Below are 144,179 nucleotides of genomic sequence, written 5' to 3'. Positions count from 1 at the left end.
AGAATCGTGCCTGACATAATTCTGAGGTTACTGAGAGCGTTGTGCCTGGCATTATACCTGTGTCCTGCAACTCCATTGAGAGCAGACCTGACTCAAAGTACCTCAAGGTGCACCATAGCTGACAGCGCATGATAACCAAGTCATGCCTGCGCTTCACGGTGGAGATTCATCGCTAGAAGGCCCTGCTCAACAGCATACAACAGCTGGGGACACAGCGGACAGCACACTGAAACTAGAAGAACAAACAAGACAAACACACACAAGTTGAAGTGTAAGTGACAGGCAAGCCAACAGGAACCACATATTTCACTAAACCTCAACTGACAACGACTGATGCCCATCGAGTGTGTGGAAATATTGGATGATCTAGAAGAGAGGAGTTCATAACAAGCCAGAAAAAATACTATAAATCCATCACAAACAATGCCCTTGAGTGCACTGTTATAACCAACGACAAGATCACTGGTGATGCTGACAGGTTGCTGGACTCCTAATGGTGCCTCTCTTGTCTCGCAATCCCCAATACAATTTAAGTTAACACCCTGTGTTGATCGAGTCCCCAAGATGGCGGAAAAGGACACAAAGTCAGCCATTGAATGAACAAATTCAGAACCACCAGCACTAGAGTCACCCATTAAAAATAAGAAAGATCTGAAGGACACAATGGGTACTATCAAGAAAAAAAGTATGATGTGCTTCAGTTTGCCCAAACAACAAAAATCAGTATGGACATCATGCAAGAAGATGTGTCGGGCATGAGATCAGACATCAAGCAAGTAACAGATAAGCTCTCATATGCGGAACAACGCTTAAGTGACCTGGAAGATAAATCACTGTGTAAAAAAAGACTTCAGCTCGCTCAACAAATCATTCTCATCAATATAACGAGCTATAACCTATCTAGACAATAGAAACAGAAAGAGAAACGTCTACATGGCTCTGCTCGTCCCCCATCATCAGAACCTACGGACTAAACATTGCGCCCTACGCAGACGACACCCAACTCATCCTCTCACTATGGAACGAACCCAACACCGCCAGACACAACTTTCAAGAAGGCATGAAAGTCGTCGCCAAATGGATGAAAAGCAGCTGCCTACAACTCAACACCTACAAAACTGAAGTACTCAGCATTGGCCCGAACCCCGATACCTGGATGACACCTGGTGGCTCCCCACCCTCGGAAGCCCTCCCACCCCCACGGCCCATGCATGCAACCTTGGAATCATCCTCAACCCCGAGCTCAAGATGGACCGCCAGATCAACTTTGTTGCATCCTCCTGCCTCCACACCCTCCGCCCCCTACGCAAGACCTTCAAATGGATCCCCCTCGAGCACAGAAAGACCGTCACTCATGCCCTCGTCACTAGCAGCCTCGACTACGGCAACGCACTCTACGCCGGAATAAACAAAAACCTCACCCACAAGCTACAAAACATCCAGAACGCTGCCGCAAGACTGGTCCTCAAACTGCCAGGACACTGCCACATCTCCCAGCACCTTGCCGTACTCCACTGGCTCCCCATTGAAGCTAGAATCACCTTCAAGATTCTCACCCACGCACACAAGGCGATCCACGACATGAGGTGCAATGTCCAGCTTTTTGGATTTCCTAAAAAATTGTGAAAGATAACACAACTACTGCATAACTTTTCTAAACGACTGGATACCTACCACATTCACCAACATCTTCTTCAGCAAATGCGTTGAAGTGGAAAGAGCCTGGCTACTATTGTGTAGTTCCCACTAATGCATAGGATCTGTGCATTTGTTGGACAACATAAACTTTGGGTGCCCAGTGCCCAGACTGATTCCAAGGAACCCAATAGGATATTTTGGGCTAGAGACCAGCTAGTTCACAGTGCCACCATAAGTCCCTAACCCTACCAGGGAGTGCTTACTTGTGCTCAGAGAAATATACAGAGAATACACAGTGGGATGGTTTCAATATATTTATTGAGCCAGCGTTATTTTTGTATAGAATGTATGTGCTGCAATAATCAGTGGGCAGAAGTAGATGAAAGTGATTACAAGCACCAAAAGAGTAAATAATAGATACAGTTCTACCTTGGTGCAAAAACAGTGTATATATATATATATATGCATATGATACAAGGCAGCAATCAGACGTACTCCCACAATGCACACCCTACTCTGCATGTACCTAGAGTGTGTGCAGGTGTAAAGCCAAGGATCTCCCCAAAGGATGATCCAGCCCCACTACCTGGTTTTGAGAAAATGTAGGAGCCTGTCTTGGTCATGAACTGGACACTCCCGCACTGAGATTTCAGACCACTGCATGGTGAAGTCTCAACATGCAGGGACCCTCTGTGTCAGCTGAAGTGCCTCCTCTGCTAATCTTTCGGGATCCTAATTATTTATAATGGAGAGCATCCTTGTGATGTATGTATAAATTAGCAATGTTATGGATATGCAGACAGCTCTTTCGACCCGTGGATGAAGGTAGAATGACATTTGTACATTGTGCGGAAAAAGGCCCTGTACATGGTGTTCAAGGCATTGTAATAATGTTCAGAAAAGCTAGATATGTAAACAGAAGAAGTTTCAAAGCAACTAATCCAACATTGTCACATACGTGAATATGTGCAAAAGGTAACAGAAGAAATGCTATTGTGCAAAATTAGGACAATGTAAGAAAAATGTGAAGCTTTGTTACTTGGGCCCAGCCAGGACACATAACACCCACTCCTCATACTAATGGTTGATATACAAAAACTATCTAAAAAAAGGCAGCATGCCATAATGAAATGCAAACTTAAAAAAGGTCTAAAACCACTGTTTAAATCAATCTAAAAGTAAGCCTTAATTTAAATATAAATAAAAGCCATTACAAGTCATTATACTGTTTAAAACTCCAAGCACTCAGAAAGCCATGGTGCCCAGAAAAGCAAAGAATATATTGTTTTGAATCATTTTGTTTAAAAACGGTACAAATCATTCCCACCACACGGAAAAGCCAATTATTTATGTGTTCCGAGTGGTAGTCGCAAAATTGCTGTTGCATGCAACTGCAGATGACACTCCCAGAGGCGCACCTCGAAGCATGCTTATGGAGCACATCTGATTCCATCCAGTTCTCACAGCAGCCGCTGAGGGAGGAACTGCATCTTGTAAGCATATCATGGAGCCGGTAGCCAGTTTACTAGGAGCCAAAGCATCCCAGGGTGGCTCAAAGAATGTATTCATTAGCACTGAAATACGGTGGGGACAACAATACCCATGGGCCTTTAAGAGGTCCATCAGTACTACAATGTCCCATGGCGCAACCGATTGTGATCCGAGGCATAGATCCAATACACATTCATGACTGCAAAGTAGGCAGGGGAATACAGGAAGTACGCAGTGAAGCCAAACAGGCCTGAAAGACAAGAACCAGTGCTCATTCAGTTCTCTAAGCTGAGGTGTGCCAAAGCAGTGTATCATGCACTCATGGCATCATAACACAGCCAGTGCTGTCTCCATTCCAGGTTGAACTAGGACGTGAATTGCAGAACAGAACAAGTTAAATCAGGATTCCAGCCACAAGTAGTAGGACAAGCAGGAGACATCCAAAAACGCTTGCCAACACAGAGTGTATGAAAGATGGTATAACTCTGAGAATTGTCAGAAAGGTGCTAACCAGTCCAGAGCTAATACATTTTAAAAAGTGTGCTATTCCCTTCATCTCACACATATTAAAGATACGGTGGACCAGCTCCCCAAAAAGCAGTGGGAAGTTAGTATGAGTAGCATCTGTATCTCTGACATGGACCTTGTAACCTGGAGATCAAACGTCTCTATGGCTGATGTTAGGGCCACATCTTTTTGAAAAAACATAACTTTCAGTTTGCTCAGAGAATCAAAGTATATGCTGGAAACATTTATCGAAGGCCATAACGTTGCCTCCCTAACTGTGCGGGCAGGTGGAAGCAGGACTTGTGTGAAACGAGTGACTATGGAATTAACGATTACCAGATAGGCGATACCTGGTTCCATTCTGCAGCAAACTTGATCATTCCCAATTAAATAGCTCACATTCTAGAGCAGCTTGAAAACCGGATGAATCACATCAGCTGGTGGGCCCTTCAGATAACAAGACAAGTTCATGACTGAAGCATTGCATGCCCCATGAAGTGAAATGTCCTTGTAACTAAGGATCCGCTCAAAGCATTCTCACAGTTGGAACCGCTAAGAAAAACATCTGTGGTAATTCCCAGTTTTCGTGCACATAGCCTTCTGCTAGCACTTCATATCATACTTGGTGGTATTGTAGACAATATTGAAATTGGAAAGTCGTGATTATCCAGTCTGTGGATAGTGTCTACGCCATGGAGAAAGGTAATTAGTCTAACTTTTCAATGTGCAACATGGTATATTTTGCATCTCTTCGTACCATTAACATCTGTCTTTTAGTCTGCTCGTATGCGAAAACAAATTGGTGCTTTTGAAATAACACCACGGCACATGGCCAGAACATAAAGTTTGCAACGTCCACCTTGATAATACAATGCACCATAGTTGTGATTGTCCCTGTTGTAAAATAGACATATCTTGTTGTATTATGTCAATTGCAGAAGATACTGTGTTGCCCAATGAATAAATTATGGATGATAATGTGGTCATACCATTGTCAACCACAGCCAAAGCCTTTTCTAAATTAACCCTATCAATCTCATGCAGTCTCTCAGCAGCCTCCTGCTGAGAAACTTTCCACAGTTCTTTGTATATTGCATACAAGAAGTGCTTGTGACGTGGGTTCCGTGGAACTAATAAGAAATCCCTGAGATCCATGTCATTAAAAAGAAGGGACAAGTGTTTATTCACCTTAGAGAGTTTTGAAGTTTTTAGCCAATCAAGGCATAACATTCCAACACTATATGATGCCACCACCCGAGTGCTCTGACTGAACGTATTGCTGATCAGGCCTATTGATTCTAAACCCTTTGGTGTCACCCAGGAATCTAGATTGACACCCATTTGTGTCCACATGCCTAACAAACCATCCCTTCCAATGGGGTCTGATGAATTGTAAGAACTGTTTCATATCATGGTATCTAGTGTATCCTCACTGTATTGTGTGACATGTTGCCAGTTCTCAAAGCGTGAGAATGCGGTATTATGGGTTTTGCTTAAATCCTTCATCTTGGCTATTCCAAGACAGGAAGTTTGTTGCACTGTTTTGTTCAGGAAAATCATTTGATGTGGTATGAGGCATGCTCTGAACAAGGTACAAGGTATCCGTTCCCTGAACCTGCCAATCTTTTGTCCCCCAGACAGATTCTGTGTCTATGATGTCTTTCCAAAAGTCAAAACCCTATACAGACAGCTGTGAAATAAAGGAAGCAGAGTACAATTATAGACAGCACATGGGATACTAGCTTTGTATAAGAAGTGGTGACCATAATGTTGATAGCAAAACTTGTCACTGAAATTAGATGTACATGCATCAGAAGAAAATGTAGCTGATTGCTCTAGATCTGCAAGCAAATTGTGCACAGTTGCAATGTCCCAATCATCAAAGAAAGTACTAGATGTGACGATGTTATTTAAGGAAATTTCAAACAAATATGGTATTTGTAAAAGTTCAGTAGGACCATACACATCATATGCTACTGTAGTATCTTCATCGTTCCGTAACTGGAACAACTGTAATGTTCACCAGGGACAGGTCCCTTAGTTCACGGAGCGATGTTGCATGTAGTTTCAGAACCAAGTTCACAAGTTGTACTGCAGAGCATTCTAAGAGATTGTGTCTATTCACAAGTAGGAAAAAGACAGTCACCGAACCAATCCGGAGTACCAGGAATAGTAATCCGATTATAAAACAGAGATGTAACTAGGGAATAACAAAGTATGTCTTTTTCAGCCAAAGATAGAGATGCACTTGTAGCTTGAAAGGAAGAGGCAGTGGTATCTCAGGTTCACTCGAATCTGATGAGAAGTCGTCATAATGCAAGACGTATCCAGACGCTGCCATGTCTATTTTTGGCAACTCTGCAGGTTATGTAGAACTGGGAGATAACTCAATCTGTGGCATATTCACGTACATTTCGTCAATTGTTTTTTAATGAAATTAGTGTTTCTGTACTTGTTGACTGTACACTTGTAGCTGTTTCAACAGGTAGAAGTAATACTTCCTTGTTGTTAACTGTTTCTCTTTAGGGGAAGAAATCTTCTATAGTAATTAAAGCTTCCAACTGAAATTCCTGAACGGTAGCAAGAGGAGTGCAGCGGCTTCCTAGGAGCCCACACAGCCTAATGTTGAGAATCGACCACATAGTGTGGTTTGATCAGATCAATTGAGACAAACCTTTTGTCTCAGGGGATAGCAAGAGGTAGAAGTAGTACAGTTCTGGTACCCTCGACAGCCAGGGCAGGTACAGGCGCTCTGTAAGATGGCCCAAATATTTTTTTGTCCACAATTGTTTCCCTGACCAGATCCTCGCTCTTCAGAACCCAGTCGGGTCTTGCCAGTACAATCTTCACTTCCCTTGAGGCGGTGTGTTTTACTTGGATGTTGCTTAGTGCGCTTTGGAATTCACTGAGTTCCTGTAAAACAGCCAAATATTCATTGATGTCAAACCGTGTTACCGCAGCCACTGTGCTGACATTATTGAGGTCTGGTACCCACATTATCACACCAAACATGATTTCATATAGAGTACGATCCCCCAAGGATCTTCTTGGCATTTTATTCAGTACCCACTGGACCCCATATAGGTGATTGACCCAACTGCGACCCAAGCCTAATACACTTGCTGGTAAGGACTGCTTTAAGTCACGATTTTTCCTCTCAACTATCGAATTTCCTTAAGGATGATAAGGGGAGGAGAACCACAAGGCCATGCCCAAACTTCCCATGGCTTCATTGTAAGCCCAAGAGCTAAGCAACGGACCCTGGTTGAAATGTGCCATTTGCTTATGTCCAGATGAAGACTCACAAATTCTTTATAACAGTTCAAGTGTCAGCAAAGCGATATGGCCAAACCCACAGGAATCTAGAGCATAAATCCACTGCCACTAAGATGTACTTGTAAGCCCCATCCGAGAGTAAGGGACTGCAGAGATCCAAATAAACAGCTGCTAGAGGCATGTTTGAGATCAATAAAGGTGTCTGTGGTGGATGTGCTATAGTTGAGCCTTTCATCTGCTGGCAGATGTAATATCTGAGGACAAAGTCCTCGGTCTGTTTAGTTGGCCCTGACCAGCAATAGCTCAGTGTTAGTGGAGAGACTGTAGTAGTAACCCCTGTGTGTGCTGACTCCAGACCCTCGTGTGCAGATAGTATAATCCCAATATACGATAAGTGTTTGGTATGACTCTATACCCCACTTCTGGAATCTGAGCATACAGAATTTTTTGTGCATCTAACTTGTAGGAGTACTTGAGTGGAAAGCCTATCGGCAGGTGTGCGTCATTGCAAGCAGCATTGACAGCCACTATGATATCGCTGTCTACTCTCGTACTAGAACAAGTGATTGCAGCAACCGTAGCAGTGTAAACTATTGTTTTAGTGGCTTAATCAGCCATTGAATTCCCGTCAACGTGAACATTAACAGGTTGATGACTCAATGTGTGGATAACATGAGCCTGTGGCAAGCATTCTTTCATCTTTGTCACTTGATCCCAAAGCAGCTTTTGCTTGATAGTGCAACCCTAGGAATCCCAAAATCCATTCTAGCCCCAATATTGAAGGTATTCATTATAGGTAGGGCTCCCGGTTTTATGGTATTTATTTTTTTGCCATTTCCGTCTGTATTTATCCATATTTATTTTTGGGGTATTTTTTCTGTATTTCTCCACATTTATTATTGCCACAAGCAAAAGACGCTGCAACAGCTAGTATTTTTCCGCATTTATTTAAATTGACAATGCACACCAGCGCCCGGTTGTGATTGGTCAACACAATACATTCATTTGAAAACTTTGCCATTGTAGTAGAAGCACATGTGCATTTCAAGAGACTTTGCGGACATTCTTAAAAGAATAAAATACTACATGAAACCAAAATTACAACACAAATTACTAGTTCCAAGATGTAATTGGCTTCTAATAGAAAATACTCCATAGTAGTTCTCGAGAGGTACGCATAATGTAAATAGGTCAGTGGATTACTACTTTTGTCAGAGATACCCTATTGTTACTTGCAGTTAATTAGTAAAAATATTAGCATAGAACAGTAAGCTATTAACTGTCACGTAAGAGCTGTATGCAAATTGCAAGGTATAAGTTGGAGCGTTATGGCTTTTCTCCCAGTCTTTGATCATCCTAATGTGGCAAAAAGGGTTAATTTGGGTAGAAATCAATTCTGATTATTAAAGAGACTCCCCAACCATGGTATTACGTTTTAAATTCTGAGTTTGTTTCTACAGCCCAATCACTATTAAACTATGCTGCCTACTAGTATGGTTGTCATGTGACTCCTACACCTGGTAGTCCTTTGTTGCAAACTAGGATATTTTGCCTTTCATTTTGAACTACTCTTGTGGGAAAAGGGAGGAGAATTGCTGATGACAGAAACTCCATGGCTGCTAAGAAGCCATCACTAACTGCATTTATATAGCACTAACTACCCGTGACTAATGTATAGCGCTACCGGAAAAATAAGCAAAAAGTGGACGAAAGAAAGTTGTCTCTGTGCAATGTGTTCAAAAACAGTGCATTCAATAGATTCTTCTTCTTAGGGCACATGATAGCAGAGTCAGACCTGTGCTCCGAGGCCTGTGATATTCACAGTGAGTTACTGGCCCCGTGTGAGGAGGATCGCTGCGCTGCTTGGAAACAAAGGGGTCAGGTATTAGGGTGAGCTCACAGAATCGCCTTTTTTGGCTTGTATTTTAATGGTGTCTCTATAATGTCCAAGCAATGCAATTGTTGTGGAAAGGTAAAATGCTTATAGTTTTTTAAGGTGATATGCTTAGTAACTTTAATCAGTAATGTTAATAAGTGGTATGGTATTAACATGTCTCTCTGAACTCATACGTCTATTACTTGTGCCTCGTGTTAACATGACCTGATAAAAGGCTCCAGTAATCTGGATAAACTCAACTAAAGCCCAGAGCAGCACCTGCTGGGTGCCTGTTTTTGTCGGTGCCGTTCCTTATCTGATCCAGTCTCTCACACAGCCACTTGCCGTGGTATAATGGGAGCTGCACTCTGGGAATGCGCTGCTCAGCAGCAGTCACGTGGGCACATTTCGCTAGGTTCACAGTTTGTTGAAAGCGGCTGCCTGACTCATATAAGCGGAAAGATGCATAGACTAGGCCATGATTTTAAATGAGGCAGAAATAAACAATCACATGTTTGTTTGTTAATTTTGTTTTGTGTTTGGTTTTTACTCTTCTGGGTTTACTGGGTGTGGTATGTTCGAGAAGTAAAGACGCTGCTATGAGGGGGTGGCCGGAGCTGTGTTAAGCCAGGTGGGGGATAGAATCATGGCTCTCTAGTCAGTCTGACCCCTATCCCGCCCCCCCCCCCACCCACCCCAGTTTGTTAACCTCTGGATAAGTAGGCAATCAATCCTGAATTGCGCGACGGCCGTCCCTTTCCCTCCACCCCTGTTAAGCTTTTCTGTTCAGGAGACACTGCAGGCTCCGAGCCTTAATGATACTACTATGGGACACAAGGCACCCTGTGGTATTTAACACGCACGATAATTAAGAAAATAAAGGACAACAATTCTCACCTCCCCCTCACCCACTTGACGACTGAGAATAAGACCCTCTGCTGCTTCCGGGGCATAGGGGGGCAGGGTCCACATGAGGGCGCTAAAAGATCGTGATCGAAAGGGATTAAAATGAATTCCCAGGGGCGTGCAAAGGAAACAGCATGCAGCGGCAGCGCAGCAACATTTGCCAGTGTTTTGACGTTTCTAAATATAAATACAGACAAAGGAAATATTGATTTCCGTCTGTATTTATATGTAAATGTCTGTAAAAACGGAAAACCGGGAGCCCTAATTATAGGACTGGACACAGTAATATGAATCGCACACTATTAGTGTGGGAAATCCATGATCCGTATTTTGTAGTGCCATAATAAGGGCTTTAAGTTCTGCAAGCTGTGCTGTACAATTCCCTAGTGACTGAGTGTGTGTTTTTTCAGGACCGAACATTCCGTCATGCATGTACGATTGCACATCCCATGGAATATTGGTGTCACTACGGCAGGCTGAGCAGATCCATCAGTGTAGATGATATAACCATATCTATCTAAAGGCATTATTTCATTCAGTAGAGGATACTCTTATTCATACTGCAAACATGTTTTTGTTTGTAATGTAGTGTAAAATGTGTAATCTACATCTGTTGCAGTGAGAGAGTTAGCCCATTGTATCCATCATAGATGTAATACTTTGGCATTTGAAATGCTTGCTTTTGTAACAGCCTCTAAGGCGTCAAGACAATTACAAGTTTTCCCTGAGCTAGTGCTCTCTCTCTCTCTCTCTCTCTCTCTCTCTCTCTCTCTCTCACACTACAGAAGTCTGAACCACTATGAGAATGTTCTCAGTGGGTACAAAATGCATTTCAGAGTTTGTGCACAAATGTGATTTGTATGCAATATGTACTGTATCCCCTTCATTGAAAGTGATATAGGTGTACCCGGTTGGTATAGCAACTATGTGGATCACCAGGTTTGTTGTGTTTACACATGTCTGTAAATGTTTGGAAGCTATTATGTCAGCTTGTACGGAACCTAAAATGTTTGTATGCTCCTGTGTCCAATGGTTGATTGGAAAATCAGGTCTAATCAATGGTTCTGCGTAATCCAAAATGTATGTTCTGCCAAAATTAAAAAAAAGATTTTGGTCTTTTCAAAGTAGTTGGAAGTTGGAGCAACGCACATTATTTTTTAAAAATGTGCCGCCAGGCGTTTGCCTTCACTTGACAACTTGTATCCCAGAAACAGGACATTGAGATGGGCATTTTTTTATTTATTTTTATTAAATTTCAAGACCAGTTGAGCAAACCCTATAATTATATGGGCTACTCTATCTAAGTGTTCCAATAATTCATCGTCCGTCTGATACATAGGACAATGTCTCCTCATTAAAATTTTTAAGTAACTCGGTTACTCTGGCCGAAAACAGCCCAGGGCAATTCTTATACCCTTGAGGTAAATGCAAAATTGCCATTCTGAGCCTACTGCTGAAAATGCTATCAAATACTTGCTTTCAAGCAATGTAGTTTGTCGAAAGATCCAATTGAGATATCTAGTGTTGTTTTGCATTTTTTTGCACAATGTTATTCATTAGTGCAGCACTGTGCATTTTGTACGGCAAATGTGCAAGTAGATGTGTTTAAATATCTGTAGCCTAAGACTAGACGGTATGAGCTGTCCATTTACATTACAGGAAACAAGGGATTATTCATCGAATTGGTGCAATTTTCTATGACACCTTTGTATTCAAGTTGTTCTAGGATTTAGATAACTTGTTTTTTAGCCTCATGTTTTATTTGGTGCTGCCTCCAGGGTTGAGGAGTTGTTTTTAATGGGATTTTGTGATGAGGTGATTCTTCGTCCCATCCAACATGAGTGCGGTATAGTGCAGGAGCCAGCACTAACACCCACTCCTTACTCCTAGCAATAATAAATGCAGTTTCTAAACTGGGATCTTCTGTGGAAACTAACTTTTCCAAAATTTTGCGATTGTTGTTTTTTTCAATCACCTGGTCTCTTATAATTTAATCTTTCAACTCATGATAAATGCATGTAACAGCTAATGTACGTAAAGCTGCTACAAAGTCATCTATAGGTTCTCCTGGTGCTTGAGATCATTGAAGCAACATATGACATTCTAGTATCACATTTTTCTTAGGTTTGAATCTCTTGTGTAAATTACGGATGACGGAAGCATACTCATCCACTACTTCAAATTCCCCGTCTTCTCAAGGGCCTACTCGTACCATCACTTTAGCCAAGGGAAATGTTTTGAGAATCCTTCTGCCCTCAGCACTAAGGTTATAAGTTATGTTTTTTTTCTTCTTCAACGTGAAGGTACCACCATCAATAACTTCTAAATAAGATTAAAATGTTTCATGCCATTGCTCCCAACAAGCCGGAAGTATACCCGGGCTATTACTTTATCCATGATAATAACTCTCTTTTTTTACATGCTAATCAACACACTACAGTGTAAGAGATGTCACTCCAAAATATGGCCACTGTTGCTTCCAGTTGAATTATGCTGAGCTAATAGTTGAAATTGTAGTGTTAGTTATAGGGCCAGTAAGACAAATAGGGCAAATGTAAAGATGTTGCTCCCACCCATGATGGCTGCCAGTGATTCTTCCTGAAGATGTGCCTGTCACTGTGATTGCCAGACAAAGCAGGGCCAATTCTGAGGAGGCTGACTGGTCCTTTTCTATTACCAGACAAGACTGTTACATGCTTCATAAGGTGTGCCTGTCACTGTGGCAAGCAATGTGCACATATCTGGACAACAACTTTACACAATAACATCAGTGATCTTTGTGTTCTATAAATATGTATTTTCCTAAGATGGCCATCGAGGGAGACACAGGCTAAACTGCAGTGCGGTGCAGTCAAAATGGCTGCTGTTCATGACGTGTCATCATGACACGATTGGCCCGCAGAAAACGGTCAAGTCGGTTGGTACAGAACCGGGCAAGGACGTCTGAGTGTGATCGTGGGGGGCCAAATGTAACCAGTACTTGTAGATTTGCTCAACCCTGTTTGTGAATCCAGGCAGCAACAGTTGCCAAAGCCTCAGAATGTGCCTCACACATGAAACAACATGCCGACAAAGGAGTGCAGGAACCAGCATTTGAGGCTGGCCTCCTTCACGATTGGTATGGTCCGTGCTGGATTGTCGCCACTGAAGGGACAAAGATGAGGGCTGGTTGAAGTAGTTTTATTCTTCTCAACAGCACTGAGCATCTAGCAGCACCTAAATTCCTCCACCTTCATTCCAAACTCCTGCCATGTTCCAATTCCATATGTGAGCAAGATGGCTGCCAAATAGGAGCACCTGCAGGGAACTCCCAGGTTTGGGGATTACCAATCGGTATATATATATCCCTGTTTTAACCCCACCATCCACCATCCTGGCTCTCACTTCTAACTCTAATTCTATGGCGAATTCATTGGCTCAACTCACTTGCTGGATTGGGCTGATTCCTCCCCTGGATTGACTGGTATTGTTTTCCTCTGCTGTGGTGTTGGGTTGTGCAACCGTGGAAAAGGTGGAGCTCGAGGAAATCAGAGGAGCGATCGTCTCGACTGATCTTCCCTGCAGCGTGGGCTGGCAGTGTAACATCGTCTTCTAGCCGCAAAGGAACACGGATGCCTGAGACCTGGTGAGTGCTCGTTTGACCACCTGCTGTCGTCCGACAGACCGCGTGCAGTCAGCCGAAATGCGGCTCACAATCCTTGCTGGGTGCAGCCATGGGGCGGGCTGTGCTCCCTGCCTGAAACTACTGCCTGTTCTCCTGGTCTGGAGCCTCTATTCTCTACCGCAAGGCTCAAGGACCCCTGTGGGGATATTCCGGTCCGGAGCCTTGTTTATCTACCTGAGGCACGTAGACCCCCCTGAGTACTTCCTGGCACAGAGTGCAAATGAGTCAAGACCACGCCCACCCTGCAAGGGTCACCCTGTCTCTCCGGGGTCGACTGCCAGGTCTAACAAAGGAAGGAGCTCGGACGCTCATGACGATCTGGAGTGCCCCTGCAGCCTCTCCTCCCCGCCAGTTATACAGCAGGCAAGAACAGAGAGCGGGATCAGGGAAGGGCACGGAGGCCCCTCACCCACGCACATATCTTCCTGCCTCCTACAAATGCAGAGCCTCTGCCTTCTCGCCCTTGTCTCCATTTAGAGCGAGTCTGCTGCATTAATTTTCATATAGTTTTCCCTCAACCCAAAATGGCTGTCCTCTGAGTGATCTCCTGGTCCCCTCGCAATGTTAGCCAGAAGTAAGAATGGAAAGAGGACCAATCCACTTTAGAAATAAAAATGGACACCTCAATCAATCAATCGCAGCATTTATATAGCGCGCTACTCACCCAGAGGGTCTCAAGGTGCTTGGGGAGGGGAGGTCCGCTACTGCTCGAACAGCCAGGTCTTGAGCTGCTTCCTGAAGGCGAGGTGGTCTTGGGTCAGGCGGAGGTGGGTCGGGAGGGAGTTCCACGTCTTGGCGGCCAGGTAGGAGAAGGACCTTCCTCCTGTGGTGGCTCTTCGGATGCGGGGGACGGCGGCGAGGGCGTGGTTGGTCGATCGAAGCTGGCGTGTGGGAGTGTAGAAGTTGAGGCGGTTGTTGAGGTATCTTGGGCCTTGGTTGTGTAGGGCTTTGTGTGCGTGGGTGAGGAGTCGGAACGTGATTCTCTTGTTTACCGGGAGCCAGTGTAGGTCTCTCAGGTGTCCGGAGATGTGGCTGTGTCGGGGAATGTCCAGGATGAGTCTTGCTGAGGCGTTCTGGATCCGTTGGAGTCTCTTCTGGAGTTTGGCGGTGGTTCCGGCGTAGAGGGAGTTGCCGTAGTCCAGTCGGCTGGTGACGAGGGCCTGGGTGACCGTCTTCCTGGTCTCGGTGGGGATCCTCCGGAAGATCTTACGTAGCATGCGCAGGATGTTGAAGCACGACGAGGAGACGGCGTTGACTTGCCTGGTCATGGAGAGGGAGGAGTCCAGGATGAAGCCCAGGTTGCGTGCGTGGTCTGTTGGTTTGGATGTGCTGCCCAGGGCAGGGGGCCACCATGAGTCGTCCCAGGCGGAGGGCGAAGATCCCAGGATGAGGACTTCCGTCTTGTCTGAGTTCAGTTTCAGGTGGCTGTTCATCATCCACTCGGCTACGTCTTTCATCCCTTCGTGTAGGTTGGCTCTGGCGGTGGCGGGGTCGTTGGTGAGGGAGAGGATCAGCTGGGTGTCGTCGGGTTAAGAGATGATGTTGAGGTTGTGTTGGCGTGCGATGGCCGCAAGGGGGCTCATGTAGACATTGAAGAGGGTGGGGCTGAGCGAGGAGCCTTGAGGAACTCCGCAGATGACTTCGGTGGCTTCTAATCTGAACGGGGGAGGCGGACTCTCTGTGTCCTTCGGCGCGGAAGGAGATGATCCATTCTAGTGCCTTCTCTTGGATTCCGACGTTGCTGAGTCGCTGCACTAGGGTGCGGTGGCAGACCGTGTCGAATGCCGCGGAGAGGTCCAGGAGGATGAGGGCAGTTGTTTCTCCGTTGTCGAGCAGGGCTCGGATGTCGTCAGTGGCTGCAATGAGGGCGGTCTCGGTGCTGTGGTTGGCCCGGAAGCTAGACTGCGAGAGCTCGAGGGATCCGTTCGTCTCGAGGAAGGCAGCCAGCTGCTTGTTGACGGTCTTCTCGATGACTTTGGCCGGAAACGGGAGGAGCGAGATGGGGCGGTAGTTTTTGAGTTTGGTGGGGTCCGCGGAAAGTTTCTGCAGTAGAGCGCTGAGTTCGGCGTGCTTCCAGCTCTCCGGGAAGGTGGCGGTGTCGAAGGAGGTGTTGATGATGTCCCTCAGGTGGAGCGTGATGACAGCGTCGGCCTTGTTGAAGACGTGGTGAGGGCAGGGGTCGGTTGGAGATCCGGAGTGGATGGAGTTCATCGTGCGTAGGGTTTCTTCTGTGTTGATCTGGGTCCAGGCTCGGAGGGTGGTTGTGGGGGGTGCAGGTGCAGTCGTGGGGTGCGTCGGCTGTGTGCTGAAGCTGTTGTGTATGTCTGCGATCTTGTTGTGGAAGTAGGAGGGGAGGGAGTTGCAGAGGTCTTGCGATGGGGTGATGTTGTTGTTTTCGGCGTTGGGGTTGGAGAGCTCCTTGACGATGTTGAAGAGTTCCTTGCTGTTGTGGGCGTTGTTATCCAGTCGTTCCTTGAATGCGGTTTTCTTGGTGGCGTGGATCAGTTGGTGGTGTTTTCGAGTGGCGAGCTTGAGGGTGGTCATGTCTTACAACGAAGTGGCCATTTTGAAACGTCCTCTAGCACAGAAAAGAGGGCTCCGAGACTGGAAAGTGGTCCTCTTACCTCAGATCCTAGAAATAATTACTGGACCTGTGTGATTACCCCACATAATGAAGTGCCATCTTTGAAACTTTCTACAACACAGGATAGGGATTATATTAGAATCACAACCACGCAACCCCTATTATCACTCTCTGATTAGTGCACCCACTAGAACATCATTGCAAATGGATAGCCCTGCCATAGATCTAGGGAAGTCACTGAGAAAGCAGATGGAATCATTGCTGCATAACCTGCATTCTCTTTCTCACCAGTATGGCGGGATCGTGCCTAAAAGCAGCAAGATGAAATTCCTGCACTATCCTCAACCTACCCAAGACTGCTTCAAAAACCTTTAAAGACAATCTTCTGAGACTCTGATCTCAGACCCGTACTATAACATTGAAAAGGCCATCATTGTAAATGACCTAATATTCTACACCAGAAAAATAGCAATAGGGTGAGCAGCCATAATAAACCTATTAAACGTTCTTGAAACTAGAAACATTCCGTATGGCAGCAAAATACTGATCGCTCCCTCACAAAACCTAGACTGTTCCGATCCAAGCAGCAAACAAGGACCTAAAAAATGTTGATGACCACTTCACCACCCTAAAAGAGCAAGTGCTTGGCTTCACTCCTTCAGCACGCCCCCAGTGCCCTCTTTCTCAATCTAACACCCGTTGGAGCAGTGTTGACGACAGTTCAAAGTTAGCATCATGTGGTAAGGGCTTTCCGCTTATAGCTACCAAAGCAGAGGCCACCTCCTTAAGCTCCATAACACCTTCTCCCAAAGAAAGGACTGGCACTAATCTCCCCAATGTGATGTCCTTCCAGCACTATGCGCAGGGCAGCATCTTCCCTAAATCTAAGAGTGCTGCCCACCCCGCCTCCTCAACCTCTCAAAAAGGCAACACCTGCACCCCCATTACCCACTCATCATCCCCATCCTACGTCCAAAGCTTCAAGCACACAGGTCAACCAGAGCTCAGCGCTTACCCCGACAAAAGGCCCTTTGGCCTCCCCACTGAGTAAAAGAGGTCCTTTACTCACCTCTCTGTATAGCAAAGCAACCACAGGGAGATCGAAATCCAGCCCCTCCGCCAGGATCACTGAGTTTACTAGTAAACCAAGCCCTGATCCCCGGGTCTTATTGCCTCTATTACAGTCTATACTAACGGACCTAGAAGCTCTGAATCACCGAAGAGTCGGCATATCTCAGAGCATTCATAACACTATTCTCAAAATGAAGAGCATCCTACACCTCACCGATTAGTCTCTCTAAAATCAAGCACATTCAAAAATCAGTCCTCAACCTTCAAAGCAAGCCAAACCGTCTACCCCTGTCGCTGGCTAATAGACAATATCGCCCTCGGAAACAACTTAACTATCTATCGCAGGACGAAACACTAGCTCTTCTATTATCCTACGAGTCAACACTTGCTTCTTTCAGTCCCCCCCAAGAAGAAAGATGAAAACAATATCCATACGGCCACAATCAACACAAATAGAAAGCCAACACTCAGAAACTGAAGGGTAAATAGCAACAACTCAAAACAAGTACCCTTGTCCATCTCAACTCCCAACATAACCCCGGCAACTCTGCGACACCGCTCTCTGGTCTTCTATTTAATTGCCGATCAGCAGTGAAAAATGCCTCCGACATTGCCGAACTCATATTGAGTCAAGAAGTTGATGTGATGATCTTAACTGAATCATGGCTCAACGAAGCAGCATCACCCTGCATGGATTTATTGGTTCCTCCAAACTAAAACATTGTAAGGCTAGACAGACAAATGAAAAAAGGGGACAGTATCGCTTGCATCCACAGCTCCGACCTCACTGTTACCCAACGTCACTCTGATCCTCTCGACTCCTGCGAATATCTCACACTTTCCATAAGTAACGACTCTAAACAATTGTGCAAACTGCACACCTTTTACTACCCCTTGGGTAAGAATAACCCATTCATCTACCCTCTCATGGAAATCATTACTGCAAACGTCTTCCCCCACTTCAATGATATATTCCTAGGGGACTTTAATCTTCATTGGAACAACCTTAATGACAATCAGATCAACACCTTTAAAGATTTCCTAGCGGACCAAACACTTACTCAATTCTGCATCCTGCCAATTCACACAAAAGTCTCTACGCTGGATTGGATTACCTCAATGGAAAAGGCGGTCAGTTTAACCTCAATTGCTCCTTGCGACACACCATGATATTACCTTCCTTATACCAGGTGTACTCAAGAAAAGACCAGTGCAATCAGTGAAACTGAAATGGTGGCTTAGGGACACAAAAAGCCTAGACTATGACAAACTGGCAGCACGCTGCGAGAAGGATCTCACCCCAAGCTATCAAATGTCAGCAAACTTACAGAGCACTACAACTCATCAATGTCTGATATATTCAACTCACTAGCACTGTTAAAACGGAAAAGAATTTGGGTTAAAGACAAGGGTCCCTAAACAGTGAAAGGAGAAATCTTCGACTAACAGAACAGAAATGGAGACAACATCCCTCCTCCCCCCAGCTAAAACTTCTTAGAAAGACCAAAAATGCGTACAACGAATGCATTCTCAAATCAAAAAATAACTCTTTAGATTGGAACTGGAGAACGCTAAGAATAGACCTCGTAAGCTCTTTGAAATGGTAAAACAAGCACAAGAAGCAACAAAATCCCTAATAAACTCTGATGAGTTCTGTTCCTTCTTTTCAGCCAAAATCAACTCTTTGGGATACAAGCTGAATTCCACCACTATCGTCTGGTCCCATCCTTCGGTGACACAAATCAATGTATTGTCACACACCCATCAGGCACAACTCATAAATAAAGCTCACTAGACTATCTTCAATTTATATGACAACCACAACATCTCAAAAATTCTATCATCCATAAAACCGAATAACCGCTTCAATGACCCGCTCCCCTCCAATTGTCTGCCCGCAACCAACCAATTTATCATACCCACTCATCGACTACAATAATATACGCTTCCCTAATGTAAGGGTCCATAACCGACTCTCTAAAATCTGGTCAAGTCATCCCCATTTTGAAAAAACCTACATTAAACCCTGCTGAACCGGATCATTTCTGACCAATATCAAATATTTCGCTACTAGTGAAAGTGCTTGAGAAATGTGTGCAACATCAATTTAGACAACACATCGCAAAATTCAATCTGCTAATCGAATGCCAATCTGGTTTCAGGCCAGATCACAGTACTGAAACTACTATTCTCCATATAATAGATGACGCCCTTCAAGCTCTACCACAAGACAAAACGTGTCACTTAATTTTTTTAGACCTATCGTTGGCGTTCAACACAGTTAACCATGAAAAGTTAGTAAATTGTCTCAAAAACAGGATAGGATTGGGGGAACCGTTCTCGAATGGTTTAAATCCTTCTTATGGCACCGCTCTCAAAGATTCTTAGTTAATTGAAATCTATCCTCTCCTTCTCCGAGTCCCACAAGGCTCAACTCTCTCACCAACTCTTTTTAACCTCGATCTGGAACCTTTAACTGAAATACTGCGTGCCGCCAACATCTCTTTCCGTATGTATGGAGATGACACACAGATCTTCATCAAAATGTCATCCCTTGAGGAGATCAAAACAATGAACGAGGCTCTAAAGCTGACTGTACAATGGTTAGCTAACAACCAGCTCAAACTTAAAGAACACAATACTGAATTCTTACTAAAATCCCCTCCTAAAAGTTCATCTGACATACGTAAATGGACCAAATCGATCACTGGGCTGATGTGCACCCCAATCATAGTGGGCAAATCAATAGGAATTACATTGGACAAGAACCTGAACATGCGAGCCCAAATCAACACACTTGCCAAAAATGCCAGGTTTCACCTGAGCTACCTTGGAAAACTAAAATCATTCATAGATACATCTGACCTTAAAATGGCAGTACAGACATTAGTTATCTCTAGGATTGAATACGGATGCTCAACCTCTCTGGACGGCCCAAGATCTCAACGAATACCCTAAAAGCTTGTCTCAACGGAGCCGCAAGACTCTTAACAGGTTCAAAAAAATTCGACCACATCTCACCGCACCTGAAGGAACTTAATTGGCTTTCTCACGAAGCCAGAATCCAACTCAAATTGGCCTGTATCACACACAAAGCGTTACACACTAATTCACCTTCGTATCTTGCTCATAAAATTATGGTATCCGGAGGAGGCAGGCACTCCCGCAGTACCAGGGATTTTGTACTGAAACCACCCCTCTTCTGGAAGAAGAAAACCTACAACAGAGTTTTCTCTGGGGCTGCACCTAGAATCTGGAACTCGCTGCCGCCAAACATCAGAAGAATACCATTTTTGTCAAGATTCAAAAAGGAAGCTAAGACTTTCCTAATGGGCTACTTCCTTCCATAAACTCTCTCAGAGCATATACAGATCAGCGCCTTAGCGATACTCTATTGCACTTTACATGAACACTACCAGCTTGAGCCTCTCTAGACTTCGTAGATGTAACTTACGCGATTCTTGTATCATGGACGATGTTTAGCATATCGTATAACTCGTACTTCACTGTCACTTTAATGGGCAAAAGCTGGTGTTGTGTAGCCTTCCTCTGCTCAAGTCAAGTCAAGTCAAGTCAGAATTTATATAGCGCACTACATACCCAGAGGGTCTCAAGGCGCTTGAGGAAGGGGGGAGGTTTACTTATCGAATATCCAGGTTTTGAGCTGTTTTCTGAAGGCTAGGTGGTTTTGAGTAAGGCGGAGGTGGATGGGAAGGGAATTCCAGGTGTTGGCCGCTAAGTAGGAGAAGGATCTTCCCCCCATGGTGGCTTTGTGGATGCGCGGAACAGCGGCGAGGGCTTGGTTGGACGAACGCAGCTGGCGGGTGGGGGTGTAAAAGAAAAGGCACGTGTTGAGACAATCAGGTCCAAGTTTGTATAGGGCTTTGTGTGCATGGGTGAGGAGACGGAACGTTATCCTCTTGTTGATGGGGAGCCAGTGAAGGTCTTTCAGGTGAACGGAAATGTGGTCTGTGCGGGGGATGTCTAGTATGAGTCTGGCAGAAGCATTTTGGATGTGTTGGAGCTTTTTCTGCAGTTTTGCGGTGGTACCGGCGTAAAAGGTGTTTCCGTAGTCCAGACGGCTTGTAACCAGTGCGTGGGTGACCGTTTTTCTTGTTTCGGTGGGGATCCAGCGAAATGCTTTTTTGAGCATGCGTAGGATGTTGAAGCATGATGATGAGACGGCGTTGACTTGTCTAGTCATCGAGAGTGAGGAGTCCAGGATGATGCCCAGGTTCATTGCGTGGTCCGTCGGTATGGGGGCTTTTCCTAGGGCCGTTGGCCACCAAGAGTCATCCCAGGCGGAAGGGGATGCACCTAAGATGAGGACTTCCGTTTTGTCCGAGTTCAGTTTCAGACGGCTGTGCTTCATTCACTCGGCTACTTCTTTCATCCCTTCGTGTAGGTTGGTTTTGGCGGTGAATGGGTCTTTGGTGAGTGAGAGGATCAGCTGAGTGTCATCAGCGTAGGAGATGATGTTGAGGTTGTGTTGACGTGCGATGGTTGCGAGGGGGCTCATGTAGACGTTGAAGAGGGTGGGGCTGAGTGATGATCCTTGCGGGACGCCGCAGATGACTTCGTGGCCTCTGACTTAAAAGGGGGGAGGCGGACTATCTGAGTTCTTCCAGCGAGGAACGAGATGATCCAATCCAATGCTTTTCCTTGAATTCCGATGTTTCTGAGGCGTTGTATCAGGGTGCTATGGCAGACTGTGTCGAAGGCAACAGAGAGGTCAAGGAGGATGAGGGCGACTGTGTCTCCGTTGTCCAGTAGTGTTCGAATGTCGTCTGTTGCTGCGATGAGGGCGGTCTCGGTGCTGTGTTTGGCTCGGAAGCCAGACTGTGAGGAGTCGAGTGATTTGTTGGTTTCGAGGAAGGCGGCGAGCTGATTGTTGATGGCTTTCTCAATGACTTTGGCAGGGAATGGGAGGAGTGAGATGGGGTGGTAGTTTTTGAGTTCGGTGGGGTCAGCTGTGGGTTTCTTCAGAAGGGCGCTGAGTTCGGCGTGTTTCCAGCTTTCTGGGAATGTGGCGGAGTTGAGGGAGCAGTTGATGACGTCTCGGAGATGGGGTGCGATAATGGAGTCTGCGTTGTTGAAGATGTGATGGGGCATGGGTCTGTAGGGGATCCTGAGTGGATGGAGTTTATCAGGCGAATGGTGTCTTCTGTGGTGATTGGGTTCCAGTCGAAAAGGTTATTCGGAGGAGGTACATGTTCGGAGGTGAGTGGGGTGGACTGGTTTACGGGTTGGTTGTCAAAGCTGTTATGAATGTCAGCGATTTTGTCATGGAAGAATGAGGCGAGGGAGTCGCAGAGGACTTGAGAGGGGGGTGATGTCGTTTGAGCTGGCGGTGGGGTTGGTGAATTCTTTGATGATGTTGAAAAGTTCCTTGCTGTCGTGGGCGTTGTTGTCTAGTCGGTCTTTGAGTGCTGATTTCTTGGCTGTCCGGATTAGTTGGTGGTGTTTGCGGGTGGCGTTTTTGAAGGCGGCTTGGGTGATAGTGTTTGGGTCTTTTTTCCAAGTTTTCTCAAGGGAACGACAGAGCTTCTTGGATTTCTTAAGGTCATCGTTGAACCAGGGGGTGTTCTTGCTTCCTTGCTTGATTTGATGTTTTTTCAAGGGTGCTAGTTTGTCTGCGGTTTGGGTTAACCATTGTGTGAGGTTGATAGCGGCTTGGTTAGGGTTCGTTGAATAGGCAGGGGGTTTTGAAGAAGCGATGTGGAGATCTGGTAGATCGTGATTTTGTTCAAATTTCTTCGCAGAGTTGGTTGAGGGTGGTTGTGGATCGTGGTCTTATTGTAAATGAAGTGGATGCAACTGTGGTCCGTCCAGTGGAGGGGTGTGGTGTGCGTGAAGGAGATATGCTTGCTGGAAGTGAAGATAGAGTCGAGTGTGTGTCCTGCATAGTGTGTGGGGGTGTTAACAAGTTGTTTGAGTCCGAGATTGGCGAGATTGTCCAGAAGGGTGGTAGTGTTACTGTCGTTGCTCTTTTCCAGATGGAAATTGAGGTCTCCCAGTAGAATGTATTCTTCCGAGGGGAGGGCGTATGGGGTGATGAAGTCAGTGATGTCTTCGCTGAATTTTGTACGGGGTCCTGGTGGCCTGTAGAGGAGGGTGCCTCTGAGTGTGGTCTTGGGGTCGGTGTGGATCTGGAAGTGAAGGTGTTCGGCGATAGCGAGATTGTCTTCTGAGCTGGTTGAGACGCGGATAGTGTTCTTGTGGACGATGGCGATGCCTCCTCCTGTTTGGATGGTGCGGTCCTTACGGATGATCTTGTAGCCGTCCGGGATGGCTATGGTGATGTCTGGAGCTGAAGAGGCATTCATCCAGGTTTCTGTTAGGAAGGCGATGTCCGGAGAAATGGTGTTGAGTAGATTCCAAAGGTCGATGGCGTGTTTGTGAACCGAGCGGGTGTTGAGAAGGATGCATTTAAGGTGGTGTACCGACCGGATTTTCCGCTTAGATGGGATCAGCCCCTAGGGGCCCCTCTAACCCAGCCAGAATGTAATCACCTCCCTCCTTAGAACGTATTTACAATGGGTATGGATACATATATGTACATTTTGTACCTAAGGATGGGGAAATAGCAAGGTTTTCTACCATATCCTATTCATATCAGCTAGTCTCGCAGCCACTCAGACCCAGACTAATCTACCCTGGGGCAGATATGACACACAATCCGGCGTGTCTACACACATGGGTCTGCAGCCCCAGTGCTCTCATTTACACACGGTTCACAATCTGGCGAACCTCCACGCTGGTCTCCTCCCCAGCGCTCTCATTTACACACGGCCCGCAATCCGGCAGGCCTCCACGCTGGTCTCCTCCCCAGCGCTCTCATTAACGCCACTTACCAATGACGACCACTTTCCTATGAATACCTTCAGTTTTCTCTCTATATGTTGGGAAGTCTATCTCCCTATTCACTAAGGGTTCGCTACTACAATAATATTAGGAGTTAGCCAATTAATAATATGTGCCTTCTGCTCCTGGCATCAAAGGTCCCCTCGCTTCCTATTTGTTTGGTCACTCCTTACCAGATCGGGATTTCACATCCGTTCATGCAAACAATGCTCAACTAGAAGAAGAAGTTACCATGATTGAACAAGAATACAAGGCACATGTCAGTTCACTAAGAACAGGGCTCTCTGTGTTTATTTTAACAATGATAAAATGCACATACAAGGTTATCAATGGGGTCTCTTGATTAACAGGGACTTTAACACACCGCTGAAAAGGAAAAGATTAGACATAACTTTTAACACACAGCTGAAAGAAAAGGATTAGACATATAATAGCCTAGGGAATAAAGACAAGATTAAGATGTAAGTGTAAAGTAAACTAATATGACAGGACCGATATCACCTGATTAGTGTGAAGTCTTGTTCTAGCTGTCATATGGGCTCCTCTCTCGTTTGTGTCTTGGCTCATCTCAGACTCTCTCTCTCTTCTGCACTCTTGGATACACCTCTGCGCTGATCACTTTGCACTGGATTTCTCTCCCCCACGGACTCTCTCCACCTTCCATCATCAATCTAATAGTTTCTGCCGTTCTGATACTGTTCATTCCACTAACTTGTTCATTCTGTTTCAAGGTTTCTGTGCCAATGTCCAATTAACTCCAGCTGCTCCCACAGGTTAATCCACGATATAGATAAGTAACTGCTTCTGACTGCTTCCTTCAGTTCCAGCTCACTGACTGTCTGTTTGTCTTCTCTCTGTTCCAAGCATTTTCTGTCTCTTCTCCCCTTGCAATTCCACTCCTCCAACTCTACCAACACTCTCTGCTCCTCCAATTCAACTAACTGCAACTTCAGCTCAGCTCTCTCTCTGTCGAACTCTCTCTCTCTGCCACTCCAGCTCAACTCACTAACTCCGCCTCTGCACTTCACTGATATAGAATGCTGTTTCCTCATGGAAAGTTCCAGCCATCAGCCCGCCGCCCACCAGATCTCTGCACCACTCCGCATCAAGGACACACACCCAGCTGGCCAGCCTTTTGTGGTGTCTTTGACACAGAGAATAATACAGCCTACCGATAAGGGCTGGCCCAGACCGGTTCTCTCCAAGTGAACAACAGCTTTAACTATAAACTTTACCTTTACTCTGCAAGCCTCTCAGCTCCATCAAGATGGAGTCCCTCTAGTTCTAGGCCTGTACGCCTGAGAAGGATGAAATAACCCTTAGCTCTGTCAGAGTACCTACATAAACCATACCAATGTGTAATATAAAGTCAGGACCACAGGATCCAACCTCTACTATAAGAAATAATGACAGGCCAAAGCCAATAGGCAATAGATGGCCTCTTCTATGTCTGAAAGAAAGGGCCTAAAAGGGCCAACACAAGCCAGGAACACACATCCTAGATGTGAGCAAGATTAAAGTCTATACTACTGCTAAATAGAGCCAAAAAGCCTGTCTATACAGGTGGTTGGGGTTGGATCTCTGTTTGGTGTTTGTGGGTTTGGTGTGGGTCTTGATGCAGGTGAATTTGCAGGAGTGGTAGGTGAAGGGTCCATGGGTGTATCCTGGTGCTGCTTGGGCGCAGTTAGGGAGTCGGCCAGGGTTAAGTGCTAAGAGGGTGGAGGCGTCGTATGTAATGCGGGAGGGGTGGGTGATGCGGGGACCAGGGGGTCTGGCGCTGGGCACGGTCCAGGCGCGGACGGGCGTAGACGGGCTTACCTTTGGCGCGCCTTCGGCGCATATGGGGCGCGACCGCTGCACGTGGACGCTGCGCTTAGATGCATCTATCATAAATGGAGGGAGGGGGGGCGGAGCGTGGGAGGGGCAGCAGGGAGGCGGTAGCGTGGGGGGAGGGACGGGCTGGAGGCACAACAAAATGGCAGCAACAAAAACAACAACAAACACGACGATATTGGGGGTAAATAATGTCAAATACTACCGTGGGCACAGTCAGGCAGCCTCAGGGGGCAATGCAGGCAATGCGAGCAGTGGAGCGCCAGGAGCACACACAGGCACAGACAATTAATACAGTAATGCGAGGCGCAGGTAAGCACAAATTAAATCCAGGCACAGATTAAAGGCACAGGCAGCGCTACGATACCACGAGATGCGAGGACAGGCACAGGCACAGATTCGTTATGGCAGCAGTGAGGGGAGAGCAGCGCTACGATGCCAGAGGAAGCCAGGAGCCAGGGGGGAGCGACCGCTTCTGCCGAGGACAGTGACAGATGACATGTGTATTATCTCCCTCAAGTGTACTCATGATCGCTTGTTCCTAATCTTTGTAAATAACTTGTTATCTCTGTAAAGCGCGGATACCCTACGTTCGCACGCTATAAAAGAATAAATAAATAAAATGGGGACTGGAATGATGACAGGCCTATCCTCAACACACAGCAACAGTATAAAAGTCACATATGTAGCATTAGAAAGATTACAAGGTATTAATGAATGCCCAATTAGTTTACACTCATAAAGGTGTAATCAGAGAAGAGACGATTATTCCAGAAGCAGTACATGTGTTTATCAGACGCAGAAATCTTGCCATTAGGAAGGGTAGAGTCAGCATTTCATTGATTACTCATAAATCACTGTGTTTAGTTTTCAGGATACACTCACTATGAAGTCTACGACAGAGAGTTGGTTACCCAGGATGTTTGGAGGGTGTATTGCTTAACTGTTTGTGTTTGATGCACAATATTTATGAATAGATTAGTAATAATTTCCTATTTACCATCAGATATTCATTCCAAATCTGCAGCCATATGTGCCCAACAGTGTGAAGAAGAATAGGGCAAAATCCAATGTCTCACTTTTCTCTCCTATCGCATTCTTTTTTCCTCTGACTTATAAAACACTCTGATGTCGTTAGGGCCCAGTTTTCCCAATAGAATAAAAACAAAGTCAAAAAGAATACCATCAAGCTGTCCCATTATGCCATTTGAAAAGTCGAACTGGGAAAGTACACATAATTTCGGTAAAAGAATGGCCATTCTATGCTTTTGCCTTCCAAATCATTAACTCAATCCTAAACATTTGAATGCATATTAGTACTACCATTTCATGTTAGAAGACAAGTGTTAAAAGGTTGTGAGTTAAGATTCACCTTTTCTACCTGGAAAATATGACTGTTCGGTGTTACTTATGAAGATGTTTTTACATTTAAAGTACTTGGGAAGATTAGGCCAAAAAGAAAACGGTATTCACATATTAACTTGGCTGCAAGGTCCAGGAGAATCTGAAATGGATGTTTAGACAATACTTATCCACAAATTAATCAAAACTATTTAAAAAATGTATAAAGTGTGGCTTCATTTTCTATGAATACTCAAAAAAGGAGCCAGAGACAAACTATAATTTTTTACATTTTTTTATGAGCCGTTGTTTGGCTTGTGTCACTCCAGCCATGACCAGCTTAGCCGTCACACTTAATTGTAAAAAGACAGATGGCAATTTCTGAACCTATTTTCCACATTTATAGTGAGACATCATAGCTAAGGTGTGTGCATTGAAAGAATTTAATTGAAAGAGTATTTATATAGCGCCAGACTACCCGGAGGCCTCGTAGCGCTTCAGAACCAAGAGTGACAATTCAGTGAAGACATTAGTTGAAGAGATGTGTCTTCAGATGTTTGCGGAAGACAGTCAGGCTACGTGTCTCTCTTAAAGACTGGGGAAGGGCGTTCCACAATTTAGCCGCTAGGTGTGAAAAGGAGCGGCGGCCCCCCATCTTGCTTTCCTTATCTTTCTAGTGGAGGCAAAAAATTGGTTGCTGGATCGGAGCGGCATAGATGGTAAATAGAGTGGTATTAAGGGGTGGAGAATTTTAGGGCCTGTTTTCCAAATGGCTTTCTAGGCTATGCACAGTGTTTTAAATTGAATTCTGGCATTCATTGGCAGCCAATGTAGCTGACGAAGAGCTTGTTTGGCCGATTGCCTCCTAGGGACTTGGAGGAGTCGTCTGGCTGCACTGTTTTGTACCACTTGTAATTTGTTAATGGTGGACAGAGGAGCTTCCAGGTATAGTGAGTTCCCATAATCCAGCCGGGAAAGAATTAAGGCCTGAATCCAGATTCTTCGTGCTACAAAAGGGAGAAGAGGGAGAATTTTTCGCATCATCCTTAACAGACTGTAGCATGTTGATGATAGTATTGTGGCCTCGTGATTAAAGGTCAATTTGTCATCAAGCCACACTCCCAAGCTCTTTATGTGCGGTTTGAGTAGTGGAGCTGGACCCAGACATGTGGGCCATGAGGGCAAGGTGGAAGCAGGGGCGGCATTGCCCAACAACATGATTTCAGTTTTTTCTCCGTTAAGACGGAGGCAGGAGTCCTTGCATGTCATGCACGTGTACTTTAAGGCTGACTGTCACACAAAAGCAAACTTTACAATCGTGGAATACATTTTTGTTCATGATAGGCCCTGCTTAACTAATCTACCCCACCAGTATCTTCTATGCTAGGGTCTAATTTCTGTGCTTTCCACCATGCTACCCACCAGGTACTTACGCCAAAGCATGGCACCTTCTGCGACCCTCCTTCACCCTCACTTGAGAGCTCATGCCCAGCGTTTCTGCCGCTTCTGTTGAGCATCCTTGAAGTACACATAACTCAGACCAACACACGAGACACCCATCTGTCCATCCCCCCTCTGTCTCTCATAACCTTTGATCAAATACCCAGAAGGTAGATAAGTAGGTATGTATATAGCATGTGTATAGTGCTAACTTAGCCAAAAGATTAAGGTCAATTATTGGAGAAGTAGCTGAGTTCTGGATGCAGAAAAGTACTGTTACTGCATAGTGATGTGGTATTCTTTAAAGACGTGCATTCCAAAGCTTTCCTAAATTGGAGCAGAACTGAGAAGGTGCTGATGGATATGGAGGTATTGTTCCAAATCATGGGTGCACAGATGGAAAATGCATACTGTTTTGTTTTTTTATATAATTGTTTGATGGTATCCTGACCGTGCTAGAGCCGACAGCCACCAGAGATGGTGAGCTTGTCTGTAAAATAAACAGGGATGCAGGTTGTGATTGCTTTGTAAATGATGCAGCTAGTTTTGAAGAAAGATTGTGCAGGCCTGAAAGAAGAGTCAATGGAGTTCCTTCAGACTGATGGTGATGTGATCATATTCCACCCGGCCCTGGTGAGACATGCTGCGGTGTGTAGGATACCCTTGGGGCATTTAATGTGGCATTTTTTATGCCATTTGTTTAAGGCAATGTGTCCCTTGAGTGCGAGGTTGGTTTTCAGGGCAGAGCCACGTGGATTTGATGAAAGTTGGGGTTTTAATCAATCAAAGTTCATGTCACTGAGTCTGGTTTGTAGTATTTCTTGATTGTCCTTTTTGGAAAATAGTGGGAATTCTGTCTTAGTTGGGTGGAGCTTCAGGTAGGCGATGGGCATCCAGGTCTAGATAGGGCCTCCGGGTCTATGTGGAGCGGAAGAGACTTTCAAGTAAAGCTGTGTATCATCTGCATATAGGTGAATTTTGATATTATCTGTGAGTAGAGTCCCAATGGGCTCCATGCATAGATGTAGGTACAGTATGGAGCCCTGGGAGCTTCTCATGCGTTGGTCGACCCTTACCACTCTCACCGGCCTCTCTTTGCATTGCTCTCTCCTTTACTCCGTGCTACTAGCACCTCTTTGGACCTTATGCTGCTTGCACCATATTAGCAGACAAGGCTGCCCCTTTAAATCATGGATTTCTCCCCTTAAAAACCAGCTCTGCTAAACCTAAGACTACCACCAAGTGACACCATGTCATCAGGGACACAACATTCCTGGGCTTTTCTTTTACAAATCAAGATGTCGAAGTGGCGGGATCTGACATACCCATACATTTTCAATTTGACAAAAACATTTCCTCTACTTCATGTTAAAGGCCACCCTTCCCAGGAAGGTTAACTCCATTTGAGATGCCTCCGTTTAAGTGGTAGATGAGAGTTATCTGTGCTGTGAAACTGAGGGGGGGACAACTAAACAAGAAATAAGCCTTCTTGCCAGGGTGTCTGCTGCCTGAAAGACATGTAAATATGCCCATTTGGTTAACATACAAATGTAAAGTCTGCTTGTGAACCGGTTTGCCTTGAATTGATAAAGTCACTTGAGCGCTATTGTAAGGTGACCTGATGAGCTCTGAAGCGTGTGCTTTTAATCAACAGTTATAAAAAGAAATTTGCACTAGGTACAGATTGCACATTACCCAGATCTATATTTTGGAAGCACTTTTATCTTAAACCTAAATCTTTTTGTGCTCTTTGAAGTAGCCTATCTTATGTTGTGTTTAATGCTGTGCATCTTCACAGTGCTTTCTGTCATAGGCAGGAACCTCAGACCACTAACAACTCACAAGTCACTATTCTCCACTTCGCCAACCAGAACTCAATTCTGTGACTTTGGTTACACACACACAGATGTCTACAGTGATCCCATTAAGCACGAGAGGTTTTACAATATAAAAAAGTGCATCTCTGATTCGTTTAACTTGCATTTATTATTCGTTATATGTTTATGTTATTTGATATTACTTGAATGTGAAAAAACAAATAAATTGTTACAGAATGTTATTCTTTTTGTCCCTGCCTTTGACCCCACTCCATGCTCACTGAACTCTCCCCCACTGCACTCAAGCTCACAGTTCCCAAACTTTTTTTAATGTACTTCAAGCAATAGAATATTAAAATCAATGTTTTTACTGTGTTATCTTCTTTCAATCTACTTGTGTAAATCTAAACTACACCTACCACAACACATTAAAACGGAGCCTGAGCCTTGAGGCAGGAGCAATAGAGCAGCGATAGAGCCAACCCTCACCCCACAGGGTGTGCCTTGAGGACAGACCATGCAGCGTGAAGGTCAGCAATCAGTGGCAGTTGTGGGTGCCTGAGCCCGGCAGAAAGCCTGACTTTGTGGCACAGATCCCTCCAGGCCCAAGATCACTGCCTGTGGGAGCTGACTAACCGAGCACCGCGAGAACCCCAGCAATGGAGAGAAGACCAGTGTAGCATGGCCAGATAAAGAGAATAACTTGCAGATCCAATTCTGTAGAGTTGAAATAAAGGTTTATTTCTTAGTAGTACAATATGAAGGGAGCTCACGACGGAGGTTGCTAGAGTGACGAACACCAACAGCAAAACTCCCGTGGAGGAACAGAGTGAGGGAAATGGAATAAAGAGAACACTCTAATAAGAATGTACAAATTAAAGGTACAGTGTACAACATACTACATGCCCTCCCCATAAACACAAAAATAAATAAATAAATAAATTAATAAAGTGCATAGTCTTTACATTTGATAGGCAATTTGTGATTACGATGGTTGTGAACAACAGCATTATCATCAGAAACATTTAAATGAAGTGAGGTATCTGTCGAAGAAGAAGATTGAGAAGAGCATGAGGAGGAATTCCAATCGTTAGTTTGACAATTTTTTAAACCAAAACCAGGGCCAAAAGTAAAATCTGATTCATTTTCAACATCTCTGTTGGAATATGTTTTGTTAAAAATCTCGACCTGGTTTTTAGAAAATTTTACCACATTGTTCTTGCTCCACCAACCTTTGTTATCCAGTAAAACAGAAGCATTGGTGACTTTAATGATTCGAAACGGGTAGAGTGAATTTAGATTGACCTTTACATATTCTGAAAGGCTTCTTAATGATAAGCCAATTATTACCATTCAACTCAATGTTGTTACATTTAGATTGTTTCTAAGCAACAACATTTTTAGTGGCTTGTAGATCAGTTCCAGTACGGAGTTGTTTCACTATATTCTGACCTGCAGATAAATTGCTAAACCATTTGGGCATAAGTTTGGATTTGGATTCCCTTCCTCTAAGTGCCTTGAAAGGTGTGATGTTAGTTGTTGAGTGAGGAGTATTCAAATATGCCCAAATTTTGTTTTGCAAAAAATCGGCAACATCAACATTAGATGCAAGAGCAGACTGAACTCCTTCTTTAATAAACCTATTAGCTCTCTCGACAAGGCCATTTGAAGATGGGTTATATAAAGCAACTTTAAGATGTTGTATTTCATTAGACTGTAAAAAACGGACAACTTGATTAGAAGTAAAATGTTGCCCATTATCGGTAACAATGTAGTTGAGAGTACCTTCAATTTTGAAAATGTTTTGTAGAAACCCAATAACAGTAGAAGAATTCGCTGACTGTACAAAAGAATAATAAATCCATTTAGAATGGTAGTCAATAGCAATAATACTATATCTTTTTTATACAGGTAGCAAATTGAAAGGTCCTGAAAAGTCTAATGCAATTTTATCCCATGGTAGGTCAGGAAATGGAACAGGAAATAAAGGTTTCTTATTGACTTTCCAGTGTTTATCTGAGACAACACATGTCGGGCAATTGTCAATGAAAAACTGTACTTGCTTGTCTAAATTAGGCCACCAATAGATAGTTTTCAATGTTTTACAGGTAGCAGAAATGCCTAAATGGCCTTCAATAGCTATATCAATAATCTTATTCCTAAGTGATGTTGGAGGAACGAAAAGATCATCTGTGACACAAATCCCATTTTCAAATGATATTTCATCTCTAACTTGGGCAAAGGATCTCAACTCGTTGAGATTTTTGGTATTTGGCCATTTGGTTTTAATGAAAATTTCCACCTTCTTGAGAGTCTCATCATCTGTCATAACAGATGCCCATTCATTCTGAGATATACTATTGGGGCACAAAGCAACAGCATCAACTAAACCAACAACACAATCAGAATGTGGACTATCTTCTCCTTCACTGCAATCAGTGGTAAGCGAGAAAGACAATCCGCTTGTACGTTTTTCCCTCCCTGGATGTATTTGACGACAAGATTGTATTCCTGTAGTTTTGAGCGTAATCTCACTAATATAGCGGATGACTTACCTAAACCATTCCCAGACATTAAAGACAAAAGTGGTTTGTGATCGGTAAAAATTTCACAAGAAACACTCCAAATATAAGTTTAGAATTTTTGGACAGCCCATACAATGGCGAGTGCTTCGCGCTCAATCGTACTATAACTACATTCAGCAGTAGTTAAAGCACGAGAAGCGAAAGCAATGGTACTTTCCCTACCATCCACCCATTGGCCAAATACTGCCCCTAAGCCCTTTTGACTAGCGTCAACTGACATGAAAGGTTTAGCTTTGGGAACAAAAGGTTGTAAGGCAGGAGCATTGATAACTAAAAGTTTGACTTTCGCAAAGACTTCTTGTAAAGTGTTGGTCCACAGAAATTTGCATCCCTTTTTCAGTAAACATCTTAATGGTTGAATTAGTTGGGTGTAACCAGGCACAAGTCTAGCATAATATTCGCAGAGTCCGAGGAAAGACTGTAAAGCATCTTTATCAGAAGGAGGAGGTGCACTGCGTATAGCTTCAGTGTTACAAAATGTTGGTTTGATGCTATTGCTAGAAATTAAATAGCCTAAATATTCAACCTAACGGACAAGTAATTTACACTTGTTGGCCTTTACAGTCATGCTCTTATCTTGTAAAATTGAGAAAACTTTGTTAAGAATAATCAAATGTTCTTCTTCAATTTCAGTATGTACTAATATGTCATCCTGAAATGCTTGTACTTGACTCAACTCACCAAAAAGATTGTCCATGAGCTTTTGGAAAACGATGGCAGCCGTTGCGAGGCCAAAAGGTAACCGTAGGTATTTGAATGCACCAAAAGGTGTTACAAAAGCAGTGAGGTGTTGGGAATTTAGTGAAAGTTGGATTTGATGATAAGCCGAATGTAGGTCAATGGTGGAGAAAATTTTTGATTTACCTATGTTGGCTAGCATTTCATGTATATGCGGATAAGGGTGACAGTCGACTAATATATTCTGGTTGAGGGACCGCAAATCAACGCACAACCTTAGATCGACATTCTTTTTTTTTCTGCAAAACCATCGGAGAAACCCATTCAGAGGCATTTATAGGTGCAATAATGCCTTCAGATTGAAGATTGGACAGAAAAGTTTTAAGACCTTCTCTGACACTAAGAGGGATAGGTCTGACTTTGTGTACAATGGGAATGGCGTTACCTTTCAATAAAATGTTGTGTTCAAACCCTTTGACATTGCCAACAGAATTTTTGAAAACATCAGGGAAGTCTGTAGTGTACTTGTCAATAATGGAACTGAGGTCAGAAATAGCTAAAATGTTTGTTGGTAACTCAATTAAAACTATGGTAGGGTCTTGTCCGGGGTATAAAATAATGCCTAAAAGGCCAAGGTCCTTCCACCCCACAATAACCCTTTCCTTAATTGCCACATACATTTTTGTTTTGATTGATCTGCCAAGACAAGTAAGTGTGTCCCAAAAGAATCCTTTTGGATTAATATCAGGAGGCATAAGTAGAAATTTGTCAGGCCATAATTCGTAAAATGTGACATCAGCTAGAATGGTAACAAGTGCACCTGAATCAGCCATGGTAGGAATAACATTATTATCTATAGTTATGTCGACAAATGGACCTTTTATGGGTTTGTCTGAAAACTCAGGTATGTCAATAGTAACAACCATGTTCGCAAACTGAGATGTACATTCTTGTGTTTCACATGAATCTGATATATTTGCAATTCTAGGTCTAGAAATGCTATTGAAAGGAGAATAAGGCCTTTTGTTACACACACTTTGGAAATTATCAAAAGTTTGACACTTCACACATTTTTTCCCTAAAGCAGGGTAAGTAGGGTTATTTCCTATGTGGTTTCTAGAACCACATTGGAAACAAACGAGTTGAGGTCTTGAGGATTGATTCCTATTAAATCTTCTCTCAGACCCTTGTTTAGAATTGATAGCACAAACAGTATTACTTTCAGAGACAACATTTATGGTTTGTGAAGTGTCAGGAGGATTAGTTTGATTATTTATGTGAGAAGAAAAATTAGGATGCTGGTTACTGGCTAAGACTTTTGACGTGACAATTGACCTTTCAATACTTTTGGCTATGTCAATTGTTTCATTTAAAGTGGGATTGCAAGAAGTAAGAAGACGTTCTTGTATTTTTTTTTAAAACAATGGAACACGAATTGATCTCTAATATATGTGTCAACACTAGCACCAAAATCAAATTTCCAGCCAAAACTCTTAAATTTGCAATATAGTCTTCAATAGATTCTTCTGAGGATTGTTTGCACATTGCAAAATTGAATCTCTCTAGGACGCTTGTTGCATCAGGATATTGTTTTCCCATGCGCAATTTAGCCTCTATAAATACATTCCAAACAGTATCTTCTGAAACTGGCCGAGGAAAATGAGGAAGATTCTCAAAGACCCTGCGGCCAGCAGTTCCAAGGTGGTTAACTAAAAGAGCTAACTTCCTGGTAGGAGAATAACCATCAGCAGCGATTGCAATCAAATAGTTCTCAAAGTCTTTTAACCATTCAGACCATTTTAAGTCTGGTTTACCAGGTTTCTGAAGGAAAGGTGATGGCTGTATAACCCCTTGAGCAGAAGCCATGAAGATGAGATGAGGAACTAAAAAAATAAAAAATTATGTATATAAGACAATAACTTACAGTTGTATTAAAATTGTTGTTCAACCGGAGTGTATAACCAAAGTAGAAGGTGTGCGAATCACTGCACCGGCAAGTATTGAGGAATCGCTGGTAATTAATGGTGGTAGTTAATGGTGTGAGAGTCACCGATAAAAGCAGAGAGCGCAAAACGTTGGAGTAAAATCGGAGAACATCACAACTTACTTAAGATGGCCACCGACGTATGACATCACCATGCCGTTCCCAGAGTGCTTTGCAGGACTTCCTGTTGTAAAGCTGCTCCCACAATGCCCAGTGGTTCTGCAGCGTAGCAACAATGAGAGACTGGGATTATGACGTGAAGCGCCGCTGTAAAAGTTCAGGAATATGCCGGTAGAACGTTTACATTTGAAAAGAAAAGCTCGAGCTTCCCTTCCTCAAGAACAAACTGTAAGTTGTATAATAAATTTGTCAAAGAATTCTACATGATGTCTGACCCACCTTCCGGAACGTAGAGTAAAATTCGAGGTGGTTGAGACAAATACGTCTGTGGGCTCCAAATTAAACAAAGAACATAATTAAGTCTGACGAAATCCAGTCGAATAAAGTTGAAGGAAAAATAACTTCACCCCACTCCTGGTACCAAAATTGTAGCGTGGCCAGATGAAGAGAATAACTTGCAGATCCAATTCTGTAGAGTTGAAATAAAGGTTTATTTCTTAGTAGTACAATATGAAGGGAGCCCACGACGGAGGTTGCTAGAGTGACGAACACCAACAGCAAAACTCCCCTGGAGGAACAGTGAGGGAAATGGAATAAAGAGAACACTCTAATAAGAATGTACAAATTAAAGGTACAGTGTACAACATACTACAACCATAATCTGTAAATATGCAATATATTATTGTCCAACCCTAATCGCTTCAAGTCCTCTTAAAATGTAGTCTTGAGTGAATTTGCAACTTCTATATATGCAATTCCAATCACTAGTATCTGCAGTCGACTTATATACTTACTACCATTCTTATGTGATTTTTGAGTTTATCCGTTTGTATCTGTTATGTCATTCATGTACTCTAAAGTCCTTACGTCATGTAACTGGTTCTATTGTAAAGCGCTCTGACACCTTCGGGTAAAGTTCACACTTCATAAAAGAGCATAAATAAATAAAATAGGTTGTTAAATGAAAACTAAGGACAGGAGCACTGCGTCAGTAGTGACCAAGTCATTTGGTAACCTTATTAAATCACACACTACTACCCTCCCCTTCGCGGCCCACCAATTCCCCATGCCTGCTCGACTCCTCGTTTTAGCCTCCCACACTCAGCTGCTGTTCCATGCCACACGATCTTTCAGCGTTAATAGTTGTGTCATTTTTAAATTGAAAACCCCGCAAAGTAAGCGTCCATAACACATACACTTAGTCAAGTAAACAAGGCACATCTACATTAAGAGACCAACATTCACTGTCTTATGAAAATACCACCCGCTGCCAGCTGGTAGCCGTGCCCAAATACTTCCGTCAGCTGTACATATTTCTATTAAAACAAACAAGCAAAGAAATGCTTCCGGTTCCTGACCAACGAAAAACGATTTCGCTAGGTATTCTTCCAGCAGATTATTGGCTACCGGATTTACAGAGGGCGGGGCTTCAGGCAGATTGACAGTGTAAGTGTCAGTCTCAGTTGTGACGTTTTTGCACGTGACCTGACGTCGGCATTGTCTTTTGGAAGTTCCTGGTGCGGGATCTGAATCGCTGTCATTGGTGCCGGGCAGGTCAGTGCTGGGAGTGTTATGAGGTGTGCTCAGAAGTTGCTGAAATTCCATACATGCCAACATTTTAGAAGACGAAAGTGGGAAATAAAAATAATCAGGAGAATATATTTCCCCAGAGGCAATTTCAGCGGGAGACAGTCAAAATTAAAGTTTTTTTTTTACTTTAAACGCAGGCAGTCTCCCGCCTGAATCGGGTCTATTGGCATGTATGGAAACTCCAAACTGCAGGTTTTTCCCCGAGCGTTTTGTGTGAACCAGTCACAGATTTGGATTTAAACACGCATTCATTCCATCGTGTACATGCTTGTACCGAATCATAGTTTTATCACACATGACTTATGAATAAATTGCTGTCAGTCCCTCCTCTGCATACAGATTCTCCAGCAATGAAGGAAGAGTGATACAGCAACATAATACCTGCAGAATCAGGTATTGTACCTCTAAGATTATAAGGCCAAATGTGACCAAAGTATCTAATCACCCCTGAAGCCAAACGAAAGACACAGCAGGCGCTCATTACTCGTCACAGACTTGGGTTAGGAAGAGGATTCAAATTCAAAAATTCTTTATTGTTTTCGTTAGTTAAAACTATAACAATGTGCTATAGATGGGTACACTCGTTTTAAAAAGAATTGTAAAAAAAAAGTATATATATTTTTTTAAACATCAATTGATTCACAGTGCATAGGTTACACAGCTCATGTAAGCGTAACAAAATGCAATAAAAATCAGGCCAATATAGCCTGTTTTGTGAAGCACAGTCTCAGTTTATTGGACTTTTTAGCATGTTAATATGAAACCCTAAAAATGAATCAGGACTGTAAGCGGACCATTGTAAAGTATGTGCCCTCCAAATTGCTATTCTGTAACTCTCCTTGGGCCGAACTTAACTCATTTTTCATAGAGGGTTGAACATCTCTCCAAGTTACAATTGAGCTGTGGATCATTTGGATCAAGGTATATTAATATTGCTGCTCTACAGGTGTGAATGCCACTTATATTAAAATGTTTTTTCATTAACCAAAGGCGATATGGTTTTAGGTTTTTATAACCCCGCCTTTATATTGGCAGCTTAGTTGATCAGCATTTGATGGAATTGAGCCAAGACGTAGTGCTAAGAACTTTGTTTTTAAATGTGGGGCGTACGTCTTACGTAAATACATTGCCGGTTGTAGTTTGGTATATGATTGCAGGACCATCCATGCGTGGGATCGCTTACTCAAACTGGATTTGTCCTACACTAGTAAATGCTTTATGGCCGCTTTCAATTTTGTACCATGTTTTATTGTTATGTATCCGCTTTGCACGTGCTGATGCTGCAGCCAAACTCTTAACCTCACCTGGGCTGGGGAGGAAGTAAAGTAAAGTAAAGTATGAAGTCTTATATAGCGCACGACTTACCCTGGGGCATCTCGGCGCTTGCTTAGGGAACCCGTCCTGGTATTCCCCTGTGAGATAGCCCTGGCAGGGTATCCACAAGGTGAAAGCCAGGCATCCCACCGCGAGGGGCCGTTGTGGAGATTAAGCAAGCTATTGCCCAGAGTCGCAGAGTGTGAACCCGTGAGCTGAGAAGGCACCGGAGCGAGAATTAACGAGTCCGCGGAATTTTTGAGCCCAAGACCCGCCGAGGCGGGGAATTGAACCCTGGTCCCGGACCGAACTCAAGCTCCAGGTCTGCCGCCTCTAACCCCTGAGCCACACTTCTCCACAAGTAGTATTCTCTCTAAGTACGGGTTAGAGAGAATACTATCTTGTAAGCTTTTGTTTTTAAGGCATCTAAAGCAGCTGCATCTTTCGCATGCTGGATTTCACTTGGGCAGGAGTTTAGCTTTAATAACTGCTAACAGCGGGGTGAACGATGGCCCTTTCATGTTCCTTGCCATTGAGCAGGAGGCGAATATTAGCCTGTTTCCTTTTTAGGTCTCGCCTAGCGCAGCAAGGGCCTCTTGTAATCACTGCAGACTTCTCCAGAATTCCACAAAACTTGTGCTTGTGTTGATTTTTATTTCCCTCACTTTCTATTGGCTTTTGCATGTGGCTTTCAGCACGCAATTGGCCAAAGACGGCGCATGTCCCACATTCTCTGTATATGTTAACCCCACGGCCTACAGAGGTCAGGAGCGAGCATTGGCACCATCTGCTGTGGATCAGGTTACTGGTCTGGTAATTCTCCTATATTACTTTTGCATTTAACATGAAATTCCTTTTAGCACCTGCACACGCACACCACTCCCGGGCTTGTTTAGGACTTGTGCCCTGGGTACAATCCATGTAACCGCCAACCAGTGACGATACATTTTTGGAAAGTAGTTTCTTTACTTTCTATTTTTGGATTCCTCTCTAAATACATTGTTAACATTTTCAAATGTAGGGTAATCCCACTTGCACTTCTACCAATAATAACACAAGTATACTGAATCTTGCCCTTATGCTTTTCACTGGCGTCTTTTAATATCATAATATATCAAAATAAAAAATGCTCCCCTACCAATTTCCTAAATTATTCAGTATTATACAAGCCACTTGTTCTACATGCAAAAAACTGCAGTATTCACGTAATTACATTGCATGTGTTTGGACCCTATGGGCTATGTGCTCACCCAGGCATGTACAGAAGCCTAGCTGTTCATTTCGGGATTGTACACATTTAACAAATGCCCTGAGCCTCCTTAGGTCTCCCGGGGTGAACCAACCCCCGAAATTCCCATCTGCCTTTACAGGGAAGGATGTAGAGAGCCACAAGGGCTCTCCTAAAAAATGTTGCCATTTCTACACGCATCCATACACACCCCGGGGCGGGCTCGCGCCGGGGTATAAATAAACAAGGCGGAAGTCCGCTCGGGGTCTTTCCGGCTAACCCCTCTGCATCCATCAGTGAGGTGTCCGGGGACCACGTGCTAGGCCTCACAGCAGCCCACCACATTGGCGACGAGGCCGGTCTGTGCACACGCGTGCCTGATTGCCACCCCTGCCTGCCGGGCAGCAGCGCGTCGTTGGGGCCGCCGAGCCCACCCGCATCGCTCCTGCATCTGGCGGAGATAGTCATCCCCCCCGCGCTCAGGTTCGAGACCCGCACACGCGCCTCCCTGTCGGGAGCGCCTTCGGCTGGCGGGACTAAGCCAGGTGCATTCCATCGGTGTGGGTGAGTCGTCGTCTCTGGCCCCCCACCCCCCTGCCCGCGCTGCATTCTGCAATTTTCCTGGCCTGGAGTGCGCCTCCCTGCTGCGCGAAGACCCGCGCACGCTGACGGCGGGAGCCGGCGACATGCTCAAGGCCCCAGGGGGAGGGGTGAAGTGGAGCGAGGTGCGTCGGAGCCCTCAGCCAGCAAGAAAGTCCCAACTCACCCCAAGGCTGACGCGAGCATCAGTGAGACCCAGCGAGCGAGGGAGTCTACTCTGCTCACCCTCCCAAACAACGAACAGTGGCACAACAACAAGCATTGGCAACTCCCGGAGGTGACACGGACATTTTCAGGTGCACATACGGCCCAGTTCCATCGCCGTCCCTCGAGGCGAGGGATCACTACAGACTGCAATTAAAACCCCCCCTACCTCCAACACACCAACCAGGGGTAGGTAGTCACTCACCGTTGGGTAGTGGCTGGTATAGCTCACGGCGGAAGCGGGCAGAGCGCGCTCAGAGCCACGTGGAAGAGGGCAGGCCAAACACAGCTCGGCCATCGCTCGAGCAGCCCCGAGAGGCTCACCAGGGAAGAGAGCTGAAGACATGTCTGATCCCGCACCAAGCCCTAACCAAGCTGGAGGTAGCCAGAATCAAGCCGTGGCCGCCACGCCGCCGCCGCCAGCACAGAATCAAGCCGCGGCGGGTGCACCACTGCTACACAGCCACTCGCACATGGGTGCGGCACCGATTCCCCCATTTAGCGAAGCAGCGGATCCAGCAACGGCAGCGTCGAGGTGGAAGGCCTGGGTGGGAAGGCTTAACCTCTACTTCAAAGGCACACGAGAGACCGATGGGACGGTAAAGAGATCCCTCCTCATCCTCTATGGAGGGCATGAAATTTATGATCTCTTCGAAACACTCCCCGACACTGGGCGGGAGGATGACTACGACGCAGCGGTCGCTGCGCTCGACTCCCATTTCGACCCCAAACTCCACAACGTCTTTGAAAAGTTCAAGTTCAAAAGGGCGTGGCAGACTGACTCTGTATCGGTGGACATGTTCTACACGTGGCTGCGCCGGCTGGCCCGCACCTGCCCATTCACCAACCCGAGGGAAGAGATCAGAGACCAAATCATAGTGGGGTGTCGATCCAAACTACTGAGAAAACTTATACTCTGGCAACCTGGGATCTCGTTGGATGAAATACTGGTTTTAGCCCGCTCACACAAACTCTCAGACGCAAGAGCAGAGGAAATTTAGGCCGCCCTGCGAACGCCGGTAGCGGCGCCGGCCCTACCCAGGACAACGCCGATCAAGGAGGAAAAAATCGAGGCAATCCAGAGGAGACCCCCGGTGAACCGCCAACGCTCCGCAACCACCCAAGGGAGTCAGTGCGGATACTGCGGGGAAGACCACCCGGCGACCGCGACCTGTAGGGCAAAAGGTAAGACGTGCCTGAAGTGTGGCCGGCTGAAACATTTTGCAGCCGTATGCCGAGGAGGACAATACCGGCCAGCCGGCCAGAGGCCCAAAAATATAACGCAGCGCGTTCGGCAGTTGTCGATAGACCAAGAGCCGTTCCCCCCGATAGCCAGGCCCAAGAGAGACGACCGTGGTACGAAGACGACAATGACGAGGTATATGTCATCTCATATGTCAGCAGAGTGTCAACAAAGAGAAGACCACCACCCATGTCTCCGTCTCTATAGAGGGCACAGAAGTAAGGGTTCTCATCGATACAGGAGCGTCGTTGAATGAAATGGACTCGGATCAGTATGAGAAAATGTCACCTATGCCCCCTCTCTCACCTTCCAACGCCAGGATATATACTTACGGTGGAACAGACCCGCTGCCATTGCGAGGCGTCATCCAGACAACCATCGTGAATGGAGAGTACTCCACAGAGACACGTTTTCACATCACGGAAGGGAAGAAGGGCACCCTGTTGAGCTGCCACACCGCAGAAGACCTAGGGCTCGTATTCTTTGCGAACCAGGTGCATCAGGCCCATGCGGACACTCTATTTAGGGAGTTCCCAGCACTGTTCCAAGGCCTGGGGAAACTCAAGGGGAAGAAGTTCAAGCTCCACATCGACCCGTCGCCCTGAGGCATAGGCGGGTGTCGTTTAACCTGAGACCCCAGGTGGAGGCGGAGCTCCAGAAGCGGGAAGATCTCAGAGTGATAGAGAAGGTGTCGGGTCCGACCCCCTGAGTGTCCCCGCTGGTAGTAGCGCCCAAGCCTAAACAACCAGGAGCAATCTGGCTGTGTGTACATATGAGGTTGCCCAACGTGGCCGTCAAAAGGGAGCGACACATAACCCCCGACCATGGATGACATAGTGGCCGACCTAAATGGGGCAAAATAGTTCTCGAAGCTGGACCTCAACTCTGGATACCATCAACTGGAACTGGAACCAGCAAGCCGGTACATAACCACCTTTTCGACCCACGTAAGACTACGTCGGTACCGGTGGCTAAGCTTCGGCGTGTCCTCAGCTGCTGAGGTATTCCAAAATGCCATATGTGAAGTGCTGTCAGGGCTGAGAGGAGTAATTAACCTAAGCAATGACATCTTGGTGTACTCTGTGACCCTCGAGGAACACCATGCACACCTGAGGGCCTTACATCGGTCAAAATGCTCGTTCTACCAGGAATCCATCGATTTCTTCAGATACACCTTCACAAGAGATGGTCTGAAGGTAGACCCCAATGAGGCACAAGCGATCAAGGCCGCCAGCACCCCGCGGAACCCCACCGAAGTGCGGAGCTTCCTGGGCATGGCCTCCTACTGCGGCCGGTTCATCCCCAACTTGGCAGCCCTGGCAGAACCACTAAGAGCACTCACGTGGCTAGACCACAAATAGGAGTGGACGGTAGCAGCCAACAAAGCTTTTCAGGACATAAAAGCAAATCTCCTGGACACGACAGTAATTGCCTACTTCCAACCCGCCGCAAAACGGAGCTAATAGTCGACGCCAGCCCGGTGGGCCTAGGAGCGGTACTCCTGCAAGAGCATGGTCCGGAGGTGTGGAAGCCCGTGGTGTACGCCAGCAAAGCCCTGACCGACACAGAAACCAGATACGCCCAAATCGAACACAAAGCACTAGCAATAAAGTGGCCGTACCACCACTTCCACCTGTACCTGTGTGGTCAAGAATTCAGCGTGGTGACGGACCACAAGCCACTGCTGCCTTTATTTGCAGGATCTTACAGACTCGCCCCCCCCACGGATAGAACGCTGGGCTGTCCAGCTACAAGGGTACAACTTCAAGATTGTCTTCAGACCTGGGGCACACAACCCGGCCGATTACCTGTCCCGACATCCGGACGTCAACAATCCAGTCCACCCACAAGAAGACGGAACGGGAGCCGAAGAGTTCGTCCACATGATTTCGCAAGCAGCATGCCCAGAAACAGTGCCGCTGAAAGAGATAGGAGAAGCTACTGCGAAGGACGAAACGCTGTCCAGAGTACGCCACGCTCTTGAAGGAAACCGCTGGGCCCACTTCCTGGACGGGGCGCAGAGCCTTATATCGGGAATTAGCCACACGTGCCAGCAATTGTGGCAAGTCAGGAGTGAGCTGAGTGTGGGAGACGAGGGGTTCATCCTGAGGGGATATCTGATCGTAATACCCGAGAACCTTCAGCCTCGGATACTAGCGCTAGCGCACGTGGGTCATCAGGGGATGGCCAAGACAAAAGCACGCCTGAGAAGCAAGGTCTGGTTCCCAGCCATGGACAGCATGGTAGATGAGATGGTGCGTTCCTGCCATGCCTGCACCATCACCGGCAGCGACCCGGCGCCAGTGCCGGTGATAACAGAAGAGGCCCCCCAGACGCCTTGGACCCACCTCAGCATTGACTTCGGGAGTTTCCCGGACGGCCGGCACACGCTCGTCCTGGTCGATTCATTCTCCAAGTTCCCGGTAGTGGAAGTGATATCCTCAATAGCTTTTCACCAGGTCAAGAAGGCCCTGAATCGCATCTTCGCCACCATGGGGCTCCCGGAGGAAATCAAATCCAACAATGGGCCACCCTTCCAAGGCAGAGAATTTCAGAACTACCTCGAGAGCCTCCGGATTGCACACCAGAAGATCACCCCACTCTGGCCCCAGGCTAATGGGGAGGTCGAGAGACTGTTGAGGACCCTCAATCGAGCTCTGAGGATTGCTGTAGACAGCGGGGAGGATCCCGAAGCCGCACTTGATCAGTTCCTAGGGGCATATCGGCAGACGCCACACAGCACGACAAAGTGTGCCCCGGCACACATACTATTCAAGAGAGTGCCCGAGACGGCATCCCGACTGAGCGCACGTGGGCGCCATAAAACAGGAACGACGTGGCCATTCAACCTCGGAGGCGAGCCACAAATCGCAAGGCAAGTGAGGCAAGACACGCCCAAGAGCCGGCGCTGCAAGTAGGTGACACCGTGGTGGTCCGAGATCGACACCCGGGATGGAAGTTCCGAACTCCTTACGAACCGGAAGTGTGGATTGTCGACAAAGTTCAAGGGACCATGGTCACCGCCTGGCGAGACGGACAGGTGGTTACCCACAATGTATCGTGTTTCAAGAAGACGAGAGGACCGGCGGTGGCCCGAAGGATGGCTGAGGACCAGGAAGACGTGGAGGATTTCGGTCTGGACTTTGGGGCGTCGTTCTCAAGGTCACCATTGGCAAGGCAGGATGGAGAAAATTCACCCAGGGCGACGAGTCAAGACACCAGGGTCAATTCCAGCCGACCGGGTCCGATCCCAAGTGGGGAAAGTGTGGAGGCAACCCCGGTTGGGGTTGTGACGTCTCCATTTGCCCGAAGCCAGAGGTACAGCCTGCGGCCTAACCCAGGGCCAAGCCAGAGGTTGCGAGACTTTGCATGGACATCACCTTAAGGTGAAGATAGACTTGAAAGAGCCGACTAAATTGAAGGAGGGATGTAGAGAGCCACACGGGCTCTCCTAAACAATGTTGCCATTTCTACACGCATCCATATACACCCCGGGGCGGGCTCGCGCCGGGGTATAAATAAACAAGGCGGAAGACCGCTCAGGGTCTTTCCGGCTAACCCACATACGCCGTGTCTGTGTCCATCATTCCGGTGTCCGGGGTTCACGTGCTAGGCCTCACACCGGCCCACCACAAAGGCCTTCCACAGAAGGAGGCTAGAGCACCTTCGGGGCTTCTCTGCGCATGTTTTGTGAAGGGTGCAGCGAGTACATGGAACACAGTCGCCAGAGAGCCCTTCTCTCCCGCTCTGCTTTTCGTACTCGGGGTTTATCAAGATGAAAGTCTGACGGGGGAAGCCCGGAGGCGCTTTAGTTCTGTGTTTGGTGCATGCTGAATGTTTCCAGATTCTGTCTCCATTTAAATCACTCTGACAGGGTGAAATTGGATAACGCAGCAAGTTTAATTCTAACGTGCCGGACGTCCTGGCTCCCTAAGCATCAGGGCTCCAACCTCCGGGGACATAAGTGGCAGAGACCCCGATGACAGTCTTTTAGGCACCTGTTTCCTCTCCCCTATACATCCGGGATCTCTTGATATAGCTTCTCAGAAACACAACTCTACAAAGTGAATTCGACAAAAAACTGCATATTGTTCAATAAAATACAAATGCATTTAAAACACCAACCTTGCATCTTAAAATGTGGACAGAGTCTGAAAGGCTGAGGAAGGTGTCAGAGACGCTTCTTTTTGTGAGTTTAATTCCTGCCTGATGCTGAGGCTGCAGCCCAAAGCGTGACACATTTGTTAAATGAACCTTGATTGAATGTGAGTTACATTTAATTTCATTTGCAGTGTAGTGGTTTAATTAAAGTGACTGCCGGAAGATAAGGGGGCTGCCCATCCCCCATTCTGCCACTTATTGGTTCACACGCTCACGTGGCCGCCTCGCAGCATGCAGTTGGTGTTGGAAGAGAGGGGGCGGATGCTTTCTATGTTCTCCGTGCATTTGTACACTGAGGGGAGCTATTTTAACGCAGCTTCACTCAGCTGCGAACTGGATGACTTGGACACTAGGAACGTACAGTTCCACCTACGAGTAGGGCGATCTGGATACCTCAGCGCAACTCGTTCTTCTTTGAAGTCTCTTACGTAGTTGCCAACTGGAGGCTTGTCATTTGACACCTTCATCCTTTTAGACAACAGCGCTATGTACACACGATTTTTTGAGCACCTACGTAGATGGTAAATTAAACTACACGTCCCAGCATACATTCTGCTGCTGCGTAAAAAGCCCTGACTGGCTGAAAGCGTTGCACTTGTCCAAGGCCAGCTTTAGCATTGGTGCGCCCATCAATTAAGAAATGGCAATTTTAAAAGACTACAGTCTATGCTGCTCGGGTGTATATGACACATGGAGGAGGGATTTGAAGTGTGACACTTCATATTAAGAGTCCCCCCTCCAAGCACAAATGCAGCAGTGGGTTTCTCAGTACACATGTTTGTTTATGTTTCCTGCTCATGTTCCAATCTCTGCTCCATCATTTTTAAGTTATATATAGTATTCATATTAATTATATGTGCGTGCTACATGGCAAAATACTTATAAGGTTCTAAAGGCGAGACCTATTGGCTATGCCAATGGTTGTTTCTTTTGGGTCTCATTATAGTTTCGAAAAATGAATCGGTTATCCATGAGCACTTCCAGATACTTGTACGTGCCAACCACTTCCATGTCTATATTGCTGATTTGGAATGGTAGATGTTTCAGAGCACGAAGACTTACCATCTTGGCTTTTGTTTTCGAAGTATTGAATTCCATCAGATTTTCTATGGCAAATTGCGCCAGTTCCCTAGATGAGTGATGGGCAGAATGCCTAGGCGTGGTGGGTGTGAATTCACCTCATCTAGCTTTTGGGAGAGATTTCTCATGAAAAGACTAAACAGGTTTGGGGCCAAAACACACTTGTTTTAAACCAGCATTGTATAGATCTTCCTAGTGAGCTTGTTGCCATTGGCAAATTTGACTTGGATCCAGGTATTCGTGTATAGTAGCTGTATGGCTCTTAATGTTGTTTCCCAATTGCACTAGTTTATGCCACAGTAAACCTCTGTTTACTCAGTCAAATGCTGCTTTAACCCCTTCCATGCTGATGACAGAACGGTTCCGTCATCAGCATCGGTTGAGCTGTGCTGATGACGGAACCGTTCCGTCATGAGTCCGCCCGTGCGAGGCGGAGTCAGCACAGGCGGAAAATATGCCCCGCACGCAAGGGGTTAAAGTCTTTAAAGCATAGGTATAAGCTATTTTATTGCAGCAGACTCTTATCTGCCGTTAAGCCTAGGGCAAGAAGGTTTGTAGCGGTGCCCTCACCTTTGCGGAATCCCAACTGGTTAAGAGGGATTTTTTTGTTGCTCTCTGACCATTCTGATTCAGAAAAGGGGGTGGTGATGAACAGAGTGTCTGAATTAAGCAGACCACTCTTACCCAGTCCAAAGATCAGGGCTTGATCCATCACCGTTTTTTAGCTCACTGCACCACCCAGCTCAGAACTTGGCTATATGCAAATTAGTCTGACCCTGGCCCAGTGCATCATGGGAACAGGGCAGACCAAACTACCAATCCAATTCTTATACTGGGAAGGATACAAGCTTCCGGGGACTGGTTTTGAATCCTGATGGAGCAATGAGCAAGGGACTCACATCTGAGTATACCCTTCCACGCTTATGGTGGACAAAAATGATTCAGAAAAGGGGGTGGTGATGAACAGAGTGTCTGAATTAAGCAGACCACTCTTACCCAGTCCAAAGATCAGGGCTTGATCCATCACCGTTTTTTAGCTCACTGCACCACCCAGCTCAGAACTTGGCTATATGCAAATTAGTCTAGTCTGACCCTGGCCCAGTGCATCATGGGAACAGGGCAGACCAAACTACCAAGCCAATTCTTATACTGGGAAGGAAACAAGCTTCCGGGGACCGGTTTCTGGCATTTCAGCCGTCTTCGGCCCGGCTTGCTTGAATCCTGATGGTGCAATGAGCAAGGGACTCACATCTGAGTATACCCTTCCACGCTTATGGTGGACAAAAATGATTCAGAAAAGGGGGTGGTGATGAACAGAGTGTCTGAATTAAGCAGACCACTCTTACCCAGTCCAAAGATCAGGGCTTGATCCATCACCGTTTTTTAGCTCACTGCACCACCCAGCTCAGAACTTGGCTATATGCAAATTAGTCTGACCCTGGCCCAGTGCATCATGGGAACAGGGCAGACCAAACTATCAAGCCAATTCTTATACTGGGAAGGAAACAAGCTTCCGGGGACCGGTTTCTGGCATTTCAGCCGTCTTCGGCCCGGCTTGCTTGAATCCTGATGGTGCAATGAGCAAGGGACTCACATCTGAGCATACCCTTCCACGCTTTTGGTGGACAAAAATGATTCAGAAAAGGGGGTGGTGATGAACAGAGTGTCTGAATTAATATTGATATAGCCAGGTTCTGAGCTGGGATGGTGCAGTGAGATAAATAACGGTGATGGATCAAGCCCTGATCTTTGGACTGGGTAAGAGTGGTCTGCTTAATTCAGACACTCTGTTCATCACCACCCCCTTTTCTGAATCGTTTTTGGCCACTATAGGTGTGGCAGGGCATACTCAGACATGAGTCCCTTTCTCACTGCACCATCAGGATTCAAGCAAGCTGGGCCGAAGACGGCTGAAATGCCAGAAACCGGTCCCCGGTAGCTTGTCTCCTTTCTGGTGAAGAATTGGCTTGGTAGTTTAGTCTGCCCTGTTCCCATGATGCACTGGGCCAGGGACAGACTGATTTGCATATAGCCAGGTTCTGAGCTGGGATGGTGCAGTGAGATAAATAACGGTGATGGATCAAGCCCTGATCTTTAGACTGGGTAAGAGTGGTCTGCTTAATTCAGACACTCTGTTCATCACCACCCCCTTTTCTGAATCGTTTTTGGCCACTATAGGTGTGGCAGGGTATACTCAGACATGAGTCCCTTTCTCACTGCACCATCAGGATTCGAGCAAGCCGGGCCGAAGACGGCTGAAATGCCAGAAACCGGTCCCCGGTAGCTTGTCTCCTTTCTGGTGAAGAATTGGCTTGGTAGTTTAGTCTGCCCTGTTCCCATGATGCACTGGGCCAGGGACAGACTGATTTGCATATAGCCAGGTTCTGAGCTGGGATGGTGCAGTGAGATAAATAACGGTGATGGATCAAGCCCTGATCTTTGGACTGGGTAAGAGTGGTCTGCTTAATTCAGACACTCTGTTCATCACCACCCCCTTTTCTGAATCGTCTCTGACCATTCTAGCAGATTTGATAGAAACAAAGATGCATAGTATTTAGCTTCTGTGTCAAGTAAGGCGATTATTCGATAGTTGACTGGGTCAGTTCGATCACCTCCATTGTATACCTGATTAATTATTGATCCTCTCCAATTCTCTGGCAGGCTCTTTGAGCTACTCAACTCGTGAAAGAGACAAGACAACGGGACAACCCAAAAGGTAGTGCCTGTTTGTAGTTTGCTTATGGGATCCCATTTGGGCCTGGTTCCCCATCGCGTCTGCCTCAATCACCTTAGCTGTATGATCTATTGTGTATTGAGGTAAATGCGGGCCGATTGCCATCATGGCATTTAGAGTACTTCCTGGAACTTTAGGTTTCCTAACCGTTGTTCGTGGTGGATCAAAATGGAGTTTTTGTTTTTCTGCTTCAACTAGTGTAGCCGGTATAGTCAGGTTTATTGATAGTGGGTGAATCAATGAATTATAGACTTTAGCAAAGGGGTGGTTAGATTTTTCCACGTCTTCAACCTTTTAACTGATGTGATAACGAAGGTTGAACTTATGTATGTTATCCCGGTTAGCTCAGTTACACAGGTGTTATTTAGTGCCGGTTTTGATCTTGTGAGGCCATTCACTATTTATCAAAAAGCTCTTGTGTTTGATCTTTAAACATTGAATAAGATCTTTGACCATACGTTATCTGTTTTGCTTTTTTTGTATTCCCAGATTCTTTTTTTATATTGCCTCTTCAGCTTTTTTATTTGACCCCAAGTATCTTCAGGCACTGTGATTCCCCTTGTCCGTTTGCTTCTCCTTATTAGTTCAGTTAATAGATTTATTGCATTTTTCCTCAAATGCTTATCCTGGTCGTGTCCAGTAGGGCTGGGATGGTAGATAAGCGAAAATTCAGTAGGGTTGTTAGGAATGTGGTCCAAACTTCTATCAATACACCTTTCTGTGTGCCAAGGGTTGTGATCACTTCCTTTGCCCTTAAGGAGATTTTTTGGATGGGAATTGCTTGTCCATTTGAGACAGACGTTTTAAGTTAAGCGATGTTACTGATCCTAGTTCAGGTGACACTATTGTGTGTCTAGTGAAAGAGTTTGCCAGCACGAGGTCTTAGGCTGAATGATCACTTTCAGTAGTATATTTGATTGAAAACTCCTTTGTGCAAGTAGTGGCAAGGTGATAATTGTGTAATCTATGATAGATTGGGCCTTAGGGCCGTGGTAGGTGCACGTCGGGGGATTGTCTTGCTCAGATCTTCCATCCAGCCCTAGATGTTCTAGGTCTACTACCAGTTGCTGGCCATTTACAACTTGCTGTCTGTGCACGGGACGATCTTGGAGTTACACTCCCCATATTGTATTTGCTGTTACTATATCGTTGTCCTCGTCCGGTGTGTGTATTAGATTCGAAATAAAATCACCGATTACTATTATTTCCAAAGCTGGATGCTCAGACCTTATTTCTTCTATAGCCCTTATCAAATTATTCAATAAGATTTTTTTAGTTTCATGCATCAAATGAGCATTCACATTAAAGAGGCTAATGGTGCTTGCCATATTATTGGATCCCAAGACCATTTTTAGGTCTCGCCCTGCGATTGCAGGCCAAAGGCCTGTTGTCGCAGAGCGAGACTATTGTTGTCATTCCGGCTTTCAAGGACTGAAAGGGAGAGGACAACAGACTGTCACGCGCACGCAGCAGCAGCCTGCCGGGATCAGGTCACGCGCGTCAACGCGCGCTCCGATTCCGGCAGGCTTTTCACCACACATGCACAACACACATACAACGCCCATACAGACCCCCACACATACACAGAGAACCCCCCCCCCCGCGCTTACACACACATCCCCTACCTCGTCTCGGCGTCTTCGTGCTCCCTTACCCCCGCTCCTCTGGCCGATTGTGCTCTGTGAACGCGCACGTCTCCGGAAGACGTGCTGCGCCCGAGCTGCCTCCAGCTTGGTTTTTTGGATCCATTTCGCGGCCGACGCAACTAAACGCTGACGTCTTGTTTCTGTGTGTTGTGTTCCTTGTCCTTTGTTGTAATAACGTCAGTGTGTGCTTGCAATTCTTTTTTTATAACTGAAGGCTGTTAATTACATGCAAAGGAACAATTATCTTTAAAACACGCACCCATGGCACGCTCTTAAATGGGGTTGAGTCTCTGCATTTGCTCCCGGCCTACTCCTCTAAATGGCCAATGGCTGTCCCTATAACAGTGCTTTTGCCCCTGTGTTCCACTTCACCTTTAACTCTGCCTGCTTTAGTTTCCTCATCGGCCTTAGCCGGCAAAGACCAACTGTTGTGCTCAAATTGGAGCTGCTGCAACGGGGATGCTCTGCTGTTTGGTGAGTGCAGGTACGCTCTCTCGTAGATCCCGCTCATTTTTTCTGGTGATATAATCTGCCTGAGCAGACCAGTATTGGGAAAACGGAAGATGATTCCAGAATATGTCTTTGTTTACTCAGTCACTGCGGCCGCACACATCTGAACTCGCTTCCCTCGTGGGCTGTGGCAGACAGCTCAGGTGCTGATCCAGAAAGCTGCAACGCCTTCGGATACCACAGCCAGTGATCTGGCGCTGCAGCCAGTGCTTTTACAGCTGATACAGTGATCTAGTGGCACAGCGCTCCACTACAACTCCCAAAATCACTGATGAATGAATAAAAGTACAGGATATGAACATCCTGCCTGGTTAGATGAAATTATTTAATCCCCATTTTCCTGCCAGACAAACCACTACTATCAAACGCGTATGCCCCACCCACCCCTCATAATATAAGAACTGAAGCTGGTAGCGCGGTGACTGACGTCTTCAATCAAGCATAAATGTAGATTGTTGCAGTGAATAGTTTTTTTTCATATCTAACACTTAAGCGCTGTCACATCATCACTCACGAGGCTTATATACAGCACATAAAAAGCAAAATAATGGCATGCCCACGCAGAACACATCCAGAAGATTTCAGCAGACAACCAGGTAAATAAATACATTTTTTGAACTCGTTTTGGACTTGATTTGTCAACAACTGCAGCTTGTCTCTTTTGCCAGTCACTGAGATGGCACTGGCGGTTTTGTTAGGATTTTAGCACATGCACAGGCAGTATTATTTTTTATTTTTTATTTTATTTATTTCATTTGTAAAGCGCTCCATCACCTGACTGCATCCTGGCGCTAAGAAACTCTGGGTACACAGCAGAAGACAGAGAGGCAAGGGCAGCAGCAACCGTAAAAGTTCTGTAGCTTGGAGCTCTCATATAATTATTCAAATTATCTACTTATGCAAACATACTGCAGTCTTGGAGGTGCTCAGTGCTCCGCTCGGCAAAAGTTTTACTCTTTGTCAGAGGGTGACTGAACAGAGGAGAACTTGCGCTCTTGGGCCTGTCACTGATCTCGTGCCATAATCAGGTTTTTGCCAACACAAAAAAGTTCTCTGAGATCGTTCCGCTCGGACAGGAAGTCAGCTTCTTTTTCACCCCTTTTAATTCCTCTGCTTCACTACTTCTGTGACAGCAACAGTACAATACTCGGCCCTCGGGGTTCCTCTCTGGTTTAGATTTGGGTATTTATTAAAACAAGCTTTTTGTTTCTTCAGTTCCCTACTGAAGCAGATTCAGGTGGAGGAACTATGAACGGAAATCCCTATCTGTTTGAAGTAATGCACCATTAGTATTCTGCTAATCATAAAGCATGCCGACCCAAACATACCTATGATGAATCAAAAATAATTCAAAACGTATCTACGTATCTCTGATTGTTGCATGTTTTTGAGAATCATTAGTCTTTGACAAGGTCATGTTCAAAGTGACGATGCCCTCAAAGTATTACATTTTACTGACATTTTGCTTGGATTCTGGAGTAAAAAAAAAAAACGTTTTCAAGTGAAAATTTAAATGTAAATGTACCACAAGTATGGGTTTTATTCAGAATGCATCGATCAGTTATAGAGGGCTCCCGGGCATAAAATGCAAGTAAAGTTTCTAATTTTATAAAGGGACGCTGCCTTCCGAGGAATGCTGGGATGTCGCCCTTTTATAATAATAATATGAAGCACTGTGGGATCACCTTGTTTTAGGTCGAGCCTGGGCAGCGCCTGCGCTGCTCTATGAGGCATGCAGTATTATGGTAAGGCATAGAAGCTCCGCCCATTTCCACCCATCTTTTCAATTGGTTCTGATTACTGTCCTTGCAAAATCTTTCATTTGTGAATAGGCTTAGTAGTCCCTCCTTAGCACCACCTTGTCTGCATTTGTAGCCACCCATAACAACTGGACTTTTTACTCGTGTTGTTACACGGTCTGCTTTAAAAGTCAGTGACCACTATTTTCTTAAAAATAATGCGGGACAATGGCGACCGCTTCTTCTAAACATATTAGATCATTTACACACTTACAATCGCATATTCCATAAGTGCATGTCATCAAGATCAAATTAAAAATGGCGGCTGCCAAATTATATGGGTTTATTAGGATTAAAATGATGCTTAAAAAATCTCAGTAATACTCCAAAAACCTGCTTTCTAACCTGGAGACTCAGTTACACGCAAATCTCCTCCTGACAAGCAAGTGTGACCTTTACACTTACCTTAACATTTTAATTGCTGTCAGACAGTGAGACTGGTGACATCAGGGGGCTGTATAGCCTTGCATGTCCAGTCACTCACTAGCTATCTACATTGCGCTCCGATGGTCACCAGCGCTTAGGGTTCATCTACTGTGTGAGGACCTGAGATTCCATTTTGGAAGTGAGACTAATTTATATCACTGGGCGCTGACAAGCAAACCACTTTTATTGCACCTTATTCTGATTGAAATCAAGTTAGTGGTTATCCTTATTGGGTCTCGAATCTGATACATCAGCAATGTGGATCAAGCAAGAAAAAAAGTGCAACTTTAAACTAAATACTACCCAGCAGTAGTGCCGCACTTAATTCTCTAGCGCATGTGAGCTCTTAACTGCTAGCAGTGGGCCACTGGCATAGGAACGCCTACCAGATCTTTAAGTGCCGCCAAAGCCCAACCTGCTACCCACTAACATGAGCACACAGTTCTAAGGCCTCCCATCAACATGCTCTACTCCATGGCCCAACATAGTACTCCTCTGTGACACCAAAAATTCTAGGATGCAAGGATAATAGATCAAGACTGTGAGACCTGCATTACTATATTGCCAGAAAAAGTATCACTAAGAAAGGCACAGAACTGAAAGTTCAGGGCATCTTTATAATACCAAATCATGGCCTATGTGGTAGAGATAAAATTCTAGTTTGAAAAAAGGGCAAAGCAGAACCCCCGCTGGTCCTGACCTGCTGATTAAAAACAAAACAGACATTAATTCTACAAGGTACACAATCTTAAAACACTGGCTGTTGTACTTAAGTTAGCCGTCAGAACTAAAACAACAAGCATTTGCAATGCAGTAGGTCTCGCAGTTGTGACAGTTTGAGCTATTGGCATTGTAAATGACAATGCCTTTTATTTATGTGTTGGTTTTTAAAACATATATAAATGGCATTGTCATTTACAATGCCAAAAGCCTAAACTCTCGCAAATGCGAGACCTATTGCATCGCAAATGCTTGTTATTACTTGCATGTCTGTTGTGGTAGCGGGCATTTAGATGTAAGCAGTGTTTAATGCCGTGGAGTTGTAGATGGCCAGACCACCCTTTGGTCTGCCATATCACTAAGGTCTTATGGCTTTTACAAAGTGAAGAATGTATTCTGCAACCTGTATTGGGGATGTCAGCCATGTTTCTTGGAAAGCTATTATTTCCTACTTCTTCCAGCACCCTGGAAATGAATGATCCCACAGTACTTGTTTTGCAACTGCTATATTTCATGATAAAAGGCTTCGTGACTAGCTCTGTGCTGTTGTCTTTTTCATTTTATGTTATACATGTCTTACGCCCTTTCTGGCTCCATCGGTTTCTTGGTGTGTTTTCTTTTGTGGCTTTGGCTTTAACCCATTCATGCCCTGCTTACCTTTAGCTCTTTGTAAAACACAGTAAACTCGGCTTGCGCCGGAATCATCCCGCTTCATCTTCTGCCGGTGAAGCAATGGTGAAGGGTAAGATTTTTTTTAGGAATTGAAAGGTTGATACCCCATGCTTCGAACTGGGGTGTGGCAGTTAATATCAATGAGGCGATCTCTGCTGTCCTCCAGGTTGGGAGAGTTGTTTCATGTTGGTTATGTATTCCTTGATTGATGAACTCAATAGCTAGCAGGTCTGGTGAGGACAGGTAATTTAGTGCTGGTATGGTTCCAAATAGATTTAAAACATTTCCTCTGTTCAGGTAGTCATGCGGCCCCTGTGACATGTATTGGGGTGTTAGCAGGATCTGGTTAGACTGGATCCTTTGATACTCATTGTCTCTAATGTGAGATGAATTAGACCAGCAGGGAGTGGGGACTTCATGTTGGTGTGTCTAATCATTGCCCTTTGGGCTGGTGCTGCTTATATTGACACTTATCAGTATTGTCTCAAAGTGTTCTTTGTTTGGTGACACCTCTGTAACACAACCTCCCGTTCTCTGGATGAGTTGATGTTTTTATCTGATAGTGAGGGAGCCATTGTCATTTTTTGTATTTCACTTGGTCTTCCTTTCTTTGCTAATTTGTTTGATGCCAGGGTTTTTGCTGCGCAAGATGTGGAATATTTGTGTTTTCTTTATTTAGGTTTACCTTGCTCTCAGTTGACCGTTCCATGTCTTCCATGGGATTTATTTGTTCTTTTTGCGTTCTACCCATTTGAGGACTTCTGATAAGGCACTTCTCTTTGGTTTTGGTTGGGTCTTTTGTTATATTTGGATCTCCTACTGAAGTATCTGACAGATCTGAAGTCACAAGAAGCTCATTGGAGTTTGTAGAGTCTTCCTAATTCTTGGTGTGTTACTGATATAATTGAATTTTGTTTTTTTGTTTTTGAAGTAAAAGATAGGAAAACGTCTGGTCACCTGTTGCGCTGCCCTGTTGATGGACTGTTGGCTCTTTCTAGGCTTCCTGGCTTGCTTCTTCTGCCTTTTCCTTTGAGAAAGGAGAGGTATGTTAACTTGATCATTTTGGGCATTTACTTGCTGCAGGGCAAAATGTTGATTTATGGCCACTATGGAATTTGCTAATGAGGCTGGTAGTACTCTGGTAGCAGCTGTAATCGTCTGATCTATTTCGGCACATGTTGAATACTTGGCTTGGGCTCGATTTATATCAACTGAGGGAATAGATGGCGGAAATGGAAATTCTCCAGTACCATACTTTGCTAAAACGTACAATGGTTCCACTGTATGGGGCTCCTTTTGGCGACTGGGGATGATCTATTGATAGCCCTAGGTGATCTGATACATGCCGCAATGTTATGTTTCGCTGGGATTTTGTTAGGCCACGTACCCTCTTGCAGTATAGACTGTAGGATTGTTGTAACTTCACCGAATTTATCAACTATTGGTCCACACCTGCAATTGGATGCTGGCATCTGAATTGATATGCTATTATTCTTTATTATTAATTTCATCAGCGTATCAAGTTTTGAATTTATACCTTAAATATATGCAGCTATGATATTCATCAGGTCAATCCTGATATCAAGTTTCTCTGACAGCATAGTTAAAATGCTGATTGAAATTTGCAAAGTATTTGTTAGCTTGAGATGTAGGTTTGCCAGCTCATCCGTTCTTATGTTAGGTTTATCCTCTTGCCCCTTTAGCTGGGATATATAAGATGGTTCCCTGGGGTTGCAGCTATTTGTTAGACTTTCACTACTATGCGCTGAGATTAATTTAGTTTGATGTTCATCATGTACTTGAATTTTATTTACTGGCTAATTGTGGTCGCTGCTTAGGCACTCTGAGGTGCTAGATATTTCAGTCCCTGTTTGCTGTAGTATTTCCAGTTGGCCTGCCAGCTCTTCTGTTCTTAAATTAGGGTTATTCTCCAGGTCCTTTGGCTGGAATATAAGAGCAGATTCCCTGGGATTGCTACTATTTCTAAAATTGTCACTGCTGTGTGCTGAGATGAATTTACTTTGATATTCATCCTGGGTCTGAATTTTATTTGCTAGCTTGATGTCATCGCTGCTTAGGCATTCTGAGGAGCTCGATATTTCAATTAGTGTTACTGCTGAGTATTCCGTTGGCTTGTCAACTGAGTAATAGCTTGAGTGCAGTCAGGGAGCTTTGTGATGGTTTCCATTGCCTTGACTAAATCTGTATTGTTTGTAATTGAGAGTGAATTAAAGTCCTGTGGGTTTTCTGTGTTATTAGTTGCCTTCTGAGTGCTTTTTTAGGTCTCGGCTAAAACGCGCGAAGCGCATTCTCGCAGAGAACTATTGTTAGCGAGTTTTCCTTCCAGGAGACACTCCTGGCCGCGCGCATCGCCATGGAGGCGATTTGACACGCGCACGCGCACGCAATCGCGCTCGCTGTGGGCAGCTGCTGTCGAGCATTCACACAGACACACACACATACCAGCGCCCACGCACGCACATACAGACACCCCCCCACACATACACACGCGCACACACACACGAGTGCTCCTCCCCCACCCCCGCCCCCGTCGCACACAAACAGGCTCCAGAATGTGAAGAAAGCACCGGTTGGGTTTAAAACCGGCTCACGATACTGCAGGCTATATTGAATGCATCCGGAGAGCTCTCAAAAAGTTATGCGAAGTGTGAGGCTGTGAACAAGGGTACACGCTGTCTACGCGTCCCTGTCTGCAGATGTTCAGACTATTTGTGGGCATAATGCTTCTCTTACTTGGGAAATGTTTCCAACGGGCAGGGTAATCATTCACGGACCGTTCGTTTGGCCGGGCCGCGATACGCATTTAGTCCGCCTGCCTCCTTTTCCGGTCCGGACGCCGCCCCGCCCCGTCACATGCGATATTGCCTGACTTCCGGTGCGTGCGCCAATGGAGACACAACACTGCAGAAAGGTGTCTTTTAAAGGAAGTTCATGATAAAATATTATAATCGACGCGCTTTGCAGACTGTGAGTGCAGAGTTGAGTGCGAAGTGTAAGTGCAGAGTAGTGAGTGCAGAGTAGTGAGTGCAGAGTAGTGAGTGCAGAGTGTGAGTGCAGAATGAGTGTGTAGAGTGCAGAGTAGTGAGTGCAGAGTAGTGAGTGCAGAGTAGTGAGTGCAGAGTAGTGAGTGTGCAGACTGCAAAGTAGTGAGTGCAGAGTAGTGAGTGCAGAGTAGTGAGTGCAGAGTAGTGAGTGCAAAGTAGTGAGTGCAAAGTGCAGAATAGTGAGTGCAGAGTGCAGAATAGTGAGTGCAGAGTGCAGAATAGTGAGTGCAGAGTAGTGAGTCTGCAGACTGCAAAGTAGTGAGTGCAGAGTAGTGAGTGCAGAGTAGTGAGTGCAGAGCAGTGAGTGTGCAGACTGCAAAGTAGTGAGTGCAGAGTAGTGAGTGCAGAGTAGTGAGTGCAGAGTAGTGAGTGCAGAGTAGTGAGTGCAGAGTAGTGAGTGCAGAGTAGTGAGTGCAGAGTAGTGAGTGCAGAGTGCAGAATACTGAGTGCAGAATACTGAGTGCAGAATACTGAGTGCAGAGTAGTGAGTGCAGAGTAGTGAGTGTAGAGTGCAGAATACTGAGTGCAGAATACTGAGTGCAGAATACTGAGTGCAGAATACTGAGTGCAGAATACTGAGTGCAGAGTAGTGAGTGCAGAGTAGTGAGTGTGCAGACTGCAAAGTAGTGAGTGCAGAGTAGTGAGTGCAGAGTAGTGAGTGCAGAGTAGTGAGTGCAGAGTAGTGAGTGCAGAGTAGTGAGTGTGCAGACTGCAAAGTAGTGAGTGCAGAGTAGTGAGTGCAGAGTAGTGAGTGCAGAGTAGTGAGTGTTCAGACTGCAAAGTAGTGAGTGCAGAGTAGTGAGTGCAGAGTGCAAAGTAGTGAGTGCAAAGTAGTGAGTGCAAAGTAGTGAGTGCAGAGTAGTGAGTGCAGAGTAGTGAGTGCAGAGTAGTGAGTGCAGAGTAGTGAGTGCAGAGTAGTGAGTGCAGAGTGCAGAGTAGTGAGTGCAGAGTGCAGAGTAGTGAGTGCAGAGTAGTGAGTGCAGAGTAGTGAGTGCAGAGTAGTGAGTGCAGAGTAGTGAGTGCAGAGTAGTGAGTGCAGAGTAGTGAGTGCAGAGTAGTGAGTGTGCAGACTGCAAAGTAGTGAGTGCAGAGTAGTGAGTGCAGAGTAGTGAGTGCAGAGTAGTGAGTGCAGAGTAGTGAGTGCAGAGTAGTGAGTGCAGAATAGTGAGTGCAGAATAGTGAGTGCAGAATAGTGAGTGCAGAGTAGTGAGTGCAGAGTAGTGAGTGCAGAGTGCAGAGTAGTGAGTGCAGAGTGCAGAGTAGTGAGTGCAGAGTGCAGAGTAGTGCAGAGTGCAGAGTAGTGAGTGCAGAGTGCAGAGTAGTGAGTGCAGAGTAGTGAGTGCAGAGTGCAAAGTAGTGAGTGCAGAGTGCAGAGTAGTGAGTGCAGAGTGCAGAGTAGTGAGTGCAGAGTGCAGAGTAGTGAGGGCAGAGTAGTGAGGGCAGAGTAGTGAGGGCAGAGTAGTGAGTGTGCAGAGTAGTGAGTGTGCAGAGTAGTGAGTGTGCAGAGTAGTGAGTGTGCAGACTATTGAGTGCAGAGTTTGAGTGCAGAGTGCAAAGTAGTGAGTGCAGAGTGCAGAGTAGTGAGTGGAGAGTAGTGAGTGGAGAGTGCAAAGTAGTGAGTGCAGAGTGCAGAGTAGTGAGTGCAGAGTGCAGAGTAGTGAGTGCAGAGTGCAGAGTAGTGAGGGCAGAGTAGTGAGGGCAGAGTAGTGAGGGCAGAGTAGTGAGGGCAGAGTAGTGAGGGCAGAGTAGTGAGGGCAGAGTAGTGAGGGCAGAGTAGTGAGGGCAGAGTAGTGAGTGTGCAGAGTAGTGAGTGTGCAGAGTAGTGAGTGTGCAGAGTAGTGAGTGTGCAGACTATTGAGTGCAGAGTTTGAGTGCAGAGTGCAAAGTAGTGAGTGCAGAGTGCAGAGTAGTGAGTGCAGAGTAGTGAGTGGAGAGTAGTGAGTGGAGAGTAGTGAGTGGAGAGTAGTGAGTGCAGAGTAGTGAGTGGAGAGTAGTGAGTGGAGAGTAGTGAGTGGAGAGTAGTGAGTGGAGAGTAGTGAGTGCAGAGTAGTGAGTGCAGAATGCAGAGTAGTGAGTCCAGAGTAGTGAGTGCAGAATGCAGAGTAGTGAGTGCAGAGTGAGTGTGCAGAGCAGTGAGTGCAGGTGCAGAGTGCTGTTATTTATGATTTAAGGAAAAAAAAAGAAATGTCATGAGCAATGCCAATAGCTCTACTTTTAATGATGCCGAGACCATTGCATTGTAAATGCTTGTCCTTTCTTGGGGTGGAGTGGACTACATTGCTGATGTGCACTTTGGGCGTAAGCTGTTATCTTGTTATTTTCTGAGCGATTTGTTTTTACATCCACCTACTCAGTATCAGTTACCTTCAACTTTAGATTAGTAATGTACTTTGGATCCTTTACTAGTGCCGCTGGGCACTAAACTGCACTGGGAATTACAACTTCCTCCATAGAGGTGATCTACTTTTTCGGCATTAATGGTTTAGGGAGACCTACTATTTTGTCCGCCGTGGCATAGATGGTCTCCGTTGGATCTTCTAAAAATGTAAAGTTTCCGCTGGGGTATTTTCATTCAAAAACTGAAGGTATTGGTGATGCCAATATTGCGCCAGGTCTTTTGCGGTGGATTTGTTGTACTGCGCAATGGTTTGCTTCGCCTTTTGGCATTTGATTAGGCCTATGATTGTTTTGTGCCAGTTGCTTCCTAATACTCCCCGATCTCATGCTATAGTGTTTGCACTGTCCTGTTGGGATGGTCAGGTTGGGGACCTTAATTGTGACACTCACTCTGATTTTCTTTCTGTTATTTGTTGGTATGGTTTCAGCTTAGTGGGTACTAATTGGTATTTTAATTGGTATTTTGTTTGAGCTTAATTAGATCCCAGTTGGTAAAGGTAGTCTAAGCAGGGCACGAGTCAAAGAAACGCTAGATCAAGAAAATTCTCACACTTCTGAACGTAAAGAACTGACCACGGATTTGTCCGATGCTGAAACATAATGAAGAGCTCCTTCTTTTGTTACAGAAAGGTTCACTACTAATTTGACTATTTCCAATCTAAATCTCAGTTTCATCATAGATATCGGCTTATTCGCTTCTTTACATACCGTTATCGTTATTTGCTGCAAAATTCTTACCTGGACTCCGCGTAAGAATTTTGCAGCAAATAACGATAACGGTATGTAAAGAAGCGAATAAGCCGATATCGATGATGAAACTGAGATTTAGATTATTCCCAGAATATCATATGGTTCGGAAAAATCAATGAACACCTTCTCCCAATTGTTTTGTGGACATTCTTGTAAATTCAATGGTTCACATAACATCTTCCAATTTTTATCTGACCGCAGACAAACCTTGCATGCATCCACACACCTTTCAACGCTCGCATCTATGTCTGGCCATCAGTAATGCTGTTTGGCAATTTTTTTTGTCCCAGACACACCTGGATGTCCAAATGAGCTACATTACTGAGTTGCTACCTGGTGGAACAAAAAGATTGTGCCTATTCAGAATATTGTTTTCAATACTCAACATATTGGACACTTGACCATGCCTTCAATTCTAGATCAAGATTCCTACTGGGTGGCCACCTATTTGCAACATACTGCTTGACGTTTGCTAACAACTTGTCCTCTTTAGACAAAGTCAGCCATTATGCCTCTGATATAGGAACATTGCAATTGTCTAACACATCAACTATCAATCAATCAATCAATCAATCAAAGCATTTATATAGCGCACTACTCACCCGGAGGATCTCAAGGCGCTAGGGGAGGGGGGGGTCCGCTACTGTTCGAACAGCCAGGTCTTGAGCTGCTTCCTGAAGGCGAGGTGGTCCTGGGTCAGGCGGAGGTGGGTCGGGAGGGAGTTCCAAGTCCTGGCGGCCAGGTAGGAGAAGGACCTTCCCCCTCTGGTAGCTCTTCGGAAGCGGGGGACGGCGGCGAGGGCGTGGCCCGTCGATCGAAGCTGGCGTGTGGGAGCGTAGAAGTTGAGGCGGCTGTTGAGGTATCCTGGGCCTTGGTTGTGTAGGGCGTTGTGTGCGTGGGTGAGGAGACGGAAGGTGATTCTCTTGTTGACCGGGAGCCAACTACACACTCATGCTGGTCTAAAATAGGCTACTCTTTCTTCTCCTTCGATGTTCTTGTCACCCAAAATGTTGTATCTCAAAATTAAACTCTTTTAATCTAGCAATAAGTCTGATGAACCTAGAGGAAGCTTTACCAGATGTCACTCCATCCATCATGTACACCAATGATCAGAAACCAACACGAAGGCTACCTCCACAAAACAATCTTGAATTTCTCCACTGCCCAAACACAATTTGGTGCCTCTTGCTTAATTGTACTGTAATGTTCTGCTCCTCTGACTGCTCTAAATATAAACAAGATTACTCTTTCTTTGTTGTCCATAAACTGACTAAACACTGCCCCTAAACCAATGGAACTAGCATCAACAGTAACAAATGATTTACCTCTGGGATCAAAGGTATTAGGACCTGGGGCTTGCACAATACGTTTTACACCTTCATAAAGGCCTCCTCCTGTTCCAAAGTTCACACAAAATGTACTCCTTTCCTCAAAAGTTGTTCTAATGCTTCTGCAGCAATCGCATATCCCAGCACAAATCTATCATAATATGCTCCTAGCCCTTAAATGGACAGAAAAGAACCCTTGTTGTAGGATTAGATTGCATTGTCCAATGCACTAACTAAAGCTGCTTTGGGAAAATACTTTCACTAGAGATCCTATTTCACAAATACCAATTGCTTTCACTAAAATTCTGCGCTTTCCTTGCAGACAGTCATGCTTTCACTAAAATTCTGCACTTTCCTTGCTGACAGTCATGCCTCTGATTTCCAGCATGCTAAGCACAGAATCCAGCAACTTGTCATACTCCTCACAGGTCTCTGCAAAGATTACTAAGTATCCTGAAAAGCTTGGGCATCCCTTAAACCTTGAAATAAAACATCAATCAATTTCTGAAAAACACTGACTGTTGAGGCCTGCCCAAACAGCATCCTCAAAAACCTGTAAACTCAAAAGGGGTAACAAAAGCTGGGCCTAATCCAGTACACGTGATGATAAGTTGACTTGAGGTCAATTGCAGAAAAATATTTAGCACTGTTGACACCCGCTAACAATTCTTGTGTCCATGGCAAATACAATATTTTTATTCAAAGACCTCAAGTCCACACATAGCCGTAAATCAATATTCTTTTTAAGTGCAATATCAATTGCACAAACCCATTCTGAAATGTCCGTGGGCTCAATGATATCATTTGCACATAAAGCATCAATATGCTTTATAAACCTTTGGCGAACTCCCAATGGTACCATCAGCAACTTGTGTTGCAGAGGCATATCACCCTTTTTGAGTTTGATGCGATGAGTGAAACCCCTCACTTGCCCAACTCTATCCTGAAACACAGCTGTGTGTTTGGAAATGATGCTCTGAACATTAGAGTCTGGAACCTCAAAATGACTCACAGATAGATCTCTTAGAGCAATGGGACAGTCAGTCCCCGGACACAGAACAATACCCAACTTTCCTAGATCATACCACCCCACAATATTCTTTCCGTTAAGGGCAGCATACTTTTTTAGGTTTCGCCTGCCGAAGGCTTCGCTCTGCGCAGCTTTTCGGTGCAGGCGAAATCTATTGTTTACAATATGGGCTTCAGGAACGTCCCCCGGCTCCCATTGGCTAGCTCCATAAATGGAGGCTAGCCATTGGGAGCCGGATCTATCCGTCAAGGCCGGACCAGATTCGGGGGCGTTCCCGAGAATTTTTCGCTTTTGGCCCACGTCATGCTGCGGTGGGCGGGGCTTTTTTTATTGTTGTTGGTTGTTAACTGAAATGTACATTTTGGGAGGTTAAGAGAGATCATTGTAACCGAGGAGACTCGGGAGCAGTGGGCTGGGCTTGAGCTAGACAAAAAGCATTGGTGCCCCGAGAGAAGGAGGTGGATAGTTTCGGAGGCGCTCTGACGGTGAGACATTTCCGACGATTATGATGAAGTTGGTAGAGGAGCCTGGAAACAGATTCGGTGGTCTTGAAGAGTGGAAAAGATTTTACAGCGGTTGCAAGAACAGAGGGATATATAAGTAAGGCCGTCCTGTGGAGAATCCTTTGGTAGTCAATGGACTTATGTAAAAGTCCGCTAAAGGGACTAAAGAAAAATGAAGCCTTAAAACTTCTCCGATGAGAACAGAGAACCAAGCTGAAGGAAATAACAGTAAGTATGTCAGGGATGCTTAGGCAGTAGTTTAAGAGAAGGACCTATCTGGTGCTGTGATTACTTTGTGAAGGTAGTTGGGTTGTCAAACATTCGTGGTTAGATCAAGAGAACCGGAGCTGGCACAAGAAGCAGTTGAGTACCTTTGAGGGAGGGTACAATAATGCCAAAATATTTGTGCTGAACAAGGAGATCTTTCTCTGGTATGACCTCAATGATATTAACTCCCCCCAGAGTCTACAAAATATAATGTCCACGTTTTGCTACTGCTATTTGTCAAATGAGATGTAGGTCTATCTAGCAAGTGAAAGTAGATTCCCTTGCCCTCCATTTAACCTTTGCCTTCGATAATCAGACACGAGGATTGAGATTTCAAAGGAGTGTAAGTAAATAATAAGGTGATTAAATGTAAGGAGTAGATGCATGTTTAAGGGAGTTGTACATAAAAGGGATGCCAAGGAGATATGCAATGGTGCTCCTGAAACAATTTTATTTATAATTTGTGCCACATAGGTTCACCCATTTAGTGATTGTTTACTTGGAACCTTGCTTTCTGTTATCTAAATATTTTTCTTACACTGGTCTAGTTTTTCCTACAGGTATTTAATGAGTTACATTTTATTACGTACGATAAATTTAGGGCAGATAATGTTTGCCATGTCAAATTATTTTACACTTTGCCCTACCTATTTTCAATACCACATGCCTGCCATGGAGTCAACATTTATCAGGTTTTTGCTTTACCCATGTTTCTATCCTTAGCGTTATTGCTTCTTTAAAAAATGTTCTCTTCTTCAGACAGCTTCTCTGATTTCTTAGCCTTTCTTAGACTCTATATACAGGGCGTTAGTATAACCGTAGGTCACCGGGGAGAAGTCTTGCATACCTCCTTAGGTTTACATATGAAAGTAATTGTTTCTATCTCGTTGTTTAAAAAAAAAAAAAATCTATCTATCCGTAGTTCCACTCTTAATTGTAAATGTCCAGGATGTTTGATCATTTTACAGTACTAAAAAAGGTACTGCAGCTATCTAAGCATGCAGGCTTGGCTTCAGTGACATTGTTTTGCGGCGATGTCGGCATAATTGTTGGCAGGTATAAAGCCTCTAAATTAATGTTAGCTTTACGACTAATGCATGTGCCCAGTAGCTGCAACCAAAACGGTGCTGAATATCAACATCATACTTCTGTCGCTACCAGTTTTGCACAAAATGAATCATTTTAACTCTGCATTTTGTGAAAGGTGGTTTCTACTAGGATAAGTATTGGTACTGTCACATGACTGATAAAGCCAATGTTTTACATTTGCCAGTAATTACGCTTAGCATATTGACTTGTAGATTGCAGTACCCTACTGTATACAAATCCCAGATGAAATTCCCCAGTTTGTTTACGAACTTTTCCACACAACAGTAATCTATCTATTAGAAACAAAACACTTTGCCACTCTTATTTTCTCCACTCTGATTTTTAGGTCGAGCCTAGACAGCTTACATGCGGCGTGTAGCTCTAGGTGTATGTGTGTCTCTAGGTGTGTGTGTGTGATTCTAGGTATGTGTGTGGAGCTCTGTGTGTGTGGATCTGAGTGTGTGTGGCTCAGGATGTATGTGTGTGTGTGTGGCTCTAAGTGTATGTGTGTGTGGCTCTGTGTGTGTATGTCTTTGTGTGGCTCTGGGTGTGTGTATGTGGCTCTAGGTGTGTATGTGTGTGTGGCTCTGTATGTGTGTGTAACTCTGGGTGTATGTATAACTCTATATGTGTGTGACTCTGGGTATGTATGTGTAGCTCTGTGTGTGCATCTGGGTGTGTTTGTAATCAGTGTGTATGTGTGTGGCTCTGGCTATATATGTGTAGCTCAAAGTGTGTATGTGTGTGTGGCTCTGGGGTGTTGTGTGTGTGGCTCTGGGGTGGTGTGTGTATGGCTCTGGGGTGGTGTGTGTGTGGCTCTGGGGGGAGGTGTGTGTAGCTCTGGGAGGAGTGTATGGCTCTGGGGGTGTGTGTGTGGCTCTAAGTTTGCATGTGTGACTAGGGAGTGCAGAGTGACTAGGGAGTGCAGAGTGACTAGGGAGTGCAGAGTGACTAGGGAGTGCAGAGTGACTAGGGAGTGCAGAGTGCTAGGGAGTGACTAAGGCGTGCTAGGAAATGACTAGAGAGTGCTAGGGAGTGCACAATGCTAAGAGGTGCGGATGGACTAGGGAAGCTAGGGAGTGCACAGTGCTAGGGAGTGTAGAGTAACTAGGGAGTGCTATGGAGTTCTAGAGACTGCAGAGATTAAGCTAATAACAATGTAAGTGACAATGCCATTTATTTATCTGTTTTCAAAACCAACACATAAATAAAAAGTTTGTCATTAACAATGCCAATAGCTCAAACTTTTCCAAAGGCGAAACCATTGCATTGAAAATGCTTGTTCTGAGAATGTTGAGCCCTTTAAATTCAAGGTTATCCTCAAAATAGCCTTACATGTCTTTTTCAAAATTCCCAAATGCCTTACGATTGACTTCAGTCTTTTTCAGTTTTATACTGTTTCACTTTTCCTTAAAACTGATTTCAGAGACAAAATTGATCTGAAACCAAGAATCTGCTATTACTTCTAAAGCAACCTCCCCAATGTATACTTCTTTCAAAGGTGCTTTGAAAGCCACACCTATAGTATTAATATTAATACATGCATGTGGATCACACAATGTGAGAACTAAATTTTCCAAACTGCCACTCACATCACCAAGGGTGTTCAGTGAACTTCAGTCACACTGGGTCCTTACACCTCGGCACACACTTTGGAAATTACCAAACTTATTGCATTTATTACATCTTTTCCATGTTGCAGGAAAATCCGCACTATTAGCAAGAGGCATTGCCGACCCACTCCTATAACAAGCAGGTTTACTCTATTTAAATTCGCTAGGTTTGTCAGATCTTTTTCCGGTCTGAAGCAAACACACTGGAGAACCACCATTAAATTCCTCTGAAGTTGACACTTTAGATGACAGGATATATCTTTCTATTCTGGTAGCTAAATCTAGTACCTCAGCTAATGTGGGATGTTGACATGCTAAAAGCCTCTCTTGACTTGTCTGTGAATAACCATTGAAAACAAATTGATCCCTTATACAGTTATCCACATGTGCCCCAAATTCACAATTGGCCACCAGTACTCTAAATGCAGCTAAATATTCTTCCAATGATTGCTCAGCAGATTGCTTCCTTTTATGGAAATGTGTTTCTCGATTATTACACGCGGTTTATGCACAAATTGCTTTTCCAATCTTGCAACATCTTCTTTAAAGACATCCCCTTGACCTCCCGGTGCAGGTATAGATGGCAAATTCTCGAATATCTCAATAACTGCTGTGTCCAAAAAACTGAACAACTCTTTTCTCCTGTTGGTTGAAAACCCTTTGTCATCGATAGCTAATAAATAATTCTCAAAAGCCATGAACCGTTTTTTCCAACTCAATACTGCTTTACCTGCTACTGGCAAAAATATGGACAGTTGGTTACTCATTTGTGAATTGGCCATTTCGAATAAAAAAAATAATTATGTACCCAAACACAATAAAATATATAAAATATAAGAAGAAAGCAACATATGAAAGTATTAATATTCAGTAAACCTCACAATGAAGAGATAAAAATGTATAGACAATATAGTAGAAAATGTAAACTCACCAAAACAAATGAGAGTGTGCATATCACCCAAAAGGTAGGACACCCTGAAAAGACTTCTCAGCTGATTCTAACGTGTGCGCTAAAATATATACGTAGCACAAGTTTCCAGTGTGTGCATCGCTAAATCATAACTCTATAAGTTTCACTGACAGGGCAAATCACTTAATCTCCCCATATCTACAAAGCATAATGTGTGTTACGTAACTGGGCCTGTCGGTTTGCGCTATATATGTGTGAAAAAAACACAAGAGGGAGGAGGGTGGGAAACAAAGACTGTGTAGCAAGAGGGAGTGAGTTAAAGAGAGGCGAGGTTGCGGGTAATGTTCTAAATAGACCAGAAAGAGGGAGAGGTACAGGGGTAAAGGAGAAGGGCACAGGAGGCATGCACTCTAAAAGTGTGTGCCGAAAACGTTAAAAAAAAGTACTTAAAGGTGCCTATGGCCATTGAAAGGTACTTACTTGGTCCATGCTCCACAGCACGGACGAAGACTGAAGCGAACACTGAAGCCCACAAGGAAGTCTGAGGCAAGGAGGAGGCACTGACCAATAGAAAGGAAAGAAACGAGCGACTTGGGAGCCGACCAATGGTAAGTAAAGGTAAGTAATGGGCTTTCTCTAAGCTCCTTTTAAGATTTGAATTTTTATTTAAAAGTTATTTTGCAAACTCTGTGTAGGCGAAACCTAAAAAAATGGTGGTGCTTCTTATTTTCTGATCCACAAAAGTACTCTCACTTTCAGAGACACCATCTTTTGGTAAACCAGCTACTTTCTTGTTCTTATAATGAGCTTTGCAGTCTGATAATTTCTCTTTCGTACTCAACATCTCTTGCTTGTCCTTTTTAGATCTCGCCCAGGCAGCACATACACTGTCTCTTCGAGACATGCAGCAGCTAGTCTGAGCTTACAGTCCACCCATCGCATTCTATTTGCTACTTCTTGTGCCCTTCTAAAATATTTGCTACTATCTTGTTAATATGTGTTCTTTGTTCCTCCTTTTAGTATCTTGTTCCCTCCTTCGTAGCATGGCCCCCTTTACAAGTAGGCTTTCACTTTAGGCCATTTCTGGGGTCATTCCCGCACTGCTTTTTTCGTTGGTTTCGTCCCGTAAGACAAGCACACGTATTTTCAGCCACTCTGTGTGTGCCTCGTTACTTCAGCAGGCTCCAAACCGGCTGTCAATTTCTGAAATCGACAGTGGAACGCTTGACACTTTATGTCTGCCTTAGCAACCAGTACTTCTAAAGCAGAGAGGCTGCAAGTGAGACCGTTTATTCTATGAAAAAACAGCGGTGAGGCATCATAAATGTGGTACTTTATGTATCCCAATCTGCTCCCTGTTTTTGCAATCCTGTGCCTTCTCTCCTCTCCCACCCACTTAATCTGTTTCTTCACTACCCCCGTTAGCACCCCCACCTATTTGACAAAGCCAATAGGTCTCCTATCAGCAAATACTTTTGGCTTTGCCAATGCTTGTTTACCTTTCTGAGTTTGGCTGTTCTTTTGATCTTTTCCTGAGCATTTGGTACACCGAGTACTCTGAAGAAATGGAAAACAGCTATCAGTGTACTGATGCCAATACATCTTTTGAATTTATTCATGTTCCCTCAAATTACAAGCATTCCATTTGAACTCCTGCTGTTGTGAATTCAAGTGCCAGGCCCAGACCTTGGGCTAGATGCACAAATATCTGATCTCAAAATGCTTGTTGGAAATTGCACCCAGTGAAGATTTTTAAGAACTGGCCTATGTGTAATAGGTCGGTTCTTAAAAATCGGAATCTTGGTTCATGAATATTAATGAGGTAGGCCACAAATTGTGACTCATTACAATTGGCGGCTACAGGGATGGTGGCCGCCTGGGGCCAGCAGACCACTCTGCCTGTGATTGCCTTTCAATAGAATGAACTTTTTTTCTAAAATGCAGTTGTTTGCCTTAGAGGAAACAGGACCGGATTTAAAAAGAAAGGTTTCGTTTTTTGGGGGCTATTAAAAAAGATTCCAGTTGTTCTGTGAACCACTGCCTACTCTTCAACATTTTTTTTAACATCCAAATACGAAATTTTGTTTGTAAATGCATTACCCCCTCCATTGAGGTATCGGTAATCAATGTTTTGTGACCAGATTTCAGTCGCAAAACATTGATACATTTTGATGCCAATTTGGTATGTGGAACGGAACCCTTCTAAATGCCCCATGCAGATACCAAATCGTTATCCATTTTTAATCCCATTTTAGGAGTTGGAAAAACCTTTCAGACTCCTGAAAGCGAATTAGCACATACGAATAAAACATTTTCCGGGTAACAGATGCAGAACTGGAGCGTTTGCAACTGTTCAAATGGTTCAGACATCTTGGTCCTTGTTTTCTGTTCAGTCTTCTGCTTTTTCTTAGCATCAAGTGGCTTCTCCTAACTGTCTCCTCTACCTCCATCATAGACTTGAGCTACAGGATAAGTACGTAAGGTATCCTGACCTATCGGTATGTAAGTTTCCGAAATAATTTTAGGTGGTTTTCATTCATACTTGTTGGCCAACAAAGCTGCTTTCCTAAACTATTGAATTAACCGCATCAAAGTTACCCATTAACTTCATGCCTAAATCAGCAGCTGTAGTGGCTCCATATTAATTTCGCATTTGTTTCAGAACATCTTTTAACAGTGCTGAAGAGGATGCAACTGGACTTTGGTATATATGCTAGCAAAAACACTTCCACTTGTAGCACAATCCTCCACTGGTGGTACCATTCACAAGGAGAGACACATAGGCAGTATATTTTATCTTGGTGTTGGATAAGTACAGTCTGCTCTAACATATTTGTTGTATGAGCAATCTGTTTAAAAAGTGTTTATTAAAGTTATGTATATCACATTTAAATTTTTACTAAAAAACCTGCAATTATGGTGCTACAGAGACAAGTCGTGAAAGGAGGCAACAACCATGCACTTATAGAGAAGCATTGCAGGATTAAGTTGTGGTGAAGTCACCATTATTAGACACAACAGTATTGTTTCTCAAGTGAAAGGGAAGCAATATGAATAAAAGGGAAACAAATAAGGGTAAATAAAACAACTGTAGCTCTGCCTCAACAGCATATGTAAGTAGAGAGGGTTGCGTGTGAAGTGGGGGTGTAAGCACCTAAAGGCACCAATATTGTAAGAGTGTTGCGCACAATCACTCCCGTGCACTCTGGTGGGAAGGGGGAGAAAGCCAGTGTTCTAAGTGACGCTAGTAGGTGTTCGGTGAGCCGGTGGGAGATGTAACCCAGTACATGTCTTCCATGGGGTACAGCGGCTGGTGTGCGCTCCGGGCGTGTACCCCTGAGCATCCCTCCATTCAGCAGTGAGAGTGTTTTCCCAGTTTGTATAGCAGCTGTGTAAAGTGCTAATGTGTGATTTATGGTGGGCGCACAACGGTCTTAGCATCTACCTTAAGTAAGAAAATCTCCGTGTGGGCAGTCCAAAGAGGAATGTTGTCTTGTTTGGTGAGCACCTTGCACATATCTGCCTTCATAATAAGTGGACTAATTGTTTGCATACGTCTCTGTGAAACCACTGCAGTCCCAAAGTGATAACCCTCTGTGGCAGAGAACCCCCATGCAGTCAAACGTGTCAGCGGACCTCTAACATTTGCCCTTATTTGTATAGACCCATCCACCATTTCAATACAGATTCAGGTTATGATAAAAAAACTCAATCAAAAAAGATAATGTTTCTAATAGTTTAGCTGCATAACAAACCGTCCAGCAGAATAGAGAAGTCCTAGTTGAACCAATATTAGTATTAATTAGTAAGTACTTGTGTGTGGCCTTAGGGGTACTCGGCTAACCAGCTCATGCGTACATCACATGACACGTTTTTACAAGTTACATTGTAACCACAGCCCTTAGGTCTTCCTTTGTCAATAAACAAACACAGGCAGGATCTTATTTACCACCTTGAGAATAAACAGACAGACGGTACCACACAACTTACCTGGATATAATGCGTTTTTGGCAGCAATCAGATCCTGGCAGAGACTGTTATGGAAACATTAGTGTTTCTAGTGGGTTATGGGTCCTCTTTTCCTCAAAAGATGTACACACACAAGAAGTTCACAGTTATACTTTTAAGAGGCTTTATTAAATATTGAGTCCCTTTTTAGTGCCAAACATGTTTAAAAGTGTAATTGTAAATAGAAAAATTATGGTTATTATTATGAAATCACAACATGTAAATAACATGAAAACTGATAGCATACTACGTAATAATTGTTTTTGGAATGCCTTCTTTCATAGTCCTAGTTAATGTCACGTTAGCAACATAATGTTGCCAAAATTAAGAGATTCCTAGAAGGTGTGCACACATGCCTGATCATTGCTTGCATTTTTAGGTCGAGCCTAAGCAGCGCTTGCGCTGTCTCTTTAAGACATGTTGTATCCTTATTTGTGGGCTTTAACTGCTTTATATTTGCTTCTTCAATTCCTCTTCAAAATATATTGATTTCTACTGGTTCATTGACCCTCCTTGTCCCTACTGTGCATATTTAGTTACCGCCCACAGAGCAGCGCGCACCTACCGAGTAGCTTTCCACTGTAAGTTCAGGCGCACTCTTTTTTTGTTAGTGTCCTCTCTTCCAGCAGATTGTGTGTGCATGTGCATATGCGTGTGTGTGCATATCTTTGCCACACAGCAGCTTGAACAAGCAGAGAATGGCCTCAGAACATGATGCTACGCACCCGATCGCTGCCAGCCTCTGTCAGCTTGTTGCTGGGCGACCGAGTACACTGCCTGCACTCCCGATGAAACATCTACACCCTTGGTTGTGTGCTAGAGCCAGAGGAGCAGCACACTCTGCCATATAGAACCGTGACCAAGCAGAGCACGTTGTTGTACTGCTTCGGCAGAGTTAGGACTACTTTGGCATTTATGAGCGCTTTTCACAAGCCCGGCTGTTTATCATAAAGACTCTTTTCACAAGCACTACGTGTGCTCTGCTCTCTTGTACTCTTTGTGCATGCATCACTGCTCCTCCTGTAGCTCCTCTTGTGTTGCCCGTCCCTTCTGCCACTTAGCAGGCCGCCGCCTTCTCTTGCTGATTGAGTTGTTGAGGGTAAGAACAGGTAGCAAAGCTCACCAGTATACACTCATCCAAGTATTGCCCTAATCTTTTTGCATCTCCCCCATAATATCCATACCGTAACCCCCACATTGCCATCTGATCAATGCAGTTGTCACAGCTTTGCTCCACTATTTCAAAGTGACACGAGTATTGCACCCCGTCCTTTGTCATCAGGATTCTTAAAACATTTAACCCTGATATACTTCCTCTGATAAGCCTTGCAGCCAGTTACCGAATTCACCTGTCTCACGTATTTCACATTTATATTTATTTGGAGATTGTGTGTCTCAGGCCCACTGGAATATCCCCACAGTGTTTATTGCCACTGAATATGAAAGCTGAGCGCCTTTTAACCACACGCACAGCACCTCAAAAAACTGGAGTGCTGAATCCGCTTCTTCCTGAACCCCGGGTTCTCTCTGCGTCATTACAGTACTAAGCGCATAGGGCGCTCTGCAGATATGTGTGGGTGGGTTGACGTTGGTTTCAACCTTCGAAATGCCCATGTAACTAAGTTGCCTTTAAAAAACTGAATCTTGCTGTTCTGCTGACTCACTTAGTTTTTCTCTTTCCAGGCAACTATTTTTTCTCTTCAGCAAACCATTTGGCTAGTTTAAGAACTGGAATGTGTTGTCTTTAAACAGAGAAATATCTGCTATGCAGAAACAAATTATTATGCAATTTTTAATAAAAGCAAGTTTGCTGTTTTCGTTGGGTGACAGTTTACTCTTGGAAAATGCAGGAGTTGGTTCGCGCGAGGATTACTAACAGAATTCCTCTGCCGAGGCAACCTGATTATGTCAGTGGTGGGGGAATTAAATGTTCGCTGACCTTGTCTTTTTTAAACACCGTAGACACCGTTCTGTGTAGTGAGCGCTCTAGTGTTGCACGTCACGTAACTACGTAACGTGCGGCGGCCATGTTAGGCTGCGCACGCAGCGTAGGCAGAAGCGCGAGAGCCGGCTGAGCAACGGACGTGCTCGGCGCTCCTTGTAACTCCAACTAATTAAATAAAGACAACGAACAGCAACCCGACTCTGAGAGTTATTGAGGGGGGAGAACACATCACTACAGTGGCGACGAGGGTGGGATCCAGCGGCCCCCGACCCCCCACGACATAGAAAACACGACGGTGCTGAGGAAACGGAGCAGAGTCAGGGAGCAGAGCGTGTAGAAGGCCCGAGGGGTACACACAGTGACCACACCCCGACCTGGACACCACAAGGAGCGTGGCAGAGCAAATAAGTGCGCAGAAGAGTGCACAGCAAACTCGCAGTGAGTAACATACCTGGAACTGCGACGATTAGCGCGCCGGAAGCTAGCCACGACCACGGCCTACAGGGAACCGCACTGGCTACTCCACCTGAGCGGGAAGGGGCTGAAAGGGACAGCCCCCCACCCCTAGTTATCGGGGAAGAACAAGACAACGCGCCAGGGAGCCCGGGAGGCCTGGAAAGTGCGCCGCCCACAGCTAAGGGCGAGAGGATGAGCGTGCAGGCGGGGTTCGCGATGGCGCCAGTCCAGTTCCTTCCCAGACCGGGGGAACCCCTCATGAAATGGGAGGACTGGAAGGAATACATAGACAATTTTATAGAAGTTCGGGAAGACGAAAGTGAAGAAAAGTTCAAACCACCGAGAAAGAAACGTATCTTACTGTTGAACCTGGGCCCGGAAGGCCTGAGGATCTACAAAAGCCTGGTTCCTAAGAAGAGAGAAGAGACAGACGACGATGTGTACGCGCACGCAATGGAAGACCTGGATGAACACTTCAAACCATCGATATGTGTCTCGGTGGACAGGTTTAACTTCCAACAAAGAAAACAACAACCAGGAGAGACGGTGGAGGAGTACGTGGCGGCGCTGAGGAAGCTAGCGTCCTCATGCAGGTACGCCAACTGGGAAAGTGAATTCATTAAGGACCAAGTGGTGATGCACACCACATGCACCAGCGTGCAGGACAAGCTATGGGCTGCGGGCGACACCTCGCTCAAAGATGTACTAGTGATAGTCAAGAGGGCCGAACTAGCGCGACGATGCGCAGCAGCCACGAAGAAAGAAACAACGCCCAGCGGCGTAGTGAACAAAGTGGACAACGAAGAGCACCACAGAGACCACCAAACACGGAAGTCGTCGGAGAAGGGTCCGGGCAGATGACAAAACAATCCCGGCCCCCCTGGTAAATCGGTGGGAGGTAACAAAAAGCCATGTTACAGGTGCGGAAGCTGGTCACACGAGGCACACGACCGGAAGTGCCCCGCGTTCCGCGCCAAATGCATGTTTTGTGGCATTGTCGGCCATTATGAGAAGGTGTGTCGGAAGAAAGCCTCCAAGAACGCTGTGAAGTATGTTGGCCAGGAAGGGGAGGAACTGGAAGAAGCGGCCGAGGAAGAGGTAGTGACGGTGCTCTGCATCTACGATGAGGTCCTGAGTGTGGAAGGACAAGTCCTGGGAGTCGACGGAAAGAGGACGATGAAACCAATTCTGGAGATGACAATAGGAGGCGTCGGAATCCAAGTGGTGGCAGACACCGGATCACCCTACACCATAGTCCAGAGGACCGTATGGGAGGAGAAGTTTGTACCACAACTGGGCCCCGAATTGGAGAGACTGGACATCCGCCCGGTCACATACAACGGAGACCGCATACCCATGGCCGGGTACAGGAAGTTGAACTTCGAGTTCAGAGGAAGATCAGCCTGGTGCAAGTTATATGTGTCTGAAAAAGGTCCCTCAGTCCTCGGGTGGCTCGACCAAGGCGACTTAGGCATCATTTTGGACCCAGGAGGCAAGGTGCAAATCCTGCTAACGGAACAAGAAGGCGGACCGGACACGGACAAATGGAGGAAGGACTTTCCAAATGTCTTCGGGGGCACAGTGGGTCGACTAGATAAATTTGCGCACAAGATCATTCTCAAGGAAGGAGCAGTACCAGTGGCCGATAAAGTGAGAAACATCCCGTTGGCAGTGAGGAACGACGTGAAGATCGAGCTACAAGAATTAGAGAAAAGAGGGATCATCGAGCCCGTTACGTGCGCTGAATGGCTGTCGCCATTGGTGGCGGTGAAGAAACCCAGCGGCAAGGTCCGTCTGTGCGTCGACCTACGCGAGTTGAATAAGAACATTGTGGTGGAGAGGTTCCCCTTACCCCGAATAGAGGAGATGTTGGCTAGCACCAGGGGCGTCCAATGGTACTCCACAATAGACTTAACATCAGCCTATCACCAAATTGCCCTACACCCGGAGAGTCGCAAGTTGACCTTGTTCATTACCCCCTTCGGGTGCTACCAATTCCGCCGCATGCCGTTTGGGCTAGCCTCAGCGGCAGCAGTCTTCCAAAAACTTATGCATCAGTTATTCAAGGACAGGCCTGGGGTCCAATACTTCCAGGACGACATCTTAGTGATGGGGCGTGACAGATCCGACCATGACAGGAAACTAAGTGACATATTGGGAATCCTGGAAAAGAAGGGCCTCACAGCGGAATGGACCAAGTGCCGGATAGGAATGGAAAAGGTGACGTACTTGGGGCATGAAATAAGTGTACGAGGAGTGACTCCTAAGGCTGAAAATGTGAAAGCAATCTGCGACGCACCCCCACCGTCCAATAAGGAGGAAGTCCGATCGTTCCTAGGGATGGCAGAGTACTACGGGAAGTTTATGCAACACTTCGCCTCCAAGACCCACCACATGAGGCTTCTCACATGAGAAAACAGTGAATTCTGCTGGTCGGAGGAGGCTCAGGAAGAATTCGACAGGGTAAAAAAGGATGTGGCAGGAGCTGTTCCACTGCAAGGATTTGACCCTCAAGGAAACACGGTGCTCACAACCGACGCCAGCGACAAAGGACTGGGAGCAGTCCTCATGCAAGACCGAGGCCAAGGAAGATTAGAAACGATAAGCTTCGCATCTCGCACCCTGAGTGACACTGAGAAGAAATATAGCGTGATTGAGAAGGAGATGCTGGCAGTAGTGTGGGCCATGTCCAGGTTCAGACAATTTCTATGGGGCACCAGATTCCGTTTGAGAACGGACCACAAGCCCCTGCTTAAAGTACTCACATCAAGCGGTCATGCCGATGCAACGCCGAGGATCTCCAAGATGTCGCTTAAACTAATGGAGTTTAGATATGATGTGGAACACCTTCCCGGCAACAAGAACAAGGTGGCGGACTACCTAAGCAGGGCAGAAGCAATGGAGCCTAGTACAGAAATCAGCGGGGGAACAGAAGAGTGGGTGGCGCTCACAGAAGACCAGGAAACAACCATCAGCAGACAAGAGTGGAAACAAGCATATGAAGAGGACCTTGTTCTGGAAGAAGTAAAATCCCATATAGTAAGGGGATGTCCGGACAAGAACAAGACACGGCGAGAACTCAAACCGTACTTTGAAGTTAGAGAGGAGCTATCGACAGATGACCTGGGCATATTCATATTCAGGGGCGAGAAAGTCATACCACCCACCAACATTATTCCCAAGCTGTTGGACACGCTACATGAAGGGCATCTAGGTGTCGGGAAATTGAAACTGAGGGCCAAGCAGAATTACTGGTGGCCTGGAATGGACATAAGAGCAGAGAGACATGTCAGGGAGTGCCCGAGGTGCCAAGGCGCAGACAAAACACTCAAACCCTTGCGTCCAGCCCTGGGCAAATTCGACCCTCCGAAGAATCCGTGGGAGGAGCTGTTCATAGACATCTTAGGCCCGGTCTCAAACGCCCAAGGAATACAGAAGTACATCTGTGTCATGGCGGACCGATATTCAAAGTGGCCGGAGCTGAGAATTGAAGAAGCAATGACCATAGTAAGACCATAGTAAGTTTCATGGCCGAAACCTTTGTGAGGGAGGGCATCCCAAAGAGTGTCCTCAGCGACAACGGCCCCCAATTTCGCTCTGAAAAATGGTCCCAATTCCTGCAGAGGAACGGCATCACAGCAAAACACACGTCTATATACCATCCCGCTGGTAACGGGTTGGTAGAACGTTTTAATAGAGTAGTGATGGGTTCGATACAAGCGGCCATCTCAGACAACAAAGACTGGGAAACAGAGATTTGGCACATGGTGTGGGCATACAGGATAACACCCACGAACACTGGCTACAGTCCATTTCAGATGCTCAGAGGTCGTGAGCCTTTCACCCAGGAAAACAGAGTGTGGAAGGAAAAGATAATCAAAAGTGAGTGGTCACCGGCTGTGGTGCAAGCAAACCTGGAAAGAGCCCAATCAGTGTACACCAAACACTATGACGCACGGAAGAACGTAAAAAACACAGCATTGGAAAAAGGAGAATGGGTGAGAGTAAAACTGGCCACATTACAGAAAAAAGGAGATAGTAAGTACAGCAAGCCCATGCAGGTGAAGGAAGTAAGGGGCAGGGCGGCCCTACTGAGCGATGGCAATGTCTGGTCGCAAGACCGCATGGCCAGATGCAACAAAATATTATGCTGGAATGACAACAGAACAGATGGAGGAAGTGAGGATGGAAGTGAGACCCCCCGTGAATATGGGGGAGAGGACTTAGACATTGGAGAGGCACAACAAGAGGCTAGCGGGACCAGCTTGGAACAGCCGAACGAAGAGGATAGGAGCAGTGGTGAGCCTAGCGCGGCTGCGCTAGGAAGTGGTAACAGAAGCGAAGCAACAACCGCCATGACCCCGGTAAGACTGACAAGAAGGGGAAGGGCGGTGGTCCAGCCGGCGAGATTCAGAGACTATGACATGAGTCAGGACTTGTACATATAGTTTAGTTGGGAAAAAAAGGGAGATATGTAGTGAGCGCTCCAGTGTTGCACGTCACGTAACTACGTGACGTGTGGCGGCCATGTTAGGCTGCGCGCGCAGCGTAGGCAGAAGCGCGAGAGCCGGCTGAGCAACGGACGTGCTCGGCGCTCCTTGTAACTGCAACTAATTAAATAAAGACAACGAACAGCAACCCGACTCTGAGAGTTATTGAGGGGGGAGAACACATCACTACATTCTGGAACTTAGCTCCCACCTATTTGGTTTTTTTCGTCACCAAAAAGGCAAAGCTATACACACAGTTCCACAGCACAAATACACAGCACACCACATACATCCGATCCTCACCACATAATTCCATATCATGCCACAAGATTCAATAGCAGACCACCTAATTAAACTCCACTACATACCACTTCACAATTTAGAAACCATTCCACATAATTATACTCCATACCACACAATCACACATAATTCAGTACAATCAATACCAGATAATTACTATCCATGTATTTCCACTGCACACCCTGCCACATAATTCCACTACACAAATACACACCATTCAGTTCTATGTCATACAATTCCACTACTAACAATTCCAATCCAACCCACCTAATTTCACTACACACCACATACATACACTCTGTAGCACATGGGTAAAAGACATTGTCATTTACAACACCCAATAGTTCTAACTCAAGCAAACGCAGCCCTATGGCATTTCCAATGCTTGTTGCAGTATGTGCTAGCGTTGTATGGGTTGCAGCTCATCTCTGTTATGTCAGTGTTGCAGAGAAAACAAGATTGATGGGAAAGAGTGACCTTGGCATTTTGCAGATGTAGATGTCCTTGCTGGAATGTACGAAAATCCTTTTTCTTTCTCTCTCTTTCTGTGAGAGGTTTGCGAACACATCTTTTTAAAATATATGTTATCCTTGTTTTGGAAAAAATAACCCAGTGTGGTGAGAAGAGTGTGAATAACCAGATTAACCAGATTACTCGCATTTCTCTAAATGTCACGCTTTTTGAATATATAACATGAGCTAGAAATAGATTACCAAAGAATAATAAAATATTGTTATACTGTAAACTTGTATAAATGAAATAGCACACAGGTGTATGTAAAGCCATCGCCAACAATGACCCTCACAAGAAAAGCAAACCATATTAGGGGGCTTAGAGGAAGTAATAGGCAAAACATACAACAATAGAACAGTAGAATGTTCCTCCCATTATACTCCTAAGTCCCCCCTCTTTATCATCCTCTCTCTAGCATTCTTACTATCAGCTGTCCAGAAATATTCCTTCCCGCTCATGTCCCCGTATTTCCTTTTATTTCACTATTGCACAGTTGCACTTTGAAAGGGTCTGTAGGAGCGTCCGCTCTGTGCAAGCAGCCACCATGAAAGCGGTCCAAGTGCCCTCTACCTACTTTCGAGCATCCTCCCTCATGTTTTTGCTTCCTCACACCTCTCTCTCATATTTTGTTCCCGCTTCATCCCTTTCGGTAGGTTTGAGCAAAGAAGGTCATGGGTGGTTCTTACACCACAAGGGGCATAATGTTAATTACACCAGGCACACGTCAGTCATGTGTTAGCTCCAACATTTTTATGTAAGGTTTACCAGTGTTAAACACTGCACTTCAGCAGTCATACATATTAAGGCTTCCATTGTTGCATGTAGAACAGAATCCTTTGGTAGTGTGACTCAATAAATGTATATTATTCAGCAAAAACGCTCCCTTTCAGCTTCCTTTTTCGGTCGAGGACCGGAAATGCTGGCTTGCCAGCTTCCGGGAGGAGATCGTATGTTTCTTAGTAGGGTCGTTTAGACCCGCCTCTCAGCTCCGTTCGCTTCCATTGGCTGGCTTCTTAAGCAGAGGCCAGCCATTGGAAGAGAAGTGAGTCACTCCAAACAAGCCCCGTCTTTTTCGGATTCGGGGGCGTAAGTTTTGCTGTTCTTTAGCTCGTGACGTCGTCCGTCACTCAGGACAGCAAAACACGCCCCCGAATCCGAAAAATTTCGAAGCTTGAGGTCGCCATTTCTGCCAGACCGCCAGACGCAACAGACCCTTGTTGTCCCGATGCTGCATCCTGCCTCGGTTTCCTTCCTTCCGCCTTTCCTCTCTCAGCCTCCTCCTCTCCCTGCGCTCTTTCCTCCGCTGGGCCCACATCCCTTCCTCCCGCTTAAAACAGCAGCAGGCCCCTCACCCCACAAACAACACGGCGCGTGCACGCACTGGGGGTAACACAGGGCTGTGGTGATATGGGTAGGGCGGCCCTGCCATAACTAGCATCCCCGGGCTCAGTGTGCAACATCTGCCCGACGCTACTGGAGTTCTTCGCGGGACCGCAACTCTTCAGGAGGGGCGACTCTGGCACGCGCTGGTGCATTTCTCCTCCCTCCCCTGCTGTTCTGGTCTGCTGTGGTTGCTGGGCTGGCCACTCTGCCCCTGCCGCTTCATTTCCCTGAGACCGCGACGGATCAGGGCCCTCCGGCCGCATCTGCTGAGGGTCGGGCGCTGCAGCGGCCACGGCGGGGACAGGTGCGGGTGTGTGCGTGGCGGCCGCCCGATACACAGCAGTAGCCTCATCTGAAAATGGGGACTCCCGGGGACGCCTGGAGGACCAACATGGCAGTCGCCTGCATAAAAATAAAGCGGTCCCGCCTGCATTGTGAGATCATGGCTAATCTGCCTGGGGTGAACAAAGGAGACCTATTACACTGTGTGGCCCCAACATCTACATGAGTGCCTTTTGCACTTAACACCCTGCCTGCACTGAGTCGCCCTCTTTCTTCAGCTGCGGCCTCCGTACCACCAGGGAGCAGTGCTGCCATTTTCCCTTGCCTTACCTGTGGATCTACGCTCATATCCAGGATGTGAATTGGCTACGTCACTGTGTGACCCTGGGCACTGAATTATCCCGGACTGCTGTTCCTTCCCCCAATTTAACAAACACTGAAGGCGCTTAGAAGTACTATAACCCGCATTGAAAAGCGCTATATGAAAGTTGGAGAGTGACATTTATGTCGCCCCCAGGGGAGGAGGCGCTTCACAGGACTGCCGTGGCTGGAGAAGGGCTGCAGTGACTCTGCCGTCAGAATCCCGCAGTGTGAGAGAGCCCCGCAACGGAAGCAAGAAAGAGAGAGGAGCCCTGCAGAGACCCGGGTTGTTGGTTTCAGGCAGTTGCGGGGCTCCTCACACCCATCACCGAACAACCCCGACTGGCAGTGGGCCGCTCGAACGAAGCTCCCACGTGCCCCCTGCATCTACTGTTGACCCTCCGGTCTGAGTTTTAATTCGTCACAAGTGTATCTATGTTTTGTACACAAGTCTCGTGACCCTCGGTATTATTGATCTTTTACAACACCTTTCATGACCCTGACCATGCAGCCGCAGTCGGACCACGGTGATTCGAATGATAAAAGAACCCTTCACTTCCCTGTAGCCTTGTGTTTCTTTGTGTTTATAAATCCAGTAACACAATAAAAGAGGGCAGCACAAAATAGGCACTGTTTAGGTCTGGCTTGAAGGTGCAGCTGTTAGTCTACCTATTGTTAACAATTATTTAAAATATACGAGGCGGGTCTCAGAGATGCCACCGTCGTCTCCGGGTGCTTTAGGGAGTCTGGCTCACCGCTCAACAACCCAGCAGCTCTGACTCGTCACACTGAACATCCCCCGGCAAGTGCGGCTCGCAGGTGACCAGCTACAGCGGCTCTAACTCTTCAGTGAACACCCTGGGCCGGTATAGCTCACCCATAACTCACCCCGAAGAGCCCAGCAGGTCTACCTCACCGTTGAACACTCCAACGGACCCAGCCCACCCCGGAACACCCCAGCAACCAGTCCAGCTCACTCTTGGAGCTAGCCCCAAATACCACCAACCGGTCTAACCCCCCTTTAACATTCCCAACATGTATAGCTCACTGGTGAAAATCCTTGGAGGTCCGAGGGGCCGTGCCTGAAACTGCTGCACTCGGCAGACACGGAGGAAGGAAGGGGGAGAAGTCAAGTGTGACCCGGCAGCTGAGACAGCCCGGAGCGCCCTCACTTTAGCAGGCTCTGCGACCCTGAGGGTGGCAGGGGGCGTTCAACTGGGAGTGCCATGAGGTGGCATGCGGCAGCGGGCACACGTATACACAGGAGCGGCGCTCCTCGCGCGGCAGACCCTCTGAGGGGGCGGGGAAGCCCTCGGCTTTTATGAGGTGGCATGCTGCAGTGGTCACGCATGTACCCACAGGAGCTTCGGCCGGCACCGCCTCTCCCTGCTGGGATATCTTTGCTTTTCAGCACCCTCATGATGCAGTCCTCCTCCTTCTCCTCAGATATGTGCCCACCATCCCCGGTGCCTGAAAGGATCCCCCACTGCCTCTGGATCCAAGGCCCGCAGAACGGCCCTGCTTTTAATTCCAAGAGGCATTGCGTAGACTGTTAATTTTTTGGAGAAGGCATTTGGTTTGAGGGAGGACGGGACTCTGCCTGAATAGTGTTGATGTAACATATAGTGTTGATGTAACAGTCTCTGCTTTTCACACTCAAAATGCCTAATTAAAAGCAGAGCCTCAGAGGTGTAAGTATGCCTTTTCACAAACGTACAAATGAGTTCTCGTTGCTGAGGCACCCATTAGGAGTAAACGTGTTGCTTTAGAAGTGGATTTCTGTAGTAACGTTTACAATCCTTTTATGATCATCACCCCCATGTAACCAGTGAGTTGTAAAGCACTCCCTCTGCTGAACTGGCTTTTCACAGGTTGTAAAGAGACAAGCGTTGCGTGAGGATAAATTATGTCTATTGTATCTAACAGGGTAGACTGGCTACTTAAGCGTAGCTTGTCGAACTCAATTTACTGTTAATGGGAATATGTTTTTTGCCTAGCAACTCTGTGGCGTTGGGTGTGTGCGCAATAGTATATGCCTCTAACTTTATGTATAAATGGTAGACTAAGGGTGGTCAATACTTCAGATATAATTTTAATTTGCCATTGCAAACCATGTAGTGATGAGGACAAATCATAAGTTGAGGTAGCAGTAGAAAGCAAAAAGAGGTGCTGAGGTGTTTTGCGACTAGCTTGGCTTAAAGTACTGACCACACTGTATTTGACATTGCATAGGCTACTAGTTTTTATGTGGGAACGTACGCCTTCTTTAAATAGAATTGGTTAGGCCCTCAAACATAATTTGTTATGAGTATAATCACTGTGTAAAGTGTCTCTAAGAGAAATTGCCAAAGGTGTTTCTCCAGAAGAGTAATTTTGTGGTTACATAATCCCTTCGAATGCGTCTTATAACTACTACTTACTTTTACCTGTAATAATTTTTCTGTGAAGTGGTTGCTGCTAAGACAGTCCTTAGCTAAAACTGTATTACTACCAACAATCGTGGCTGGTAATGAACTGCCTACTCTGAATGGCTTTGAAAGAAGATACTAGCAAACACATTTGTTGGCAATAGGCTAAAATATTACTATTTTAGCAACCTGTTTTAAGGGAGTATTAATCATGTTCAGGTGAGAAATAGAAGCAAGCAACCAATGTTCTTATTACGCAGCGCTTAGGCGGAGTCAGACATTCTGCCAACAATGGCCTGGGTGTGGGGGTTTGCAATCAGCCCCTCTCCAAGGGGAGGATAAGGGGACATTGGCCTGATGGTGACAGAGGCGGGCCCTCACCCCAGGGCAATTAACAATAGAAATGACAATAACATTTACTTAGGGATAAAAAAAATAAAAAAAATAAGCAATGCCAATAGCTCTACCTATAATATTTCTGAGACCATTGCATTGTAAATGCTTGTTGGTAATGAGGCCAGCATAAGCGTTTGCATTGCCTCAGAGAGCACAGCCATGCAGAGGAGACGCTTGCTTAATTTGCTGTAGGACTATATGCAGAGCACACCCGCCTAACCATCATGCCTGCTCAAGCTTCCATTGTTTACTTTATAGCACTGTGTTTCAAGCAATCAGTTTTTTTCAAGCTTTAGTTGGTTGTATGGAGAGCATTAGATTTTAGCAGCAAGGCCCACTCCACTCAGTGTTCCAAAGGGCCGCCTTTATGACTGAGGTAGTCTCCTGCTTCAAGAGTGCAGCTAAGACTAGAACCACGTGGCAGTAGTGCCTGCATCATGGGGAATCACACATTCCCATTCAGTAATTGCTAAACTGTTGGTTGCTAAATTTCTCTTTGCCGTAGCAGTTCTGCAAAAATAACAGTATATGTTTTCCCTTCTTCATAACACATATTGTATGTTCCCCGCAGACCATGAGGGAATGACGAGCAGAGGCACATGGATGGAGCAGTCCTTGGAGCGATCCGCCAAGCTTAGCCTTGACGTCCTTAAACGTGCAAAGAGACGAAAGGTCAGTTGGCCAGATGAAGGCAATGTGTTGAGATCTAGAGGCCAGGACCAGGGCTTGTATTACGATGAAGATACGAACGTGGAACTGGAGAGGGCAGAAGTAAGTGCCTAAAATCCTAATTCGGTGATGCACAACTTCATATAGATTGCAACTGAGGTACACTTAGTGACATCGAATAGTTTGTCACCCCTTCTGTAAATTGAGCCTTTGATTTTTTTTTTTTACGTCAGGTATGTTGAGTTTTGAATCCTAATGTGGACATTTTTGTTTAAATGACAATTTAATCTTGGTTATGATGATTTGATGATTTGTAACCTTAAACTGTTAGCAAACAGGTTTTCTTACAAGACGTTTTTTATTCATAAAAGCCTATTCCTAAATATTTGAAGTTTTATTTTTGTTCTGTTTTGAACACAGTCCCTATTTGGCAAGGATTACAGTGTTATCTGGTTTAATCTATGAATTTGTGAGTAACATTGTGAACCTTTGCAGCCATTTGTCCATCTCGGATATTTTGCTCTGTGTAAACTTTCCAGATGCTCCATCCAACTTCCTCCTTGGAAAGCCTTAGTTTCCTCAATAATCTGAAATCTTTTTTATGACTGTAGGTTCATGTGTACAATATGGCTCAAAAGTACTCTCTATTGTTTATCGAAAAATGAATTCGAAGACCTGATAACAATAAAGATTTTGGCATCAGGCAGTATTTAGCATTGTGATTCTACCAACTAGCAAAACAGAAAGGTTAGCCCATATCTATTCAGAAAGCTATAGGCATAATGTCAGGATGTAGCTGCATTTTTCCTGTATATGAAAATGATAGTACAAGCGAGATACACAGTACAGTCTAATGCTATGTTGCATGCCGCTAGCAGTTATGAAGAAAAGTGTTAGTTACCACACACATTTGGGGAGGAATCGCCGTTTTCCGTGCACTACGAAATCAAAATGAATAACTTAAGCAACTACTGGTCTTGTAAGTAGAAACAAGAATTGTAGTAATAGTAAATATCGTAAAAAGTAACACAAATTGTAATACTCACAACCATCACAAGATGGGAAAATGTGTACTGTGCCTACTGGTCATTACCCAGAATTGTGCAGGCTTGTTTATGGCTACATCGACGTAGATACTGTATGCTCCAAAAGTACTGTCTTTCGTTTAGTGACCAATTAACTTAAAGGGCCTGTAAAATATAAAGATTTTGGCATTAGAGACTTTTGAGTACCGTGGTTCTACCAATTAGCGGAAACAAAATGAAGATTAGCCCATCTAGTCAGGTATGTAGAAATATAATGTGAGGACGAAGTTTCATATTTCCTATGTGGCGACTCAGATTGCCCTTGGTTTGATCCGCTCCTGTCATTGCACTAGACCCAACCACACAAATGGCACTGCATTTTTATCAGCACAAGTGGGGTAATGCTGGGTGGCAGGAATGTTGTGGAAATTTTGGATTACAGAAGTTTCCATCACATAAATGTAAGGGAGATGTGTGCTTTCAGGCAACGTTTGAGGTTTGCAGGGCATTGTGGGTAAGAAAACATTATGTTAATCATGCAAGGCACACCACCTTGGAATCCCCTGGTGTCTATTTTTTAAAAATGTCTGTGGGTGGTAGGTTTCCATGGATGGTGGCCGATCACGGCCCCAAATCCCACTTCTACCCGAATTGCTGATCTCTCCACGTAGCACTTAAGGGCCATTTGTGTCAAGGTCTCTTGGCCCACCCACACACGTGAGGTATCCATTTTTATTGGGAGACTTGCGGGGAATGCTGTATGATTGGAAATGTGGCTCCTCAGAGTTTCCAGAGGAAAATGTGTATTTGTAGTCAACGTTTGAGGTTTGCAGGACATTGTGGATAAGAAAATGGTGTGGGATGCATACAAAGCACACCATCCTGGGCTCCCCTGGATGTTTAGTTTTCAGAACTGTCTGGGGCTGGTAGGTTGAATACCCTATCTACCCCCAAGAGGGCCAGCAAGTCTATTGGGCCAGGGATGGGGTTGAGCATGGGCCCATGTCAAGGGAGGGGTGGTTTCCACCTAATAAATATTACATGACTCTAGTCCGGGCGGGGGTGATGAACCATTTAAATGTGGTGGGGCATGGCCATGCCTTTCAGCCCCCATCACTATACTTAAACAAATCCTTTCCATGGTGTTTAGCGGGCTTTCTGCCGCCCCCTGTCCCAGGGGAGGGGAGAGATCAGGGTGAGTACTCAGTCAGCCCCCCAGTATGTAAGTATTTTTAGGAGTGCATAAGCCTTTCCATGAGGACCACTCCCCATCCCTGTTGCCTAGTGGGTGAAACCCTGCTTGTGGATTGCTCTATCCACTGCGAAGAGTTCTCATTGGAAAGGGGAGATTCTCCTCTTTCTGACGATACTTCTTCCACCCTAATCAGGGTTCAGGCGGGAGGGGGCTGAGATATGCCTCCGAGCAGTGATGCAGTGATAGTAAAACAAGCCCTTCGGGTAGTTTTGCTTTCCCTTTAATGTAATAACGTCAGCGCGCCCTGTGCCCTGATCGTCATAACAGTGAAGTAAAAAAATAAATACGCCTCAGGCTGCTCAGGAAGCTCTTCCTGAAAAGCCTGGCTTAAAAATTAAATAAAGGACTTCCTCTGGTGCAGTGGGAGCCTTTATTTACCTCTTCTTTGTCGGCCAGTGGCTGATAGCCGGACTAGGGAGGTAGTGCAGATGTCGGCCACTGGCTATAGTGCACTTCCAGCCTCTGCCATATTGGGAACACCCTCACCTCTGTTCATTGTTTTCATTCTAATCTCTTTGTTGCTCTTGTATTTCTTTGACAAATGGCATTATGGCTCGTTTATTTTACATTGAAAGCACCATAAAACAGTTTGAAAGCACATTATCGAGTTCATAAAACAGTTTGAAAGCACATTATCGAGCTCAGAGATTGCTTAAACAAAAATATTTGTCTAATATTTTGACACTTCTGCCCAGTTGTAGTTTGTGTATGCTGCCATACGTTAAAAAGTGAATAACAAATGTTTATTAAAGACTGACCCCTTACTGCAGTGTCTTTTTAATTGCATTTTACTTAATTTCACAGAACTGGAGTTCTCCTTACACAAAGTAGCCTTCTTGTTGTTCATGTTAATGGGTCCAGTTGAAATTTTACTTAAATTCATGTTTGCACCGACAAGGGTATAGAACCTTTATTGAAGATAGTACGTATTTGCTGCTTATAGCTTTGCTTGACCCAGCGGTTTGTGGAATGGATCTAGCCAATGGGATCAATCTTTCACTAGTAAAATGATCTGTAAAATGAGAACCATTAAGTTGTTTTGTATTAAATCCTGCTAGTTAGAGTGTTACACAGCAGCAAGTTCTGTGGTAGCAATCAATATACAAATATTCAAGTCCTTGTTTGCTATCACAAGGCTGTCATTATAGCAAAACTAAGAGAGGTGTAATGAGGCCACGCCTCTTTTTATACCTCTCTGCAACGCAGCCCCCTGGCGCGTTTGCAGAGGGGGAAACTAATTCTCCTTCCATACTGGGGGACCCTGGGGGCCAACTAGCCCACCAGGACCCTCCAATATGCGCCAGGGGGCTCCGTTGCAGAGAGGTGTAATGAGGCCACGCCCCTTTTTACACCTCTCTGCAACGCAGCCCCCTGGCGCATTTGCAGAGGGGGAAACTAATTCCCCTTGCATACTGGGTGTCCCTGGGGGCCAACTAATCCACCAGGAGCCTCCAGTATGCGCCAGCGGGCTGCGTTGCAGAGAGGTGTAAAATAATTACTTTGCCCCGGGGGTGGCAGTCCCCGGGATTGGGGCCCACACATTTCTTTTTAACTATGCCCCCGGGATTTGGGGGGGTGGGTTAATTTGAAAAAAATCAGACTAGTTTTTTTTCGCCGAGATTAAAAAAAAAAAATTTGTTTTGGGGGGGGCCTTGGGGGTCCTTGTGGGACCCCCTGAGCAGGCCTAGGGGGTCAGGGCGTTTCTACCCTGCCCCCTTTTTGCATTCTACATGTTTGTTTTTCTTTTTTTTTGTTCCTCAGTCTACCGAGGCACAAGAGGGCTACCAACACTTCCTGGTTTGGAGTGTTGACAGACAGTTGACAGCCAATCAGCATGTAGCTCGTGCTCGGAAAGGTACGGGTATGTATGCGTACGGTAAGCGCCTATAGATATCTATGATTTTACTTTTGATTTTTTCAGGAACTACTGAACGGATTTACACCATTTACCAAAAAGCGTGATCTGCGAACACAACTCTAACTTTTTGCTAAATTTGGTGTAATTCCGTTCAGCCGTTCGGGCTGTAGCCCTGGCTAAAGGTCCTATGGAAAATGTAATGGGGAAAACACGTTTTGGGACCTCCTTTTTTCTCAGCCCTCGCTTTACAAATCACCCCCAAACTTTCAGGGAAGGAGCGGAGCAGGCCATTTTCTTGGAGAAATTCGCGAAGATTCGTCCACCGGCGCCAAAGTTATTCCAAATAGAATGGTGCGGAAACTAGGTCCTAACTATACCTACTGGCGACCGCCAGTAGGTAATATATGGAGATATATATATATACATGCATACAAATAATTCCTGTATTTGTTTTCTTGTTATTACAGTGGCATAATATATATATATTTTTTTGCAGGATGATCGCAAAAGACTTGATGCAGCATTTTCAACCATAATGGAATTCATGTATCATACCACTGAACAGTGTGAGGTAACGTTGAAATTATTTACTGGGAAAAAACAAAGGTTACTGTGAAATTATGGTTAGTCTCATGTTTCACTCTTACAAAACAAGTGAAATTCAGCAATTATAGATACCTGAGCTGAACTATAACTTACGCCCACGAAAAGCACTGCTTATGATCTTGCATATTACATCACTCATTACATGGTCAGTAACATCAAAGATGACCTCTCAGATTAAATCTCCGTCCAGTGAGTGATAGTGTGAGTGAAAGTGTTTCTTAAATGTTTCTTAAATGTTTCTGAAAATTAAAGATATATAATAAGCTACTACATAAGTTTAAATTAGTATTCTTTCTAAACTAGTAATGAGTGATACTGTTTCTAACATGTCATCTGAGTGGGTGAATGACTGTATCAGTGTGGGATGGGTGTCTGAGTGATGTATGTATGTGAGTAGGTGTGAGTGGTTATATAGGTGAATAAGGGAATGTGTGAGTAGCTGTATGGGTGTGTGAGTGACTGTGTGTGGCTGTATTGGTGATTGAGTGTGATTTGCTGTATGGGTGAGTGAGTGGCTTCCTTAGTGGCTGTAGTGTGTGTGAGTGACTGTGTGTGGCTGTATTGGTGATTGAGTGTGAATTGCTGTATGGGTGAGTGAGGGGCTGCCTTAGTGGCTGTATGGGTGGGGGGTGTATGAGTGGCTGTTTTGATGATTGAGTAGATGTGTGAGTGGTTATACGGATAGGTGATTTGATGTCTTAGGGGCTGTATGGGTAAGTTAGTAGGTGTGGGAGAGGGTGTGGGAGTAGCTGTTTTACCCCGTGAGTGTCTGTGACTGGCTGTAAAGGTGAGGGAGTGGGTGTGTGATTGATTGTATGAATGTGTGAATGGGTATGGGTAGGAAAGTGGGCTTCTGTTGCAGTAACCTCCCCACTTTTTGCCAGACTACTGATGCACTTTGACTTGATGTGCCCTGGGTCCCTGCCAATCAGGTTCCCAGGGCCTGTGTTCTTTCCCCAAAACTAACCCAATTGGCATCTCTAGCCACAGGTCAGCCCCAGGAAAATGGTATCACTGGCAACCAGGGCACTGTGGGCCAGGGAGGACCTCTAAGGGCTGCAGGCAGCACGTTTTGTGCCACCCTTAGAGGCCCTGTACCTTTTCACGCACACACTGCCTTGGCAGGCTGTGTGTTTTGGTGCAGAACAAAGTGAAGAGTCGACATGGCACACATCCCTGTGTGCCATGCCTACAACCCACTGCCCTGGCATAGATCAGTCACCCCTTTAGCTGGGTGCCCTATGCCAGTGATGAGTGTACAGGTGCATGACCCTGTACCTCTACAGTGTCCAAGTCCATTCTTAGACATTGTAAGTGCAGTGCTGCCATTAAGAGTTTATTGTTCTGGGAGCTTGTCATTACGAACTCCACAGCACCTGAAAGCTGAGAAGTTTGGGATCAAACTTCCCAGCACATTAAAACCACACTGATGCCAGTGTGGGATCTAACTACAAATGCACACAGAGGACATCTTTGAGATGCCCCCTGAAAAACGACTAGCCTCTGGTGGGTTCCCTGACTAGTACACACCAGCCTGCCACCACGAGACATGTTTCTGGACCCCTAGGGTGGGAGCCTACGCTCCCTGAGCCCAGAAACAAAGCCTTTCCTGGGCGGAGGTCTTCACACCTCCCCAGGCCAGGAAGAGCCATCTTCTGCAGGGGAGCTTCAAAGGCCTGGCAGCCTTTCTAATGCAACCCCAGCCTCTCCTGCTATCAGGAAAATGCCCCCTTCCTGTCTCCCCTCCCTTTCAGCTGGAAGACAGGCAGGAAAAACTAGCCAGCCCAGGAGGTGTGCCCACCTTTGCCAACTCTACATCTCCGGTGGGGGAGGCGAGGTGAAGCCCTCTCTCCAGTGCTCGCCATCTTGCAGATAGCAGGCACTCCCCAATCAGGACTAGGGATTGTGCTCATTCCCCCACATGGGGTGAGCACGCCAAGGGTGTAGTCACCCTAAGGTCAGTAGCCCATTGGCTACTGATTTCAAGACCCCTAAAATGCCCCCAAAATACAGTATTTAAGGGGCAGCCCTGAACCAAGAACTCAGATCCAGACAAGAAACAAGAAAGAAGATAAGAAGGACTGAAGAGCCGTGCAGAGCTAACAATAGGACGACACCCACTGACTTGGCGGCAGTCCTACCGGCCTGTCTCCCCCTCAAACCTGCTCCTGGGAAATCCCGGTGTATCCTGCAGCCAGCAACCTCAAGAAACCCGGAGGACCTGCCTGCCTTCCCTTCTAAAGACTGCATCTCCTGTGAGCAACGGATTTGTTCAAACTGCAGCTTCTGGCAGCAGCTAGAGACCGCAAATCTAGCCCACTCTGCACCCACTGAACCCGGCCCGAGCTCGAGTGGCAAAACACCACAGGGAGGCAGGGCCGTTTCTAGGTGTTGTGCCGCCCTAGGCGAGAATTGAAAAATGCCGCCCCCTCCCTTTTTCTACCATCACTCTCTCACCATTGCCTTTGTAACGTTTGGTCTTTGAGTGTCCTCCATATATTGCAGTATTATACCTCTATGTTTACTGTGTAAGCTTTTGTAACCTGCACACGTCACTTTTTCCTCCTGTAATGCACCGTTTGCTACCTATTGTATTTTGTTGGCTCACGATTGTCACTTTTGCGGCCTCATTCAATGTAACGTTTGCTTTTGTAATTTGTTCACTTGTAATGTTCTCATTTATCAGTTCTGTTCCTATTGTGAAGCGCTCTGACGCCTTCGGGTACAGTCCGCCCTATATAAAAACGCATTAATAAGGTAAGGGGTCCTCTGCTCTTAAGTTCTGCACTGTGCACACTCTCTTTGTGCTTCCTTGACCCTCCCTCCCGTGTCCTACTACTCCTCCAGGCTCCTCCAGGCTCTAGCCTCGCTCACATGCAGGGACTTGGAGATCATAGATTCATTCCATCCCATCATCACCTCGCGTCCTCAGTCACAGGCCGGAGGCCTGGACATGGGGCCGCCATTATCTACTCTCAGATCTTTTTAGCCTGCCTGGCATGCTGCAGCAAACAGACCCGCCCCGCCCACGCCACCACCATCAAACCGTCCTCACTCGGACACAGGGCGTCACCTCATCACCCCTCACAGTGCTGCCTGATACCCAGCTCCTGCTCACTCAGTGACAGTGTTTTTTGCGCCACTCTCCAGCCGACCGTGAGGACGGGCTGGGTCCGCAGTCGGAGTGGAGATAACAGATAATGATTCACCCGCCAGCCTCCGCCTCATTTACAACAAATGTAGGCCAGAGTGATGAACGTCTTAAAATCCTTTGTCATCAACACTAATGTTGATGCCAATTTATGGAAAGTTACCAAAGAATCAGGAACAGTTCTCCAGCGCTCCGTGCACCGTACACAATTCAAGAAAAGCTGCAGCTGCTAAAAGTGAAAACTACATTATTTTACACATTATTCTGTTGGGAAGTCGTAAAATGGAAGCTGCTCCTCGTTTCCGCATTAATTAAATGTATCCGTCTGTAATGCAAATGGTGCTCATGTAAAGCACTCTGATACCTTCGGATCAAGTTCTCTCTATATTAAATTGTGGGATATATTTTTTTTATCTATAATGTGCATACGAAGAGTAAGGTGCAACAGCCACTTTCTCGTACTTGCCAAAGGCATCTAAAAGATCAGAATTCAAAAGGATTCCCTCCCTCCAGATAATATCGACTTGTAATTTTGCTAGTGCTTTGTGCACCATATGTGCAGTTTCTATGCTCTGTAAATAGCATGCATTACCGGTATGACACACCAACATCAGAAGAATGGTGTGGGGACCCACACTTACACTAGTGTGTCTCGCACCCCGCTCTACACACATGCCATTAATCTGGGTGCTGCGGCGCTCGGCAGCCTCTGCTAAACGCGTAACAAGCAATTGCAAACAGACAGTCAGCAGGTGCACTTCACTTGCACAGTGCACTCCAGACTCCACTGCATGATTACAACAAAATGCCGCCCTCATCATTTTGCCGCCCTAGGCGGCCGCCTAGTCCTGCCTAATGGCAGAAACGGCCCTGCAGGGAGGTCACCCTGGCGATCCTGACCTGAGATCCCGCAACGCCTGACCTGCCTCAAGCCTCCAGACGATGCCTGCAGCCTAAATCCAGAAGGCCTCCCAAACCGGGACCAGGAGATGGAAAGAAGATCCGACCCCAAAAGGCACCCCTGCACCCGATGCCCCACGTACTTGTTTGCCCAAACTGACAGTACTTAACCAACTTACCTCTCCAAGTGGTGGTCGCACCCAGAAGTCCTTCGTCTCCCTGCTTGTGTGCCTTTGCAAACCGGAGGGCACCCAACCTCAAAACAGCACTCTGCACCCAGCCGCCGGGGACCTCTGAGTCTTACCCCAGAACCTTAACTTCCACAGTTGATTACTTACCTGCAAACCGATAACCTGTTTTTCCTCCATAGGATAACATTGACAATTTTCTTCCGAAAAGTGTGGAGTTTTGACAACTAAAAATATTCTAGGTATCTAGCACTGAGTTAGAAAAGTAACATAAAAAGTAAATTACCTCTAATTTACTGGAAAAGCCTATTCATTTCAATGCACTATTTTTCTTTCAAAAAATGACTGTGTGTGGAGTTTTGAAATCTAAAAATATTCTTTAAAAATCATGCGAATAACCAACACATATTTACTTACCATTTTCCAGCCAGGAAATGCCCCAGTGGTGAATCTAGTTATCCAGCATTGAGTTAGAAAAGTAACTTAACTATAATTTACTGAAAAAGCCTATTTATTTCTATGTACTGTATTGGCTTGTGTTGCAACCTAATGCATCCCCTGTAAATCAAACAAAGTACAATTGCTATGGCATTTTCAAACTGTTCTATATCCAGTAACTCATTACTGAAAAGTATGTAACGCTTACCTGTGCCAGGCTTGTTTGGTTCTAAAAATAAAACAACAGAATATATTTTTATACAAACACAATTGGCCTAAGGTTCAGTTATTGAGTGTGTGAATTAATTTGCTGACTGAGTGTGTACATCAAATGCTTAACACTGTCCTCTGCTACTGCCTTACTGCTCGATCACTACCACAATTAGAGAGTAAGGTTCTATCTAACTTTAACCTCTGCCTACCTCTGGGGTCACTTGGATTCTATACTCACAATACCTCATTTTGGTGTAGATATATAGAGGCAGTTTTCTACAGTATGTAAGTGGTTAACTGGATTAGTGAATGGATGTGTGAGTAGCTGTATGAGTAAGTGACTGGTTGTAAGGATAAGAGTGCTAGTATGAGTGGCTGTGTGGGTGAGTGGGTAGTTGTGTGAGTGGATGTATTAGTGAGTGGCTCTATGGGTGAGTGAATGCTAGTGTGAGTGGCTGTATGGTTGAGTGAGTGGGTGTGTGAGTGGCTTTGCGGGTGAGTGGGTGTGTAAGTGACTGTATGGGTGGGTGATTTGGTTGTTTTAGTGGCTCTGTGAGTGAGTGAGTCGGTTCTTGATTCATTGAATGGGTTTGTCAATTGGTATGCAAGCGGTTGTGTGGCTGGTTTTGTGGGCGATGTCATCAATGATGTCATTTGAGATGCCATCTGTGATGTCATTGACCATGTCATGAGTGATGTAATATCTGAGGTCATACCATAAGCTGTGCATTGCAGGGGCATAAGTAATAGTTAGCTCAGGTAACTCTAACTGCTGAATTTCATTGGTTTTGTACGAGTGAAATGTGAGCCTATCTATATCGTCCCTGTGACCTTTGGGTTTTTTCAGTGAATTTCTAAGGTTTTTTTATTCAATTTCCTAACTATGACGTCCCTGTAACCTTTAGTTGTTTTGTGAATTTCTAAAGTTTTTCAAATTCTATTTCCTAACTATAACGTCTGTGTAACCAAACTGCTGCTAAACAGTTTTTCTTACACAACACTTGGTATAAATGTCTACATTTGTATCCAGATACCCCTCCTTCGATATTTCTTCTAATAGGACTTTTCCTTCACCTCTACATTGTGGGCTTTTACAAACCTTTCTTTCCATGCTCCTGCAGCTCTGTTGCTATGGTGAATAATATTCTAACATTCTGAGCTGCTAGTAGGTCACAAGTTCACAACACTTTGTAGACTAGCTTGCTAACTTCAGCAGTAGTGGTTGAATATTTTTTTTTTTTTAAATTTTTGAAACCTTTATTGCACGGTAGTTGCAAAACAAATACGGGCCTACAACCATCCGGCCGGCCACGACACATGTTGATGCAAGTTAGCAAGCAAAATGATAACTCGATAGTATCTGAGCATAAAGTAGCAATCAATCTGGGTTACACTGGGCATCCTCGCACCACCGAGAAACAGGAGAAGTGAAGGTTAATTTTTAAAGTTTTAGTAGATTCCAAGATATAAACAATAGGAAGGATCAGAGTTCCAACAGTCCACCAATGACATAAGAGGGCAACGTCAAACAGAAGAAATCCAAACAACAAAAAACGTAATCAGGCTAGCGGCATGAGAATAATACGACAGGATAATAAGAGCAAAATATGTTACATGCCAGTCGCCGCCCCCCTCGCACTGAACCACCCTGCTGACCCAAGAAAGAAAGAGAAAGGAAAAGAGAACCAAAAGTAAGAGAAAAAAAAGGCCCATAGAAACTGAAACGGACAAAATTAAAACCCGACCCCCCTACCCCCACCCTACACGCATGCAGAGGCTACGGCCTACCCCCCCCCTAGCAGTGTGTCTGTCGCCCCAAAAGGAGTACCCGAAATACAGATAAAGAAAAGAAAAAGAAGGTATCACATAAGACAGGAGGAGGGCCATATACGTAAACTCAAGCAGTCAGAATGTAAGTCCTCTGCCGCCCATCCCCGGATCCCTGAACCAAAGGAAACAATAGCCAGCTCCACCGTCCATCCCCTGCAGCCCAGCAGCATACGCTACCGCAGTCATTGATAAGGGGAACTCAACTCTGGCCCCTGCGATCGGGAACATCGACGTGGTCCAGCTGCACGGTAGCCATCTTGAATGAAACAAATGGAGTGACCCCAGCAGAGTATGCCGCTGTCCAGCGAAGTCTGTCCATTCCAATGCCACGCGTGCGACAACGATATAAAGGGGGATAACGCACTGTAACAGTCCACCCGGCCAGGGCAGTAGCATCATCTGCAGAATAACGTAGGAAGCATCTCCAATAGACCACAAAGGAGTATCCAAACATGGCGTCCGAAGATGAGACCCCATCCCCTGAACAAGCACACAAACATCTGACCGCCGCATCTCCATCACAGACAGCGTCTCGGGGATATCGGGATCACATACCTCCAATTCATCCGAGCACACCTGGGCAGGTAGTCCACAGGAGTCGAACACAAGATGTGGCGCAGCGTCCCGCAATCGTGAATGTGCTCGGTCGGGCAAGGGCATAACAGAGAGAACAGCATCCAGACGGCGCCCAAGGTCACAGGCGTTGTCGCATAGAGCAGTTCGAAAAGTATCCAAGGCTTCCAGAATGTCCGCAATCCGCACTGGCGTGGATGCAGCAGATCCCTGCCCACGGGGCTCGGAAACTCGTAGCAGCCCACAAGACTCGTCATCCACATCTCCATCGCAAAGCTAAGCACCTCGCCGGTACACCGCATAGCACCGCCGGGCCGGGGGCACAAAGGGAACACAGACCATTGTGCACTGTGCAGGTGTGAACGTAGCGGCAGCAGCGGCCGTGTCACCAGTTGCAGCACGGGATCGTGACCAACAAGTTCCAGTTGCTCGGTCTTCAAGATGGCTCCCACCGCATCACAGAGCGGGGCAAGAAGAAAACAAAGGCATCCACAAGCCTGGGCGGCGATACATTGTTGCGATCACAGCCGACATGCCCCCCGCGTACAGTGGAGTAGAGCGAGGCAGAATATGAACAGCAGCGGAAAGGCACAATTCAGCCGCTGCACTCCGCTGGCCGGCTCGGCCCCTTCCACTGTGCCCGCTGTTGTTGTAAGCGATGTCTGCCGATCCCGAGGAACAAAGAGCCATCAGCGCCGAGCAGCGTCCGGGAGAAGACGAGAACGTCCCACCGCTTCCACCGCAGGGAGCGCGCAGGGAGACACACCATTGGAGTCGGGGTCACATCCCAGACCCGAAAACTCAACTCAGGAGCAGGATTGATGCCAGGATAGGTTACGGGACGGGAGGGAAGCGAAAGGGTCGGCGGAGCCGAAGGATTAGGCGGCCATCATGGTCGCAGGCTAGGCTCCTCTCCTCAGTGGTTGAATATTTGGATTGACACCCATATCTGATACTTCATTACATTTTGTTAATATTTGAAAAGCCAATGTCATATCTTCTTATGCTCTTTTCATTAATACAACCTAGTTTTAACCACTGCCATATTTATATCAGCCAATCAACTTTCTTGTTTGAAATTTTATTGGCTGGCCATCTTTTTAACTGACTTCTTTTTCAAATCTATTTCATTCTGCTGCAGCCTCCTCCTGTGTGCTCCAGCTCCTGCCTTTGAAAATGGTTAGAGTGTGGATTGAGGGCCATAGCTATGTGTATTAGATCAGAGAATCTGTTAGTAAGAGTAATGGTGACAAGGAGTTGGGTTTGTGTAATGTTGATAACTTGGACTAGCCAGAGAGGATTAAAGTGATACCAGTTGCTTCCATTGTTTGAAAGCATTATAGATTGCCAACTTCTAGACCTCGTGATTGTGCACTTTGGTGGCAATGACCTGAGCACATTGACTTTGGTAGGATTGGAAATCCTAATGAAGGATACCTTTGGAAAGCTAATAACACTTTTACCTCACATTGACCCCTTCACTAATGCCAGAGACCAAAATGGAAGTGGTCATCTGAATTCTGTCCACAGATAGGCCAAGCTAGGAAACATGTTAATAAAGGTTTTTCTGCTTTTCTAAGGGACCATAACACGGACAATATCTACAATAACAACTTGTGCTTTGACATGGATTGAATTTTCAGAGCTGATGGAGTGCATTTTACTCAGAAAGGCAACAGGGTGTTCCTGAACAATTTGAAAGACTGCATCCTATTTTATGTTTAGTGATGACACATAATAACCACAAAGGCTTTTTTCAGAGCCACCCTATTCCTCAACCACTTCTTTGTAAATATATATTTTTTTAATTTTCGACTCTGCCGATCCATCATGGATCTGCAAACCAAAAGCGCACATTCAATGCAAAGCAGCACATTTTCATGAAGAGTGTTCTCGGTGGACCTATCGGTGTGTTAGTGTCTGAGTGGGTCTGCGAGTGGGTGCATGAGTGTCTGAATAGGTCTGTGTCTGGGTGTGTGAGTATGTCAGTGGGTCTGCGAATTAGAGTTACTCTGAGTGGGTGCTGGAGTTTCTGAGTGGGTCTGTGAGTGGGTGTATAACTGACTAAGTAGGTCTCTGAGTAATTGCGTGAATATTTGAGTGGGCCTGTGAGTAGGAGCGTGAGTCTCAATAGGTCTGTGAGTGGATACATAAATTTCTCAGAGGGCCTGTGAGTGAGTGTGACTCTCTGAGTGGATATGTGAGTGGGTGCATGACTTTCAGTGAGTCAGTGCGTCACTGTCTGAGTTTGTCCGTGCGTCACTTTCTGAGTACGTCTGTGAATGAGTGCATAAGTCTTTGACTGGGTCTATGAGTAACTACCACTGTAAGTGGGTCTGTAAGTGTGTGCATTAGCCTTTGAGTAGATCTGTGAGTGGGGGCAGGAGTATCTTAGTTGGTCTGTGACTGGGTACATAGGTCTCTGAGTGGATCTGTGTATATGAGTATCTGAGTGGGTATGTGAATGAATGTCTGAGTGGCTGCGTGAGTGAGTGGGCCTGTGAGTGGATGTGTGAGTGGGTCTGTGAGTGGGTTCAAGAGTCTCAGTAGATCGCTCATTGGGTGCATGAGTGTCTGAGTGAGTCTGAGTGGGTGTGAGAGTGTTTCTCTATATTTTAGTGTGGCTATGGGAGTGCCTATATGTGTATGTTGGAGGGTATCACTGTCTTCTTGAGAGTTAAAGTGGGTGCAACACGGGGGCTTGGCTGATGGATCCCTGGATCTTGCGAATATGAGAATTAAAAAAAAAAAGTATTTTCCACTACATTATACATGTTTCCTATTCATTTCCAACATACACAACAGGTCAGGGAACCTCTCATCTGACCCCTTCACTTAAAAACTGAACAGCATTTCAGCCTGAGAACTGTTTCTTTGAGTTGAAATGTCAGCTGCAACTTTTCACTCAGGTTGCGGCCTGCCAATTAGGGATTTGAAGTTGGTGGATCTGTGTCCCCAGTTATACAAATTTGGATTTCAGTTAATGTCTCTAAAACTATTGAACAGATTTACACCAGACTACCCAAAGGCACTGCTCTTGACCAAGATCTAGTTTTCTGACAGATTTGGTGTGATTCCATTCAGTGGCTCGGGCTGTAATCGTGTTCAAAAACCCTATAGGAATTAACATGGGTAAAATATGTTTTAGGACCCCCCCCCTTTTTTTTCTTGGGCCCCGCTTCATGGATCACCCCAAAACTTTCCACACAGCTGCTGAACTGAGGGTCGAATACTATTGGAGAATTTGACGAAGATTCGTCAAACAGCGCTTAAGCTATTGGCCAAGCAAAAATCTTGTTTCCTATGGAATCTAGGTCCTAACTTTAACTACCTACTGGCGACTGCCAGTAGGTAATAACAATTTGTTTATTCAATTTCCAACTTAAAACAATACTATAACTACCAAAGATCTAAGTGCACTTTAACCATTAACTAGAGAAATACAGAGAAATTTAGGAAACTATAGCAAGCAAAATATAAAGAGCTATGGGTCAAGACATGGAGAGCAGGTAAGACGGAGACAGACTATGTAGGATTGGAGTAGCTTCTTAAAAGTGAGCAGAACTGGTTGCATTCTTAGAGACAACCGGAGGGACATCCAGAGGCCCATTGCAGCACTAGTGAAGACCTGTTACAGTCCCAATGAAGTGTTTAATTCCAGTGTTTGTACTAAGAGCAAGGTTTTGCTCTGAAGCCCTCTCTTCCAGAGACAGTATGAAGTGAGTAAGGTAAGGAGGGCTACCCTAATGAATGGGCTTGTGAGACTGACAACCGTTTTTGGACTATAGCCTTTCATGGATGAATAGCTAGCAAAATTCCTTTAGCACCAGTGTCATATGATCGAATTCCCTCTTCACTCCGGGTCATGCCCTAACCATTGTGGTAAAAGTTCCCGGGGCCAATCCTGCCCACTTTGGCCATTTTCAAGATGTCAAAAATCTCAACCACACTATATCTTGACTTTGTGGGCTCAAGGAGTGTGTTAGGAGTGCATTATAGTAATCCTAGTGCACTTTCACTTCCAATATCAAAATCCATATTGAAGCAGTTACTCTACCCCCAATAAACCAAGAGAAAGAAGTCTAGTAGAACAAATGTTAATGTTAATTGGGATTTGTAAAGCGCCTAATACCGGCAGACAGAGAGTACCCATGCCCCCCCAGATGAGTCATTGTTAGCCCCAGGTCAACATCTTATTATGTCCAGTCCTCTGTGAAGAGGAAAGTCTTCAGTTTTTTTCCTAAACGGAAGGAAGGCTGTTTCTGACCGGAGGTATCCTGGTGGCTTGATCCATAGCTGCGGGATCAAGATCGAAAAGGCTTGACCCCTTTAGTCATTTTGAGAGAACCATGGACAGGCCAACCTGCCACCCTCGGATGACCAGAGGGTACGACCCGGGACGTATCTCCCTAAGCGCTCATTGATGTATCCTGGGGCCTGTCCATGAAGGGCCTTATAGGCAATGCAGAGGCGTTTGAATCTAGCTCACTGTTTGACGAGGAGCCAATGTAGCTGTTGCAGCAGAGGTGTGGCCGGTGCCCGTCTGGGGAGCTTGAAGATCAGCCTGACTGCATCATTCATCGCTACCTGCAGCTTGCCTAGCAGCCTCTCATGTAATCCAATATATAGCGCATTGCCATAATCTAGGCAAAACCTAATCAGTGCGGTCACCACCGTCCACATGGTGGAAAATGAGAGGAGGGGTGATAATTTCCTCAGCAGGCCCACACAGGTCACAACCACGGAGGACACTTGATTAGACAGTGTGAATGTGTCGTCTATTTTAATTCCAAGGCTTTTTACAACTGGAGCTGTATTCGGTGTGTCTCCCAGCTCCTGTGGCCAGAAGAAGTCAGTCCACAGGTTGTTACTTGTGGTGATAGCTAGGACCTCTGTTTTGTCTGGGTTAAATTTAAGTGAGTTAGCTGTCTTTAGGATATTTTGCACGCATGCATGGGTTTGTGGGGTGTTGTCAATTTGCAGGATTAGTTACGTGTCGTCGGCGTAGTTGAACATCTGGCAGTCCATACGGGCCAGGGCCCCCACCAAAGGTCTGAGATAGATTTTAAACAGAAGCAGCGATAGTGCCGACTCTTGTGGGACTCCGGAGGTTAGTGTCCCTCTATTGGACACACAGTCACCCATCTGGATCCTTTGAGTCCGGTTTGTCAGGAAGTAGGTGATCCATTGGTGTACCATCCCGTAGATACCCATGCTCTTAATTCGTGCCAAGAGTTGGCAGTGGTTGACCTTGTCAAACGCAGCTGAGCGGTCTAGTAGGACCAGGGCAAACGCCTTCTTGCAGTCGGCCGTGAGCCTAATTTCGTCCAGCACCGACAGCATCACCAACTCTACTGTGGTGAGCCCTGAATCCTGCCTGCCGACCATCGAATAGCTGATGTTCTTCTATAAATAGGGACAGGGTTTTGAGGATATGCGGTTCCATTATTTTAGCCAAGAAAGGGAGTTGGGATATGGGCCTATAGTTCTTCATGTGAGTGGTGTCAGCTCCGTCCTTTTTCAGTAGGAGGGTTACCCTGGCTTCCTTGAAGTTACTGGGAACCATCCCCGTTTCCAGCGAAGATTGATCAGGGCGAGGATCTCTCCCTCAATCGCTGGAAGGGCCAACTTGAATATCCTCCGTGGACATGTGTTGTATTGTTCTAGGCTTGGGAAGGAGGCAATGGGTTCTTTCGTGTCACATTGTGGTTCCTCCACAACCAGGGGGCTCTGACTGATGGGGGTGTTATGTATGTCCGTTAAGATGTCCTTTACTTTATCTAGGAATAAGGACAGGAACCTGTTGCAGTGTTCCTGGCCGGTGACTGCTTCCTGTGTCTGCTTTTGACTGAGCTCCTTCAGAATTATAAAGATTTATTTTTGTTTGTTATCTGCTTCCATGATCTTGGTCTCATTGTACTCTGCCATTCTTGTAAGGATGGCTTTTTTGTGTGTGGCTAGCATGGCCCTGTATTCTTTAAGCGCCTCAGGGTCGTATGACTTGCACCACTGTCTTTCATGCTGGCGTAGGGTCCTGTCTGTCCCCTTAGTTCTTCCATGAACCTGGGGGCTCCCTTGCCCTTGTTCCTCACCTTTATCAAGGATCCGGTGCCACCCTATTGATGGCTGCTATCAGCTGGTTGGTGATGGATTCACTCTTCTTGAGATCCTCCGGCCTAAATCTTGTCAGCGAGTTGCCTCTCAGAGCATCCCCTAGGCTGTCTGCCACAATTTTGCTCCAGCTATGGAGCATTTTCCATTCCGGAGGGGGCTGTGTGGGGGGCCTAGCTAGGGGGATCTGAAAGCTGATCGGGTAGTGGTCCGACCAACTACAAGGTTTGATATCCGTCAGTTTAGCCTCTGGCTGAGTGGACCAGATGAGGTCTAGGGTATGTCCTTTCTCATGGGAGGTGGAATCCACTAGCTGCTGCAGCCCCAATGTGGACATGGTCTCTTCTAACTGCCTGGCCTGTGCCTCTTTCGGTAGCTGGTCCCAATAGTAGTTGAAATCACCCACTACCAGGAGATGCTGGTACCCAGAATGTAGGTTGGTGATTAATTCAGTAAGGCGGTCGTTGAACCGGTGGGTTGATCGAGAGGGACGGTACACCACCATTATTGCAAGGCATGATGGCTTGGAGCATACTTTTGCCACCAAAATTCTCCAGCAAGTTTTTCGATTGCTAGCGGTTTATTATAGAGTAGCATTACCCCCCTCTTTTCCCATCCTGCCTATTATGTCATAGGGCGTTGTACTCTAAGGGTAGTGCTGCTACTATGTCAGGCCCTGAGCCATCATCAAGCCAGGTTTCTGTGACTGCCAGGATGTTAGGGGACTCCTCTTGAAGGAGGGTGAAGATCTCCAGGCTATGCTTCTGAACGGAGTGTGTGTTGAGTACTAGTGTCTTTAGATCCTTAATGTTTCCTGGACCTGTACCCTTGGGGGTCTGGGGCTTTGCATCCCTCTCCTCTCCTATCCCCTGTGAAGTGAGCAGCTTTTCAGCTAAGAGTATGCCCTCTACCTGTGGTTCCAGGGGGAGATCCTTGCAATCTAAAGCCCGTAGCTGTTCTGCAGAGTATGATTGAATTTGACCAGGGGTCCTGGCCCCTGGTCCTCGTCGGGTGCAGATGGGCTTGCCTTAGGCAGGGTCTTCCAGCAACCAGACAATGGATACACAACAATTGTCTTGGCATCCTGCTCCCTTCCTTTCAAGTGTACTTCAGTTTTATATGTAAACCCTGCAGACCTGCTGAGCAGGATTTGACTCTCCAGCTGGATTTTTCACTGTGTCAAAGAGGATGCTTTCAGCCCACACTATGCATAACCTTCGAGGTTCACAGGATTCAGCTCCTCCCATTTAGGTCAGCCTGTCATCCCCTTAGAGGTATTTCAAAACCCTTTTATACCTATTCAAATGTTAATTGCTAGCTGGGAGAAGTTGGCAAATTAGTCTCCAGGAATGCCAGGCACAGAAATGGTAACTTTCTAAAAGTTGCTTTTCCTTTATAGTAATTAGGAATCGAACTTCACCATTGAATTGGATTTTTAATAACTGTTAAAATGGTTGTTTGATTATTTTTCTAGCTAGTCCCACTGGATGAAGTATTACGATTTCAATCAGTACTCTGGTTTTCTACTTAGAACAGCTAGCCCTGTGAAAAATGGTCTTCAGTGTTAGTCACTGTAAGGACATGTCAATATTAAATGTGTACATATCCTACTTTTAAATACCATGCATCCTGCATGGTGGACTGCAAGGCCTACTTAAGAGTGGCTTATTATTATATAACAGGGAGGTTTTGACCTGTCAAAATGGTTTATTTTGAAAGGTCGAATTGCAGTTTTTACACTGCTAGTGTCAAGCCTGAAGCCATATTTGCAGTGCCACTGTAGTAGATAGCACAATAGCTGCTGCAGTCCACTTAACGTCAGGCCCTGGGTGCACTTTGTACCATATTCTAGAGATATAGGCAAGTTAAATATGCCAATTAGGATCATGCCAATTCAACCATGCATTAAGGGTCAGCACAAGGCCTTTACTACTGGTTATGCGGGGAAATATTCTAAAGCCCAAAATATCTAGGATTAAGCAAAAGACGAGAAATCTAGGGTGACCAGGCAGAAATTATGTATTTCCTACACAGACCTCGAAAATTAGCACTGAAAGGGCATAACTCACCATATATTGTGTCTACTGTATACCACAGGCAATACACCTGTTACTCAAATATACTTTCTAAAAAAAAAAAGCTTCCTATTTGAAGTGGGTAGCATAACCATTGGTTCAATAGTACCTTCTTAGATTGAAAGTTTGCATTGAGATTGAATTTGACATTACTACCTTCCTAATATTTTGCTTCTCCAGAGCTAAGACCATACATACTCTGTGGGCAGAAAGTATTTAAATTGGCAACCCTATAATGCATACTTCGTGATTCAAAGTTATTGTTTCTGGGTGGAGGGAGGCCTCTTATTAGGCCCTATGTCGAAAACAAAACCTACTCGATTGGTGGCAATGAGTAATCAAACTAGAACCAAAACAACAGAAACAACTCCTACCATGGCCTCCTATCACATTTGGCACTCTGCTGACTAAAGTAATGGACTGACCTCAATGACCTCAGTTAGTTGCCTTAAATACGAATCTTTGGCAGTCTGGTAAAAAGAGACCATATGATATCCTTCCTTGTATCCTTTCTCCCAACTTTACTTCACATTGAGTGTCAACCACTGCTAGATTTCAGTTCTACTCAGACTGTGTTCCCGGTGGTCCAGTTGCCTGAGGCCAATGAACACCTGTCTATTAAAACAAAGTGCTTGCAAAATTACATACGCTGCGAAAAGGAATGGTCTCTTTCAATACAAAAACTATAAGATCACAATTGTGCCTAGATGTTTTCCAGGGATAGTAACCTTACTAGGAAGAAATGATTTGCCCTTAGGCCCATCCTGAAAATTAGGACATCAATTCTGTTCTCCTCGAGCCAGCTACGTTGATTTTCAACATAAACGAGTGCACCTGAGAATTTGATGACCCAGAGGTGTTTGCATCCTTCGTGTTCACTTTGGGGGTATCACCAATGCATATTAGACCTGTCCCATCTATATTAGGAGGCTGCTCAGGTGGAGCCATTACTTTAAGAAAAAGATCGGTTTCATCTTTGGACTGTAGATGGCACTTCAAGATACTCCCACATGCTCCGCAAGTGTGATGCCCAAGAAACAGGAAGCACAGCTCATGATGAATCTTGACCACCCTTATAAGAATCCTAACAACTCCTGTAACCAAGGCATAGTACCCTGATACATTGAAAGGGATGCATATTGAGTTTGCTGATATCAACTGCGGCGCGTCCTTTGGAGCAGATTCAGACTCACAGTTCTGTTCATTCTTGCAATGGACAACTGATTTGGCAATCTTCTCAATAAATGTGAATTGTATGACTAATAACATCACAAGGGGGAAGTATTTGCATTCTTGGCTCTGAAAAAGCCTAATAAGTCTTACTACAAGAAACCCACTTGTCACCCCTGAAAACTGCTAAGCTATGCAGAGACTAGGTAGGCAAAGTTACCACAGCTTCCTGACTCACCTACAGAAAAGGTGGGGTAGCTCTAATTAGCCATAGGAACGGATCTATGTGGGTTCTGAAGACTTGAGATGACAAAACTGGCCTTTGGATTTGCCAAACTGTCCTTACAAAGCTATTACTTTGTGATTGGATTGGTATATGCCTGAATATGGGCACATCTCGATTCGTCTGTGTTCTAAACAGAATTCTTGCTGAGCTTGACAATTCCAAATGATTATTTAGAGGTGACTGAATTGTTGCACCAAATTCAGTGCTGGATAGATGTGGCCCTCCAAGCAATGTGTGTAGTCTGGACAGAGGTGTTCTCATGGATCTGTGAACTGTGGCGAACTGTGCTGTAGTAGAACCCTGACTACTATTTAATCCCACGGACAGGCAATATATTTTTCTTTTGTATGTACACAGCACAATAAACAAGGATTGACTATTTCTTACTCGCAGCCCGTTCTTCTATATGAAGTATGTCATTGGTCAAGTATTGATAATGGAATTTCACATCACTCCATAGGTGGGTTTAATCTTTGGAATTACAAACTCCAAAATCACGTAGATGGAGAATACAGACCTTGAAATCTACATAACTGGCTGATAAAGAAAATATTGCCCGCCTACCTACCTCAAGGACTATATGAACTTAAATGATGTCTCAGTCCCCCAGCCCCTCTTTGCAGCCCGCAAAACCCATGTCCGGGGTCAAAAAATGAAAGACATGGCCATAACCGAGTACCACATTTTTGAGAAGCAGCACTTTTTGGAAACTGACGTAACTACCCTTTTGAAGCAATACGAGCACGGGGAGAAGGCTGGACCACTATTTGTGTCCCCAAAATATTGCATTTAAAGTCTACTATTCATCGAACTGTGGATACACAGTATCACAAGAGAACGCCTTCTTAGAGGCACTCCAGTTGCCCACAAGTAGACATTACAGAGGAAGAAGTCTGTGAAGCAATCAAGGCGATGCCCACAAATAAAGCACTTGGAGAAGATGGCCTTCCTCTTGAGTTTTATAAAACAACTGCGCCTGTAGTGATTCTCTGATTACATAGAGTCTACAATGAATCAAACTTTCCTGAAGGTTTGTATTCTGAATTTGATAAGGCGCTTATTTCCTTAATATTGAAACTGAACCGAGATCCGCAGTTGTGCTCTAGCTATAGATCAGTTTCACTTATCAAAACAGTCATAAAGATATTGGTGAAGTTCTTGGCCACCAGGTTAACAAAGTTTCTACCACTGCTGACACACAAGAGTCAGGTTAGGTTAGTACCGGACAGTTCCTCCGCCAACTTTTTTTGGCCCATCATGCATTTCTTCTGGAAACAAAGGCATGTATAACAAGAGGTCCTGTGGGTCTCCTTCTTTGCCAGAATGCCCCCCTCTTCAGAATCATAAATATCTTCAGCCTTGGACCTAAATTCACCCGACTGTTTGGATGGCTGTACCAAACTCCCACTGCTGCCATCAGTAGTGGAGGATATTTACTTGAGACTTTACCATCTAACGCAGCACAAGGCAAGGCACCTCTCCTCTTTCTTTCCTTGCTTGAACCCTTGGAAACAGCTGTCAGAAAATTGCACACGATTCATGGTGCCTTTACCGAGGAAAGTGAGCTAAAAATATTCCTCTATGCAGATGACACTACGTTGAATCTTACAAATTCAGAGAACTTTTTGCATGCCACTCTAGGTATAATTTTCGCCTTTTCAGGCTATATAATAAACTGAGACCAAAGTGACACACTACCCATGAACTCCTTTACCATGAATACAGCACTTGTGACCTTCCCTCTTGTGGATGCTGGACAAGTTGAAATACCTTGGCATCTGGATTGGCTGGAACGTTAACCTAATGATAACGGAAAACATTCATAAGATGATTGATAGCTCAAGATGGACACTTCTCGAACGGAAATGCCTACCTCTGACAGTCTGAGGTAGGATTCAAATGATTAAAATGGTCAACGGCCCGAGATTTGATTACGTTTTTGCCATGTTGCCTTTCCAAGTTCTAAGGTAACTCTATTTGAGAGAAACTCAAAATAAAGAAATAATACTTCCCTACAAGCTCAGGAGGACTCCGTTTGCCAGAAATGGAACTGTATTATGTAGCACATCATCTCTTACAGTTGGCCCACACTTTTCCAGTCTGTTTGGAAACCCAGTATTGGGCCATCACTGAATGGCAGCTCTTGGGAAATTCTTCAGGATCATTGTGTCTATGGGGTACGGAATAGCTTTTAGGACGTATTCTCTGGCCTTTACTCATTGCTAATAGAGAAACTGTGTGCCAAATCCTTGTGTACTGCTCTCGGACAACTGTGGCAGGCTTTGCAGGCAGTACTCTTTTCCGATCAACACTAGATCTATTTGAGGGAACCTCGCAATAAAGGTCTAGGAGAGGCTTGACTAAAGTTCATGTCGGTTTAAATACTGCATGGCTGGCACTGGTCACCTGTGGAACTCCTTATGGTGCGCTTAGGTGGTTAAGGCACTTGCTGGAGTTGCTGAGCCCCTCGAGCGTATACCAATCCTATCCTATGGTCTTACCCAGCAATACGGTTATGCTGGCAACAAGTCTGGAGCACACTAAATAGAAAATGTGACTTACCTATCGAATCTTCTCCAGCTTTAGCGTTCCTGCAGAACACGTCCCATATCCAGGGATCACAAACCACTGGAAGAGATTGATAGATACAACGCTGGACATTGCCCAAAATGGTATACTCTGATAATGAAATAAGGCTTGATATATCGCTTCTCGTTTCGTTTACTTGGCTTGTTTCATTCTGATCAAGAACTAAGATTATTAGGTCAGCAACGCTGAAATGGAATACATGGTTTTACATGATGTAATATATAAGTAATCTGAAAGTTCAGTAAATATATTAAAAACATATCAAGCCATTGACTGACCCCTCAAATTGAGAACTGAATGAAGAATCCTGCAATGTAACATATTTGAATGTGTGTGCTACCGACAGTCGACAACTCGTATTGAATTGACTATGCAATCTCACATACTACAAAAGTATTAAGGGGGCATGTAACATGGTGCTGAAATGTGTGTGACGGGTGTCACTTATGTTTTTCATCATATAGTAGTTAATCTGTAGGAGAAGGTTCTTGCATGTTTATTGTTCGATGAGTGTTTTATTTACTGTATTTTTTTGCATGTTATTTGTAGCAGTATTACAGCTACACGCCGATTAGCGACTGCAGTAAAACCGAAGTGAATCACGTTTGCAGATACCACAGTAGAAACGTAGCTGAAACATCCCACAAATCTTTGAGCCCTTCAAACCAGGTAAGCATGTGTTGCTCAATTACTGTTATTTATGGAGATGCAGTTTGGTGTCGACGTAATCCAATATGTTGTGTAGCTATACTTTCCCACTGGGACACAACTGTGTGACCATGAGCAAATCAATTTTAATGTTTTGTATCTGAGTGGCTAAAAATTCTTGCACTTAAGACTGGTACATAGCAATATATATGACAACCTAATTAAAATGTGAGGGACGCAAATTAAAATGTTCAAATATTGTTTTATTTTGAATGTATTTTATTCCAAGCACTCATTTTTTGCCGACTCCTCCATTCCCCCAGCGCTTGCGTGCTCTCTCTCTCTCTCTCTCTCTCTCTATCTCTCTCTCTATCTCTCTCTCTCTCTCTCTCTCTCTCTCTCTCTCTCTCTCTCTCTCTCTCTCTCTCTCTCTCTCTCTCTCTCTCTCTCTCTCTCTCTCTCTTTTTCCTGGTTAGCTGTGTCTTGTACCGGCACCAAAGTTCACTTTTGACCTGTCCGCCCTCAAGGAGTGTACTACTCTAAACGTTTCATGTTTGGGATCCTTACAGGGCCTTCCTCAATTGCTTAGTTAATTTTCACCCTACACCACCTACCTGCTTTGGACAGAAATTGATGGCTATTCCATGAGTAGTCATTTGTTTTAGAGGCAAGAAGACGCTGCTTGATAGAGCACACTTTGTTCACCAACATTTCAGACTGGTATAAGGCAACAATGACCAGTTTTGATTTAGTTTAATGGTGGTATAAGTTAGCAGCTTAAAGTAGGAGGGCGTAGCCTCAGGAACTGGCGCACGTTTTTATGTAAAATATGTCCTCCTGTGGCTAAAGTGTCCTGCCATCTGAGTATTTTCTCAAGGTTGACCATTTTTTCAGTATTAGTTAACTATTTCTATTTAGGTGTATTTTAAAAGGCGTCATAGGCAAGAACCTTTGTGCCAAAGCAATATCTCACTAAATTGATCAGACTGCAAATTTTTTATTCCAAATGCCGCATTTTCTAGCTCAAAGTATTGATATCGAGTGAACATGTAGAGAAATGAAACTTGGCATGCAGCCCTTTTGGTAGGTGCTGTGTAAACACTTGCATGTGGTGGAACTCAAGACTTAAATCGTCTTCTCTAAACTTTGCACTTCTTACATTGGAGCCTTTCTAAAGTGTCCAACATTTGACATAATTTTCTTGTGTCGCAGAAATGCGGCAGCCTAGGGAGCAGATATGAGTTCATTTCAACTATTTGACATGCATTGATTATAATCAAGGCAACTGAGAACTGTGTTCCTATATAGCTTCTCTGAGATTATTTCAATCCCTCTGATCTGCAAATTCAAATACCGTCTGTAGAAACAAATATTTCTCTCTCCACTTTACGAGGTCCTTCAATTGTCTCACAATTTAAAAGTCAGTTAGGTTTTACTGTGCCTTGCTGCATTTTAGTTGTTTTTCCTCTAAGTTAGTATTGGTTCTTACCTCTGGACGTAGGAGCCTTCTTCTGATTCCTAAATTTCCTCGTTAGTGAAATACTCCGGAAAAAAGCCACTTCTCTACTTTCGAGATTTCATTAACTGTGTAAAATCAATGGGTAAACCCAGGTTAAAGAAAAGGTGGTTCTGTTGGGTAAGACAAAATTACTTTAACACTGCAATTAATGCACTCTGGGGTGGACGCTCTCTGGAAAGCACAGCTTACAAAAAATTAAGGCTTAACAAATAAATCATAGGATAAGTCTTGTTTCTTTTAATCAGAATTACGTCATTCACTGGTATCATTCAATACATGGGTAGACTGTCAGAATGAGTGTTAAAGTGCAGTATAGTGACATTTGTGGGAAGGAGGGGGAATTTGATGTGTGCAGCAGGCGATGGGACTTCGTACCACCGTCTAATACTCTGAGCGGAGCATCCCGACACTACGGATACATTGACCACTGCGCTGTACCATCTCAGGCTGAGATTCTCCGGCCTTGAACCCTGAACTGCAATACAAATCAAATTCCCCCTCCTTCCCACTCCTGTCTTGAGAAAGACCCACCGTGACCACCAATTGGGGCACCACAGGGTCGAAACGTCAACGCTGGTTTTAGGTCCAGCACCACCAGGATTCCACCAAGAAAAATGGTGATCCTTGGCTATAAATCAGTAGCTGGCCACTGAAATACTTGTATATATCTGTATATATGAAATTGGTTCCACTGTATATATATTTCACCTTTTGAGCACTATACACAAATGTCACTATACTGCACTTTAACACTTATTCTAACAGTCTACCCATGTATTGTATGATACCAGTGAATGACGCAATTCTGATAAAAAGAAACAATACAACCAGTTGATCCTATGACTTATTTGTTAAGCCTTAATTTTGTGTAAGCTGTTTTTTTCAGAGAGCCTCCACCCCAGAGTGCATTAATTGCAGTGTTTAAAGTAATTTTGTCTTACCCAACAGAACCACCTTTTGTTTAACCATTAATTACCCAGGTTCTGAGGGGCACAGGGTCACTCCTTTTTCTTTAACTACAATGGGTAAACGCAGTCACAATTTGTAAGGTTTTGTACTACAGTGATCTCTTTAGCAGTTCTGCTTCTTCTTTCTCTGGTCATTGAACAGTAACTTTGTTTGCTTTGAACAAAAGTTAGTACTCCCCAGAGTCAAGTTAATGTAAGTGAGCTGCGTCTTAATCCTTTTCAATCCAAGAAATTGCTGTTCTGCAGTTTAAAATTCTGTCTCACCTGACTCTGTAGATGAGTCGCTCTTTCCTTGTAATGCATGTTTTAAAAGTGGTGTTTAACTCTTTCGATGCTGATGACGGAACTGCTCCGTCATCAGCTGCGGTGGCGCTGTGCTGATGAGGCAGCGGTTCCGTCATGGCCCTGCCGCCGCGCCTGCGCGGCGCGAATTCCGCGCCTACGCTGGGCGTTCTATTGAGCGGGCGGGCCCATGACGGAACCGCTCCGTCATGAGCACAGCCCACCGCGGCTGATGACGGAGCGGTTCCGTCACCAGCATGCTGCCGCCGCGCGGCCGCCCCACCCACTTAGCACTTAGGTGCTAATAACCTGGAGATTTTTTATTTGTAAACAACTTTCATTTGCTGCATTCTCTTTTGCATGATATGCCAGTGCATCCAAATCTAAACAAGTGGATTGCCTATTTGAAATATCTCTGTAAAAATCATGAAACCACCATTCTTAATTCCCTCTTCTGTGCTAGATGTAAGCATATGTGAACACGCCTCATTCCGCGCCTGAGAAATGTTGTAGCGGAACTTTAAACTTAGCCAGTTTTTGTGTTTTAATGCGTAAATGAAGATAATCAATATATACTCAAGTGGGAAGTTGGCCCTCTGCCAAGTCAGACATCCTTTGCTAGAATGTCTCATTTTCTGTTGGCTAAGAGCAGCAGGCGTAAAGGATCTTCCACAAAAGAATAGAAGGTTCCATTTGTTTTTTTGTAAATTAACACAAGCAGTACCTCTAGCTGGCTACTGGCTATGCATTTGCTGTAACCAAGAATAGATCTCTAAATTCACCATTAATGGAGGATATTTGAAATTTTAACCCTGAACCCAGGATTATGATGAGGGTATTAATGTATTTTTGCGCCTAAAGATAGAGCTTTCAGCTCTGCACCCATAAGCTCAAATCTTTTAGGCCTATAGTTTTGTCTAACCTGCTTTGAAGGTGAAACCTACATGTGCCCTGGAATTTGGGTTGACAATTAACACAGGTTTAAAATCTCAGTTTACACGTTATACAGTGCTCAACCTTTTCTAAAGCATAGTTTACCTAAACTGTTGTGCCATATGGAAGCTACCAAACCTAGCACCTGTGAATTAGTAGCCCTGTCCATCTCACTGCACTTACATCAACTTTAAGAGGACATGATAATGCCCGTCATTCTGTGCGGCCATTTATTCAGAGAAATAGTTCCCACTGTGCCTTCTTTTGTGAGAGGTCAGAGCAGCAACCCCTTTCCATTGGATAGAAACCTTTGCTCATATAATATTTTCAGAAAGTTGGAGAGTTATGGCACAGTGCTATAGGAGCACTCGTTAGCACAGTAGACCCCAATAGTGAAGGACTGTAGCAATCACAATTTGTTAAAGAGTAGTCACTCAAAATATCTGCTCCTTCATTCTGGCAAGTGATTGAGTCCAATAATTAAACCATTCAAAGTATCGATCTGAATTGTATATATAGTTTGTTCGTTCTTAAACCATCACCTCATAAAATAACACGTTTTGTAGCATTTTCTCGTCACGTTTTAAAGGCGGAACACAAAATTCAAAAGAAATAGCGTCATTTTAATTATAGTGTAGGCAAATATATAAAATGTTATTGCTAATAAGATTCATGTTAATGGTAAAAACTATCTATTAGATGAACTAATTGAAACTTTAAAAATCTGTGTGGTCTGTTTTTTTCCTCCCACTCGATGTGATTTTCATAGTATATTACTATATATGACTGGTGCATATTATACTAAGTGGATGTTTTAATAATATATTCATCTTGGTGATTCCACATTTTTAACATTCAGATATTTGTTATCCCAATCTCTTCCAGTCCCACACTGGAAGCAGCTGAACAGTATTTAAAAAAAAAAATCATATTGAGCTTGTGTAGTTGATATCATATATTTTCTTATTGCTATCAATGTCCAGTTCAGTATTCGAAGGACATTTTAAGAGTTCCTCACATTTTTGGTTGGAGAGCCTCACCTAATTTCATTTGCAAACGTCATTGGGTCTAACTTTTTGGGATTACAACGAATCTACTATTGTTTTAACTTTCTACACTGCCAATATCACATTTTTTCTGCTGGGTAACAATTACATTTGATCCTGCCCAGGAGTGAAAACCAGCATCTTAGTTTTAAAACTGATACCGTGTGGTTCTAGTAACCTCAAACAGCAACCGCGTTTTGCCATATAACATAAACTTCATCTAGGCGTCTGTATAAAAGTATTGAATCAAACACCAATCCTTCTACATTCACGAAAAAAATAAGTTATTTTTGCAAAAACAAAAATATGTCAATGTCATTCTACTATTTCTGGTCTCAAACAATAAGCTCCATCTTACTAGTCATCATTGTGGTTCCCAGTAAATTCCAAATATTTAAATGATTATTCACTTATACTTAATTTATACTCCTATCTAATGCTTCAAAATGTATGCATAAGAATAATTATTATTCTCTTAGAGCCAGTGTAATCATCCGCTTTTAGCTGTCTGGTATAAGCATTGACCCATCATTTCCAGCTGAAGAGGTAATCAACGTATATTTTATGTTGTTCGATTCTTCCAGATGCAGTGGTGTTGTTCATTATACCACTTCAGCTAGGAACAAATCGCTACCCATTACCTATTTCATTCAGATGTGTAAGTTGTGCTGTTGTGAAGTAAATAATTACATTCAGAATTCCCTATTGATGTTCAGGTAATTGTTTATTGAACCTAACAGATGTGTCCTCTTGTTTAATTTTCTCTCCGCTTCATTTCAGTATTCTTCCTATTCTTTTGGGCCAAATGTGTGAAATTCCAAGGAACCTTGTATCTCAATTCCTCTTTTTTGTATTGTTACAAATTGTGCCACAATAGGCTACTTGAAATAATTATTTAGCGTTCAGGTTAGCTATAAATTGTACATTTATAACTCCAAGAGATACAGAGTGTCACATATTGTCCTCAAAACCTGCAGCATTTAGAAGTGGTTCTGTATTCTCTTTATATCCTTGGTGTTAGAAATGGGGGGTCTCTCGTTGGCAATGGTTTATACCTTTGTCCAAGTAGGGATGCTTGCTTCTAGTCAGGATAAGGGAGTTACTCCCTTAGACAACCTCTGCTAACCCCCTTGGTAGCTTGGCTTGAGGAGACAGGCTTATCTCAGAGGCTATGTGTAAAAGCATTTGTCCACACATACAGTAATACTACAAATGGACACCACACCCGTTTAGAAAATCTGAAAGAAACAGGTTAGTGTTAGATTCCTTACCTTAGAATATCCCCAGCCGTCCGGCTGGATCAGGAAAGTTTTCGTCAGAGGTACCCCTGGGCGTCGGAAGGCGTCGTCTGCGGCTCTGCGTCCGTCATCGGCGTCGTGATCACTGGAATGACGTTGTCGGAGTACTTAGACGCAGGCCTCGCGCACTGACGTTGGTTCTTCTTTTTTCCACACCAGCAAGCGCAGATCCGGGAAGAGCAGTACTCTAGTCATTTTTTTTACAAACTTTTTTGATCTCTTTTTATCACTTTTCGAGTCGAGTTCGACTCGTGGTGCCGTTAGGGATGCCTGGCTTTAAACCTTGCGATGCCTGTCACCGCCTGATGTTGGTGACCGACCCCCACCATCGGTGCCTTTACTGCCTCGGGCCGACCACGATGGCAGCCGTGCCCCGACTGCCGAGCCTTGACCTCGAAGGCTAGACGGGAGCAGTCCCGTAAGCTGCTCAAGCTCCGGCAGTCGGCTCCGCGCCGCTCGAGGTCCCAGTCGAGGGATTGGTCGCAGAGGCGCAGTCATCGCCGCTTGTCGAGTCACCACCACTTGTCGGGCTCCAAGTCCTCCGGTAAGTCAAGGCATTCGACAAAGAAGTCGAAGAGGCGTCATCGCTGTTCTGACACCCTCCGACGCTCACGTGATTCGGCCGGGAGTTCGGGCGACACCGCCTGGTGCAGGTGTTGCGTCCAGCCCCATACCCGCCGGTCACTGGGCTGCATGCGACGCCAGAGGAGATAAGTGCTTTCCTCACTGCCAGGAGGCCTCACTTCCCTCCGTCGGAACCTGCTGCGGTCCCTTCGGGCCCGCGGGTCGGATTGGGAGCCCTAGCGGCCCGCGGCTCCAGCCCCGGCACCGCTGGGTGCTTCGGCCCCGGCACCGTCGGAGACTCTGGTCCCGATGCCGCAGGGCCCCACAGGATCCAGGCCTGGATCCGGGTCAACGCCAGTCGACCTCAAGACTCCTCCGCTGGCGCCGACCCCCAGGGTGTTGCTCCCAGTGCCGTCTTCCGACAACACCGTCCCCGGTTTCAGCCCCGGTCCGGATGCAAGGCTGGAGCGGCGCCGCTCAGCACTGTCTCCGACAGGTGAACTTTTCACCTACGACCCTGCTCCATCATTTCTGCCCGGTTTCCAGGAGATGGATGATGAGGAGGACTGGGAGGAGTCTGAGGACCCTCTGGCACAGTAGTGCCAGTTGAGTCAGGACTGGGCAGATGAGCTGGGGGAGGCCAGTGGTCTAGACACTTCGCCTGACACTGGATTTATCCCTCCTCCCTCCGTGGCTTCAGAGGAGGGGGCTACTTATAGCGTGGTGTTGAACAGGGCAGCCAAGGCCTTGACTCTTGAGCTCCCTGTCGCGGCCGTGAGGACTAACCTCCTCACTGAGGTGCTCAAACCGCAAGCACTGCCGTTTAACGAAGCCCTCACCGACATTCTGATGGGCACCTGGTCCAAGCCCTCTACAGGCCTTCCTGTGGATCGGAACGTGGCCCGGCACCACTGCCCGGCTCCGGTCGACCCCGTCTTTCTGTCTGTTCTGGTGATTCAGGCCTCTACGTCCCAGACCGCATTCCCGACCGCTCCTCCAGATCGGGAATCCAAAAGGTATGATCAGTTTGGGAAGAAACTGTTCTCCTCTCTGAATTTGGGGCTGTGGTCTGTCAACACCACCTGCCTTTTGGGCCGTTACACCCACTCTCTGTGGGATACGGTTGGGGAGGTGCTGCCACAGTGTCCGGAGGAGGCCCGGACACGGCTCGCCCAAGCCCTGGCGGAGGGGCGGGATGCAGCACGGTACTCGATTAGATGTGGACTTGACACCACGGACTCGCGGGGCACAGCGATTTCCACGACGGTGACGATTCGTCGCCACGCCTGGCTGAGGACTGCCAACTTCTCGGGGGATGTCAAGGCCAGGATCATGGACATGCCCTTCGATGGCTGTCGCCTCTTTGGCAAAAAAGCAGATAGTGTGCTAGAGCGTTTTAAGGACTCCAGGGCTACGGCCAAGTCCTTGGGCCTCGGCCAGCGCCAGCAAACCTCCGCTTTTCCCCCTTTCGTGGCCAAGGAAGGGGCGCCCCCAAACATCCAGCCAGCCACAAGCCGCAGAACCAGTCTCAACACGGACGTGGTAACCGCTGTTGCGGTGCCGGGGGACAACGGCAGGGTAAGTCCACATCCGCTCCCGCAGCATCTGCCTCAAAGCCCTCCTAGTCCGGCATTTCATGCCCATTCGACGACAGTGGGGGGCAGGGTTCGCCATCACCTCCTCCACTGGCGTACCATCAAGTCGGAGAGGTGGGGGCTGCAAATCGTCCGATGGGGCTACTCCCTCCCCTTCGAGGGGACACCTCCAGCCATGCCACCGCAATACCACCTCATGCGGGAGATCACTTGCAACTTATGCAAGAGGAAGTTAACGCCTTCTTGGCCAAGGGGGGCCGCCGAGCGCGTTCCTGGGCCAGAAGTAGGGTGTACTTTCTGGTTCCCAAGAAGGACAAAGGAGGCCTACGCCCTATCTTGGATCTCCGGAACGTCAACGGCTTCCTCCGGAAGGAGAAGTTCAAGATGCTGACATTGGCTCAGGTCTTAGCTGCCCTAGACCCTGGAGACTGGATGGTGGCATTGGACTTGCAGGACGCTTATTTCCACATTCCCGTCCTGCAGGCCCGCCGGCGCTACATGCGGTTCACGGTAGGCCACAAGCACTTTCAGTTTACCGTGTTCCTCTTTGGCCTTACCAGCGCCCCTCGGGTATTCACGAAATGATGGCGGTGGTCGCGGCTCATCTGCGCAGAGCAGGGGTTCCTGTCTTCCCTTATCTCGACGACTGGTTGTTGAAGGCGGACTCGCCCCAGACAGTCATCTCCCACCTCCAGACTACGGCCGACCTCCTGCACCTGCTGGGGTTCTCCATCAACGTGCCAAAGTCACACCTGTGCCCCTCTCAGAAGCTCCTCTTCATCGGAGTGGTTCTGGACTCTGCCCAGTTTCAGGTTTATTCCCCCGAGCAGCGGGTTCGGGATATTCAGGCTCTGATTCCGATCTTTCAGCCTCCTGGGGCTGATGGCCTCCTGCATCCTACTGGTGCATCACACCAAGTGGCGGATGCGGGCTCTGGAGTGGGACCTGAAGTTTCAGTGGGCACAGCATCAGGGCAACCTATCCGACCACGTCCTGATCTCGGAGGGCACTGCGAGACAGTTGCAGTGGTGGGTCACGGTCCGCGATTGGGTCAACGGCAGATCCCTCTCCCTACCCCAACCGGAGCATGTAGTAGTGACGGATGCGTCCCTCCTGGGATGGGGGGCCACATGGGAGAGGCGGAGATCAAAGGCCTCTGGTTTCCGGCGCAGTCCCGGCTCCATATCAACCTTCTGGAGCTGCGGGTGATCCGGCTTGCACTGAAGGCATTCCTTCCCTCTGTCCGGGGAAGTGTGGTGCAGGTGTTCATGGACAACACCACCACCATGTGGTACTGCAACAAACAGGGCGGGGTGGGGTCATGGACCCTTTGTCAGGAGGCTCTGCGCCTCTGGACATGACTGGAACGCCAGGGCATCACCCTGGTGGTTCAACACCTGGCAGGTTCCCTGAACGCCAGGGTGGACGAACTCAGCCGTCGGTGCATGATGGATCACGAACTCGGACGTGGCGCAAGTTCTCTTTCAGCAGTGGGGAGAGCCTTGGTTAGATCTATTCGCCACAGAAGAGAGCGCGCAATGTTATCAATTCTGCACGTTGGAATTTTCAAGGCGGCACTCGCTCGGAGACGATTTTCACCGCGAGTGGAGCTGCAGTCTGTTGTACGCCTTTCCACCTATACCACGTCTGCCCAGAGTGCTGAAGAAGATTAGGCGAGACCGGGCCCAAGTCATCCTTGTGGCTCCGGACTGGGCACGAACACACTGGTATCCCGAGCTACTCAGCATGTCAGTCGATCCCCCGATTCGTCTGCCTCTTCAGGAGGATATTCTGTTGCAGCAGCAGGGTACGGTCCTCCAATCGAACCTGTCCAGTCTCCACCTACATGCCTGGAGATTGAACGGCGACAGTTGAGGCCATTTGACTTGCCTCTTGAAGTCTGTGATGTGATTCTGGCAACCAGGCACTCCTCCACAAAAACGGTATACGCCTGCAGGTGAAACAAATTTGTGGCATGGTGCACAGCAAAGGATGTGGATCCACTCTCTGCCCCCCTTTCAAAGGTTCTCCTCTTCCTTCTTTCTCTTGCCAAGCAGGGCTTTGCTCTGGGCACTATCAAGGGCTACCTCTCGGCCATTTCAGCCTTCTTAAGGCTTCCTGATCAGCCTTCTCTCTTCAAGTCCCCTGTTGTAAATAGATTCTTGAAAGGCATCACACACGTTTCCTCCTGTTCCCTTCGTGATGCCTCAGTGGGACTTGAATCTTGTACTAACGTTTCTGATGTGCGCTCCCTTTGAGCCACTTCATAACTGTCCTCTTCGTCTTCTGACTCTTAAAACTGCATTCCTGGTTGCCATCACCTCTGCCAGGAGAGTGAGGGAGCTCCAGGCTCCATCTTCTAAACCTCCTTTCCTCTCTGTCCATCCGGACAAGGTTGTTCTGAGGACTCGTCCTTCTTTCCTGCCCAAGGTGGTTACAGCCTTTCATATCGGGCAGTCCATCACCTTGCCCACCTTCTTTCCGTCTCCGCATCCCTCGAAAGAGGAAGAGAAGTTCCACTGTCTGGACCCAAAACGTGCGCTCTCCTTCTATCTAGACCGCACACGCCAGTTCCGGGGGGACGACCAGCTCTTTGTTGGGTACGTGGGCGCTAAGAAGGGACAGGCGGTGCACAAGCAGACCATCTCTCGGTGGGTGGTCTTATGCACAAAAGTTTGCTACTCTTTGGCGAAAAAGAAGCCTCCTATTGGGCTGCGCACCCATTCCACTCGGGCCACGGCGGCTACTACTGCCCTGGGTCGGTGAATCCCCTTGCAGGACATCTGTCAGGCAGTGACGTGGGCCTCACTGCACACTACCGCCTGGACAGCCAAGTCCGGAGAGATGGCTTTTTCTGCCGTTCCATTCTCCAGGACTTTCTGGTGTGATCTTGGTCCACAGACCCACCACCGGGGTTGGTATTGCTGGGGTATCTATTCTAAGGTACGGAATCTAACACTAACCTGTTTCTTTCAGATGCACAAGTTACTTACCTTCGGTAACAATATATCTGTAAGAAACAGTAGTTAGTGTTAGATTCCTTACCGCCCCACCCATCCTCCCCGTTCTGCGTACCGATATCTAGGGTTAATGTCATCCCTTTCAGGGCCCTAGTTTCATGGCACCAGTATCGGTCTCTATCATGGCTCTGCGTTCCTGGCGCGGAGAGCTATGTACAGAACTGACGTCGGCGCGCAAGGGCGACGTCTAAGCACTCTAAGCGATCACGACGCCGACGACAGACGCGGAGCCGCAGACGACGCCTACCGACGCGCAGGGGTACTACTGATGAAAACTTTCCGGATCCAGCCTGACATCTGGGGATATTCTAAGGTAAGGAATCTAACACTAACTACTGTTTCTTACAGATATATCGTTACCGAAGGTAAGTAACTTGTGCAATAAGTAATCTTTATCTAAACCTAACTAAACCAAAACGACAAAAATCCAACTTACAGTTATCACAATATGATTTTAAAAGGTAAAAACAGTCCTGTCCAGAGCAAACTATAGATGCAACACTTTCAATATAAAGTACCTTGGATGCGTCGGTCATAAACCAAAACAGCTGTAGGGAAGGTGATACGTCGGTTCCTAACACATACGGAAGGTGATGCTTCGGTTCCTTACTCCAGGGGAGGAGATGCATCCGTTCCTTACTGCCATGCAGGGGAGGTGATGGATCGGTTCCTTACTGAAGAGGAGGTGATGCATTGGTTTCTTACTGTGCGGGGAGATGATGTGTCGGTTTCTTACTGGAGCCTGGGCATTTCTGTAAACTTGATGCCCAGTGAGATGCATGGGATTCAGGAGGCGTTGGCTGTCTAAGCGGCAGCGGCAATGGCACTGCGTCAATCTCTCCAGCCGCTGTCCCCTATGCGTCAATTCTTGCAGCCGCACAGCAGGGCTTGAATCTGAGTCTGTGATCTTGTACTTCGGAGATCGGTACACAAGAGTACGGCGGTTTCCTGGGTGCACTTGCCAGGTCGACATGGCAGTAGAGACTGGGTGCAGACACTGCAGTGGCAAGTCTGAGAACCTTTTAAAAGGCTTTCCTTGCATGGGTGACACAATCAATGATAAAGGCCCACTAACAGCATTTGACTTACAGGCCCTGGGCACACACACACACTTAGTAGTAAGTCAAATAAGTCAGTCATGGAAACACCAATTTATTAACACAATTTACATGGAGAGCATGTGCGCTTTAGCACTGAATAACAGTGGTAAAGTGCCCAGAGTCCTCAAACCAACAAAAACGGGATAAAAAATAGGAGGCCAGAAAGCAGAAAGTCTGGGGATTAACCAGCTGAAAAAGCCAGGTCTGACGCTTGGTTCGGAAGATCCCAATGGTTTTCTAAAAGGGAGAATAGCAGCTAAGAACTTACTACATCTTAGTTCTCACCATGAAAGACACCCTCAGGTTTGTTTGGTTGTTTTTTCAGTTTAATAGTGGGTATCACTTGCTTATGTTTTTCCATTCAACCTAAACGCTGTTTGAGGTTTTTCAGCAAATGGTGACTGCAGTGGTATTACATCACCATTGTCCAAAGGTTCCTCTATCTGGTTGATCAAGGTCCCTCAGCTTGACTTCTGTAGTTTACAACTGATTTTGGACACCCTTCACCATTTTTTATTGAGTGAACTTCAGGCATCAAAGGTCTACAGATACATTGCGCATTATTGTTAACAGTTACTTTTTATTAATATTTCTACCCCTGCCTGACCACTGAGACAGCAAACATTCTAGCTTGAGCTCTTTGCACTTGGCCTAATGCACTTGGTCTTCACATCTGGGTTTCCCCAAAGAAAATCCCATTTGCAGGCAAAAGGGGTTTAATACCCTCAGGCAGCAGTGCGGGGCTCTGTCTATCAAGGGGATAAAGTCTGTTTCTGTCGTGAAGTGTGCGTTTTCTATTTCAGCGCTCTTCCCTCTTTCCATTTCTTTGGCATGTTCCGTTGCTCTCGCCTCTGCTCTCGCTAGGGACAGGATGTTCTCCCCTGAGGTTGGTTCCTTTAGTATTCTTGCTCTGAATCTGGTGTCGAGACAGCCTTCTATGATTCGTAGTCTGATCGCTTGCTCGTTATCGAATTTGTCAAACTCACAATGTGTTACCAACTTTCTCAGTCTTGTTGCGAAGTCATCTAGTGTTTCGCTGACTCGTTGACATGCAATGGTAAACGTATATCGTTCGAAATCAATGTTGCGCTGTGGGTCGAATTTGGCTGTTAGACATTTCTTTAGTTGGTCATATGTTTTTGTTTCCTCTGTAGGCAGTGTCACCAGTAGTTCTTCCACGTCATCCCCTGCTAAGTTCAACAGTAATCCTAGCTTCTTTCCGTCTGCTACATCTGTATCTTGTACATATCTTTCAAACCGTCTGATCCATTTCTCCCACCTTATCCCTGTTTGTGGCTCCCATAGGTTGAAAGGTCTCCTGTATTGCGCGCTGGGCTTTGGATCTGCCATTCTTTCCTTCTTTCTTTGGTCGGCTCTTTTCTTTTGTTTCCTTTCTCTTCTTCTTCTTCTTTATTTTATTTATTTATTTATTTCTTCATTTCTACCTCTTCCTCTGTGGTTTCTGTGCTCTTCTTTGCACTCTATTGTTATTTCTTCTACTATCTCTTTATCGTCTTTATTTTCTCTTATGTGTCTTTGTTTGGTCTTTATATTTCTTTTTCTTGTTGTTTGTATTTCTTTGTTTGTCTTTTTCTTCTTCTTTACTTCTATTACTTTTGTTGCTCTTTTATCTCCTTACTGTCTCTTTCTTTCTCTTTACTTCTATTTCTTTGTTGCTCTTTATCTCTTTTGAATGTCTCTTTTTCTGTTAATTTACTCTTTTCTTTTTCTCACCTGGCCTTGTGATGGCCGCCCTGTTATTTCTGGTGCCTTTTCCTTTGTTGTCCCACACAAAATGGCTGCCGTCGCTCTCGCGAGACTTCGATCGAAAATCTCGCCTTTCCTGACTCTAAAATGGCCTCCTTGCTGATGCTGTGCCTTGATTGGTCCGGCCGCCTGGTTCAAAGATGGCCGTCGAGACTTCTGAGCTCTCGCGAGATCTCGCGCGTCAATTCAAACGAGCTCGCGCCTCAATTGCAAGTGGTCGCGCTCTTACCGCGATCTGTTACACGCTTTCTTGTCCGTCGGGGTGAGCACCCGCGTCGCTTCCTCGCTTCTTCACTCTTCGTCCTGGCGCATCCAGGGTGGGCACCTGGTATTCTTTGATGCTGTCCAGCCCAAACACTCGATGTTCTCCGCGTTAGTTCGTTTCTGACCCTCGTCGCCAGTTGTGTGTTCTCTGCAGCGGGCGCCACACAGCATAATATACTCAGGACACAGGTTGGTTCTAGTACGCTTCCTTTATTTGATATTGCATGAGCTGGTTACATGTACGTCCGTCCTGGTCAATCTGTCCTCTTCCTGTCCCCTGGCCGGATGTGGTGTCCGGTGACCTGGTCACCTCGTCATGACCCACAGGGTCCTAGTGTCCTACTGTCGGTCGCCGATGGAAGAATGACTGGAGGAAACAAAAAGAAAGGAGACGACCAGAAAGAACATGCTACAAGTGTGGAATGGAATTTCCACACAGAGGTCCATGCCCAGCATTTGGCCAGACGTGTAGAAAGTGTGGTGGAAGAAATCACTACCCCAGCATGTGCCAAGGTGCACAATTCAGAGGAGACGACAAGGGGAGAACGGGAAGGCAACAGGAATCGACAACAAGACATGTCAGGTATGTCGACAACGAAAGGAGAAGTTCATCACGAGGGTCAGATGAAGAAGAGGAAGAAGTGAAAGTGGAAAGACTATACCACATGTCGGAGGCGCGCACCGAGCGGAGCAAGGAAGAAGAAGCAGGAGAGACAACACAGCCAGAAGACAGAAGCACCAGAGGAAAGACAGACCAGGCAAAGATAAGAGTAGGAGCGCACGAAACAGACTTTATACTGGACAGTGGTGCAACATGCAATGTCATGTGTATATCGGAATATGAGAGAATGAAAGTAAAACCGGCACTGCGAGCGTCCCAGACAAAGGTTTTTACCTGGGGGGCAAGGATATCGGAATATGAGAGAATGAAAGTAAAACCGGCACTGCGAGCGTCCCAGACAAAGGTTTTTACCTGGGGGGCAAGGAACTCTCTCTCTCTCTCTCTCTCTCTCTCTCTCTCTCTCTCTCTCTCTCTCTCTCTCTCTCTCTCTCTCTCTCTCTCTCTCTCTCTCTCTCTCTCTCTCTCTCTCTCTCTCTCTCTCTCTCTCTCTCTCTCTCCCTCTCCCTCTCCCTCTCCCTCTCCCTCTCCCTCTCCCTCTCCCTCTCCCTCTCCCTCTCCCTCTCCCTCTCCCTCTCCCTCTCCCTCTCCCTCTCCCTCTCCCTCTCCCTCTCCCTCTCCCTCTCCCTCTCCCTCTCCCTCTCCCTCTCCCTCTCCCTCTCCCTCTCCCTCTCCCTCTCCCTCTCCCTCTCCCTCTCCCTCTCCCTCTCCCCCTCCCTCCCTCCCTCCCTCCCAAAGCCTATATAATGCCTAGGCATTTGCTGAGTTAGCTTGTCTCTCAATACTATCAGTACTGAGAATGTGTTACTCTCTATCAAATTGTTAAGATACATTGCTATTGGCAAATGAGTAGAGTTCCTCTTCTAGTTCGCATCCAATCGCGAAAAAGGTTTTCTGGTCCAGGTGGAAGAGACTCAATATGTTGCGGGTGGCCTGCCAATCACCCTGTCTGAGATTGGCTTGCTCTCGTTTTCACTTCTTTCTGCCTAATTATTTCAGTAAAACATACAAGTCGGTAGCATGAAATTACCTATAAGTGGGATGCAGTTCAACTCCATTACATCGACTGGCCCCTATATTGATGTGATCATTTTATTGGTTGACAATTACCTCTTTTTGCCTTTACTTCAAATAGTTGACCTATTTTAGTGCTAGATAATTTACATGCGGCTTCCAAGCAGCGGTCCTATTGGATGTAATCATCAGGTTAATGATTTGGGCCGAAAATGCCATGGTGTGACGTAATGATACTGACTTCACTTATTTCGCACAATCATGGCTGGTTACCTAAAGCCATGGTAAGAATACATGTGGTTAAGTTAGAACATGACTGAATAGATATTGGGTGACTGTTCCAGATTAAGGCTAGCTGGAATGAAAACCTGCTCTTTTTTGTAGTTATGGGTAACTGGCACTTGTTTGGACAAATTGTAAGTGTAATAGTACAATAATTTCTCTTGTTTTGTTGTCACACTTTGGGACTGAAATATGATAAGCCAGAGTTTCTAAAAAAAAAATGACAGGTGCTTGGAAATCCAGTATTGACTGGCCCTATTCTGAAAGGTATTTTTGATCATAAACGTACTCTTATGACCAAACGTAATTGTTTTGTGCCAGAAATTCATGTGCCAGAAACTGCAGATTCCCCTGTGAGGGTGTTTTAAGCTTTCTAGACACACAGTAGGACTAGGAGCCTGCTTGAATAGTCACATGATACTTCCGGTAGTACGCCTGGAAAACCTTGACTGGCACAGCTTTCCAGGCATATTATTGGTGATGTTTGTGAATAGCAAAACACAGAGAAATATTCAGGAAAATATCTAAATATCTGCCTGTAGTTATTTTTGCTTAATAGGGTCCACGTGTTATACCTAAATAAACTTAAAGCTATGAAGCTATTGTCCTATGGGTGACAATATGCAAAACTTTCAGAACAGAAATATGCTAAGATAACTGTTTTCTTCAGAGTGGCTGTTTGGCACTACCTGAAAGACAGTACAACAGGTTGGTCTATAGAAGCAGACCCAGATAGAATAAGCTGTGTTGTGGCTTGGCATTGCAGTTAGCTGTCCAACTATCTCTCCGTTGCTTATAGGTCCCACACGATACACAAAGTTGACGTATGTGGACAAGAATAGCTGTGGTGTGGAAGAATGTCTGGAATCTTATCAACTCATTATATTCAGCTGTGCAGAGTTAAGAATCTACAGTGACGTTCAAAACTCCTTGGCTCAGAGGAAGCTTCTGGTGGGAAAATAAGCAGGAAATGAGCCCTGTATATTTCCTAAAGTTTTAGCAGTTGCCCTTTTAAACAAACTTTTCTAAATCATGAGCACAGCATGCATTTCAGGAATTCAATATGACTATTACTTCAGCTGAAGTGTGTGCTGAGTTGTCTGTTGACAAATCCTACTCTAAAGATCTTATGTAGTAGGTTCCGTTTCACAAGTACCATAGCTGATCCAAAGGTGTGAATCTTTAAACTATCATGTTAAATCTAGCAGCACAATTGCATACCATAAATCAAACAAAAGTGACAATCTTCAGTGCAGTATGACATGTTAAATATATTATGCACAAAAATGTGTACTTAAAATGTATTAAAAGTGCAATATCACGCAGTGATATTTTGTTTAGAGTGCATTTGATTAATATCTCCTGCTTGCTTTATACAGAAAGTCGGTGATGTGTTGGAGTAAATGCTCTCTATTCCTTTAAATGTTGTTTGAAAACTTGAAAACAAACAAAACAAATATTGGCAACACTAGTAGGTTTAGCATATGAATGAAAGTGCCTTTTGGTCAAGGATGGGTGCAGAGACGCCCAACTCAATGTGCACGCACTCTGTCACTAATCTTTGCACTCAGCATCCATTCATTAATCCACTGGCTCATTCTCCCATTCACCCTCTGACGCTTCTGCAATAAAAACCACACAAACTCATAACGTGCAAGAAAAATTAAAAGAATACAAGTAGTAAAAACAAAACATGCCTACTAAACAATGTGGTCATGTTTGCAATAGCAAAACTAAACATAACAGCAGTTGTCCATCAAGGCATTGTTTGAAAGTTCAAGCATGGCTGTCTGATTTAGAACTAAAGTTAGAATGGTAAAACAGTGCTACACTATGAACAACAGCATTTCATAATGATCTCCGGGTTTAGAGGAAGTGGCCGCATGGAAGGTGGCGCACTCCAGATGAAATGAGTGGCAAGCACGCAACCTGTTCGCACTCGATAGCTGTATTAGTTTCTTAAGGAACATTAAAATAAAAAGAGCAGAAGAAAAGAAATGAAAGGAGAACTATAAAAAGAGAACATTTTAAATTAAAGGACAGGCCAACCAGCTTTGACACTTAAGCTCTTTCATTTTTAAGTGGATTTGCACATGTGATCAGAAAATGTCATCGTTCACAGGTCAAAAGAGCACATGACTGATGTAGACTGAAAATTTACCCCATGCAGTTCTCCGTCATGGATGGAAACAGAGCGTAAAGGACACTCTGACACTAGGACAAACCAACAGCAGTCCAGAGTGGACCCAAAGAGGCTCTGTGAGCTACATGAATATATATTTATACATATGGATGGATGTATTTATTGTTTTATTACAAGATCCTGGCAGACATCTAAGAAGAGATTCTTGCAAGAAATATTACAGTGCAAATCTTCTTGGGTTTGTTAGAGGCAGTAACTAACACAAAATCATTTCCTACAAAGGCATTTTGACTTTCTGAGTAACAAAATACCTATCTGTAGACTTTAATACAAATAGACAACAATCCACTCTTGAATGCCTGTTGATTTTGACATATGTTTTTTACAATAGTGAACCATTTAGACCTGTAGCTGATTTCAGTTGCTTATCACCATAACGAAATGAGGTCTCCTGTACTGAGCATAAGCTTTCCCACAAGGGAACCAACTGGCATACAGTCAGAAAATTACATAGTAAATAATATTACAGTTGGCAGAGCAAAATACTATCTCTTCTAAGAGGGCCTAATAAAGAATCTAGCAATACAAATCTTCTATACCCATGGTTTGTCAGAGAGGATAACAAGCATTAAAATGCTTGCCTAATATGGTCAATTGTGAGATTCAATGTAACAAATTACATATCTGTAGAAATGTAATACAGAGTAATAACAATCTAACATTAAATGCCTATTGACTTTAACATATGCTTTTCTCAATGAATATATCAGGCTTCCTGCCTTTATCATAATGTTTTGTTATAAATCAACAAGGCTATAACCTTTATCATCGACTTGTCTCCTCATGTAACTCAATTCATACCAACTCTTGGTTAATAAGCCTTTCCACAAGGCAACCATCGGGTACTTTGTAATAAAATTACAAATATGTACCAAATACAGTTGTAGAAAAAATACCCTTATGATCTATCCTGGTGGGTCACCAGCACTAAATCCCCTTACAGACTACAGTAATTCAGGAGATTCCATGTTACAAAATGCCTGCCTTCAGTCCTTAGCACAAGAGTAAGGCCTGCTTGCTTTGTTATAACTTTTTATTATAAACAGGCCACATCTGAGGAATGTGGCATAACTTTTTCCAGTAGGCCTCAACCAAAGGCTTGACACTATATGTAACCCAGTACTACAGAAGTGCGTAGTACCCGACAACCACCAGGCACACATTAAATTTTTTTTATATTTACCACATTACAGTTAACAAATGATATGCAGCCCTTTCAATAGGGCCTAGCAAGAATCATTGCAGTGAAATTCTTTTCCCAGGGTTTTTCAGAGTGGGTGACCAACAACAAAACACTTTTTTATTTTTATTTATTTATTGGCATATTGAAAAGACTCAAAATATACCACTCAACAAGCCAGCATATTATCAATACATGTCAGGATATGAAATCATCACAGTTATTACATTGCAAGTCCGTTTTCTACATGCGTCCCACTCGCCCACACCCAAAAGGATATTCACAACCGTATTCAAATGCCAGGTAGGAAAAAGCATATCAAAAAGTTATATTCACGGTCCAAAACTCGTTAATGTGACCAACCGTTCGTGCCTATCTCCAGGGATTTGATAAAAACAAGGAGGAAAAGAAAGAAAGAGAGAAAGGGAAAAAATAGAAAACCATTGTTGCCAAGTCACAGCGAATCATCAACATGACTTTCCCCGATCTGTGCTTCCTCATTAGTGCCCTGCTTCTCTCGGGCCCAAACAATAAACGGTTTCCCAGATATCACTTGGTCGTGAGGTATTAGGCATGAGTTCCCAGAAAGTATTCAATTGGGTATGACTATATGTATCGTCTCTGATCCACCCCCCCACAGAAGGCACCCCTCTCCATCCCCAATGCACTGCAACTTGAAATCTGAAAGAGACACGTTAGTGATAGATTCCTTACCTTAGAATATCCCCAGGCGTCAGACTGGATCCGGAAATTTTTGCGTAGCAGTACCCTTGCGTGTCGGTAGGCGTCGTCTGCGGCTCTGCGTCCGTCGTCTGCGTCGTGGGCACCATGTTAACGTTGTCGGAGTACTTAGACGCTGCCTCCGCGTGCTGACGTCAATTCTTCTTTTTTCCGCGCCAGCAGCGCAGATCCGGAAAAAGTGGTACCTTAGTCACTTTTTGAGTACACTTTTTTGAGATCTTTTTGATCATTCCCAGAGTCTTCGACTCCGATCGGTCCCGATAGGGATGCCAGGTTTTAAGCCTTGTGGGGACTGCGACCGACTGATGTCGGTCATCGACCCTCACCGTTGGTGCCTCCACTGTCTCGGCGTCAATCATGACAACAAGACCTGCTCCGACTGTCGGGCCTTAACCTCGAAAGCTAGGCGGGAGCGGTCCCGCAAGCGGCTCGAGTTCCGGCAGTCGGCCCCATGCCGTGAGAGGTCCCGGTCCAGACGGAGGTCGAGGGACCGGTCGCGGGGGCGGAGCCATCATAGCTCCGGGAGTCGACATCACTCCTCAGGTTTGAAGTCGTCTTCAGGTAAGCACAAGAAGTCAAAGAGACGTCATCGCTCTTCCGACTCCCCCCGACGCTCGCGCGATGCGGCCGGGGGTTCGGGTGACACCGCCCACGCGGCTCCGTCGGAGTCGCGGGCGTCGCGACCTGCCCCATACCCTCCGGTTCCTGGGCAGCAAGCGACGCCGGAGGAGATCGAGCGCTTCCTCATGGCCATGAGGTCCCTCACTCCTCCGGCGGGTTCCGTGGCGCCTTCGGGCCCAGCGGACCCATCTGGTGGTCCTAGCGGGTCGGGTGCTTCGGCCCCGCCGCCGCCGGCGCCTTCGGGCCCGGCAGCGCAAGGCCCCACTGGATCCACTTCTGGATCCAGAGCGTCGCCGGTCGACCTGACAACCTCACCGGCGCCGGTTCCACAGGTGTCACCTCCAGCGCCGTCCTCGGGCAGCGCCGTCCCCAATACCCGGCTCCGGTGCCGGAGCGGTTCCGCTGGGTGCTGCTCTCCAAGCCGCTTGGGGAGTTCAACTTCAATGAACCGGCCCCGTCCTTTGGCAACCCTGATTATCAGGAGATGGGTGATGAGGAGTATTGGGAGGGGTCTGAGGACCCTCTGACACGTGAGTGTCAGTCCCAGGAGGACTGGACAGGTGGACTTGGGGATGCCAGTGGTCTGGACACTTCGCCAGACACTGGTTTTGTCTCACTGTTGGGGTTCAGTGGGGGCCGGTGCCTTCTGTCTAGTTCCCCGTTCATTGGTTTTAGCTTTAGGTGCCAAGTGCATATGCGAATTTATGGACGCTGTCTAGGGCTCGCTTTAAAAGGGCGTGTCTACAGGAAACAGGTGCTTGGTTTCTTGAATGGTCCCTTGTCGTGTGTTTCCTGTTCCTGTTGTTCTACCTTGTTCCCTTTCCATTGAGCTCTATTTCAGCGGTCCTTCCAAGGGCTGGATTTTGATTCCCCTTTTTTCCCTTTTACCCTGTTTCTTATACCTTTGGGCTTTACTGAACCCTTTTTGGGGACCTGTTTTGATATTTCGGTGACGTATTGGGATTCGCGGCTGCGTTTCCTATGAGTTCTGGCGTCCCGTTATTTACCCTTTTTGTACTCAAACCATCTTGTTGTGTGTCTTTTGGGTGGTTTCACGAAGGAGCTGAACAACGGCCGTTTTTTGCGCTACCTTCGTGTTCTTTTACAGTTCAGGGTTTTTTTGGGTGTCTTTCCAATTCCCTTGACGCCTTTTTTCCCCTGTCCCTTTTTTGTCTTTTTATTGTGAATTCCACCCCCTTTGACATTCTCGGTGTTTCCCGAGGGGGCGTGGTTGGTCTGGGGTTACACAAGAAAGAACCAATACGATTGCAGTGGAGTTATTCCTGTTTCATATCAGCCACTCCCGTTTGTTAACTGGAGTAAACAGGGAGGTCGGTGGTTCATGTGTGTACTTGGTACTGGTTATTAGTGGGGTGTGCCTAACCTTGTCCCCTTTTTTTTCTTTTATAGCGGTCTCGTCTGAGTCAAGCAGTTGGCTGCCTAGAAGCCAGAGGAGACGAGCTGTGTTCCCCAAGACCTTGGGTTCCCTTGTTTTGTTTACCCACCTTCTCCCGGTGTCGTGTTCTCCACCACCCGGTGTATTCGTGGGTGTTGGGGGTCACGGCGAGGGTAGGGGATTGGGACATTCTTCACTCCTGCGGTGCTTGGCTGGTCGGCATCGGAACACTCACCTCCTACCGTGGCTTCGGAGGAGGGGGCAACCTTCAGTGTGGTGTTGACGTGGGCAGCCAAGGCCTTGGGCCTTGAGCTCCCCGTCGCGGCCGTGAGGACTAACGTCCTCACTGAGGTCCTTAAACCGCAGTCAAGCTCGGCTGAGCCTCTGCTGCCGTTTAATGAGGCCTTGACTGACGTTCTTTTGGGGACTTTTGTCCAGGCCCGCTACAGGTCAGCCTATAGATAGGAACGTGGCCAGACGCCACCGCCCGGCCCTGGGCGACCCTCGTTTCCTGTCCACCCACCCCACCCCCGGAGCCTGGTCATCCAGGCCTCTAATTCCCAGACCGCATTCCCGTCGGCTCCGTCTGATCGGGAATCCAAGAGGTATGAGAATTATGGAAAGAAAATATTCTCCTCCCTTAGTTTGGGACTGCGGTCTTCAAACACCGCATGCCTCTTGGGCCGTTACACCAACTCCCTGTGGGCCACAGTCGTGGACGTGCTGCCACAATGCCCGGCGGGGGTCAAGGCTAAACTCGGCCAAGCCCTTGCGTAGGGTCGAGATGCGGCACGTTTCTCCATCCGGTGTGGGCTGGAGACCACCGACTCACTGGGCAGAGCGATGGCAATGACTAAATGGCGATTCGTCGCCACGCCTGGTTGAGGTCCGCCAACTTTTCAGCGAATGTCCAGAATACACTGATGGACATGCCGTTTTATGGCCATCACCTCTTTGGTGACAAGGCAGACCATGCACTTGAGCGATTTAAGAACTCTAGGGCTACGGCCAAGTCCTTGGGCCTCTCGGCCCTGCGCCAGCAAACGGGTGCCTTTCGCTCCTTCCGTGGCCAAGGAAGGGGCGCCCCCACACGTGCTGCCAGCCACGCACCGCAGACTAACATACAACGCGGTGGCGGCCGTGGAAATCGCCGTGGAGGCGGTCGGGGACAACGGCGAGGCCAGTCCACACCTTCCCCCACAGCATCCGCCTCAAAACCCTCCTAGTCCGTGCTTTCAGGCCCATGTGACGCCAGTGGGAGGGCAGGGTTTGCCATCACCACTCCCACTGGCGCACTGTCACATCGGACTGTTGGGTGCTGCAAATCGTCCGAAGGGGCTACTCCCTCCCCTTCAAGACGACCCCTCAAGCCATGCCACCGCAATACCACCGCGTATCGGGGGATCATATACGGCTTCTGCAGGAGGAAGTTATGACCCTCTTGGCAAAGGGGGCCATCAAGCGTGTTCCTGGGCCAGAAGTAGCGTGTGGTTGCTACTCCCACTACTTTCTGGTACCCAAGAAGGGCAAAGGGGGCCTACGCCCTAACTTGGACCTACGGAACGTCAAGGGCTTCCTCCGGAAGGAGAAGTTTAAAATGCTGACTCTGGCTCAGGTCTTAACTGCCCTGGACCCAGGAGACTGGATGGTAGCGTTGGACTTGCAGGACGCTTATTTCCACATCTCCGTCCAGCCGGTCCACGGGCGCTACCTGCGGTTCACGGTAGGCCACGAGCACTTTCAGTTTACCGTGCTCCCCTTCGGCCTTACCAGCGCCCCACGCGTTTTTCACGAAAGTGATGGCGGTGGTCGCAGCTCATCTGCGCAGTTTACGGGTTTCAGTCTTCCCCTACCTCGAGGACTGGTTGTTGAAGGCGGGCTCGCCCCAGACAGTCGTCAGCCACCTCCAGATGACGGCAGACCTCCTGCACCAGCTGGGGTTCTCCAGCAATGTGCCGAAGTCACACCTGTGCCCCTCTCAGAAGCTCCTCTTCGTCGGAGCGGTTCTCGACTCGGCGCAGTTTCGGGTTTACCCGCCCGAACAGCGGGTTTGGGATATACAGGCTCTGATTCCGATCTTTCAGCCTTTATCCCGAGTCTCGGTCAGGTTGACGCTGCGGCTTCTGGGGCTGATGGCCTCCTGCATCCTTCTGGTGCATCACGCCCGTTGGCGGATGCGGGTTCTGCAGTGGGACCTGAAGTTTCAGTGGGCCCAGCATCAGGGCAACCTGTCCGACCATGTCCTGATCTCAGAGGGCACTGCAAGACAGCTGCAGTGGTGGCTCACGCACCGCAATTGGGTCAGCGGCAGATCCCTTTCCCTTCCCCAACCGGAGCACGTAGTTGTGACGGACGCGTCCCTCCAGGGCTGGGGAGGCCACATGGGAGAGGCGGAGATCAGAGGCCTCTGGTCTCCGGCGGAGTCCCAGCTCCATATCAACCTTTTGGAGCTGCGGGCGATTCGTCTTGCACTGAAGGCATTCCTCCCCTCTGTCTGAGGGATTGTAGTGCAGGTGTTCACAGACAACACCACCGCCATGTGGTACTGCAACAAACAGGGTGGGATGGGGTCGTGGACCCTCTGCCAGGAGGCTCTGCGCCTTTGGCAGTGCTGGAACATCAGGGCGTGACCCTGGTGGTTCAACACCAGGGCGGACGAACTCAGCCGCCGGTGCAGGATGGATCACGAATGGCGTCTGAACTCGGACGTGGCGCAAGGTCTCTTTCTGCAGTGGGAAGAGCCTTGGTTAGATCTATTCGCCACAGAGGAGAACGTGCAATATCATAAGTTCTGCACGTTGGAATTTCCAAGGCGGCACTCGCTCGGAGACGCTTTTCATCGCGAGTGGAGTTGCGGTCTGTTGTACACCTTTCCGCCTATACCACTCCTGCCCAGAGTGCTGAAGAAGATCAAACGTGACCGGGCCCAAGTCATCCTTGTGGCTCCGGACTGTGTACGAAGGTACTGGTATCCCGAGCTACTCAGTATGTCAGTCGATCCCCCGGTTCGTCTGCCTCTTCAGGAGGAACTTCTGTTGCAGCAACAGGGGACGGTCCTCTACCCGAACCTGTCCAGTCTCCACCTCCATGCTTGGAGATTGAGCGGCGACAGTTGAGGCCATTTGAATTGCCTCCTGAAGTCTGTAATATCATTCTGGCAGCCAGGCGTCCCTCCACAAAGTCGGTATACGCCTGCAGGTGGAACAGATTTGTGGCATGGTGCACAGCAAAGGCTGTGGATCCTCTCTCTGCCCCTCTTTCTGAGGTTCTTCTCTTCCTTCTTTCTCTTGCCCAGCAGGGCTCTGCTCTGGGCACTATCAAGGGCTACCTTTCTGCCCTTTCAGCCTTTCTAAGGCTGCCTGATCAACCATCTTTGTTCAAGTCCCCTATTGTAAAACGTTTTCTGAAAGGCATCACTCACACCTTTCCACCTGTTCCCTTCGTGATGCCTCAGTGGGACTGGAACCTGGTTCTTACTTATCTGATGTGCGCTCCCTTTGAGCCACTTCACAACTGTCCTATCCGCCTTCTTACTCTGAAGACTGCTTTCCTGGTTGCCATCACCTCTGCCAGGAGAGTGAGTGAGCTCCAGGCTCTATCCTCTAAACCTCCATTTCTTTCTGTCCATCCGGACAAGGTTGTGTTGCGGACAAGACCCTCTTTCCTGCCCAAGGTAGTCACAGCCTTCCACATCGGGTAGTCCATCACCTTGCCCACCTTCTTCCCTCCTCCGCATCCCTCGAAAGAGGAAGAGAGGCTCCACCGTCTGGATCCAAAACGTTTCGCTCTCATACTATCTGGATCGCACAGGCCAGTTCCGGGTGGATGACCAACTCTTTGTTGGTTACGTGGGCGCTAAGAAAGGACGGGCGGTGCACAAAGGACCATCTCTCAGTGGATCGTGTTGTGCATCCAAGCGTGCTACTCTTTGGCTAAAAAGGAACCTCCTGTTGGGCTGAGGGCCCCTTCCACTCGGGTCATGGCGACTACTACTGCCCTGGGCCAAGAAGTCCCGTTGCAGGACATTTGTCAGGCAGCTACGTGGGCCTCGTTGCACACGTTCGCAAGACACTACTGCTTGGACAGCCAAGTCCGGAAGGATGGCTTCTTTGGCCGTTCCGTCCTACAAGACTTTCTGGTGTGATTATTGGTTCGCAGACCCACCACCGGGGTTGGTATTGCTGGGATATCTATTCTAAGGTAAGGAATCTATCACTAACGCGTCTCTTTCAGATGCACAAGTTACTACTTGTGTAACGATATATCTGTAAGAGACATTAGTTAGTGATAGATTCCTTACCGACCCACCCATCCTCCCCGTTCCGCGAACCGATATCTAGGGTTAAGGTTATTCCCTTTCAGGGCCATAGTTTCAATGGCACCAGTGTTGGTTTTTGACATGGCTCTGCGTTTTTGGCGCGGAAAAGCTGTGTCTAAGAACTGACGTCAGCACGCGGAGGCGGCGTCTAAGTACTCCGACGATGTCATCACAGCGCCCAGGACGATGGACGCGGAGCCGCAGACAATGCCTACCGACGCGCAAGGGTACTGCTACGCTAAAATTTCCGGATCCAGTCTGATGCCTGGGGATATTCTAAGGTAAGGAATCTATCACTATTGTCTCTTACAGATCTATTGTTACACAAGTAGTAACTTGTGCGTTTAGCAAAGAGCAAGAGTAGTGCATGTAGTTTGCGCACCTTAACTGGTGTGTCTTTTACATGACTTAGTAGGCCCAGCGTGGGGGATGGGGCAAGTGTGGTTCCAAAGATTTGATTCACTGATGTGAAAATTGTGGACCAGAATGTGGCAAGCTTTGGGCAGTCCCATGCCATATGTAGAAAGGAGGCTGGAGTGAACCCACAGCGCCAGCAGCTATCATCATCCCTGATCCCCATGCGGTGCAAACCAACAGGCGTTCTGTAAAACCTGTGGAGGTATTTGAAATGTATCAAGCAGAGTCTATAGTTAGGGAAACGTTCAATAAGCTGACCACAGCAAAAGTCCCATTGATCCTCAGTTAACGGAACAGGGAGCTCATCATTCCACCACTGGAGAGCTCTAGGTCTCACTAACAGGGCAGTGTTTTGCATATGAGTGTAAAGACGTGTAATAAGTTTATGGGGTGGTGGGGAGCGCAGCAGGTTCTCCAATGCGGACATAGATGGGTGGGCCCCCGGGAATCCATTGCAGAAGGCGCGGCATTCAGCGCGCAGCTTATGATATAGGAACAGTTCGGGAAATGTTACTCCCTGGCCCTTGGTTGCGACCGGGGGGGGGTCCTGAACGTGTTCTCCGGATACAGGTCAGCCAACATGTGGAGGTTCATCTTCTGCACCATTGTCTTGCCAATTCCATCCTGTACGCAAGGCAACATAATGTGTGGGCCAAGGAGATGGAAGGGGTATATAGTATTGGAATGTGCGCCCTCTTGTGCGGCTCGTCCCATGCCCATCGCAGTGTACCTATATCGCCGTGTGGATGTCGAAATGACTGATATAATGCCACGTTGAGGGGGACAGGTGCCACTGCATCAGTTTCAACTGATATAATGCCACCTTGAGGGGGACAGGTGCCACTGCGTCAGTTTCAACTGCTTCATGGGGTTGGAAAGGTGTCCGGTGGACCAAATAATGTAGGAATTGGGCTTGAGCGCAAAGGGCATATAGTTGCATATCCGGAGCACCCAACCCCCCCTGCTTCAGCGGGAGCATCAGCAAATCCCATAATACTCTGACCTGCCCGCCTGCCCACACCAGGGAAACCAGCTGCGATCTCAAAGTCTTGAAAAAATGCTGTTTAAGGGGTATCGGGACGTTAACAAATAAATGCAGAAACTTTGGTAAAATGACCATTTTCACCAGTCCAATTTTCCATGCCAAGGATAACGGGAGTTTAGACCATATTCTAACTTTTTACTCCAAAAGTGATGGCACGACCATAACCTCCTGCATGTCGGTTACCCAAACGCCAAAGTATTTGACCACCTCGTCCCAACACCAAAACACTTCCCTGCTAAAGTAGCCTATTTGATACCATGTCACAGAAAACTGTAGTCTTTAGTTCATAGGAATAATAAAAATCCACTCTTAAAGGCCTATTGACTTTAACATATGCTTTTCACAATCATTATGTCATCCCTAATGCCTTTATCATGACTTTTCATAACAGTCAGGCATATAGCCTTTATCATTGGCTTGTCACCATAACCCACTTAAGCCATTGTACTGAGATACGTTTTCTGCAAGGGAACCATTCGACATACAGTCATATCAGTACAAATGTATACAAAATTACAGTTGACAAAATACTTTCTTAAGAAAGCCTAATAAGGATAATTGTAGTGCATAGCTCCTTTAGATTACCAATACCAAAACCCTTGCCCACTACACCAGTCTGTGAAATTCCATGTAACAAAGTACCTTACTATAGGATTTAGCACAGAGTAATAACAATCCATCCTTAAAAGCCTGTTGTCTTTAAGTTATGCATATCTTTCACAATACATAGTTTAGGCCTACTGGCTTTGTCATAATGCTTCATAATAAACAGATCATACCTATGTTTTCTGGCATGCTTTTTCCAAAGACCTGATTAAGTTTTTACCCTTTAACATTGGCTTTACACTTTACACAATACCAGTCAAAACAAGTGCCCATAAACTGAAAACCATCATGCATGCAGTTTTTAATTAACTATTTAGAAAGATACAGCTTGCAAAAACAATATACAGCCCCTCTCAACCGGATCTAACGCGAACCAGCACAGTGAAACGCAGTGGATTTGTTTGAGTCTGTGGCCAAAGCCAGAACCCTTGCCTATTACAGTACTCTTTGATATGCCATGTAACAAACTACCTATCTATAGGCCTTCATATGCATCAATAACAATTTACACCTAAATGCCTATCAAGTTTAACATGTGCTTTTCACAATCCCTACTTCAGGACTAGTGCTTTAATCATGACATTTCATAATAAACAGATGAAGCCTATGTGCATGATAATTGGCTTGCCACCATAACCAATCGGTCCTGCTGCATGAAGTATCAACGTTGCCACAAGCCAAAATGTACTAAACATGGAGTCTTTTTAGTGGAAGCACACACATTCAGCTCAATCGCATACCGTGAGTGGAGCCCAAGTCTGTTGCTCAGTAGGATTCAGTAGGACTCTGGAAGCTCTTTTTTGATTGATCACATTAGGTCATGCACTGTCAAGCCAAACCTAAAAATCCATGTAGGTTATTGACTGCCCTCCTTCCATCAGTGTTGCTGACAGAAAAGAGCACTGTAAATTATCCGAACTTCTCCTCAGATGCTCCCTCTTTTGGGAGCCAGCAGGGTGATGTCTATGGAAGTTCGCCCCTGTCATCCATCCATGTATTGCTGGAGCAGTGTAAAGTTGACCCTGACGCCACCAATTGACATTTTTCCAGATCTTCAGGAACAAAAACTGCAGCAAGTCACGTATCAAACTTAGAGATGCATTTTCTTGCCCACTCGTCTTTAATTTGACCCCATTTCGTGATTTACATACTTTCAAACCTGTGGAATAGCTTTCTCTGGGACAAACATCGAAAATGTATTAATGTGAAACTAACTGTAAAAGATGGCTGTCAGTATGCCTTCTGGTGGGGAAAGAATAATTATCGTACCTGCAATGCTTTAGGATCTGTAGCCAGAAAACCTACTGAAAACCACTGCTACCATCAAGTAAGTGTCCTATCATCTTACGTTCACACAATTTCCCCGGTATAAACCATAGCAAACATGTAAGGTTCCCGTAGGTTGTTAAGCTGGAAAAGAGAGAATTACAGCCATGAACTTGCTGCATTGAATGGCTCAAACATGTTTGACAAAGCGAATATTTCTCCCTTTCTGCTGGTCAAATATGTAGTATCATTTGTATTATACAAGTTTTTGAGAATAAAGTTGAAAGAGGCTGCCATTGACATTTGATTTCCCTAAGATTGTATAGTTGTGCTGTGAAAATGTAGTATCATCTACTTTCCCTAAAAATCGCCATTTAACCACCAATTTTCTACTTTTCTGAAATCTGTTTTTACTTTTAGTAGCAAAATTATTTATTATTATTTTTGCAAGCAAATCAGATGAAGTAATATTATTGTGTAGTAGTAAAGAAAAATCACGAGAAGCCTCCTATGGTTCAATGATTTGAGAATAGTGGTTCGCTCGGTGTGCAAATATATAACTTTCATGCCAATCCATGTGACGACATTACTGTTTCGTTTTTAATATTCTATCTATTTGTTCATTATTTATTTTGTTATACTCCATTTAATTGTTTTTTGCAATAAACTAAGAACAGCACAGGTAAGTCATTAGGATTGATACAGTGGAATAATTATCAGCGTTGGTCATGTACGTGAATGAGGTGTTAAGAAATGTTTTGAGCCGAAGAGCAAGTGATTCCTTCCTGGGGTCATGTGTCTAGATTAAAAAAAATCTTCACAACTCAAAGCTAGGATATAATAACTTTACAAATGTAGAATTCTTGATTGTGTTATTTTCTGTTGAATGGAGAAAAATATAAATGGTATCGAAATATGTTTCTCCCTATTTTGGTATTTCTGTGGAGCTACACCGAAAGAAAACTTTGCACTCATCACAATTGTGGATATAACATTTTAGGAGCGTGTCAAATTTGTGTGATTCACGTTTGCATAATTATGCGAAATGTTGGCATAATTATGCAAAATTCAAATGGTCACTTTTTGCTTTATTTTAGTGTGAAATGCATCCTTTTATCACTCTCTGATGGAAGGAAAAATTTCAAACTTTAAGAACTGCAAAAAATTAAAAGCACTGTGAATAACAGCCTCTTGCCTGTTCTTTTCCTGTGTATTTGCTGTAAAATTTAACTACACGTTTGAGGTAAAAAAAAATTCTGTAAATGGCACGTAAATATGCACAATGGCAAAATGATATAATAGTAGGAACTTTGCCTAATAATCAAAGCACAAAATTCCCGAAATTATGCCAGCATAATTTAAATTTCGTGCAGGCTAATAAAAGTTGACTGCATATTGCATGTAAAAGATAGTTATTGAGGGTTTACCAAAAATGTCCGAAATGATTGTTGGGCTGGTGGTCAAGGCATAACACACAAGGGGTTAAATTCTCTTGACCACTTTGACATTTATATTTGATGACTCTGATGGGCACCTGTTTGACAGCGAAACTGTCAGTCAAAATAATAAGATTTGCATGGTTTTTTTCTGCCCTAGGAATCCTTTTCCAGTTTTACAGGGAGATTCCCTGCAGGAAGGACCAGCTCAAAAGATGTCCACATTGAAGTTACGCCTGGTACCTACAGCGTTTATTCCCACTCGCATGGCTTAACACACCGAACTCAGCTGTTGAACATTACGCCAGGACAAAGTGTGGATGTTGTGTTCACTGCGTGATATATCTGTACACGGGCTCAACATCATAACATGGCTATCTCAAGCCTCAACGCGAGATCATGGCAAAACACATATTTGCTCTTTCGAAGCTTTTAGCTTTTGCACTTTACTTTTTTCAGTCCTATGCCACGAGTCTGTAATGCTTGAATTGTCACATTTATATGCATTTAAAAACTGTGCATTATCGTGTGTTTTGTCATCTTGCCATGCATTTCGAGAAACGGCCCTTTCCCTCAGAGTGCAAATTGTGGGAAAACTGCCTTGCCCTTAGCACTGCCATGGTTCTTCTGAAACTTGCTGTGCAGGTTCACTAGGTAGCTCCCCTTTACCTAAAAAAATTAATGATTTTGGGAAACTGTATTGGATTGGTTGTTTGTAAAACTCGTGCACTGGTGTGAATGTTACATTTCATTAGCTGCACAGCCTTTTATCTCTTCAAACTGAATTGAAAAATAAAGACTTTTTAAAATCAATTTTGAATTGTAAGCAGGTTTTTTTTCAGTTTGAAAGTATATTTCTAGCAGAGGATGTTCTGTATGTGCGCGGTGTTTTTAGAGCTGCTGCCTGGTGAAAGGTTGAGTGGTTATTTTGTGATCACCAGTAGTCATTCTTGGACATACTGCTCTGATAGAGGCAGTTTAATTGCTGCTAATCCCGGTGAAATCCAGCAGTCTTCGAGGGAGAGATAGGACAGTGTCCTACTGTGACTTCATGCTTCATTTCGAAGACTGAGGAGCAAGAATGGTGCACAACTGCTCACTGATTTGGAAATACACCTGCTACTGAAAGCCGAGCAACATTCAGTTCTGTAAAGCACTCTTATCTCGAGGCGTCCTTTACTGATTTTAACTCTAGTGAAATGTAACACATTAATGGTGCTCAGGCAGGTGTATCACGTCGCACACCACAGAGGCATTGTTTTGAGGTTTGAAGACCATCAAATGCTGAGACTGTAATATTTACGGTCTGTTATTGCATGTTTACGCATGTTATATCAAAGTGGTGTAAAATGTGCACATTTTACAGATTTTAATATGAACTCCATCAGCTAATATGATTTAGGCCATCCCCAGAGACACTATTCAAGAATTGTGATTACATTTGTGTAAATCCTGCTTCCTTGATGTCACAAGTGCTGAACATACTTACCAGTAATTTTAATTTTCAAAGTCCTGCCCCTTTTCCTTACAGTCCTTTTTTTGTTTGTTATCTTTATTGTTATTTAAAAGAGAAAATACATTCATAATACATTGCAATACAACATATATATATATATATATATATATATATATATATATATATATATATATATATATATATATATATATATGAAATATATATTAAATTAATATCGAAGGAGTACAGAGTCAAAAATAGATTTCATACCAAGAGTTAATGAACTGGGATAAAAAGAAGTGTTAACATATCGCTATTCAGAGAAGTAAAAACAAAATATATAAATGACACGTAGTAAATATTATAAAGCTAATCAAGTAATAATGCAAAACCCAGAAGATGGATTAAACAAAATCAACACCCCATATCATGGAGGTCATATACAAGTTGTATTGCTTAATAAATAAGATTGCACAGCAAAAGGCAGGGTAGAAGAAAATACAGAAAAAAGGAAAGGAAGGAAAAAGACAGAAAGAGGAGGAG

At 45.7% G+C, this 144,179-nt stretch overlaps 1 protein-coding gene across 4 annotated transcripts; it reads left to right on the top strand.

The window, feature by feature from the left end:
• Window positions 1-37,145: 37,145 nt before the first annotated feature.
• AKIP1 (A-kinase interacting protein 1) lies at window positions 37,146-142,993 on the top strand. 4 transcript variants are annotated; one of them, XM_086955995.1, is made up of 5 exons: window positions 37,146-37,229; window positions 85,667-85,767; window positions 90,399-90,473; window positions 110,582-110,701; window positions 142,341-142,993. In XM_086955995.1, exons 2-5 carry the CDS (start codon window positions 85,678-85,680, stop codon window positions 142,518-142,520), a joined length of 465 nt encoding a protein of 154 aa, XP_086812121.1. In that variant the 5' UTR covers window positions 37,146-37,229; window positions 85,667-85,677; the 3' UTR covers window positions 142,521-142,993. The 4 variants fall into 4 exon arrangements, with proteins under 4 accessions (XP_086812121.1, XP_086812119.1, XP_086812120.1 ...); XM_086955993.1 differs by having other exon boundaries at window positions 85,667-85,866; XM_086955994.1 differs by lacking the exon at window positions 37,146-37,229 and adding an exon at window positions 37,637-37,658 and having other exon boundaries at window positions 85,667-85,866.
• Window positions 142,994-144,179: the final 1,186 nt, after the last annotated feature.

This window comes from Lissotriton vulgaris, chromosome 2_1, assembly GCF_964263255.1.
Source record: "Lissotriton vulgaris chromosome 2_1, aLisVul1.2, whole genome shotgun sequence".
Lineage (NCBI taxonomy): Eukaryota > Metazoa > Chordata > Amphibia > Caudata > Salamandridae > Lissotriton > Lissotriton vulgaris.
Note: the sequence above shows the minus strand (reverse complement) of the source record. Positions and strands in the feature narration are given on the sequence as shown.

What these genes read in the sequence shown, in the direction of transcription:
- AKIP1 (XM_086955993.1), top strand. Translation starts at nt 85,678, where the DNA reads ATGACGAGCAGAGGCACATGGATGGAGCAGTCCTTGGAGCGATCCGCC. An exon ending in ATACCACTGAACAGTGTGAG is followed by an intron (nt 90,474 to 110,581) that starts GTAACGTTGAAA and finishes TGTTATTTGTAG; the next exon opens with CAGTATTACAGCTACACGCC. An exon ending in CTTTGAGCCCTTCAAACCAG is followed by an intron (nt 110,702 to 142,340) that starts GTAAGCATGTGT and finishes TTTCTGCCCTAG; the next exon opens with GAATCCTTTTCCAGTTTTAC.